General features: G+C 43.8%; 1 protein-coding gene across 1 annotated transcript; it reads right to left on the reverse strand.

Moving 5' to 3' along the window:
* Positions 1-20325: 20325 nt before the first annotated feature.
* Positions 20326-96081, reverse strand: LOC120988090 (NXPE family member 1-like). Its single transcript, XM_040415927.1, has 4 exons — positions 95411-96081; positions 48055-48139; positions 42224-42422; positions 20326-20861 (listed from the first exon to the last, which is right to left on the reverse strand). Exons 1-4 carry the CDS (start codon positions 96079-96081, stop codon positions 20326-20328), a joined length of 1491 nt encoding a protein of 496 aa, XP_040271861.1.
* Between the last annotated feature and the right edge of the window lie 48098 nt (positions 96082-144179).

The raw sequence follows: 144179 nt of genomic DNA on the forward strand, positions 1-144179 counted from the left end.
GTGACTTCCTTGTTTTTAAGGTGTTTACTCCACTGCAGTTCATGCTTTGCATGCAGGTGCCTGGTCATGCAGGTTGTGCTAAGGTTCAGAACGTTAATGCCTCGCTTCAGGCTCTGATGGCACAGCGTGCAAACCACTCGGGTCTTGTCGTCAGCACATTGTTTGAAGAAGTGCCATGCCAGGGAACTCCTTGAAGCTGCCTTTGGGGTGCTCGGTCCCAGATGGCGGCAGTCAGTAGCAGGCGGAGTCTCTTGGTGGCGGGTGTTCTGATTTTGCCCACTGCTCCCTCTTTTGCTACGCTGTTGGCTCGGTCTCACCACTGCCTCTTCCTCCGAACTCTGAAAGTCAGTGGCACGACCTTCATTCCATGTGGGGTCTAGGACCTCATCGTCCCCTGCATCGTCTTCCACCCAGTCTTGACCCCTGACCTCCTGTTCAGTCTGCACACTGCAGAAAGACGCAGCAGTTGGCACCTGTGTTTCGTCATCATCAGAGACGTGCTGAGGTGGTATTCCCATGTCCTCATCATCAGGAAACATAAGTAGTTGTGCGTTAGTGCATTCTATCTCTTCCACCCCTGGTGAAGGGCTAGGTGGATGCCCTTGGAAAACCCTGGCAGCAGAGTCTTCAAACAGCATAAGAGACTGCTGCATAACTTGAGGCTCAGACAGTTTCCCTGATATGCATGGGGGTGATGTGACAGACTGATGGGCTTGGTTTTCATGCGCCATCTGTGCGCTTTCTGCAGAAGACTGGGTGGGAGATAATGTGAACGTGCTGGATGCACTGTCGGCCACCCAATTGACTAATGCCTGTACCTGCTCAGGCCTTACCATCCTTAGAACGGCATTGGGCCCCACCAAATATCCCTGTAAATTCTGGCGGCTACTGGGACCTGAGGTAGTTGGTTCACTAGGACGTGTGGCTGTGGCAGAACGGCCACGTCCTCTCCCAGCACCAGAGGGTCCACTAACACCACCACGACCATGTCCACGTCCGCGTCCGCGTCCCTTATTAGATGTTTTCCTCATTGTTCCCGTTCACCACAATTTTGAGAATGGCAAATTTGGGAATGCTTTTTCAACCCAGAACAAAAAGTCTGCTTTGACGGTCACTACAAATAACTTGACCAGCTAAAACTGTGCAGATTTGGTTGAATAGAGATGTGAGACCTGTTTTTTTTTGCGCTGTGTGACAGTTATAGGTTTAATCACAGAATGACACTTCTATCAGCACGCTAGCGTGTGTCTTAGGTTTTTCTGAATGATACTATCAATAACTTCAATGGAAGATTTTCTTTTTGGGATAGATTTCAAGTAGGCCTGAAATACCACAAACTAGTTATTTTCAGAATGGCAAATTTGGGAATGCTTTTTCAACCCAGAACAAAAAGTCTGCTTTGACGGTCACTACAAATAACTTGACCAGCTAAAACTGTGCAGATTTGGTTGAATAGAGATGTGAGACCTGTTTTTTTTTGCGCTGTGTGACAGTTATAGGTTTAATCACAGAATGACACTTCTATCAGCACGCTAGCGTGTGTCTTAGGTTTTTCTGAATGATACTATCAATAACTTTAATGGAAGATTTTCTTTTTGGGATAGATTTCAAGTAGGCCTGAAATACCACAAACTAGTTATTTTCAGAATGGCAAATTTGGGAATGCTTTTTCAACCCAGAACAAAAAGTCTGCTTTGACGGTCACTACAAATAACTTGACCAGCTAAAACTGTGCAGATTTGGTTGAATAGAAATGTCAGGTCTATTTTTTAGGTGCTGGGTGACAGGCTCAACTTGCCCCTGATGTAATATATGGCCAAAAAATAACCAGACTGTTGATGGTTAAATGCACTTCGGTGACACAGGCTCAGCCTGCAGCTGATGTAGTATATGGCCAAAAAATAATCAGACTGTTGATGGTTAAATGCACTTGGGTGAAACAGGCTCAGCCTGCACCAGATGTAGTATATGGCCAAAAAATAACCAGACTGTTGATGGTTAAATGCACTTCGGTGACACAGGCTCAGCCTGCAGCTGATGTAGTATATGGCCAAAAAATAATCAGACTGTTGATGGTTAAATGCACTTGGGTGACACAGGCTCAGCCTGCACCAGATGTAGTATATGGCCAAAAAATAACCAGACTGTTGATGGTTAAATGCACTTCGGTGACACAGGCTCAGCCTGCAGCTGATGTAGGATATAGCACAAAATAACCACACTATCGATGGTTAAATACACTTGGTGATAGCTCGTGCTGGCGCACCACAAGTCACAAAATGGCCGCCGATCACCCCAGAAAAAAAGTGATCTAAAAACGCTCTGGGCAGCCTCAAAAAAGTGAGCAAGTCAATAATAGCACTTCAATGATCCACAGCTGCAGATCGATCACAGAATGAAGTCTTTTGGAGGAGTTAATCTGCCTAATCTCGCCCTAACGTCGCAGCTGCAACCTCTCCCTATACTGATCATAGCAGAGTGACGTGCGGCGCTACGTGACTCCAGCTTAAATAGAGGCTGGGTCACATGGTGCACTGGCCAATCACAGCCATGCCAATAGTAGGCAAGGCTGTGATGGCCTCTTGGGGCAAGTAGTATGACGCTTGTTGATTGGCTGCTTTGCAGCCTTTCAAAAAGCGCCAAGAAAGCGCCGAACACCGAACCCGAACCCGGACTTTTACGAAAATGTTCGGGTTCGGGTCCGTGTCACGGACACCCCAAAATTCGGTACGAACCCGAACTATACAGTTCGGGTTCGCTCATCCCTACTTTGGAGCGCTTTTACTTATACAAGCAATCCTGAGATTGTTTTCTCTTTACACATTATACTTCACGTTAATGGTAAATTTGCACTGGTATAAAAATAAATCCAAAAGTTACAGAAAACTTGGAAAAACTCACTATTTTCTAAATTTGAATCCTCTGCTTTTAAGACAGGTAGTGATACCTTCTCGGAGGATATAGTGAATGTAAGGTGGTCAAAGGTCAGCTTGGCTATTCAGGGACTTCTCTTTACCTCCCTGGATTGTCTATGTCTTTTCCTAAACAACTAAGGCCTCTTTCACACTTGCGTTGTCCGGATCCGGCGTGTACTCCACTTGCCGGAATTACACCCCGGATCCGGAAAAACACAAGTGTACTGAAAGCATTTGAAGACGGATCCGTCTTCAAAATGCGTTCAGTGTTACTATGGCACCCAGGACGCTATTAAAGTCCTGGTTGCCATAGTAGGAGCGGGGAGCGGGGGAGCGGTATACTTACAGTCCGTGCGGCTCCCGGGCGCTCCAGAATGACGTCAGAGCGCCCCATGCGCATGGATGACGTGCCATGCGATCACGTGATCCATGCGCTTGGGGCGCCCTGACGTCACTCTGGAGCACCCCGGGAGCCGCACGGATGGTAAGTATACTGCTCCCCCGCTCCCCGCTACACTTTACCATGGCAACCAGGACTTTAGCGTCCCGGCAGCCATGGTAACCATTCAGAAAAAGCTAAACGTCGGATCCGGCAATGCGCCGAATCGACGTTTAGCTTAAGGCCGGATCCGGATCAATGCCTTTCAATGGGGATTAATTCCGGATCCCGCCTTGCGGCAAGTCTTCAGGATTTTTGGCCGTAGCAAAAAGCGCAGCATGCTGCGGTATTTTCTCCGGCCAAAAAACGTTCCGTTCCAGAACTGAAGACATCCTGATGCATCCTGAACGGATTTCTCTCCATTCAGAATGCATGGGGATAAAACTGATCAGGATTCTTCCGGCATAGAGCCCCGACGACGGAACTCTATGCCGGAAGAAAAGAACGCAAGTGTGAAAGAGCCCTAAGGCCTGTATTACACTGGCCGAGGGTCAGCCAGATCATCGCTAACAAGTGTTTGTAGAAATGCTAGTTAGCAATGATCTGCCTATGTAAAAGTGCCGCTGATCACACGATGAACAAGCAAATGCTTGTGTAGGCTAAAAAAATCATTGTTTACCGGCGGCAGATAGTGCTGTCTAATCACGCTCTGCTGCCAGCAAATAATGATTCTGTATGGGGACGAGTGATAGCATTAGTGATCGTTCCTTCCCATACTGTGGGAGATTGCTGCATGTAATAGCAGCGGTCTCCTTCACTGAGGAGAAGGCAATTGTTAGGAAGGAACGCTTCCTTCCCAGCAATTGGAAGGCTCATCTGCAGGTCTAATACAGCCCTAATCCAACTCTCTTCTATAAACTCAACGTGCAAAGGGCAATAGTATACTGATAGCTCCAGATTCAATGGAGCTATCCACGGTTCCTAGGTCCCTGGAGCGGTGCTGATGGTAGTAGGAGTAGATGAAAATCCAGATGCTCTGGTTGGCATAACCAAACATTGCTATGCTCTAATCCTCTGAATCATGTTACAGGCAGTGGGTGTGGAACCACTACACCAACCAACCAGTTTCACTTTTGGCTAGACCTAAGGGCATTATCCTGGCAGTCCCCTAGTATTTACCGTTTAAGGAGATACCTCTTAGAATAATCCCAATGTTGTTGGCAGCAGACCCACTGGATTCAGATACACCAGTGGGTTAGACAATACTCATAGTCAGGAAACAAGCTGATGTCAGGGTGGGGCAGAGTTTGTGCAAATCCATGAAACTAGTTCAAGGTCAGAGCAGGCAGCAAGGGGTCAAAGTCAGTAAACTGGCAGAATTTGGTACACAGGAACAGGGCCGTAGATAATTTTTTTCCCTGGGGGGGTTCAGCTTTCTCAAATTATAAGAGTCATCATCCACATCCACAGATATCTCCCCCCCCCCCCATAACAGTGTCCCTGACAGTGTCCCTATTGTAAGACGGACCCGCCGTTCCTTATGTAAGTGACTAAGTGAGCTACTTGTGCAAAGTGTATGTACTACTACTATCTAATAATCTATCACTAACTTACTGGGACTGGGACTGTCAGGACTCCAGATAGGCTCCAGGCTGGCTCCCGCTCTTCAAACACTAAAACTAGGCGGCCGGCGGCAGCGTAACGTGACGTCACTCACTAAGTCACGCCGCAGGTGCATGCTCCTCCCACTTTATTAATGAAGACGGAGCAGGCGCGTGACGTCGTAGTGAGTGACGTTACGTGGCCGGCCGCCGGGAAACGGAGTCACGGAGGCGGAGCACAGGAGCAGTGGGGGTGGACGGAATACACTGTCTACAGTATGTGTCTTTGTGTAATAGTTACCATCTGTGCGGTCGCCGGTCGGACACTAGTGCGGGGCTGGCAGGCGGCAGTGCAGAAGGCGGAGCACAGGGGTGTGATTAGGGTGTGCCCAGGCACACCCGACACACCCCGTGCGCACGCCTATGCTGCCCGCCCTGCAGCCTCCATCACCTCTCTGTGTGCCGCACTGCCTGCGCCGCTATTGTAGGCAGCGGCACGCCCGGGCCGTTCTCTGGCAGGTTAGGAGGACAGACACTCTGGGGGGATTTTGAACCCCCCTATCCCCCCCCTTATCTACGGCCCTGCTGAGGAAGACAAACAGAACAGCACAACTAAACTTGTCTGCAGAATGGAAATGTAACATGAAATTAAAATAAGCGGAAAAATACTACCGGGCCCGGAAGGGGTTGAGTCATTGAGCAGACTGGAGATGATTCAAGTTCTCATGATCACTATAAATAATAACTGGATGATTTGCACCCTCCAGAAGGTAAGTAACACCATTCTGACAGGGCCACCTCGATGGTAACTAGTGTTAAATTGAAGCATCCGAAGTGGAATTTGATCCAAAGTTTAGGAAAAATTTGATCCGCTGCAAAGCTGAATTTCCTTGTGCTTTGTGGTAACGAATAATTTTTTTCTAAAATGGTGGCTGAAAATAAATAAATTATACATACCTCATTCACTTGATTGCAGAGAGGCTGTCTGCTCCCGCCTTGATTGAATAAAACCCGCCAAAGGACCTGCGGTAAGTGTAAATACATCCCCACGTGATCATGCTTGCCACGCACGGTGACATCATCAGTGACCACGTGGTGACGTCATCACACTTATTGCAGGTCCTTTGGTGGGTTTTCTTCAAACAAGATGGAAGTGTTTCCAGATCGAGGAAAGATAAGGACGGTTACTTGGGCCTGGTCAGTAGTAAACTGTTTCCCTGTCACATATGCAGTGCACGTGTATCTCACACCAGAAATGGGTATATGTCAGCGGCCGAACTAACAGTCAGATTAACTATATTAATTTCCCTGTCATGTATAAAGTGCACGCGTATCTCACACCAAAAATAGGAATATGTCACCCACCGAACTAACAGATAGATTAACTATATTAATTTCCCTGTCACATATGCAGTGCACGTGTATCTCACACCAAAAATGGGTATACAGATATAGCATCGCTAGCGTTTCCTTCAGAATCGCGGCAGCGCAAATCGATTTCCAATTCAATTAGCAAACCCGAATCGCGTAAATAGCCATTGAGAAAATTCAGGGTGCAATGTTGGTTTGTGAACACCAGATGGCGCATGGAACTACAGTCAGTTAGTTAGTTCCCGTGCGCTATACAGTAAATATCAAAGTTTCACTTGAGCAGCGCCTCACTGGCCTCCTGTCGATTAACCTTTTAATCCCCTTTCTACTAGCATTCAATTATTTGCTATGGGGATGAAGTGGTGAGATCGGTTATTTACAGTTTATTTCAGAGCCCCAGTAAAGTACATTTTTCAGTAGTAAAATTTTATATATATATATGTGTATATACATGTGTGCATATATGTGTATATATGTGTGTGTGTCTGTGTATACATGCATGTATGTACAGTACAGACCAAAAGTTTGGACACACCTTCTCATTCAAAGAGTTTTCTTTATTTTCATGACTATGAAGGCATCAAAACTATGAATTAACACATGTGGAATTATATACATAACAAACAAGTGTGAAACAACTGAAAATATGTCATATTCTAGGTTCTTCAAAGTAGCCACCTTTTGCTTTGATTACTGCTTTGCACACTCTTGGCATTCTCTTGATGAGCTTCAAGAGGTATTCCCCTGAAATCGTCTTCCAACAGTCTTGAAGGAGTTCCCAGAGATGCTTAGCACTTGTTGGCCCTTTTGCCTTCACTCTGCGGTCCAGCTCACCCCAAACCATCTCGATTGGGTTCAGGTCCGGTGACTGTGGAGGCCAGGTCATCTGGCGCAGCACCCCATCACTCTCCTTCATGGTCAAATAGCCCTTATTTTCAAAGTTTTCCCAATTTTTCAGCTGACTGACTGACCTTCATTTCTTAAAGTAATGATGGCCACTCGTTTTTCTTTACTTAACTGCTTTTTTCTTGCCATAATACAAATTCTAACAGTCTATTCAGTAGGACTATCAGCTGTGTATCCACCTGACTTCTCCTCAACGCAACTGATGGTCCCAACCCCATTTATAAGGCAAGAAATCCCACTTATTAAACCTGACAGGGCACACCTGTGAAGTGAAAACCATTTCAGGGGACTACCTCTTGAAGCTCATCAAGAGAATGGCAAGAGTGTGCAAAGCAGTAATCAAAGCAAAAGGTGGCTACTTTGAAGAACCTAGAATATGACATATTTTCAGTTGTTTCACACTTGTTTGTTATGTATATAATTCCACATGTGTTAATTCATAGTTTTGATGCCTGCAGTGTGAATCTACAATTTTCATAGTCATGAAAATAAAGAAAACTCTTTGAATGAGAAGGTGTGTCCAAACTTTTGGTCTGTACTGTATATATATGTTTGTGCGTGTATATAAATATATCTATCTATATATACACTGCGTGCAGAATTATTAGGCAAATGAGTATTTTGACCACATCATCCTCTTTATGCATGTTGTCTTACTCCAAGCTGTATAGGCTCGAAAGCCTACTACCAATTAAGCATATTAGGTGATGTGCATCTCTGTAATGAGAAGGGGTGTGGTCTAATGACATCAACACCCTATATTAGGTGTGCATAATTATTAGGCAACTTCCTTTCCTTTGGCAAAATGGGTCAAAAGAAGGACTTGACAGGCTCAGAAAAGTCAAAAATAGTGAGATATCTTGCAGAGGGATGCAGCACTCTTAAAATTGCAAAGCTTCTGAAGCGTGATCATCGAACAATCAAGCGTTTCATTCAAAATAGTCAACAGGGTCGCAAGGAGCGTGTGGAAAAACCAAGGCGCAAAATAACTGCCCATGAACTGAGAAAAGTCAAGCGTGCAGCTGCCAAGATGCCACTTGCCACCAGTTTGGCCATATTTCAGAGCTGCAACATCACTGGAGTGCCCAAAAGCACAAGGTGTGCAATACTCAGAGACATGGCCAAGGTAAGAAAGGCTGAAAGACGACCACCACTGAACAAGACACACAAGCTGAAACGTCAAGACTGGGCCAAGAAATATCTCAAGACTGATTTTTCTAAGGTTTTATGGACTGATGAAATGAGAGTGGGTCTTGATGGGCCAGATGGATGGGCCCGTGGCTGGATTGGTAAAGGGCAGAGAGCTCCAGTCCGACTCAGACGCCAGCAAGGTGGAGGTGGAGTACTGGTTTGGGCTGGTATCATCAAAGATGAGCTTGTGGGGCCTTTTCGGGTTGAGGATGGAGTCAAGCTCAACTCCCAGTCCTACTGCCAGTTTCTGGAAGACACCTTCTTCAAGCAGTGGTACAGGAAGAAGTCTGCATCCTTCAAGAAAAACATGATTTTTATGCAGGACAATGCTCCATCACACGCGTCCAAGTACTCCACAGCGTGGCTGGCAAGAAAGGGTATAAAAGAAGAAAATCTAATGACATGGCCTCCTTGTTCACCTGATCTGAACCCCATTGAGAACCTGTGGTCCATCATCAAATGTGAGATTTACAAGGAGGGAAAACAGTACACCTCTCTGAACAGTGTCTGGGAGGCTGTGGTTGCTGCTGCACGCAATGTTGATGGTGAACAGATCAAAACACTGACAGAATCCATGGATGGCAGGCTTTTGAGTGTCCTTGCAAAGAAAGGTGGCTATATTGGTCACTGATTTGTTTTTGTTTTGTTTTTGAATGTCAGAAATGTATATTTGTGAATGTTGAGATGTTATATTGGTTTCACTGGTAAAAATAAATAATTGAAATGGGTATATATTTGTTTTTTGTTAAGTTGCCTAATAATTATGCACAGTAATAGTCACCTGCACACACAGATATCCCCCTAAAATAGCTAAAACTAAAAACAAACTAAAAACTACTTCCAAAAATATTCAGCTTTGATATTAATGAGTTTTTTGGGTTCATTGAGAACATGGTTGTTGTTCAATAATAAAATTAATCCTCAAAAATACAACTTGCCTAATAATTCTGCACTCCCTGTATATATATATATATACAGTACAGACCAAAAGTTTGGACACACCTTCTCATTTAAAGAGTTTTCTTTATTTTCATGACTATGAAGGCATCAAAACTATGAATTAACACATGTTGAATTATATACATAACAAACAAGTGTGAAACAACTGAAAATATGTCATATTCTAGGTTCTTCAAAATAGCCACCTTTTGCTTTGATTACTGCTTTGCACACTCTTGGCATTCTCTTGATGAGCTTCAAGAGGTAGTCCCCTGAAATGGTCTTCCAACAGTCTTGAAGGAGTTCCCAGAGATGCTTAGCACTTGTTGGCCCTTTTGCCTTCACTCTGCGGTCCAGCTCACCCCAAACCATCTCGATTGGGTTCAGGTCCAGTGACTGTGGAGGCCAGGTCATCTGGCGCAGCACCCCATCACTCTCCTTCATGGTAAAATAGCCCTTACTTTCAAAGTTTTCCCAATTTTTCGGCTGACTGACTGATCTTCATTTCTTAAAGTAATGATGGCCACTCGTTTTTCTTTACTTAGCTGCTTTTTTCTTGCCATAATACAAATTCTAACAGTCTATTCAGTAGGACTATCAGCTGTGTATCCACCTGACTTTTCCTCAACGCCACTGATGGTCCCAACCCCATTTATAAGGCAAGAAATCTCACTTATTAAACCTGACAGGGCACACCTGTGAAGTGAAAACCATTTCAGGGGACTACCTCTTGAAGCCGATCAAGAGAATGCCGATAGTGTGCAAAGCAGTAATCAAAGCAAAAGGTGGCTACTTTGATGAACCTAGAATATGACATATTTTCAGTTGTTTCACACTTGTTTGTTATGTATATAATTCCACATGTGTTAATTCATAGTTTTGATGCCTGCAGTGTGAATCTACAATTTTCATAGTCATGAAAATAAAGAAAACTCTTTGAATGAGAAGGTGTGTCCAAACTTTTGGTCTGTACTGTATATATATGTTTGTGCGTGTATATAAATATATCTATCTATATATATATATATATATATACAGTACAGACCAAAAGTTTGGACACACCTTCTCATTCAAAGAGTTTTCTTTATTTTCATGACTATGAAGGCATCAAAACTATGAATTAACACATGTGGAATTATATACATAACAAACAAGTGTGAAACAACTGAAAATATGTCATATTCTAGGTTCTTCAAAATAGCCACCTTTTGCTTTGATTACTGCTTTGCACACTCTTGGCATTCTCTTGATGAGCTTCAAGAGGTAGTCCCCTGAAATGGTCTTCCAACAGTCTTGAAGGAGTTCCCAGAGATGCTTAGCACTTGTTGGCCCTTTTGCCTTCACTCTGCGGTCCAGCTCACCCCAAACCATCTCGATTGGGTTCAGGTCCGGTGACTGTGGAGGCCAGGTCATCTGGCGCAGCACCCCATCACTCTCCTTCATGGTAAAATAGCCCTTACTTTCAAAGTTTTCCCAATTTTTCGGCTGACTGACTGATCTTCATTTCTTAAAGTAATGATGGCCACTCGTTTTTCTTTACTTAGCTGCTTTTTTCTTGCCATAATACAAATTCTAACAGTCTATTCAGTAGGACTATCAGCTGTGTATCCACCTGACTTTTCCTCAACGCCACTGATGGTCCCAACCCCATTTATAAGGCAAGAAATCTCACTTATTAAACCTGACAGGGCACACCTGTGAAATGAAAACCATTTCAGGGGACTACCTCTTGAAGCCGATCAAGAGAATGCCGATAGTGTGCAAAGCAGTAATCAAAGCAAAAGGTGGCTACTTTGAAGAACCTAGAATATGACATATTTTCAGTTGTTTCACACTTGTTTGTTATGTATATAATTCCACATGTGTTATTTCATAGTTTTGATGCCTTCAGTGTGAATCTACAATTTTCATAGTCATGAAAATAAAGAAAACTCTTTGAATGAGTAGGTGTGTCCAAACTTTTGGTCTGTACTGTATATATATATATTTATTTATATATATGTATATATATATATATATACACTGCTCAAAAAAATAAAGGGAACACTTAAACAACACAATGTAACTCCAAGTCAATCACACTTCTGTGAAATCAAACTGTCCACTTAGGAAGCAACACTGAGTGACAATCAATTTCACATGCTGTTGTGCAAATGGGATAGACAACAGGTGGAAATTATAGGCAATTAGCAAGACACCCCCAATAAAGGAGTGGTTCTGCAGGTGGTAACCACAGACCACTTCTCAGTTCCTATGCTTACTGGCTGATGTTTTGGTCACTTTTGAATGCTGGCGGGGCTTTCACTCTAGTGGTAGCATGAGACGGAGTCTACAACCCACACAAGTGGCTCAGGTAGTGCAGCTTATCCAGGATGGCACATCAATGCGAGCTGTGGCAAGAAGGTTTGCTGTGTCTGTCAGCGTAGTGTCCAGAGCATGGAAGCGCTACCAGGAGACAGGCCAGTACATCAGGAGACGTGGAGGAGGCCGTAGGAGGGCAACAACCCAGCAGCAGGACCGCTACCTCCGCCTTTGTGCAAGGAGGAACAGGAGGAGCACTGCCAGAACCCTGCAAAATGACCTCCAGCCGGCCACAAATGTGCATGTGTCTGCTCAAACGGTCAGAAACAGACTCCATGAGGGTGATATGAGGGCCCGACGTCCACAGGTGGGGGTTGTGCTTACAGCCCAACACCGTGCAGGACATTTGGCATTTGCCAGAGAACACCAAGATTGGCAAATTCGCCACTGGCGCCCTGTGCTCTTCACAGATGAAAGCAGGTTCACACTGAGCACATGTGACAGACGTGACAGAGTCTGGAGACGCCGTGGAGAACGTTCTGCTGCCTGCAACATCCTCCAGCATGACCGGTTTGGCATTGGGTCAGTAATGGTGTGGGGTGGCATTTCTTTGGAGGGCCGCACAGCCCTGCATGTGCTCACCAGAGGTAGCCTGACTTCCATTAGGTACCGAGATGAGATCCTCAGACCCTTTGTGAGACCATATGCTGGTGCGGTTGGCCCTGGGTTCCTCCTAATGCAAGACAATGCTAGACCTCATGTGGCTGGAGTGTGTCAGCAGTTCCTGCAAGACGAAGGCATTGATGCTATGGACTGGCCCGCCCGTTCCCCAGACCTGAATCCAATTGAGCACATCTGGGACATCATGTCTCGCTCTATCCACCAACGTCACGTTGCACCACAGACTGTCCAGGAGTTGGCAGATGCTTTAGTCCAGGTCTGGGAGGAGATCCCTCAGGAGACCGTCATCAGGAGCATGCACAGGCGTTGTAGGGAGGTCATACAGGCACGTGGAGGCCACACACACTACTGAGCCTCATGTTGACTTGTTTTAAGGACATTACATCAAAGTTGGATGAGCCTGTAGTGTGTTTTTCCACTTTAATTTTGAGTGTGACTCCAAATCCAGACCTCCATGGTTTGAAAAATTTGATTTCCATTTTTTTATTTTTGTGTGATTTTGTTGTCAGCACATTCAACTATGTAAAGAACAAAGTATTTCAGAAGAATATTAAATTAATTCAGATCTAGGATGTGTTATTTTTGTGTTCCCTTTATTTTTTTGAGCAGTGTATTTATATATATATATTATCATGCATCAAAAAATGTAGACTGCCATTTTCCAATATATGTAAATGTATGTAAATAGGAAAAGGCAAAAATAATAATTTAAAAATTAATGCAAGTTTTTCACATATAAAAATATTGGGTTGTTCAACCAGGAGTAATAATGGATAGGTGCACTGATAAAAGACTCACCCAATCTAGTTGTAAATAAATAAATAAATAGTAGCAGGCAACACTTACAAGTGGAGTATGTGTTTATTAACTAAAATCAGGACAATAGCTAAAATAATGACCAGCAATAGCAATGAATAAAAAATAGCAATACATATAAAATAGTGATAGATCCAGGAGCATACACAAACAAATAAATTAATATCCCATAAATAGGTCCTTCACTAACTGCCTGCTGTCTCTGTTATATGGCAAATTCCATTAAAAGATCGAAGCGCTGACATTGATAGTTACTTACCAACTACTGCCACCTTGTCTATACTGCAACAAATTGCTGTGAACTTGGATATATATATATATATATATATTCTCTATTCTCCTATTCTATGCTGCTACAATTATATTAGAATATGGAAGTGAACTGAACTTGTCTTATTCCCCTCTGTGAATTGGAACACTATATAACTCAGGTGCTGCTACATAAACTATGATATTTATGGGATATTAATTTATTTGTTTGTGTATGCTCCTGGATCTATCACTATTTTAAATTTATTGCTATTTTTTATTCATTGCTATTTTTTATAGAAGTGAATAGAGTTGCGTGAAAATCTCAAGCATCCGCAAGCAAGTGCAGATGCGGTGCGATTTTCACGCACGGTTTCTAGGAGACGATCGGGATAGAGACCCGATCATTATTATTTTCCCTTATAACATGGTTATAAGGGAAAATAATAGCATTCTTAATACAGAATGCATAGTACAATAGGGCTGGTGGGTTTAAAAAAATAAATAAATAAATTTAACTCACCTTAATCCACTTGTTCGCGCAGCCCGTCTTCTCTTCTGTCTTCTTCTGTGCTGTGCACAGGAAAAGGACCTGTGGTGATGGTCCGTCACATGATCCATCACCATGGTAACAGATCATGTGATGAGCGCAGTGACGTCATCAAAGGTCCTTTTCCTGTGCACAGCACAGAAGAAGACAGAAGAGAAGACGGGCTGCGCGAACAAGTGGATTAAGGTGGGTTAAATTATTTTTTATTAATTTTTAACCCCTCCAGCCCTATTTTTAACCCCGCTAGCTGTTCACCAGAGTCAGGCGCAGGCAGTGTAGTCAGCGATACTAAGGTATAATACTGCAATGTACATCATTAATCGATCCTTTTGTATGTACTTGCAACCTTAATGAAGGGCGGAATTAGCATATGAATCGCGATTTGCATCTAAATACCTTCAGTGTTTAGGGCAGGGGTGGGGAACCTCCGGCCCGAGGGCCGTATGCGGCCCGCGGTATCATTTCATGTGGCCCCCGGCCCCCTGCCAGAACATAATGTGAAAATGCTTATGACCCCTTCCATTATGGAAGCGGTCATTAGCATACGGGAGGCACAGGAAGGTGAGAAAAGCACTGCACTGGCTGTCCTCACCTTCCCTGGTCTTCTTTCAGCCCCACACTGTGTCCTGACACATCCAGCGTCAGGACGCAGTGCACGTAGACGTGCACTATGACCTGACGCTGTGCGGTGTGAGGTGACAATATAGTGCGGCAGGAAGAAGAACAGGGAGGGTAAGTGAATCTGCCAAGAGGCAGCGCCGTACGGAGCTGGAGAGGTAAGTTTATTTGTTTATCTTAAATACAGTATCTGATCTGATGTCTGATTGGGGCTGATCTGAGGCTAAAGGAGGGTGGGGAGGGTCTGATGGGGGTCTGATCTGAGGCTTGGGAGTGTCTGATCTGAGGCTGGGGGTGTCTGATCTGAGGCTGGGGTTTGATAGGGGTCTGATCTGAGACTAGGGGGGCTGATGGGGGCTGATCTGAGGCTGGGGAGGGTCTGATGGGGGCTGATCTGAGGCTAGGGAGGGTATTATGAAGGTCTGATCTGAGGCTGGGGGGTCTTATAGGGGCTGATCTGACCCTGGGGGGTCTGATGGGGGCTGATCTGAGGCTGGGCGTCTGATCCGGGTCTGGTCTGAGGCTGGGGGTCTGATGGGAGTCTGATCTGAAGCTAGGAAGGGTCTGATTGGGGTCTAATCTGAGGCTTAGAGGTCTGATGGGAGTCTGATCTGAGGCTGATGTAGGCCTGGGGGGTCTGATAGGAGGCTGATTTCAGGCTGATGGAGGTGGGGGCAGATATTTTGCTGAGAAAGGGACAAAGGCAGGGACAGTTGCGAAGAAAGAGGCAGGGAGAGTGAAAGCTGGGTGAACCCCTCTCTGGACCCCCTGGGTTTAGCTTCCTGCCATTAATGTCAAATAAGTAACATTCTGAACTTAAAAATTAGACTGCTATGTGTGGTCAATATGGCGCCTGTATTGTATGTAATATACTGTATATATATAGTGCAGGCGCTATTTTGTGCTGCAAAAATACAGCCCTCTAGATTATTTTAATTGAAGTGCAATTTCTGTAACTTATCCCTAAGTCAATTATATGTTTGACCAAATACAGCAGTAAAAAAATTTTATTGAGAATTTTGTATGGCCCCCGAATGATGTTACAAATATCCAAATGGCCCTTGGCAGCAAAATGGTTCCCCACCGCTGGTTTAGGGGATAAGAAAGTTATTAGAGAATGTCCCAATTTCAAGTAATAAGATAGTTTGCTTCAAGTATGTCAGATACACAATCAATATTATTACATTCATCAGTTTTTTTTTTATCCTTTAAGTGTATATTGTTTTGTATCTTGATGCAGTTTTCCATATTTATTTTTATTTATTTTTTGTTTTTCTCTGAAGTAGGGGATACAGAGTGTATTTATTAGCTATGTTCCTATAGTGGCTGAATGTTAATACAGTATTTATATTATATATAAATTTATATATAGTATAATTAGTGTAATATTGTATAATTATTTATTCCATGATCCATATGAGGTATGGTGATTTAGATATAGTGTATTGTACAGTATAATGGACATATATAGATATAGATAGATAGAAAGATAGATTTCCTCTGTATTAAAAATTATTATACAATATTACACTAATTATACTATATGTAAATTTATATATAATATAAATATATAAAATATATTTATATATAATAAATCAATATAGCAGCAACGCTGTATATATTGGTCTATTTTTGCCTGTAAACTTTTTGGTGTATTTTAAAACTTACCCAGCGCTGCAGCTGTATTGATTTATTTATTTTTGTTTTTCATGTAACAATATTATTTGTTTTAATGGTGTCAGTGTTAACATCATAATTCATATTAGGTTTCCATTGCGCAATTGTGGAGAAAGAGATCCAACATTGAGAATAGCAAGAATAGGTGTGGGAATTGTCCTGGCAGAAGGATGGGGGGGGGGGGGGGGGGGGGCGGTGAGGGGTGCCGTCAAGGAGGAAATATCAAAAGGCTTTGCTAAATACAAATGTATCCATACTGTACATGTTGTTTTTCGATACTGTATTAACATTCAGCCACTATAGGAACATAGCTAATAAATACACTCTGTATCCACTACATTATATATCTGTATACTGTACACTGCTCCATTACATATCTGTATACAACACTTCATTATATATCTGTACACACCGCTCTATTATATATCTGTATGCAGTAGACCGCCAAAAATCTGGTACAATGTATCACCAGGTGTTATCCAAATCTAATCCACTTGTATCACAGATGTAAAGACATAATGGAGCGGTGTATACAGATATATTATAGAACTGCATATGCAAATATATAGTCTAATATTCTCGATGTACTGAATCATAATTGTGATCGATACATAAATATATGAATGTACAGTTAGTCCATTGTACAGTAGTTTATTATTTTTTATTTATTTTTAACCCCTCCAGCCCTATTTTTAACCCCTCCAGCCCCTCCTCGCCCGTGTGAAAGGGGCCTTAGATCCTAATGTAGCCATACTGAGAGTGGGGGGTAGGGTGTAAAGTAACACCATATACAGTAAGATATATTTGTACTGTATGTATTTTTTTATTTAATTAGGCGATTAGGCTATCTTTCTATGCTTATTTTTAAATTTTATTTTAAAATTTTTAATCATTAGGAGTATGTTATCTCACAGTGCTATTTGTTAAATAAACTTAGATGCAAGACCAGCAGAAGGTGTGCACACCAAAAAGTTTTACTTTTAGATCGATAAATTGATAGATAGCTTAATAATATCATACTTGGTTTGGATTGCACCAGTATGATATTAATAAGCGCTATAGCTGGGTTATTTTACTGCCTGTGTAATTTTAACATATTCTTATATGTACTGAACATATTTTTTACAGGACAGGGGTGCAGGACAGTACAGTCGGGTGCAGTGGGGTACAGGACCATTTTTTTTTTTATGATTTAATGTTGAGGTGCCATCGCCCGGCTCCTGTATAGTGTCGGGATGACTACGGGCTGTATCAGGAGTGGGATAGCGATATTAACTTTAACTCAACACCGCCATCTACTGGAATTGGTGTGTATTGATAGACTGGAGGAGAAAAAAATCACGTTTAGTTAGTAACGAATTGCGAAATAAGGGAGCGGTAGCGATGACACATCTATATGTCACCGGCCAAACTAACAGTCAGATTAACTATATTAATTTACCTGTCACGTATAAAGTGCAGGTGTACCTCACACAAAAAATTGGTATATGTCACCTATCGAACTAACAGACGGATTAACTATTTTATTTTTGTGTCAGGGGTACAAAGCTGGTGTATTGCACCCACAAAAAATCAATATAGGTCACCCACAAAACAAATAGCCAGATTCCTGAAACTCTACCTCGCTTCAGCTGCCTGCTTCCTGTCCCTGCACTACTCAGAGCTGATGGGCGGTGCTACACGTGATCCAGCTTGTATAGAGGCTGGGTCACATGATGCACCAGCCAATCACAGCCATGCCATTACTAGGCATGGCTGTGATGGCTTCTAAGTGCCCACAGCTTAAAGCTTGTTGATTGGCTGCCCTGCAGTCTTTCAAAAGCTTTATTAAATGCCCGAACACCGAACTGGAACCCAAACTTTTACAGGTCGGGTTCGCTCAACACTATTTCTAAGGTTTCACTTATTATATTTAGCAGCTATGTTTGAGGGTCCTGAATGATCTATAGCCTCTCTAGCACATTAGTGAACTATACATTTTTGATCATTTGTGCGGCATAAAATTCCACCCTTTAAGAAGTTGAAGGTAAGCATCCAAATAGTTGGCGCAGTGAGTGGCTTCTTGGACCATTTGAGGGCAGACAGGAGTGTAGTGTTGGTATAAATATCTTACCTATTTTTCTTACATAAGGTTGTGAATTCAAGGTTATGATCTAATTGTCTTCAAGTGTTTCACTTGGTTGTCCAGAAATACACTCACTGACACACCCAGACAGAACAGTTGGATAGCTACAAACCTCGGCATGCAGATATGATATGTAATGACTACACAGGTGTGGTTATGATTACAGGTGTTGTCTGATTAGTCACTGCATCTTGCCATGAGAGAGTGTTAAAGTGCTTCCCCCGTTCCCCTATAAAAAGGCCCTCAGAGGCTACTTTTGAGTAGTGTACCTCTTGGTGAGAGATCATTGACTGCTAGATACTGTATGCCTATACGACACACTCAAAGACATTTTGCTCAGTTGACACGTTGAGAGGGGTTGCCTCATTGGACATAGCGAAGCAGGATGGTCTATGAATGAATTGCCCACCATCTAGACTATTTTGACCTAGCTGTTAGGAGGTGTCGGGAGCAGTGGTTATATGAGGGCATTCACACATGTCGAACAGGCTCCAGACGGCCGAGAAGGATCACCAGTAGAGAGGATATTTTGATCTAGCGACAAGCACAAACAGCTCTCACTGTTTCATTGTCCACTATCCAGACACAGGTGGCACCTTCATTAAACACCCCTGTCTTTGCCTGGACCATTTTCAGGCGCTTAGTATAGAAAACTCCCAGCAGCGTTTCTTGGATTGTGTCCCGTAGCAGCGGAGCTAGGACTGAGTCCTGTGCCGTATCTACCTTTGCATTTCCAGGTACTTAGCAGAAGGAAATTTCGTTTTACAGCACCTACTAAGTGTCCTCCCATTGACAAACAGCCACCGTCGCTTTAGTTTGCAGTGGTGTTGTGAACAAGAAATCTGGACTTCTATGGACTGGAACTGTTATCATCTTTAGTGACAAATCCAGGTTCTTTTTCAGACCCCACAATGGTCGGGTTCAAGTATTGAGGCCTTGTGGTGAGCATCTCAATCCTACCTTAGCTGTGGAGCGACACACACTGGTCTGGGGAGAGATTGCGCAGAACAGGTGCATTATATTTTTTGGTCAATGACAGAACTCTTCCAGTATGGAGATGGCTAGAGAGCAATTAGTGTAAAAAAGATGTTTATAAAAGTCACTTTTAGACCAATTTATTTTGTAGTAAGATATATAATTTCAGTACATTGTGAATTTTGGTTAATAAATGTAACGGATTAGCCATGAATACCAAGAAAAACAAGTTTCTATTTGTATCCTGAAAATCCAGATTCTTCTAGCACCCCAAAGGTGTACTCCTTATGGATCCTGTCAAAGGAGGAGCAGAGATGGCCTTCTCCATAATTTCAATCAGGAGTCTAGAACGTCTGGTGCCATCTGGTGGCCTTTAGGAAAGCCTACTTAATTATTTAGTGTAGGGAGTATTTCTGTTAACCTTTAAAGGGGTTGTCCGGGATTGAGGACTTTGTTCCATTAGTACAAGACAGACATACATATAACATACATCCATGTCCTACCTTTTCCACATGTTTCTGAAGCCCAGTTTTCTTATAGGAAATTCTTCGTTGGAAGTGAAGTTTTCTTAGACTCGGTGACATACCGGGTCCCTTGCGGGAGCGCTGAAGCCTCTTCTTTCGGCTGCTCAGGGAGCCCGGTGATGTCATCGGCACTGATGGGCGGGCTTTAGTGCTGCTCTAGCCAGTAAAACGGCTAGGGCAGCACTAAAGCCCGCCCATCAGAGCCGGTGACGTCACCGAACACACTGCCGGTGGAAGCCTCCGCCCGGCAGTGTGTTATTGTAAAGAAAAGAGCCTTTGCCATTGCGATTTAGCGCAGTGTTAAGGAGAGCATCAGTCAGGGGGGATGCCTGGGTGAAAATAGAGGTTTGTCCGGGTTCAGCTCTGAACCCGGACAACCCCTTTAAGCTAAGGTTTTGGCATATAGTTTCAAGTCTTTAAGAAGTGAGATACGTACTCACCAATGGAAGTATGAAATGTACATCCCTCCCACATACAAACCCTTCCACGTTCATTGTGCACATTTATTTAACAGATATATGTCATCAACATTTTAACCTCGTTCCCAATAACCATTTCTGGAGGATGAATATCATTGGTATCAAATGCGTTGGTCATGTCCCAGCCATTAACAAAGCTGACATTGAGGTCTTTGAAGACTATTTCCATTATTAAATATTGTATAGAAGCATGAAAATCACTCATTGTTTCAAAATCTTCCTTCATGGGGCTTGTGTTCTCGGTCTTAATTATCACTTTGGTTTCCGGGCTTCTAAGGAACAGACGCTCTATAGCCCGCCGTATATTATAGAGTCTCTTAATGAAGTAATAGACGGGGTAGGCTCTGAAGTGCACTCCAATGTTCAGTACGATCACAGTTCTCTTATCACCTCTTATTAAGTCGATTTCACGAGCAATGGTGCGCTCCTCTTTCCATGATTGATACGAGCTGCTGATAAAAGGAAAGGTGTGCCTCTTCCAAGACATTTTCATGTTTCGCTCTAAGTCCAAGTTTAAAAGTTGGCGTGACCAATTATCGTCATAAAGACGGAATCGTTTGAGCGCTGTATGAAAATAGATAGATGGATGTTAATTTATTGGCTTCCAACTTTAATACAATAGAAAATACAGTAAGCCCCTGAGTGGCCTGCAAGGTAACGTAGGGGGCACATGAGAAGGGGAGAATGAAGAGTAATGGTATAGGAAGGGGATAAAGAACCCTGTTTGTGCACATGGAAAATGAGGAGTCAGGAGCAGGGCTTATAGGGGGGGGGATAAGCTGGGTGAGGACCTTTCTGCCGTGGAGCAAGAGCAAGAAAATGTTTGCCATCTTCCCCTAGAAGCACACAATGCATAAATGGAAAGCAAATGTACTACATTTGGAAATCAATTCTATTTCACAGCAGCATGGGCAGGAGAAAATAGGGCAATTATGGGGCAACATCCAATCTCCCCTATTGTTGGGGTGGTAGCTGGGCCTGGGGTGGTTAACCAGCTTGACTGTTTTTCCTGCTGGCAGGATCCCCAGGAAGAGGTTTTAGATCGCCAATTTAAAGTACCCTTGGGTCAGGCAGAATATGCTAACGGTAAAGTAGAAGTCTAGTAGATGTAGAAGGCGTTTAGTAATATATGGTTTACAATGTTATGAAGATGCTATGTTACTTATGTAATATTTATAATGTTTGTATTTATAGCAATTGTTTAACCATTTCAGGACCCTGCCATTTTTCACCCTAAGGACCAGGCCATTTTTTGCTAATCTGACCAGTGTCACTTTATGTGGTGATAATTTTAAAACGCTTTTACTTATCCAAGCCATTCTGAGACTGTGTTCTTGTCACATATTGTACTGAATGACAGTGGTAAATTTGAGTCAAAATATTTTATTTTTATTTATAAAAAAATACTAAATTTACCAAAAATTTGGAAAAAATTCTCAGAATTTTCAGAATTTCAATTTCTCTGCTTTTAAAACAGATAGTGATACCTCCTAAAATAGTTATTAGTTTACATTTCCCATATGCCTACTTCATGTTTGGATCATTTAGTAAATGACATTTTCTTTTTTTGGGAAAACATTTTAAGAAAATTTCCAAAACACAATTTTTAAGGACCAGTTCAGGACTGAAGTCACTTTGTGGGACTTACATAATAGAAACCACCCATAAATGGCCCAGTTTTAGAAACGACACCCCTCAAGGTATTCAAACTGATTTTGCAAACTTTGTTAACCCTTTAGGGGTCCCACAAGAATAAAAGGAAAATGTAGATGAAATTTCAGAATTTTACTTTTTTGGCAGATTTTCCATTTTAATAAAAAAAAAAAATCAGCTAACAACGCAAGGGTTAACAGCCAAACAAAACTCAATATTTATTACCCTGATTCTGTAGATTACAGAAACACCCCATTTGTGATAGTAAACTGCTTTACAAGCACATGGCAGGGAGCAGAAGGAAAGGAACGCCATGTGGTTTTTGGAGGGCAGATTTCACTGGGATCATTTTACATTGCCAGGTCAAATTTGAAGACCCCCTGATGTACCCCTAGAGTAGAAACTCCAAAAAAGTGTCCCGATTTTGGTAACTACGGTATAAGGTGCCAGTTTTGTTGGTACTATTTTAGGGTACATATGATTTTTGGTTGCTGTATATTACACCTTTTGTCAGGTAAGATAACAAAAAATAGCTGTTTTGGCACAGTTTTTATTTTTTTGGGTTTTTACAGTGTTCATCTGACAGGTTAGATCATGTGCTATTTTTATAGAGCAGGTTGTTACGGACGTGGCAATATCCAATATGTATACTTTTTTATTTATTTAAGTTTTACACAATAACAGCATTTTTTAAACAAAAAAAAATCATGTTTTAGTGCCTCCATATTCTGAGAGCCATATATTATTTTTTTTTGGGCGATTGTCTTAGGTAGGGTCTCATTTTTTGCAGGATGAGATGACGGTTTGATTGGTACTATCTTGGGGTGCGTATGACTTTTTGATCGCTTAGTATTACACTTTTTGTGATGTAAGGTGACAAAAAATAGCTTTTTTTGACACTTATTTTATTCTTTTTACGGTGTTCACCTGAGTGGTTAGATCATGTGATATTTTAATATATCTGGTTGTTACGGACATGGCGATACCTAATATGTCTACTTTTATTATTTTATTTTTTTCACTTTTAACACAATAAAAGCATTTTTGAAACAAAAAAAAATCATGTTTTATTGTCTCCATATTCTGAGAGCCATAGTTTTTTTTATTTTTTGCCCGATTGTTTTATGTAGGGGCTCATTTCTTGCGGGATGAGGAGACTGTTTGATAGGTACTATTTTGGGGGGCATATGCCTTTTTGATCGCTTGGTGTTTCACTTTTTGCGATGTAAGGTGACAAAAAAATGATTGTTTTAGCACCGTTTTTATAAAAAAAAAATTACGGAGTTCAGGTGAGGGGGTGGATCATGTGAGATTTTTATAGAACCAGTCATTACGGATGTGTATGGCTTTCTTTTTTTTTTTTTTTTTTTTACAATTTTATTTTTGTCCAACTATGGAAGGCATCGGACTTGCCTTCTATGCCATCGGGTCCCCGCCACTGCAGCGCGGGGACCCAGTGGAGATGCGGAGGGAACCCGTAACCTCCGCAAACCTTCTGCATGCCGCGGTCAGCTTTGACCGCCGCATACAAGGGGTTAATATGCCGGCATCAGTGTTTTCACCAAATATGAAAGGTGGAATCTGATTGGCTGCTATAGACAACTAAGCCAGTTCTACTTTACACCAGTTTGATAAATTACCCCAAATGTTTCTATAGTGTCCACAGCAGTTATATTGTCCCCTAGAGTGCCACCAGTAATAATAACACCCTACACTCACCTAAAGAATTATTAGGAACACCTGTTCAATTTCTCATTAATGCAATTATCTAGTCAACCAATCACACGGCAGTTGCTTCAATGCATTTAGGGGGGTGGTCATGGTCAAGACAATCTCCTGAACTCCAAACTGAATGTCAGAATGGGAAAGAAAGGTGATTTAAGCAATTTTGAGCGTGGCATGGTTGTTGGTGCCAGATGGGCCGGTCTGAGTATTTCACAATCTGCTCAGTTACTGGGATTTTCACGCACAACCATTTCTAGGGTTTACAAAGAATGGTGTGAAAAGGGAAAAACATCCAGTATGCGGCAGTCCTGTGGGCAAAATGCCTTGTGGAAGCTAGAGGTCAGAGGAGAATGGGCCGACTGATTCAAGCTGATAGAAGAGCAACGTTGACTGAAATAACCACTTACAACCGAGGTATGCAGCAAAGCATTTGTGAAGCCACAACACGCACAACCTTGAGGTGGATGGGCTACAACAGCAGAAGACCCCACCGGGTACCACTCATCTCCGCTACAAATAGGAAAAAGAGGCTACAATTTGCACGAGCTCACCAAAATTGGACTGTTGAAGACTGGAAAAATGTTGCCTGGTCTGATGAGTCTCGATTTCTGTTGAGACATTCAAATGGTAGAGTCCGAATTTGGCGTAAACAGAATGAGAACATGTATCCATCCCCTGATTGCTACTTCCAGCAGGATAATGCACCATGTCACAAAGCTCGAATCATTTCAAATTGGTTTCTTGAACATGACAATGAGTTCACTGTACTAAAATGGCCCCCACAGTCACCAGATCTCAACCCAATAGAGCATCTTTGGGATGTGGTGGAACGGGAGCTTCGTGCCCTGGATGTGCATCCCTCAAATCTCCATCAACTGCAAGATGCTATCCTATCAATATGGGCCAACATTTCTAAAGAATGCTATCAGCACCTTGTTGAATCAATGCCACGTAGAATTAAGGCAGTTCTGAAGGCAAAAGGGGGTCCAACACCGTATTAGTATGGTGTTCCTAATAATTCTTTAGGTGAGTGTATATGTGTTTACTTACAGTTCCACAAATTGCAAATTCAGTTGCCACCATACAATTGCAAATTACAAAGTTCACAATCTTATGCTAAGAAGTAAATGGCAAACACACAGAAGAAATGTCCAAGTTGGTGACATAGTGTTAGTGAAAGAAGAAGATTTACCTTGAAGTCAATGGAAATTGGCCAAAGTTCTAGAAGTTCAAAAGGATGAAGACAAACTAGTAAGAAGAGTGTTGTTACAAATAGGAGACTCAAAACTTGACAAAAAAGGAAAACGTCTCACTACTCCACTCAAGTTGGAACTTACTATACAGAAGTTAGTTGTTCTACTTGAGAGTGATAAAAGACACTTGAGAGGTGAGAACCTGATGGAAAATTCCTCAAATTCATGTTCAAGTCCTACCACTAAGAACATAGAATTATAGGTAATTTTGGTGGGAGTGTAGCTGGCCAGCTAAGACCTGTCCTAGGTTGCTAGTATAGCTTATATGTGTATACAGCTAGACCTGCTAGCAGCCTTAATACAGTTCCTATGTTTATATGTTAAAGACAAAAGCAGAGTTATTTACTGTGACATCATGTTTTGGATGTCATATATCTCTGTTATATTTTGTGTTCACAGAATCAGAAAAAGATAATATGTCTTTAGGATTCATTTTGTAATGTAAGGTAAGCTCAGTGACACAGCAGAAACAACAGAAAGCATAGTGTTAATCTGTTGTTGCTGGGCAGAAGTCAAGACCAATCACAGCCAGCTTCTCACACAGCAAGAGTTTTCACCAATCACAGCCAGCCTCACACACAGCCTGTCTGGGAATTCCCCCAGCTCCTGCTGCTAGAATAATTATTCACCAGAGACAGGAGCTGAAGAGACATTCACTCCACTGAGAGCTGAGTTTTATGGGAACAAGAGGCCAATATAGGTATTTAAAACAGTTATATAATGTTCATATTGTTAGTATTGTGTTTAGAACTGTATACTGAATTAGATATATATGTGTTTACTTACAGTTCCACCAATTGCAAATTCAGTTGCCACCATACAATTGCAAACTACAAAGTTCACAATCCAAATTAAAATTCCATATTGCAATCCAAATTGCATACAACCATACCAGATCATACTCAACCAATCTGCAAATAGTTACTGCAAACTGCAAACCCAGTTTAGCCAGTAGAACTGTTAGACCTCAGATATACCTCTCATAAAGAGATCATAAAGTGCTTAAATAACTTAAAGTGAGAGTACAAATACTTAAGAGAGAAATATATCCACCATTTTATGTTGAATGACAATATTGAACATTTGAACCACCATCTTATGCATACCGCCATTTTGTGATATCTTTTCAACACATGTTTTGTACATGGACTATCTGCTGCGGAGGTGGCAGTGTTATATATGAAGAAAAGTTGAAGTTAATAAAGAAGTTATTTGAAGCATTTTGTGTGCTCTTTAAACCTACTGTTTCCATAGAACGGCGCTAGAGGAATTACAAAGTAATAGACAGTCTGGTTAGACTAAAAGTCAGAGATATCAAAATTCTTCTAATGCCACAGCGCAAAAGGCACTTCATAGTGCTGTGCCTGCCACAGTGGAACTATAACCCTCAGAGGGCAAATTGATAGCGCTCCTCAACTTGCACAGAAAAGAGCGCATTAGACCAGCGGAGTGCCAGCATATACCGCCACGCAGCAACTGTTCCCTGAGTGAGCAAGCAAAGACACCTCAGCAGAGCTATCATAGAGGCCATAGAACGTGTGCAATAGTCAAACTGCAGCCGACTCTTAAAGTAGCAGAACGGCAAAGGCAAGATAGTCAGAGAAAGAGCGCCAACCCTCCTGCGATTCCTAGAGAGAGAAAGAGACGCATGGTGGGAGGCCAAAGTCCAGAGCTAGAGTGCCCAGTATCCACAAAGAGGCCACGTACTGCAGCCAGCTAGTTTCCCGCCACTAGGCCCAAATCCTGCAGCAGCGTATCCAAGCTAGCGCATCGCAAGTCATCACAAAGCATCGCAACTCAGCGCAGAGCATCGCAAGTCAGCGCAGAACATCGCATCACATCAAGAAAAGACAAGTCTCCTTTAAGACAGAAATTTGTTCCAGCAACCTTCAGATCGCAGTATCCTGCTCTTCAGAATAAGGTCAGAGCTTTTCTTTTATTACTTTTCATTGCATATAGGCTTTGGCATAAAGAGACTTTTTTGTGTTCAGATAAAGACTTTAAAGTAAAACAAAGGACAGTTTGTATTACACGGACTCTATTGCATTTAAAGTGAAAGTTATTTATTGCCTGCATTTATCTCTGTTACATTTAAAGTGAAAGTCGTTTATTTCTGCATTTGTCAATATTGCATTTAAAGTGAAAGGCATCTTATTATTCGTATTGATTGTCAGTACTGCATTTAAAGTAAAACGTCTGAGCCCAGTATTACAATGCCACTGTTAGAGGATACAAAGATAGATAGACTCACTCTACTCAAACTAGGACCCTTAAAATATACCTTTTACTATTTATCGTTAAAACATATATGCCCCGTGATACTACACGTACAGCAACCACCACGATTGTGACGAATATACAGCGGTGCACAGAAAAATATAAAATAGATAGATAGAAGGGAAGGTCCTACCATATTTAGGTGGGGCGGATAGTATCCTTCTATGCAGGGAGCCTTTCCCTAATGCAATCCTCCTCTAGCCTTTGCCTAGGGACCACACCTGATGGTGGGGTTTCCCTGTCCTCGTGCCTTCCCTACTTTCCCTATATCACCCTAACAGTGAAAGTGAACGGTGAAACAAACACTCAGGGACTCCTCAGGGGGTCTAGATAAATTCCAATAATAGCACTGAATACAGTGTCTACTGGGATATATTCACCATAAGGTACATTCTATTATTATAATTGTCGTCCTGAAAAATGCTGCGGACATCACAAATAATGAGACAGACCTTATATGCTGGGAACTGGAAACATCACTAGCTCCTATTAGATGACGGAGATGCTACCTGTAATCCAAAGAAAAATATAAGTCCCAGATGGAAAAAAGCCCTTCACTGAAAGGACATAATGTTGGCTTCTACATACAAGGATACTCAGGCAGCAACTTACTAGTAAATCCCCGTTCCTGTCACGACTGCCTCCTCCCAGGGACTCGATGTGGCAGTGGCATGAATTGGGAAGATTCGCTCTTTAAAAATCCGTGCTCTGCGGACCTTTCCGGTCCGTGGAACGCATGCCGCGACCTCTCTTCCGATGCGTTGGAACGTACGCGTCACTTCCGGTTACACGGACCGCTCATGTGTCAGCATCCAGTGATTTCTCTATAGATGGGTAAGGACGCTGGCACTCCCGGAAGCCGCACGGCAGCCAAAATTAACCCCTTACATGCCTCTTCTATATAGGAGGTAGTGGGGGCAATACAGTGCAGTACTATACCCTAGAAAGCAGGGAAACAGAAGGAGGAGATGGGGACACCCACAAGGTGGAAATTTCCAGGGCGCACCCCAAACAGCGCCGTATTCTACCATTGCCTGTCTACATCCCACACCTCCTTCTTCTGTACCCTCATCTACTGCTTCGTCCTCTTTTTTGGGACAGGGCCAGAGGCAGGACCAAATGAGTGATGCCCTACAAATAATTCATCTTTCTCCACGGGTACTAAATGAAGCTGAGATCTCGGTTCTGCAGAAGGGCCTATCCTTTGTCCCCACGACGAACTTTAAGGTATTTACCTGGGTAAAGGATTTAGACCTTTTCTGCAGAAAATTTTAATTGAGAAAGTTTTTTGAGAGTTCCAATAGGCAGTCCTATGAGAGACTGGGAATACAGGACAGCGATCGGGCTGATCTAGGACTCCTTATGGAACTATGGGAAGAGGGCTCTAGGAACCCTGGAGAGGGTCCTTTTACTAAGCTTAGCCTAAAAAGTACTAAGTCTACAAGCAGGGGGAAAGATTGACTAGTAATGTGTTTAGGAAATCCACAGCAACAAATGCGATTCTGTGATGGGAGAGCCATCATCCGCCCTCATTAAAGAGAGGCATCCCAAGAGGGCAGTGCCTGTGCAGAAACTGCTCCTCTCTAGAGGATTTCCATCTTGAATCAAAGAAACTGTATAATAGACTACGAGACAGGGGATATCCAAAGGCAACCCTGAGGAAGGCCTTTCAGTATGCCCTAGGCACAAATAGAGAGACCTTGCTCACTCCAAAACAACAGGAAAAAAAATGGAGAAGCACAGAACCGACTTATCTCTATATATGACACTGCCAATAAAGAGGTAAAATAAATACTAGAAAAGTACTGGCCCATCCTTAGAATGGACCCAGAGGTGACTAATAACATCATGCCGTACCCGAGCGTTACATATCGCAAAGGCAGAAGTCTTAGAGACAGGCTGGTGCGTAGCCATTATGTACCTCCGACATCACCAGGTACTTGGTTGGATCGCAGACCTACAGGTGTGTTTAGATGTGGGGCATGCAAAGCGTGCTCTTCCATATCTGTATCTAAGACGGTTACATGCTCGGCGAGTGGTAGGATCTTTGCTATACGAGATTTCATTAATTGTAGAACAAAAGGGGTGATCTATATCTGTCAATGTCCCTGTCCCAGAGACTATATAGGGAAGACTTACAGGGAACTTAGGAAAAGAATCTGTGAACACTTAAACAATATAGTGAAGAGAAATATCACACCAGTCGCCGACCATGTAAACGAGTTTCATGAAGGGAATGTAAAGGCTCTTAAATTCTCTGCCCTGGAATGGGTCCCTATGTCCCCTAGGAAAATAGACTGGAATAAAAAGATCCTCCAGAAGGAGGTAGAATGGATTTATAGATGTAAATCACAATCCCCTGTAGGCCTGAATGAGAGACTGTCTTTTACATGTTTCATTGAGTAGGATGAGACAACATCCTAAACCGAGTTTTTGAAAAATAATAAAAAAAACAACAACAAGATAGGACTTTGTCTGATGGGTCTCATTGATACAGATAGCATTGTAATTGTGGATAGAACTGTAATTTTTTGACACAAAGATCTCCCTGGAGAGAGAGAGACCTCTTTTTGTTTCTGTTTGATCCCTATTGACACCTCAAAAGTGGTCATGAGTGCGGGAAGCACTCGAATATAAATACAGGGTGACGCTACCTGGGTCACCGATGTAACATAATTTTCATTCTGGACCTATATATAGAGGTGCCAGAATTTTCTTCCCCCCTTTTTTAGGGTATAGTACTGCACTGTATTGCCCCCACTACCTCCTATATAGAAGAGGCATGTAAGGGGTTAATTTTGACTGCCATGCGGCTTCTGGGAGTGCCAGCGTCCTTACCCATCTAAAGAGAAATCACTGGATGCTGACACACGAGCGGTCCGTGTAACCGGAAGTGACGCGTGCGTTCCAAAGCACCGGAAGTAAGGTCGTGGCGTGCGTTCCACAGACCGGAAAGGTCCGCAGAGCGCGGATTTTTAAAGAGCGAATCTTCCCAGTTCATGCCACTGCCACATCGAGTCCCTGGGAGGAGGCAGTCGTGACAGGAACGGGGATTTACTAGTAAGTTGCTGCCTGAGTATCCTTGTATGTAGAAGCCAACATTATGTCCTTTCAGTGAAGGGCTTTTTTCCATCTGGAACTTATATTTTTCTTTGGATTACAGGTAGCATCTCCGTCATCTAATAGGAGCTAGTGATGTTTCCAGTTCCCAGCATATAAGGTCTGTCTCATTATTTGTGATGTCCGCAGCATTTTTCAGGACGACAATTATAATAATAGAATGTACCTTATGGTGAATATATCCCAGTAGACACTGTATTCAGTGCTATTATTAGAATTTATCTGGACCCCCTGAGGAGCCCCTGAGTGGGCGAAAAGCGTTGGGGTATTGTGTTATGGGGTATTTCATTGCTACCTGACTTCTGGGCAACATTTATCTTTGTTGTGGCAGTATCATTGCTATATGTAATTTGTTTGTTTCACCGTTCACTTTCATTGTTAGGGTGATATAGGGAAAGTAGGGAAGGCACGAGGACAGGGAAACCCCACCATCAGGGGTGGTCCCTGGGCAAAGGCTAGAGGAGGATTGCATTAGGGAAAGGTTTCCTGCATAGAAGGATACTAGCCGCCCCACCTAAATATGGTATGACCTTCCCTTCTATCTATCTATTTTATATTCTTCTGTGTACCGCTGTATATTCGTCACAATCGTGTGGTTGCTGTACGTGTAGTATCAAGTAGCCGGCTTTAGGCCTCCACTTGTGTGAAATATCAGCCACCAAAACGGGGCATATATGTTTTAACGATAAATAATAAAAGGTATATTTTAAGGGTCCTAGTTTGAGTAGAGTGAATATATTAAATAAAAGGACTTACTATTATCTCAAAACATTGTCAAAAAAGTGGTAATAAAGATAGATAGACCCCAAAGATGCTGGAAAATTTGGAGCAAGAAGCAGCATTAAAAGGAAAAAAGTTCACCAGAATGTATGAGAAGTGGAAATCATACATTAAAGACATTCGTAGAAAGCTAAAGCAAGAAAGTATAAAAAGGAACTTGAGTAATATGGTAGAGACGGTAGAAGAATCTGAATCAGAGCTTATGGCAGCATATCTCAACCTGCGGTCACTTACGACACCTTCCCAGGATATGGTAAGGAACATGAACACATGTACTGCGGTCACTAAAGACTTAGTAATGCTCATGAGAGAACTATCATCTGCAGCAAACTATTAAGAAGTTAAAGTAGAATGAACAAGCTTTTTATGACAGACTATGCTAGGTCCTTAGGGGGAACCACAATCTCAAGTGTGACCTCCTTCGCTAGCAGAAGTGCCACCCACATATCAGAGTCCTTAAATACTTCAGCCAAAAGAAAGGAATTAGCTGAACAACTTGCTGTCAAGAAAGTAGAAACTGAGATGGAAGCTGCCATCGAGTCGCAGTGTCAACTGATCACTGAAAAGCAAGCTAAAAAGGATGCACAACGCCATCAAATGGAAGCTGAAATGGAAACACAGTGCCATCAAATGGAAGCTGAATTGAAAAGTCTGGAAAGGCAGAAAAAAGTTAAGATCATAGAAGCCAGACTCAGAGTAAATGAGGAGGATATGAGTCAGAGTAGTCATAGGTTCAAATCTGTACTAAGTGAAGAAAAAGAATCCTACTTTCCTTTATATGCTCAGGAGAATGGAAGGAAATCTCCAGTATGTAGTGAAGAAATAAGTAATTATCCTTCCATCCCTGCTCATAAAAACAAAGAGAGGCCTATCCAGTGTTAGGAAAAAAGTGTGTGAATTTACCCTCTATCTCTACCAGAAAAGATGAAGAAAAGGACTCACCTAATTCAGAACTAAGTGAGAAAATAGAACTGGATGATTCTATTCCTAGATGCCACGGCAATGCTGATTAGAATGTTACAACCATTGTCCCAGCAAGACCACAGAGAACAGTCCTAGCTAGATTTCCCATTCCGGAACCTACTGTATTTTCAGGGGACATACTGAAGTTTATAAAGTGGAAGGCAAGTTTTGAAATGATCATTGAGCATCATTGCTTCAGTACAGTTGACAAGTTATTCTACCTTCAGAGATATGTTGGTGGAGACGCCAAGGAAGTTCTTGAAGGTAACTTCTATAGAAAAGACGTAAAAGCCTACAAGCAAGGGAAAAATTGAATGCAAGATATGGTCATCCTTTCTTAGTACAAAGAGCCTTTAGAGAGAAACTGAATAACTGGCCTGAAATAGGTCCTAAAGAACACTTCAGACTCCAAAAGTATGGTGACTTCCTGCAAGCATGCAGCAATGCCATCCCACATGTTCAAAGACTGGAAGTACTAAACGACTATCCAGAAAACCACAGGATGCTAACTAAGCTACCTGAAGAAGTGGCTTCTAGATGGAATTGCTATGTGACTAAACAGTTAGATCTAGGTAAGAACTTCCCAAGTTTTAAAGAGTTCTTTATGTTTGTCAATGAGAAAGCACAGATAGCATGTAATCCAGTAACATCATCTTACGTCTTAAAATCCATAGAAGAAAGGCCTGCAAGAGAGATAAGACGTGCAAGAGCAACTAGCTTTGCAACCAACACAGCAAATAACAGAAATATTGCCCTAACAAGATTGAAAAGTTTGATGAAAAAGATGGGAAGAAAATGATGGGAAGAGATCCCAAATTCAAGCAGGATTATTTGAAATTCATGGAAGGCATCCTCGAAGAAGGAAATGCAGAGAAAGTTAATAACCAACCTACAGAAGGAGAAGTGTGGTACATCCCACATCAAGGTGTTTACCACTCAAAGAAACCAGATAAGATTAGAGTAGTATTTGATTGCTCAGCAAAGTACAATGGTCTTGCATTGAATGATCATCTACTAAAAGGACCAGATCTTACAAACGCTCTGCCTGGAGTACTCTGTAGATTCAGAAAGTATCCCATAGCGGACATTTGTGACGTTGAAAAGATGTTCCACCAGTTTCATGTGAGAAATAAGAATAGAGACTTCCTGAGGTTTCTATGGTGGGAGGACCGATATACAGATACAGACCCAGCAGAATACAGAATGAAAGTACACTTGTTTGGAGCAGCATCATTTCCAGGTTGCACCAATTATGGCATGAAGTACATGGCCAATCAGAATGAAAAGGATTGCCCATCAGCTGCAAATTTTCTGAAGAAAAACTTTTATGTAGATGATGGTCTCAAAAGTCTAGAGTCTACAGAATCTGCAATCAAACTAGTGAAAGAAAGCCAAGAGGTAAGCACAAGAGGAAACCTGTGCCTTCACAAATTCATCTCAAACAACAGAGAGGTACTGGAATCCATCAGTGACTCTGAACGTGCAGCAACAATGAAGAATGTAGATCTCAATTATGATCATCTTCCAGTTCAGAACGTACTTTGATTGGGATGGAATGTAGAGAATGACAAGTTCTTCTTTGAAGTATCTATTGAAAAGAAAGTTGCAACTAGACAAACCATTCTTTCCGCAGTGGCTTCTAAATTTGATCCATTGGGATTCCTGGCTCCAGTAATCCTCAGAGCAAAAGAAATGCTGCAAGAATTATGCAGACAGAAGTTGGGATGGGATGAGCCCATACCTGAAAATTTGAGGCCAAGGTGGGAGAGTTGGATAAGAGACTTGCAAAACTTCAGAGAAGTTCGGATACCCAGATGTTTTGTACCTCATGATTTTGGAAAGTACAAGAAAATAGAACTTCATCACTTTTCAGATGCCAGTAGTTATGGTTATGTTCAGTGCTTCTACATCAGAGTAATAGGAGAAGAAAAGATACATTGTTCCCTGGTTATGGGGAAGGCCAGAGTTGCACCTACCAGTATTCAGACAATACCAAGACTTGAACTGACAGCAGCTGTAGTTTCAGCATCAGTAAGCAAGTTTCTGAGAGAAAAATTTAAATTGAAAATAGATGAAGAATATTTTTGGACAGACTCACAAGTTGTCCTAGGATACATAAACAACGAAGCTCGAAGATTCCATATCTTTGTCGCCAACAGAGTTCAGAAAATTCGGGAAATAACAAATCCAGAACATTGGCATCACATTGACACAAAGCATAACCCAGCAGATCATGCTTCAAGAGGCCTGAATGTAACGGAATTGAATAATTCAAATTGGTTCACAGGCCCAGAGTTCCTTTGGGAAAAGGAAATCACGCACAGTAAAGATTACACAGAAGTAAAAGTTGTACAAACATTGAGCACTGCTGCCAAGTGTCAAGATGACATACTTGAAAGACTAGCCAGATGTTCAAAATGGAATACAGTCATAAACGTAGTAGCTCGAATTCAACGTTTGGCAAAGGGAATCAGAAAGAAGGAATCATTGAATGTAGAAAAAGACTGAAAGCTGAAGAGTCATAAGACTCATTCAACAGAGATTCTACAGTGAAGAGTTGAAGAGACTTAGTCAAGAACCTAAAAGGCTTCCACACAACCACCCATTGTACAAGCTTAATCTTGTTCTGCAGGATGGTATAGTGAAGGTGGGAGGGAGACTGGAAAATGCATTGTTACCTAGCAGAGTGAAGCATCCAGCAATTCTACCCAAAAAACTCTACCTTCACATGATTAATTATTGATCACTACCACAACATATCCTTGCATCAAGGAAGAAGCTTTACCCAAAGCTGTTTGAGAGAAGGTAGTTACTGGATTGTGAAAGTAAGCAGTTATAGCAAAGTATATAAGTAAATGTGTAGTCTGCAGAAAGACATGTAGACCTACAGAAGAACAAAGAATGGCAGATTTACCGGCAGATCGTGATAAACCCATCACCACCATTTCTTTATAGCGGAATGGATTGTTTTGGCCCATTCATCACCAAACAGAGCCGCAAGGAGTACAAGAGATATGGACTAATATTTACATGTCTGAGCTACAGAGCAATTCACCTGGAAATGTTAGAGGATATGTCAACTGATGCATTCATCAACGCCTTAAAATGTTTCATAGCCATTAGAGGTACCGTCAGAGAGCTTAGATCTGACCAAGGATTTAATTTTGTCAGAGCAAAGAATGAATTGAAGAAAGCTCTAAAATAGATCAATAAAGAAAAAGTAACTGAGTATTTGTTAGAGAAACAGTGTGATTTTCATATGAATGCTCCACATGCAAGCCATACAGGAGGAGTTTGGGAAAGACAAATCAGAACTGTGAGAAATGTGTTAGGTTCAGTGCTGAAAAAGAACACCGGAAGAATAGATGATGCTTCACTTAGGACCCTATTCTATGAAGTAATGTCTATTGTACTTAGCCAATCTTATGCTAAGAAGTAAATGGCAAACACCCAGAAGAAATGTCCAAGTTGGTGACATAGTGTTAGTGAAAGAAGAAGATTTACCTTGAAGTCAATGGAAATTGGCCAAAGTTCTAGAAGTTCAAAAGGATGAAGACAAACTAGTAAGAAGAGTGTTGTTACAAATAGGAGACTCAAAACTTGACAAAAAAGGAAAACGTCTCACTACTCCACTCAAGTTGGAACTTACTATACAGAAGTTAGTTGTTCTACTTGAGAGTGATAAAAGACACTTGAGAGGTGAGAACCTGATGGAAAATTCCTCAAATTCATGTTCAAGTCCTACCACTAAGAACATAGAATTATAGGTAATTTTGGTGGGAGTGTAGCTGGCCAGCTAAGACCTGTCCTAGGTTGCTAGTATAGCTTATATGTGTATACAGCTAGACCTGCTAGTAGCCTTAATACAGTTCCTATGTTTATATGTTAAAGACAAAAGCAGAGTTATTTACTGTGACATCATGTTTTGGATGTCATATATCTCTGTTATATTTTGTGTTCACAGAATCAGAAAAAGATAATATGTCTTTAGGATTCATTTTGTAATGTAAGGTAAGCTCAGTGACACAGCAGAAACAACAGAAAGCATAGTGTTAATCTGTTGTTGCTGGGCAGAAGTCAAGACCAATCACAGCCAGCTTCTCACACAGCAAGAGTTTTCACCAATCACAGCCAGCCTCACACACAGCCTGTCTGGGAATTCCCCCAGCTCCTGCTGCTAGAATAATTATTCACCAGAGACAGGAGCTGAAGAGACATTCACTCCACTGAGAGCTGAGTTTTATGGGAACAAGAGGCCAATATAGGTATTTAAAACAGTTATATAATGTTCATATTGTTAGTATTGTGTTTAGAACTGTATACTGAATTAGATATATATGTGTTTACTTACAGTTCCACCAATTGCAAATTCAGTTGCCACCATACAATTGCAAACTACAAAGTTCACAATCCAAATTAAAATTCCATATTGCAATCCAAATTGCATACAACCATACCAGATCATACTCAACCAATCTGCAAATAGTTACTGCAAACTGCAAACCCAGTTTAGCCAGTAGAACTGTTAGACCTCAGATATACCTCTCATAAAGAGATCATAAAGTGCTTAAATAACTTAAAGTGAGAGTACAAATACTTAAGAGAGAAATATATCCACCATTTTATGTTGAATGACAATATTGAACATTTGAACCACCATCTTATGCATACCGCCATTTTGTGATATCTTTTCAACACATGTTTTGTACATGGACTACAGTTGTGTTCAAAATTATTCAACCCCCACTGAAATTGAGTGTTTTGGCCAGTTTGACATTGATTTTGATCATTTCAGTCATCTTGTTTACAATTAAATCAAAGAGGCACTTGTAAGTCAGACAAATATAACATAACATTTATAATGAAATAACCACAAATGTCTTTTCTGTGCTCACATCATTATCAGTTTTATTCAACCCCCAAGTGACATTCAATCTTAGTACTTAGTACAACATCCTTTTCCAGTTATAACAGCTTTTAAACGTGAAGCATAGCTTGACACAAGTGTCTTGCAGCGATCTACGGGTATCTTCGCCCATTCTTCATGGGCAAAAGCCTCCAGTTCAGTCACATTCTTAGGCTTGCGCGCTGCAACTGCTTTCTTTAGGTCCCACCAGAGGTTCTCAATCGGATTTAAGTCTGGTGACTGCGATGGCCACTTCAAAATGTTCCAGCCTTTAATCTGCAACCATGCTCTAGTGGACTTGGAGGTATGCTTGGGATCATTGTCCTGTTGAAACGTCCAACGTCTCCCAAGCCTCAGGTTTGTGACGGACTGCATCACATTTTTATCCAATATCTCCTGGTACTGAAGAGAATTCATGGTACCTTGCACACGCTGAAGCTTCCCTTTACCTGTAGAAGCAAAACAGCCCCAAAGCATGATTGACCCCCCGCCATGCTTCACAGTAGGCAAGGTGTTCTTTTCTTCATAGGCCTTGTTCTTCCTCCTCCAAACATAGCGTTGATCCATGGGCCCAAACAGTTCTAATTTTGTTTCATCAGTCCACAGAACACTATCCCAAAACTTTTGTGGTTTGTCCACATGACTTTTGGCATACTGCAGTCGACTCTTCTTATTCTTTGTAGACAGCAAGGGGGTGCGCCTGGGAGTTCTGGCATGGAGGCCTTCATTACGCAGTGTGCGCCTTATTGTCTGAGCTGAAACTTCAGTACCCACATCTGACAAATCTTTTTTCAGTTCCTCAGCAGTCACACGGGGACTTTTCTCCACTTTGCGCTTCAGGTAGCGCACAGCAGTCGAAGTCAGCATCTTCTTTCTGCCACGACCAGGTAGCGTTTCAACAGTGCCCTTTGCCTTGAATTTGCAAATGATGCTTCCTATGGTGTCTCTTGGTATGTTTAACATCTTTGCAATCTTCTTATAGCCATTGCCCTTCCTGTGAAGAGAAATCACCTCTTCTCTTGTCTTCCTGGACCATTCTCTTGACTTCACCATGTTTGTAAACACACCAGTAAATGTCTAGAAGGAGCTGAGTATCACAGTCCTTTTAAATCTGCCTAATTGGTGCTTATTATGCTTGATTGCTGCTCCTTGACATCCATAGGTGTTTTCAATACCTGATCGAAAACACTTGAATGAACCTCTGTTCTTAAGAGTGGTAGTCTTTAAGGGGTTGAATAATTGTGTCAATGAAGAAATCACAAAAAAAACATTTAATACTGTATTACAAAAACAATTGATGTCATTTTAGTTGCATTTGGTTCTTTAAAAAGTCCTTGTAAGATTTCATTCTGAACACAATTACAAATGTACAGTCGTGGCCAAAAGTTTTGAGAATGACACAAATATTAGTTTTCACAAAGTTTGCTGCTAAACTGCTTTTAGATCTTTGTTTCAGTTGTTTCTGTGATGTAGTGAAATATAATTACACGCACTTCATACGTTTCAAAGGCTTTTATCGACAATTACATGACATTTATGCAAAGAGTCAGTATTTGCAGTGTTGGCCCTTCTTTTTCAGGACCTCTGCAATTCGACTGGGCATGCTCTCAATCAACTTCTGGGCCAATTCCTGACTGATAGCAACCCATTCTTTCATAATCACTTCTTGGAGTTTGTCAGAATTAGTGGGTTTTTGTTTGTCCACCCGCCTCTTGAGGATTGACCACAAGTTCTCAATGGGATTAAGATCTGGGGAGTTTCCAGGCCATGGACCCAAAATGTCAACGTTTTGGTCCCCGAGCCACTTAGTTATCACTTTTGCCTTATGGCACGGTGCTCCATCGTGCTGGAAAATGCATTGTTCTTCACCAAACTGTTGTTGGATTGTTGGAAGAAGTTGCTGTTGGAGGGTGTTTTGGTACCATTCTTTATTCATGGCTGTGTTTTTGGGCAAAATTGTGAGTGAGCCCACTCCCTTGGATGAGAAGCAACCCCACACATGAATGGTCTCAGGATGCTTTACTGTTGGCATGACACAGGACTGATGGTAGCGCTCACCTTTTCTTCTCCGGACAAGCCTTTTTCCAGATGCCCCAAACAATCGGAAAGAGGCTTCATCTGAGAATATGACTTTGCCCCAGTCCTCAGCAGTCCATTCACCATACTTTCTGCAGAAGATCAATATGTCCCTGATGTTTTTTTTGGAGAGAAGTGGCTTCTTTGCTGCCCTTCTTGACACCAGGCCATCTTCCAAAAGTTTTTGCCTCACTGTGCGTGCAGATGCGCTCACACCTGCCTGCTGCCATTCCTGAGCAAGCTCTGCACTGGTGGCACTCCGATCCCGCAGCTGAATCCTCTTTAGGAGACGATCCTGGCGCTTGCTGGACTTTCTTGGACGCCCTGAACTCTTCTTAACAAGAATTGAACCTCTTTCCTTGAAGTTCTTGATGATCCTATAAATTGTTGATTGAGGTGCAATCTTAGTAGCCACAATATCCTTGCCTGTGAAGCCATTTTTATGCAACGCAATGATGGCTGCACGCGTTTCTTTGCAGGTCAAAATGGTTAACAATGGAAGAACAATGATTTCAAGCATCACCCTCCATTTTTCACATGTCAAGTCTGCCATTTTAACCCAATCAGCCTGACATAATGATCTCCACCCTTGTGCTCATCAACATTCTCACCTGAGTTAACAAGACGATTACTCGAAATGATCTCAGCAGGTCCTTTAATGACAGCAATGAAATGCAGTGGAAAGGTTTTTTTGGGATTAAGTTAATTTAATGGCAAAGAAGGACTATGCAATTCATCTGATCACTCTTCATAACATTCTGGAGTATATGCAAATTGCTATTATAAAAACTTAAGCAGCAACTTTTCCAATTTCCAATATTTATCTAATTCTCAAAACTTTTGGCCACGACTGTACACTAAATTCCCTAAAACCCTTTACAGCATTGGGGGTTGAATAATTTTGAACACAACTGTATCTGCTGCGGAGGCGGCAGTGTTATATATGAAGAAAAGTTGAAGTTAATAAAGAAGTTATTTGAAGCATTTGGTGTGCTCTTTAAACCTACTGTTTCCATAGAACGGCGCTAGAGGAATTACAGAGTAATAGATAGTCTGGTTAGACTAAAAGTCAGAGATATCAAAATTCTTCTAATGCCACAGCGCAAAAGGCACTTCATAGTGCTGCGCCTGCCACAGGTTAAATTTTTTATTTTTTTGCGGGTGCCACGGAACGGACATACTGATGCGGACAGCACACGATATGCTTTTGTGGCCCTATTGAAGTGAAGGGGTCCGCATCCAAGCCGTAAAAAATGCAGATTGGATGCGGGGGGGGGGGGAACCATAGTCGTGTGCATGAGCCCTTACTGGAAACTCCATCTACCTTAAGTCCAGGCGCATAGCTATATGGGAAGCAGGGGAAGCGGCTGCTTTGGGGCCCTGACCCAGAAGGGGGCCCATCCAGGAGGAGGATTTTGTCAGGGCCCCCTCAACAGTATTACACAATGAAATTATATACAGTGAAAGCAAGGGGTTATAACAAGTATATTGTGGCTCACCTGTACCCGGTCTGTGGTCAAGATGCCCTGTCTGTGGTCAAGATGCCCTGTTTTTAGATGATTCACCCTATCATCCTAAAAATAGTATTGAAATGTATAAAGCAAAAACAGGCACTCACCATCTGATCTAGATAATATTGATCTAGATAATATTAAATATTATAATATATATAAAATATAAAACATGAGCCCCTAGCTAATTACATTTGTTGATAGTTGCTGTTATATATACAAGTATTGGAGGATATAAGTATATAGTAGGGTGGTGGGTATACCTATTCCCTAGTGTAGATACAACTGCTGGATATACTTAATAAGGTGATTTGGTGAATGACAAGAGTTGATTCTTATAGAATTATAAATAAATATAAAGATATAAATATATAAATATAAAACATTAGTACAAAATGTGCAATATAAACGTGCGTTTTTGTTCCAATCTACTCACTCATCATCCTCTATGACAACATACTCCCTTGATGGCAAAGATGGCAAAGGTTTCCACTTATCTAAATTTGAGAAAGTAAATTTTATGGTTGGATAGGATTGGATGAACATTCTAAATCCATTTCATGTTTTAGGTGGGTTTTTAAGGCCAAACACTATAAAAGAAGGTGGTAGTTTCATTATACACCGAAGCCACTGAGGAAGAGGTTGTTACCTCGAAACGCGTCTGGCTGTTTCGGAATAGAGAACTACCCACCTAAAACTTTAAATTTTATACAAGATATCCAAAGACATTATCTATTGTATTGTGGATTCTTATCAAAAGGACTGAGCCCTTGAAAGATCCTACAGAATCAATGAAACGTCACCACCTGACTTTATCAGTATCACGTGTAATATCACATGATAACGCTTATTGGCCGGATCACGTGGGACGCCGAGGTCCGCGCATTACACAGTCCGGAGTCTGCAACGTACCGGGCATCTTGGAGGTTGCGACACGGCTTATCCACAGACAGAGGAGCTAAATCCGCTGACCACCGAACGGACGGTGAGGTTAGAGGCTGTGCATCAGGGGGACGCCCCAGACGCCAGCCCCACTAATATCACCCAGTCTCCAGGGAGACTCCAGTTTTACGATATAATAACTAACTCACGTCTGGAAAATTACAGTTTTGATTGCAAATATAACAAGCGCCACTGATAACTTTTTGATATTGCCTACACGTCTCCTTTTTGGGACTATTTTTTGAGCACATTTTGCACATTTTGTACTAATGTTTTATATTTATATATTTATATCTTTATATTTATTTATAATTCTATAAGAATCAACTCTTGTCATTCACCAAATCACCTTATTAAGTATATCCAGCAGTTGTATCTACACTAGGGAATAGGTATACCCACCACCCTACTATATACTTATATCCTCCAATACTTGTATATATAACAGCAACTATCAACAAATGTAATTAGCTAGGGGCTCATGTTTTATATTTTATATATATTATAATATTTTATATTACCTATCAAATATTACTACTTATTAAATACGATATTGTATTATCTAGATCAGATGGTGAGTGCCTGTTTTTACTTTATACATTTCAAAGGAAGGGGTTGCAAAAATTTGCTGTGGGGCCCAGTCATTTCTAGCTACGCCACTGCGTAAGTCTCTGATATCTAGAATTCAATTTTTACTCTTTTGTTATAAGCAAAACTTACTTTTTCTTATGCTCTCAATGTAGTGAAACCATTGCTTTACAGTTGAGTCTCCAAACATGTGAATAAACTTCCCCTGCAGACACGTGTCCAGTTCTTCCAGACTTTCATAGGGCAGCACACTGCATCCCTTTGGGTACCACACATTCTTCATAGCATATCCACTGGGATATTCCAGCTTCATTCCAGTTTTGCATGTTTCATAAACGAAAGTATTGCCTGTTAAAATAAAGTCACCAGTTCAGAATACATGATTTCATACATGCCGCTTTCATGCATTTTTTTTTGTGTGTTTTCGAAGCCAAAGACATGGAGAGATGGTACATGGATTTTTTTAACTTATTTTTTTATTTGGCTTCCAAAACTGCATGAAAAAAAACTAATAAAAAATGCCACAGATCTCTAAAAGTGCAACACTGCTTTACAGGTAACCACATTATTCTTTGATAATTTGGTAATGTATTTGGCACTGGGGTATTCTGGTAAGAACAATCACCTTCTAAGGGACCTGAGTGAGAAGAAGCAGTGTGTTACTCAGAACCAGGAATCATACCCTTGCTGGAACGTTGACACTCACACTGAATAACTGCCAGAGACAGCGAATGAAATGCAACTGAACCTTACATGGTCCTCAGGGTCACATCTAAGTGTTTTATAAAGCTTGTTGGTTACAGTCGCTGACTAGATAAGGCACACATACTTAATGGTTGCAGTCTCTCAAATAATGATGGCACACACGTGAGGAAGTTGTTGGTGGCCATACACTGGAGGTTCTCTGTTACAAAGTCCATTATTTACACTACTAGAGCTCCCTTCCTAGTCTCTACACCTGCCTTTGGAGACACTACTTCCTCGTGGTGCTCCACAGCTATAGCAACTGCAGCTTTTATTATCTCCACAGCCTCTGGACGGAGCTGGCTGTTTCTCTTGAGGGGAAGGTGCACATTGCAGAGGCAGCGACTCTGGCACCAGCAAACCCTCCATCAGGATGATACTGGAAACTCTCATTAGCCTTCATGTTACTTCTTGAATATGGACATAGGAACGCAATAAGAACTGGCACTTTTATCAATCACCTGGATCCTCCCCATGATGTCAAATTACTCTAGCAGCCTCAAACATCGTCATATTGGCTCCCCTGTTAGGAACCCCTCTTCTACTCTCTCTAATGTCTTACTGTCTTAATGCACAACAAGGTCAAGTCACCAAAGGTCCTACTGCAGTACACATTCCACCTTCTTACAACATTGCCATACTTATTCTTGTCGGTAGATTTGGACCATTTAGGCCTGACCCAGGAATGCCTCATACTACACAGGAACAACCATTTCTGGGCAGGGCTTACATAAACGCTCACCATTTCTGGCCCAAGACAACCCAGATTTGCCAGGATTTTATCTCTGAAAATTAGGGATAGTCCCAGCAAATTTGGGACTGTTGGCAACTATGCATCGCCAACCACCATCATCCAATGGATAGGCAAAACACATGCATAGCATCATTCATATACAGCAACAGGCACATCATGCAATTTGAGTGCACAGGGTCAAATCATACATATCAGCATATATTTTCATGGTCTGCTTCTTATCCCTGCAATAAAAACATGAAATAAAGGCACTATAGATATTCCTAGAGGGGACGACAGACTACAAGATGACAGCTTGTCCTAAACTAGAACAGAACAAAATAAAGCATGCTCTGCAGCTCTGTACAGTCCACATGACTAGTAAGGTGGCCATTGGCACCTGAACACTTCACATTCTACGTTCAGCATTAGGGTCTCTAATACAATGAATAACAGGAGTATTTGAACACCCTGCGATTTTGCAAGTTCTCCCACTTAGAAATCATGGAGGGGTCTGAAATTCACATTGTAGGTGCATTCCCACTCTGAGAGACAGAATAAAAATTAAAAAAATGCAGGAAATCACATTGTATGATTTTTAAAGAATGTATTTGTCTTGCACTGCTGAACATAAGTATTTGAACACCTGAGAAACAGCAAGAATTCTGGCTCTCAAAGACCTGTTACTGTGCCTTTAAAAAGTCCACCTCTACTCCACTCATTAATCTAACTTAGGGTACTTTCACACTTGCGGCAGAGGAATCTGGCAGGCAGTTCTGTCAAAATGTATGCCAACTGATGTCATTTGTAAGACTGATCAGGATCCTGATCCGTCTTACAAATGCATTGAAATGCCAGATCCGTCTTTCCGCTGTCATCCGGAAAAATGGATCCGGCATTCAGGCAAGTGTTCTGGATTTTTGGCCGGAGATAAAACCGTAGCATGCTGCAGCATTATCTTCGTCCTGAACAGTCAAAAATACTGAACTGAAGACGTCCTGATGCATCCTGAACGGATTGCTCTCCATTTAGAATGCATTGGGATAAAACTGATCAGTAATTTTCTGGTATAGAGCCCCTAGGACAGAACTCAATGCCGGAAAAGAAAAACGCTAGTGTGAAAGTACCTTTAGGGTACTTTCACACTTCCGTTGTTTGAGTCCAGCAGGCAGTTCCGTTGCCTGAACTGCCTGCCTGATCAGGCAAACTGTATGCAAACGCATGTAATTTTTTCTGACTGATCACATTTTTCAGACTTATCAGGATCCTGATCAGTCTGAAAAATGCCTGATCAGTCAGAAAAATGCATTGCAATACCGGATCCGTTTTTCCGGTGTCATCCGGCAAAACGGATCTGGTATTTATTTTTTCAAATTTTTAAAGGTCTGCGCATGCACAGACCGGAATACCGGATCCGTCAATGCGGCAATTTGAATGTCGGATCTGGCACTTATACATTCCTATGGAAAACAAAAATGCCGGATCCGGCATTCAGGCAAGTGTTCAGTTTTTTTGTCCGGAGATAAAACAGCAGCATTCTGCGGTATTATCTCCGTCCTGAAAAGTCAAAAAGACTTAACTGAAGACATCCTGATGTATCCTGAACGGATTGCTCTCCATTCAGAATGTATTAGGATAAAACTGATCAGTTCTTTTCCGGTATAAAGCCCCTAGGACGGAACTCTATGCCGGAAAAGAAAAACGCTAGTGTGAAAGTACCCTTAGTAGCACCTGTCTGAGCTCTTTAAAGACACCTGTCCACCCCACAGTCAGTCAGACGCCAACTACTACCATGGGCAAGACCAAAGAGCTGTCAAAAGACACCAGAGACAAAATTGTGGACCTCCACAAGGCTGGAAAGGGCTACAGGGCAATTGCCAATCAGCATGGTGGAAATAGATCAACTATTGGAGCAATTGTTAGAAAATGGAAGAGGCTAAAGACAACTGTCAGTCTCCCTCGGACTGGGGCTCCATGCAAGATCTCACCTCGTGGGGTATCACTGATGATAAGAAAGGTGAGGAATCAGCCCAGAACTACAAGGGAGGAGCTGGTCAATGACATGAAGAGAGCTGGAACCACAGTTTCAAAGGTCACTGTCGGTAGAACACTATGCCGTCATGGTTTCAAATCATGCATTGCATCGAAGGTTCCCCTGCTCAAGTCATCACATGTCCAGGCCCGTCTGAAGTTTGCCAATGACCATCTGGATGATCCAGAGGAGGCATGGGAGAAAGTTATGTGGTCAGATGAGACCAAAGGAGAACTTTTTGGTCTAAACTTTACTCGTCGTGTTTGGAGGAAAAAGAAGGATGAGTTGCATCCCAAGAACACCATCCCTACTGTGAAGCATGGGGGTGGTAACATCATGCTTTGGGGGTGCTTTTCTGTGAAGGGGACAGGACGACTGCACTGTATTAAGGAGAGGATGAATGGGGCCATTTATTGTGAGATTTTGAGCAACAACCTCCTTCCCTCAGTCAGAGCATTGAAGATGGGTCGTGGCTGGGTCTTCCAACATGACAATGACCCGAAGCACACAGCCAGGATAACCAAGGAGTGGCTCCGTAAGAAGCATATCAAGGTTCTGGAGTGGCCCAGCCAGTCTCCAGACCTAAATCAAATAGAACATCTTTGGAAGGAGCTGAAACTCCGTGTTGCTCAGCGACAGCCCCGAAACCTGACAGATGTAGAGGAGATCTGTGTGGAGGAGTGGGCCAAAATCCCTGTTGCAGTGTGCAAACCTGGTCAAGAACTACAGGAGACATTTGACCTCTGTAATTGCAAACAAAGGCTTCTGTACCAAATATTAACACTGATTTTCACAGGTGTTCAAATACTTATGTTCAGCAGTGCAAGACAAATAAATTCTTTAAAAATCATACAATGTGATTTCCTTATTTTTTTAATTTTTTTATTCTGTCTCTCAGAGTGGGAATGCACCTACAATGGGAATTTCAGACCCCTCCATGAGTGGGAGAACTTGCAAAGTCGCAGGGTGTTCAAATACTTCTCTTCCTCACTGTATGCATGCTACTGGTCCATGTGTAACACCCCAGAGTTGTGTTACTAAACTCTTTTACCCCGCTACAATCTCCTAAGAGTATTAACATTGTCATCTGATGTAATTTTAAATTATATCCTCACAAATGTGCATAAAACCTTATTAAATGTATATTGCTGTAATTTTTATGTTCACCAGCAGGTGGCAGCAATGTGCTCGCAAGGAGTTAGGTTCAGTTTAGTTTATCTAAGCTGGAATAGTTCATTCCGGCTTAGCTCCCCCCTCTGTGAGCAGATGTGGGCTGTGCCCACATCCTGCAGCATGCGGAGAGAAGGAAGTTAGAAGTAGTGTAGCCCACCACCTTCTATGAGTAGGGTGTGCATGTTAGGAGCTCCCAGAGATAGAGAAGAAAACCAGGATCTTGTCTCGGCTGAGACATAGATCAAATCCCCAGCCTGAGCCCTGCAGCCTCAGCTGGAAGAAGCAAGCAGACAGACTCCAGTTCCAGGAAGAAAGCATACCCTGAGAAGTTAACTGTGAGTAAAGTCCAGAGACCCAGGAGAAGCCATATTCCTCCTCAGCTAGTCAGTCCCCATACAGCAGAAGAGATAGAGAGTGCACAAGCCAAATTCCTGCCACAGTATAGAGCTACAAGCAGATGTCCTTTCCTGCAAGCTCCAGGTTGATAGAGCAGAAGATAAATTCCTGCCAACCATTGCCAATACCTGCTGGGACATAAGACTAAAGCTGTATCTTGCTTTGATGAAAGTTGCAATCAGTAAAGACAAGTTTGAACTTCACCCAAGGTCTGGATCTCAATTTCTGCTGCAAATTCCTCTATTATTCCTACTAGCACTACACTCAATTTATTGCAAGTGAGCAAGGATCCAGGAGTCCAGCCGTACCCAGGTAGGAGACACCGTTGACACCATTATTACCACCATACAGAGACATATCCCCACTCTGGCATTCCTAACCTGGGGCGTGAGTTATAATACCTTGGAGGGCCCTGTGATTGTACCCTGCACACGCTGCAATTGGCGTCACAAACAAAACTATAGACTATCACCTACACCTGACCCAGCCATTGCATAATTTGGCGTCAGAGTGCATACCCCGGTCCTGCTCAATGCACATGCAACTTTATAAGACTACTGGAGATACAGTAGCTGAGCAATGAGGCATGAAGGTTGCTACAGAGACAGTACTATGAATAGTGCCACCAACAGCTGAAACCAGTGACCACTAGGTGCTGAAGGCTGGAAAGCTGACAGCCGTGGACATTCGGAGTGGAGATGAAGTTAGCAGACTTCCCACCATCGAGGTTATCTTAAAATTCCGTTAAAAATACCAAAAAAAAGTCCTGCATGCACAGGCACAATCATAATGGTGCCAAATCCTGCACTTTGGTTATTTTAGTTGCTCCTGTAGCGCAGCAGAACAAGGGATGCTGGTAGTGCCAGTGTGAACCCAGCCTTGTTGTTGGTTGGAATTGTCCTTACCATTGTTGCAGCTTGATACATAAATTTGATGAAAATCTCTTGGAATTCCAACTCTGATATTGGACCTTGAAATAAACGAAAAAGAAATTATGATTTTATTTTCCCAGTAGTTAGAAGGAAATTTAAGGGAATCTGTCACCAGATACATAATTACTGACAGTGCAAGGCAGTGAAGGCATACTCAGGCCCTGCCCTGAAGTGCATGTACTGTACAGGTACATGCACCGAACGCACTGCCGCAAGACTTCAGGGCCACACATGAGTACGTCTTCACTGCTATGCCCTATCAGTCAAAGTGGTGGGGGTACAGGAGGGACTTGAGTGGAGTCTCGGGTGCAGCAAGGTGCAACGACATTGACTTCGTTGCACCCAGGGGCTAATTAGCACAAAAGAAAAATGCTGATTTCTACACAATGAGGTCACATATTGACATAGGACAAAGACCATTACAAAGTACTGACGAGGTCACATCTCGCATGTAAGTTGGATTCATAATGACGTATGTGGTGACAGATTTGCAAGGAAAATGCTGCCCTCACTAAGGACATCATAAAGAAGCGGCAAACACATTGATCGCAGCAGTCTGTCACTTATTGGCTAATGTTTGGAGGCTATGCAAAACTTGCTGTTCATGTCGGAGAAGAGTCACACAATGTCAGAAAAGAGTCCAACTTATTCACGAGGCCCCGTTCCTTCCGTCCACCTGCCACTGATTGACAGACTGCAGTAGGTGGTCGGGGACAGCAGGAGCTCATAAATGAGCCAGACTGTCTCCAGCAGCTTTTCTCTGCACAAACACTGATTATCACATAAGAGGCAGACCACCGAAACGTCTCAGGGAGGGCAACATAGAAATACTAATTTTTTTTAATCTCTGGTTTTGTCCACATCTGAAGCATCTGTTTCTTCTAGTTGTGCTAACGGTGACCACAACTACTGTGTCACATATAAAGATGTAATAGTCACTATAGGGAGTCACTGAGACGTTGAGGGAAAGATGCAATCATGGATACCAGTATGAATTTGCAGGGTGTAGAGGGACCCACTTCCCCAATCTCCTAAAATGAGAACCTGCCACATTGTCTAAATCTTACTATGCCCCATTGGGGACAGTGTAATGCTATTGTCTGGGAAGCGCTGTGGAGTATGCGAGTATAATAAATAAAAAAATAAATGTTTCATTCCCACACAGGTTCTATACTATTCTAAATTCTACTATTCCGGTACTATGCCGCCACCTCATGGCCAACTGTGTTATTGCGATTGGATAATATGCTGTTCACATGTGCACAGGACCTTTTGGTCACCAGTTGGTCTTCAATCTGAAAAGTACTCTGTTGTTCATTGCTGGTGTCCTATAGGCAATGTAACTGCTCACTGCATCATACAGGTACAGTGGTTCTCTGGCGACTAAAATGTATCCGTGCCCTGTCCAAAATATTGCTGGTGATGAACAGTCCCAGATGATATGACTGTTGGGGAACTACACTGTGATTGCTCCACAACGAGCTCAAGGACACAAAGACGTCCATGTGCCTTGTTACTCAAAAGGATCTGTGGGAAGTTTTCAGATGAATGAGTAGTTTGGGCATAAGCTAAGTGGGAAGACCTGTTACATGTATATACAGTCAGGTCCATAAATATTGGGACATCAACACAATTCTAACATTTTTGGCTCTATACACCACCACTATGGATTTGAAATGAAACGAAGATGATGTGCTTTAACTGCAGACTGCCAGCTTTAATTTACATCCAAATCAGGTGAACGGTGTAGGAATTACAACGGTTTGCATATGTGCCTCCCACTTGTTAAGGAACCAAAAGTAATGGGACAATTGGCTTCTCAGCTGTTCCATGGGCAGGTGTGTGTTATTCCCTCATTATCCCAATTACAATGAGCAGATAAAGGGTCCAGAGGTCATTTCCAGTCTGCTATTTGCATTTGGAATCTGTTGCTGTCAACTCTCAAGATGAGATCCAAAGAGCTGTCACTATCAGTGAAGCAAGCCATCATTAGGCTGAAAAAACACAACAAACCCATCAGAGAGATAGCAAAAACATTAGGCGTGGCCAAAACAACTGTTTGGAACATTCTTAAAAAGAAGGAACGCACCGGTGAGCTCAGCAACACCAAAAGACCCGGAAGACCACAGAAAACAACTGTGGTGGATGACCAAAGAATTCTTTCCCTGGTGAAGAAAACACCATTCACAACAGTTGGCCAGATCAAGAACACTCTCCAGGAGGTAGGTGTATGTGTGTCAAAGTCAACAATCAAGAGAAGACTTCACCAGAGTGAATACAGAGGGTTCACCACAAGATGTAAACCATTGATGAGCCTCAAAAACAGGAAGGCCAGATTAAAGTTTGTCAAACGACATCTAAAAAAGCCTTCACAGTTCTGGAACAACATCCTATGGACAGATGAGACCAAGATCAACTTGTACCAGAGTGATGGGAAGAGAAGAGTATGGAGAAGGAAAGGAACTGCTCATGATCCTAAGCATGCCACCTCATCAGTGAAGCATGGTGGTTGTAGTGTCATGGCATGGGCATGTATGGCTGCCAATGGAACTGGTTCTCTTGTATTTATTGATGATGTGAGTGCTGACAAAAGCAGCAGGATGAATTCTGAAGTGTTTCTGGCAATATTATCTGCTCATATTCAGCCAAATGCTTCAGAACTCATTAGACAGCGCTTCACAGTGCAGATGGACAATGACCCAAAGCATACTGCAAAAGCAACCAAAGTGTTTTTTAAGAGAAAGAAGTGGAATGTTATGCAATGGCCAAGTCAATCACCTGACCTGAATCCGATTGAGCATGCATTTCACTTGCTGAAGACAAAAATTAAGGGAAAATGCCCCAAGAACAAGCAGAAATTGAAGACAGTTGCAGTAGAGGCCGGGCAGAGCATCACCAGGGATGAAACCCAGCGTCTGGTGATGTCTATGCGTTCCAGACTTCAGGCTGTAATTGACTGCAAAGGATTTGCAACCAAGTATTAAAAAGTGAAAGTTTGATTTCTGATTATTATTCTGTCCCATTACTTTTGGTTCCTTAACAAGTGGGAGGCACATATGCAAACTGTTGTAATTCCTACACCGTTCACCTGATTTGGATGTAAATACCCTCAAATTAAAGCTGACAGTCTGCAGTTAAAGCACATCTTAATTATTTCATTTTATATCCATTGTGGTGGTGTATAGAGCCAAAAATGTTAGAATTGTGTCAATGTCCCAATATTTATGAACCTGACTGTATAATCAGCCGGACTGTGGTCCTGATTTGGCCGCCCTTTTACACTGCAAATCTTTTCAGTAAAGTTGACCATTTTGCTTGTAATGAATTGTGTGTGTGCCATGTATCTATTGCGACTCCACCTGTGCCACACTGAAATGTGTAGTTATAGGGAACCACCACAAATTCCTGGAAAGTCCATAAACAGACGTGGAGACAGGTCGCCGTCGCAGCATTCGGAGGAGGAAGGTGAAGTGTCCCAGGACTCGGAGGAGATGGACGGGAGGCGACGTCCGGGATGGCTGCTGGCGGTTCCAGGGTCATACAGAAACAAGGACGGAGGCGGTCTGCGGCTGTTGGGATCCTTCCCCAGGGACAGCCAGGTGAGAGCGGGGAACGGAGAGGTGGGGTTGCGGGTGATGTTCCGGGGGCGGGTGTGTCTAATATTGATGGGGGCAGCAGGACGGTGCAGGAATTGCTGGGGAGTTTGGCGGTTTTGTTGGCAAGGGTTGGGTCGGGAGAAGCACCTTCGCCTGCAGCGGTGTGGGCACCGACGGATGGGGCCAGTTTGGGAGCAAACATGCTGGCAGATCAGTCTGGGGTGGCTGGGGGGGAGTACCGTTCCCCCGGTAGTTACTGCGCCGGCATTGATGGCGCCTGTAGCTACACCGGCAGCGGAGGCAGAAACTTGCTCTGTCAAGACGGGGTCCGCGGAGTTGGTGCAGTCAGGGGATGCAGCAAAAGGGGTGGTTTACGTGTGCTTTGAGGGGCCGTTGGGGGCTCATTTAAAACCTGAGGTTAGAGAGAAGATACACAAGGATGAATACATTGAGATTTTCTCACTGTTGCCGTTAGAGAAGTTTAATCTTGATAGAGTGAAGCCGGATGAGGACAAGAAGGAGGAGGAGGAGAGGTGTCGGTATTGTTTGATACCGCGCACATTTGCAAATTGGCTACAGGCTTTTGCCATATTGACGAGTGTAGTTGGTGAAAAGGCTCTGGAGCATTGCTCCGCACTTTTTGGGTATAAGCAGGGGTCGAGTCGAGGGGGAACGCATGGGAACGGCGTTCCTGCACTTTTTTCATGGCAGGAACGCCGTTCCCTTTCACGCTCTGGATTCCGAATCCCGAGTACTATTACCGTAGCCGCCGCCGTGCCACGCCCCCTACTTGTGAGATCCATCCATCTAAGTGACTAACATCTTCTTCCGATTCCTAGCCGCCGCCCGCGCCACGCCCCCTACCTGTGATCCATGTCTGACATCATCTGCTGCGCCTGCTCTGCATTAATGATCTGCGCCGGCTTCTTGACTCCTCCTGTTCGGCTGGAGGTCGCGGGTCTCGCGTGATCTCGCACCAATACACCCGATCCTATCGTCATATCCGGGGGACGTCACAACAGGAAGTGAAGACTGAAGGTATTCAAATATTACGGGGGTAGGGAAAGATCACTAGACAGACACCCGCTGCAAGTACAGGAACAGGATCATCAGCGTCAGCGAGCGTCACAAGTATGTACGGGGGTGGGGGGGGTTTTGGCGGCAATTTCAAATTACATAATGGAGCCTGTGATTGAGTCTGTGCACTGTCTGTGGGGGCAGTTCAGTATTGGGGGCAATGTGGGGGCAATATTACTGTATTACTGTATGTGGGGGCAATATTACTGTATTACTGTACAGTCATGTGAAAAAATTAGGACACCCTTTGAAAGCATGTGGTTTTTTGTAACATTTTTAATAAAAGGTTATTTCATCTCCGTTTCAACAATACAGAGAGATTAAAGTAATCCAACTAAACAAAGAAAACTGAAGAAAAGTCTTTTCAAGATCTTCTGTAAATGTCATTCTACAAAAATGCCTATTCTAACTGAGGAAAAAGATAGGACACCCTCACATGTATTCCCTCTTAAATTGGCTCAGATCTCACACAGGTATATCACACCAGGTGCACATAATTAGTAGATCGTTACTCTGCATGTTGAATGAGGCTTGCCCTATTTAAACCTCAGACATTTAGTTTGGTGTGCTCCTGACTGTTGAAGTGAGAGTGAGCACCATGGTGAGAGCAAAAGAGCTGTCAGAGGACTTCAGAAAAAAGATTGTAGCAGCCTATGAGTCTGGGAAGGGATTTAAAAAGATCTCAAAAGATTTTGAAATCAGCCATTCCACTGTCCGGAAGATAGTCTACAAGTGGAGGGCTTTCAAAACAACTGCCAACATGCCCAGGACTGGTCGCCCCAGCAAGTTCACCCCAAGAGCAGACCGCAAGATGCTAAAAGAGGTCTCCAAAAACCCTAAAGTGTCATCTCGAGAACTACAGCAGGCTCTGGCTACTGTTGATGTAGAAGTACATGCCTCTACAATCAGAAAGAGACTGTACAAGTTTAACTTGCATGGGAGGTGTGCAAGGAGGAAACCTTTGCTTTCCAAGAGAAACATCGAGGCCAGACTGACATTTGCCAGAGATAAAGTTGAAAAAGACCAGGACTTCTGGAATAATGTTCTTTGGACAGATGAGTCCAAAATTGAATTATTTGGACACAACAGCAGAGGACATGTTTGGCGTAAACCAAACACAGCATTCCAAGAAAAGAACCTCATACCAACTGTGAAGCATGGAGGTGGAAGTGTCATGGTTTGGGGCTGCTTTGCTGCAGCAGGACCTGGTCAGCTCACCATCATAGAATCCACGATGAATTCTACTGTGTATCAGAAGGTGCTTGAAGAACATGTGAGACCATCAGTTAGAAAATTAAAGCTGAAGCGGAACTGGACCATGCAACATGACAATGACCCAAAACATACTAGTAAATCAACCAAAGATTGGCTGAAAAAGAAGAAATGGAGAGTCCTGGAATGGCCAAGTCAAAGTCCAGATTTGAATCCCATTGAGATGCTGTGGGGTGACTTGAAAAGGGCTGTACGTGCAAGAAACCCCTCAAACATCTCACAGCTGAAAAAGTTCTGCATTGAGGAGTGGGGTAAAATTTCCTCAGACCGATGTCGAAGACTGGTAGATGGCTACAAGAACCGTCTCACTGCAGTTATTTCAGCCAAAGGAGGTAACACTCGCTATTAGGGGCATGGGTGTCCTATCTTTTTCCTCAGTTAGAATAGGCATTTTTGTAGAATGACATTTACAGAAGATCTTGAAAAGACTTTTCTTCAGTTTTCTTTGTTTAGTTGGATTACTTTAATCTCTCTGTATTGTTGAAACGGAGATGAAATAACCTTTTATTAAAAATGTTACAAAAAACCACATGCTTTCAAAGGGTGTCCTAATTTTTTCACATGACTGTATGTGGGGGCAATATTACTGTATTACTGTATGTGGGGGCAATATTACTTAGTGGGGCCACTGGGGGGCAAATTACATAATGGAGGGCACTGTATGTGGGGGCAGTATTACTTAGTGGGGGCATTGGGGGCAATTTACAATGAGCAACATCTACAATGAGCAACTACAACAAATCAAATGTAATGCCAAACAGCAGTTCCTCTATGTGATTGTGATGCCTTGGATAGCTTACACTGGACCCTGTGGGTCCAGTGTAAGCTATCCAAGGCATCACAATCACATAGAGGAACTGCTGTTTGGCATTACATTTGATTTGTTGTAGTTGCTCATTGTAGATGTTGCTCATTGTAAATTGCCCCCAATGCCCCCACTAAGTAATACTGCCCCCACATACAGTGCCCTCCATTATGTAATTTGCCCCCCAGTGGCCCCACTAAGTAATATTGCCCCCACATACAGTAATACAGTAATATTGCCCCCACATACAGTCATGTGAAAAAATTAGGACACCCTTTGAAAGCATGTGGTTTTTTGTAACATTTTTAATAAAAGGTTATTTCATCTCCGTTTCAACAATACAGAGAGATTAAAGTAATCCAACTAAACAAAGAAAACTGAAGAAAAGTCTTTTCAAGATCTTCTGTAAATGTCATTCTACAAAAATGCCTATTCTAACTGAGGAAAAAGATAGGACACCCATGCCCCTAATAGCGAGTGTTACCTCCTTTGGCTGAAATAACTGCAGTGAGACGGTTCTTGTAGCCATCTACCAGTCTTCGACATCGGTCTGAGGAAATTTTACCCCACTCCTCAATGCAGAACTTTTTCAGCTGTGAGATGTTTGAGGGGTTTCTTGCACGTACAGCCCTTTTCAAGTCACCCCACAGCATCTCAATGGGATTCAAATCTGGAGTTTGACTTGGCCATTCCAGGACTCTCCATTTCTTCTTTTTCAGCCAATCTTTGGTTGATTTACTAGTATGTTTTGGGTCATTGTCATGTTGCATGGTCCAGTTCCGCTTCAGCTTTAATTTTCTAACTGATGGTCTCACATGTTCTTCAAGCACCTTCTGATACACAGTAGAATTCATCGTGGATTCTATGATGGTGAGCTGACCAGGTCCTGCTGCAGCAAAGCAGCCCCAAACCATGACACTTCCACCTCCATGCTTCACAGTTGGTATGAGGTTCTTTTCTTGGAATGCTGTGTTTGGTTTACGCCAAACATGTCCTCTGCTGTTGTGTCCAAATAATTCAATTTTGGACTCATCTGTCCAAAGAACATTATTCCAGAAGTCCTGGTCTTTTTCAACTTTATCTCTGGCAAATGTCAGTCTGGCCTCGATGTTTCTCTTGGAAAGCAAAGGTTTCCTCCTTGCACACCTCCCATGCAAGTTAAACTTGTACAGTCTCTTTCTGATTGTAGAGGCATGTACTTCTACATCAACAGTAGCCAGAGCCTGCTGTAGTTCTCGAGATGACACTTTAGGGTTTTTGGAGACCTCTTTTAGCATCTTGCGGTCTGCTCTTGGGGTGAACTTGCTGGGGCGACCAGTCCTGGGCATGTTGGCAGTTGTTTTGAAAGCCCTCCACTTGTAGACTATCTTCCGGACAGTGGAATGGCTGATTTCAAAATCTTTTGAGATCTTTTTAAATCCCTTCCCAGACTCATAGGCTGCTACAATCTTTTTTCTGAAGTCCTCTGACAGCTCTTTTGCTCTCACCATGGTGCTCACTCTCACTTCAACAGTCAGGAGCACACCAAACTAAATGTCTGAGGTTTAAATAGGGCAAGCCTCATTCAACATGCAGAGTAACGATCTACTAATTATGTGCACCTGGTGTGATATACCTGTGTGAGATCTGAGCCAATTTAAGAGGGAATACATGTGAGGGTGTCCTATCTTTTTCCTCAGTTAGAATAGGCATTTTTGTAGAATGACATTTACAGAAGATCTTGAAAAGACTTTTCTTCAGTTTTCTTTGTTTAGTTGGATTACTTTAATCTCTCTGTATTGTTGAAACGGAGATGAAATAACCTTTTATTAAAAATGTTACAAAAAACCACATGCTTTCAAAGGGTGTCCTAATTTTTTCACATGACTGTATGTGGGGGCAATATTACTGTATTACTGTATGTGGGGGCAATATTACTTAGTGGGGCCACTGGGGGGCAAATTACATAATGGAGGGCACTGTATGTGGGGGCAGTATTACTTAGTGGGGGCATTGGGGGCAATTTACAATGAGCAACATCTACAATGAGCAACTACAACAAATCAAATGTAATGCCAAACAGCAGTTCCTCTATGTGATTGTGATGCCTTGGATAGCTTACACTGGACCCACAGCCTGTGGGTCCAGTGTAAGCTATCCAAGGCATCACAATCACATAGAGGAACTGCTGTTTGGCATTACATTTGATTTGTTGTAGTTGCTCATTGTAGATGTTGTACCCAAAAAAAGGGCTGAAACAGCCAACATATCTACCGCACGGCCGCAGAATATGAACTCCTATAATTGCACAACACACCAGCGGTAATGTTCATACAAAATCTTTATTTAACATATATGCATACTGACAAAAATGAATAAATAGTATAAAATACAAACTCAGTGGGGAAATGCAGGAGAATGTGGATGAGAGCCCCCCAGACCAGTACATATATAAATAAATAATATTAGTATCAAATTGCCACTGCCCATATGCTACACTGGGCACTGTATCACTAAAGATGAAAAATTGAATGCGCTCACATGTCAGTCAGCTCATAAAGTGCACAACCTCACCACAAGCTGCGGCAGCCACACCTGGGTGGATTGAGGTGACTAATGAGCATATCAGTGTACAGAAAAAACAGCATAAACCCAGTGACACAGATGGGCAGCAATAATGGCATAAGCAGTACATAACACATATAAATACTGAACCTGTGAAAAAGCCAGCGTGCGAAACGGACGTCGGGCCGCCCCCCATTCACCAGGTTCAGTATTTATATGTGTTATGTACTGCTTATGCCATTATTGCTGCCCATCTGTGTCACTGGGTTTATGCTGTTTTTTCTGTACACTGATATGCTCATTAGTCACCTCAATCCACCCAGGTGTGGCTGCCGCAGCTTGTGGTGAGGTTGTGCACTTTATGAGCTGACTGACATGTGAGCGCATTCAATTTTTCATCTTTAGTGATACAGTGCCCAGTGTAGCATATGGGCAGTGGCAATTTGATACTAATATTATTTATTTATATATGTACTGGTCTGGGGGGCTCTCATCCACATTCTCCTGCATTTCCCCACTGAGTTTGTATTTTATACTATTTATTCATTTTTGTCAGTATGCATATATGTTAAATAAAGATTTTGTATGAACATTACCGCTGGTGTGTTGTGCAATTATAGGAGTTCATTGTAGATGTAGCAGAGCTGAGTTTGTCACTTGCCTAAGAATGAGGGGGGCAGTTTGTCACTTGCCTAAGGGAGGCAATAGCTACGCCCCTGCCCCCCGCCACCTTCCTGGTCCTCGGCTGTCGGCTGTGAGGGCTGCGCACAGGAGCAGAGTGAGTCGCTCTGTGACTTCACTCCGTGCGCAGCCTACAGCAGTAGAAGAGCGTCTGTGTCCAGGAGCAGGAGAGGTAAGTGGACGTTTTTTTTATTTTATACTAAAGGCGTATAGGCTGAATGGAGAGGCGCTGGTGGAGGGGGCACTGGGCGGCTAATGGAGAGACTCTGGGGGCTGATATAGAGGACTGGGGGCTGATGAGAGGCACTGGGGGCTGATATAGAGGACTGGGGGCTGATATAGAGGCACTGGGGGGCTGATGGAGAGGCACTGGGGGGCTGATGGAGAGGCACTGGGGGGCTGATGGAGAGGCACTGGGGGGCTGATGGAGAGGCACTGGGGGCTGCTATCTGAGGTCTGATTGTTGGTCATTCATATTGGGTTCTGATCTGAGGTCTTATTGGGGTCTTATTAACATTGGGGGTCTGATTGGTGGTCTGAGGTGTAATGAAAAATATTTTTTTCTTATTGTGCGGTGCCCACTTCCAGCCCTGAGCCCAGCTGCCTGTCAGCACCCCTGAGCCCAGCTGCCTGTCAGCACCCCTGAGCCCAGCTGCCTGTCAGCACCCCTGAGCCCAGCTGCCTGTCAGCACCCCTGAGTCTTCAGAACTGTAAGTAAATTATATATAAGGGCAGTTTTTGTTTTGTTTTGATCACAATGTGTACATTTGGCTCAGTCCGCAGCGACACAAATTACAGCATGCTAGATTTTCTGTGCTTTTTTTTTTCCCGCTACATGTAGCTTTCAAAAGCCCATTCACATGTATTGTATTTTAAAGGGGTTTTCCCATCTCAGACAATGGGGGCATATCGCTAGGATATATAGAGAACGAAGCGGGGAGATTTGTGGCTCGCTGCCTCGTCTATTTCCGTCGGCTCCATAGAAATGAATGGGAGTGGTGGCCGCGCATGTGCGGCGCGCTCCCATTCATTTCAGTGGGAGAGGCGGGGCGCTGTGCCTGGTGGTGGATGGACCCCGGGAAACCTGGGGTCCTCCAGCCACAAGTCTCCCCGCTTCGTTCTCGATATAGGTGCGGGTCCCAGAGGTGGGACCCGCACCTATCAGACAATGGGGGCATATCCTAGCAATATGCCCCCATTGTCTGAAATGGAAATACTCCTTTAAGGATTTAAAAACACAGTCACTAAAGGGTGGCAAACAGAATCACAAACCATATGTAATTAAGGACACAACTTCTGGAATAAAAGGGAATAATGACTGAATATTTCCATCATGTGTCCTTAAGGGGTTAATATAACAGATATCTGTGTCACATCCACTGGACTGGAGACTCATATATGAGACTAATTGTTAGATCATTTAGGCTTTTTTAAAAATAATTTTTAGAATAATGATAGATTTTCTTTCATACAAGTGTGCTGATTTGTGGCTTACCCTGCACCTCACAGTCAACGGACCACCCAACCACTGCCACCAAAGACAACCAAGGAAAGAGTTTTTCACAATAAGAGATAATAACAGAACGGATGGGGAATTCTTTGCCTAAAGAGGTCATTTTATCAGAATATTTAGTGGGGGTTTTTAAATCAGAAAATGATTTGACACCATTTTTTATATTATTTTTATTTGTACAGAAATGAGAAAGCGAAAAACCAGCATTACGGATTTCTTCACAAACGCATCCAATAAAAAATCACATGCTGATTCTGCAAGTTGCTCCACTCAGTCTGAGCCTTTGCTTCAGGCGGCGGTGTCCGCTTCAGAAACTATACCAGTCAGTGAATCGGCCGTAGTGGACATGGTTACTGATGTGGCTGAAGATGCCGATGTCAGTGATAACATTCTTCCAGAATGTTGAGACCAGAATCAGTGGCTAGAATTTAAAAAAAAGTATCCTTGGCTGTTTGTAGACAATGGTCTTTTAGGGTGCAAAGTGTGTCGGGAGGTTAAACACCTTGGAGTGTCTGTTTCGCAAGGTGTATCCATTTCTAAAGAATGGAGCACTGGTACAATTACTCCATATGGCAAAACAAAAAAAGATATGTTGACCTCACTACGTAAAAAAATCCACATACATAAGATTTCAGAAGCACATGTAAAGGCAGGAGATATCCAAGCAGTATCCAGAAAGGAGATTCTGCAATCCAATATTGCAGAACAGCAGAAGCATAAGTTTGCGTCAACCACTAAGGTATTTCGCACTGCCTACTTTTGTGCAAAAAAAAAATCGCCCTTTCACAGATTTCAGAGATCTTATCAGCTTGCAAGTTGCAAATGGAGCTGACTTAGGATGTATTCTCCATAGTGAGTACACAGCAGCACAAATAATAGATTGCATTGCTAGTGAAATGAGAAAAAAGCTTTGCAAACCAATTGTTGAGCAAGCTCCAAAAATTTCTGTTTATATTGATGAGTCTACAACTGTTTCTACCCATTCAGTGTTAATCGTTTATATTCGTGCCTCTGTTAACGGAAAAGACCCAGTCACTTTCTTTCTCGATTTGCTTGATTTGCCTAAAGCAGATGCACAGTCTATTGAAGCCACTCTTCTAGCTTGTCTTTCTAAATTTGGGTTCAGTAATGACTTTCTTGCCGAAAACTGGATTGGAGCTTGCAGTGATGGTGCAAGTGTAATGCTTGGAAGAAAGTCGGGTGTTCTGGAACGACTCAGTCAAAAATATCCACAGATTGTGAAATGGCACTGCTTGTGTCATAGGCTTGAATTGTGCATTTCAGATACAGTTGATTCTGTTCCTGGTCTTCATCATGTCACATCATTTTTTGAGAAGTTGTATGCTGTGTATCATCAGTCACCAAAAAATCTAGCAGAGCTCTCAGAATGTGCAAAAGAATTAGAAGTACAAATTCTTAAAATTGGAAAAGTTTTTTCAGTTAGATGGGTTGCTTCAAGCCAGAGAGCTATACGAGCATTTTGGCAGTCATATCCTGCACTACACAGTCATTTCCTGAAAGCAAGCGTAAGCTCCGCTCATAACAGTAAGCAGAAATCTGTATTTAGTGGCCGTAACAAGTTCTTGACATCAGAAGATTATTTGATAAACCTTGCAGGGGTTGGGGATGCTGTTCAGGAAATGGGACTGTTATCTGAAGCGCTACAAAGAGATGACATCACACTTCCACGAGCTTATCAGCTGATCAATCGTTCAGTTCGTGCAATTGAAAAATTGTGGATCTTGGGTGAGTTCCCACACTTTTTTTCCCAGGACTTGACCCCTGGGTATAAGGATTCAATTGGTGAGGCGTACAGGGTATATGGCGGGGTGGGGTGGCTTAGATATGACGAGCAGTTCCGCCAGCGTAGGGCCATACGGCCTAGTTCAAGGTGGGACCACAATGACATCAGTCTGTGGATCCGACTTATGGCTACCCCTAAGGGTGGGGCGCATCCCTTTCGAGAGACTTGAGGGGGTACTCCAACAGCAGAGTCGCCTTCTGGCGGTAGAAAAGGGTGCTGTTGGCAGTACAACGAGGGGCACTGTAAGTTCCTGTCCGACTTGTTTTAACCACTTGCCATCTGGGCCATTTGCTCCCTTCCTGACCAGGCCTAATTTTGCAAAACTGACATATCTCACTTTATGTGGCAATAACTTTGGAACGCCTTTACTTATCCAAGTCATTCAGAGATTGTTTTCTCGTGACACATTGTACTTCATGATAGTCATAAATTTGAGTCAAAATATTTCACCTTTATTTATGAAAAAATCCCAAATTTACCAAAAATTTTGAAAAATTTGCAATTTTCTAAATTTCAATTTCTCTGCTTTTAAAACAGAAAGTGATACCTCATAAAATATGTATTACTTAACATTCCCCATATGTCTACTTTATGTTGGCATCATTTTGGAAATGTCATTTTATTTTTTTAGGACGTTAGAAGGCTTAGAAGTTTAGAAGCAATTCTTCAAATTTTTAAGAAAATTGCCAAAACCCACTTTTTAAGGACCAGTTCAGGTCTGAAGTCACTTTGTGGGGCTTACATAGTGGATACCCCCATAAATGACCCCATTGTAGAAACTACACCCCTCAAGTTACTTAAAACCGATTTTACAAACTTTGTTAACCCTTTAGGCGTTCCACAAGAATTAAAGGAAAATGGAGATCACATTTTTAAATTTCACTTTTTGGGCAGATTTTCCATTTTAATCAAATTTTTTCTTTAACACATCGATGGTTAACAGCCAAACAAAACTCTATATTTATTACCCAGATTCTGCGGTTTACAGAAACACCCCACATGTGGTCATAAACCGCTGTATGGGCACACGGCAGGGCGCAGAAGAAAAGGAACTCCACATGGTTTTTAGATGCCATGTCCCATTTGAAGCCCCCTGATGCACCCTTACAGTAGAAACTCCCAAGAAGTGATCCCATTTTGGAAACTAGGGGATAAGATGCCAGTTTAATTGCTACTATTTTTGGGAACATATGATTTTTTGATCATTCATTATAACACTTTATGGGGCAAGGTGACCAAAAAATTGGTTGTTTTAGCACAGTTTCTATTTATTTATTTTTACAGCGTTCACCTGTACAGCGTTCACCTGTTCACCTGTACGGGGTTCAGTCAAGTGACATTTTTATAGAGCAGATTGTTACGGACGTGGCGATACCTAATATGTATACTTTTTCTTATTTATTAAAGTTTTACACAATAATAGCTTTTTTGAAACAAAAAAATTATGTTTTAATGTGTCCATGTTCTGAGAGCTATAGTTTTTTTTATTTTTTGAGAGATTTTCTTATGTAGGGGCTCATTTTTTGCGGGATGAGGTGACGGTTTTATTGGTACCATTTTGTGGGACATACGCTTTTTTGATCACTTGGTGTTGCAGTTTTTGTGATGTAAGGTGACAAAAACTGCTTGTTTTGACACAGTTTTTTTTTTTTTTTTTTACGGTGTTCACCCGAGGGGTTAGGTCATGTGATATTTTTATAGAGCTGGTTTTTACGGACGCGGCAATACCTAATATGTATACTTTTTTTATTTGTTTCACTTTAACACAATAATAGCACTTTTGAAACCAAAAAAATGATGTTTTAGTGTCTCCATGTTCTAAGAGCTATAGTTTTTTTTATTTTTTGAGAGATTTTCTTATGTAGGGGCTCATTTTTTGCGGGATGAGGTGACGGTTTTATTGGTACCGTTTTGTGGGACATATGCGTTTTTGATCACTTGGTGTTGCAGTTTTTGTGATGTAAGGTGACAAAAATTGCTTGTTTTGACACCGTTTTTTTTTTTTTTTTTTACGGTGTTCACCCGAGGGGTTAGGTCATGTGATATTTTTATAGAGCTGGTTTTTACGGACGCGGCAATACCAAATATGTCTATTTTATTTTATTTTTTGTATTTTTAACATTTTTTTTTTATTCCTTACTTGGGGAATTTTTTTTTTTACATGTGAAACCTTTTTTTTATTTTATTTTTTCAACCCTTTATTTTTTTTATTTTTATTTTACACTTTTCGTCCCCCATAAGGTCATAAAAGACCTCTGGGGGACATTTCCTTCACTTTTTCTTTTTTTTGTTCACTGTTGATTTCTCCTGTAACTGGGGCTGACATAGTAGCCCCAGTTACAGGAGAAATACACCCCCCAGAGAGGCTGTACAGCATAATTCTGCACTGTACAGCCTCAGTGCAGGGTTGATCGAGGTCTCTGAAAGACCTCACACAGCTCCTGCACTCTCCGGTCACGGCGGCCACATGACCGCCGGGCCGGAACAGGAAGCGCATAGCGCTTCCTGCTCTGCATACACAGCGCTCAGTTCTGGAACGTCCATTCAGAAATAAAGATCCACCTCCTGGACGTTTATATCCTATGGGCGGACGGGAGGTGGTTAAACATGAATGTTTCGGATGTGGGGGTTCCCATAGTTTTAGCCGATGTTTCAAGCAGGGAAAAGGGAAGGGACAGGAGGCTGCTCAGAAGAGGTCTGACGCCGGTGAGAGTGGAAGAGATGCTTCCTTTCCTAAATAAGTATCCTAGGAAGGCTGCGGTGGATTTGCTGCGGAAAGGATTCGTTGAAGGTTTTAGGATCCAGTGCACGTCAGTTGGGGCAGGGGGTAGGGTTCGGAATTTATTTTCGGCATTGGCTAGGCCGGGTGTCGTGCAAGAATATATTGAGAAGGAGATTAGGGCGGGCAGAGTGGCGGGACCGTTTTCCAAAATTCCGTTGCCAGGATTGCACATATCACTGTTGTGGTTGGTACCCAAGAGGGAGCCAAATAAGTGTAGGCTCATTCATCATCTGTCTTATCCAGCGGGGAATTCTGTGAATGATGGTATAGATCGGGAGCTTTGTTCCGTGTCATATACGTCTTTCGATGAGGCTGTCGCTTGGGTGCGGCGTTTGGGGCAGTGTGCGTTATTGACAAAAATGGATATAGAGGCGGCTTTTCGTTTGCTGCCTATACATCCGGAGAGTTTTCATCTGTTGGGCTTCAAATGGGAAGGGCAGTTTTACGTGGATTGTTGTTTGCGCAGGGTTGCGCAATTTCTTATTCGTTGTTTGAAATTCTTAGTTTGTTTCTTGGGGGGTGAAGCAGGAGTCCGGTTGCCATTCAGTGCTGCAATACCTGGACGATTTTTTGTTCTTGGGGCCGGCTGGCACACGATGGAGCGCGTGGCGGCAGCGTTTGGGGTCCTGTTGGCCCCTGAGAAAACGGATGGCCCTGCGACTTCTGTAAAAATCTTAGGCATTGTTGTTGATACGGTTAAGATGGAATGTCATTTGCCTGAGGAAAAATTGCTTGATCTTGTAACGGAAGTTGTGAGTTTACGGAGGGCTAAGAAAGTTCAGTTGCGTAATATACAGTCGGTATTGGGTAAGCTGAACTTCGCTTACCGGATTTTGCCTATGGGCAGGGTTTTCTGTCGGCGTTTGGCCATGGCGACATCAGGGGTGGTTGACCCGTCCCATTACGTGAGAGTGTCTGCGGAGGTGAGGGCAGATTTGGCGATTTGGGAGCAATTTTTGGCACAGTACAACGGTAGGTCAGTCTGGATGGGAGGGCATATATCTAATGTCGACTTGGAACTTTTCACTGACGGGTCTGGTTCTTGCGGGTTTGGTGCTTATTGTCAAGGGGAATGGAGTGCGGGGGCGTGGCCGGAAGTATGGCAGCGGGTGGGCTTCCTTTCCAATATGACATTACTGGAACTGTTTCCTATTATTTTGGCGGTTGAATTATTAAGCGGGTGCGTTTTTGCTGTGACAACATGGGCGTAGTTCAGGCTATCAATTTGCAATCGGCAAGTTCACCACCGGTGATCCGCTTGCTACGGAATTTGGTTTTGCAGGGTTTGTTGTTAAATGCGTGTTTTGTGGCTGTTCATGTGCCGGGGTTGAATAATTCAGTAGCTGATGCTCTCTCTTGTTTTCAGTGGGATCGTTTTCGTCGACTGGTGCCGGAGGCAGCAGAACAGGGGCATCCTTGTCCTCAGTGGCTCTGGAGCATGGCCTTGGGGTCTCCATTGCATTGATTAGGCAATTAGTGAGTACCAGTACGTGGTCGGCTTATGCCTCTGTGTGGTCCTTATGGGAATGGTTGATAGAGCAGGTTGGGGGTTGCAGTACGGCAGATGATTTCCGGATTCTATTGATTTATTTTGTGGGTTTAGCTTTCAGCGCAGGCTTGTCTTATTCGGTGGTGGCTAAGAGGGTGTCGGCGGTCGCTTTTTGGTTGCGCATGCAGGGTTTGGTGGATGTTTTAAAATGTTTCTTGGTGCATCAAGCGTTAAAAGGTTTCCGGCGGAGTACCCTTACCAGGGACACGCGACACCCGGTATCATACGACCTCTTGCAGCATCTGTGGAGTCAGGTGGGTGTGATTTGTGTAGCCGGTTATGAAGTGTGCTTGTTTCGGGCTGCTTTCTCGTTAGTGTTTTTTGCTGCATTTAGAGTATCTGAGTTGGTTGCGCTGAGTAAATTTGGGGCAGGTGGCTTGCAGCGAGGAGATGTCGTGCAGTGTGCATATGGGTTGCGATGGTTATTGCGGAAATCAAAAACAGATCCAGAGGGCAGAGGCACTCAATTTGTATTGCGATCACTGGGGGAGTCAATGGTTTGCCCGGATCGATGTGTTAGGGATTTCTTGGTGGTTAGGCCGGATATCGCCGGGCCGTTTTTAATACATCAGAACGGGGAGGCATTGTCTCGCTTTCAGTTCGTGGCAATATTCCGGAAATGCTTGGCGGCAGAAGGCCTGGTGGCTAATGAGTTTGCGTCATCCTCATTCAGGATAGGTGCAGCCACCGAAGCATCTAGATGGGGCCTGGGAGATGCTGTGATTAGGCGTATTTGCATTTGCTGTCACATGTGAGCTGAGGGAGGGTGGATGGTAGTTGTTGGGTTCCAAGTAATGGTTTTGCGGTATGTTGCTGACGGGTTTTTCTCTTCTGTATTTCTTTCAGGGCCCATTCCGTGTTTAGCCTGGATTTTTGGTCACTCTTATGTGTACTGGGGGGGCTCACAGAGCAGACGTACGCAGGAACGGTCGTCAGTTGGGTTTTGATGTCGGAGATTTACAGGTTCACTGGATAGGCCGATATCATTCATATCATACGAACATTTCGACCGTTCTATACACGGACCACTGTCGGGACTAGCTGTTCACTGTCAAGTGCATGCTGTCTCCGACATACGGAAGGAAAAACAGAGGGCAGACCACGACAACTGAATGCCATATCTATCCCCATAATCCTCCGGATCCAAAGTACAGTCGAGCAGGGATCTCCTCCATTACATCCATGCTGTTACACACCATATGAACAGAACTCTGCTGAGATATATTGTTGCCTGAGAACTTTTGCTGTAACAAGAGTGGGTACAGACCTTAATCAACATGGCTAACGAATGCAGGAACCAATATGCGCATACTCTGAAGTTCAGTATCGTCATAATGACGTGGATGATACGTATAATATGCAGAGTATGCGCAATAAGAATTTCAGTACGCCAAGGTCGCCATTGCTGTTTGAACAGGAGCGCATCGCACCTTGTCAGTGAGTTCATATGTAGATTGCCGGTTACTTAACTTCAGCGAAAACAATAATTAATAGCACTCGGCACTTTTGGTTTTTAACCCATTGTATACTAATACACTTAAGCACTTGCACTTTTTTATATATATATACTTTTATGATAATGGATTGCTATATAGTATTTGACGTATTGTGTGTACATGGGATGAATATTATGAATAAGTTGTAACACTTGATCAATGGCACAGAGACACTTGATGAATTTTTTTTAATCACGATAGAATATTGATGTACTAATTGGTTAAAAGTTGTATATATTGTAATGATCATGTGACACGTTGTTATGGATGTGGGGGTATATATTTTGTTCACTGAGTCCCTTTTATTGCTTGAGAAAGGCTCAATTGTGGAGCCGAAACGTCGCTACACCATGGGTAAATAAACTTTTTGTATTTCATTTTATCCTGCGTTGGAGTGCTGCTCTTTTTTGCACATTATATTTCGGGTAAGCTTTACGTATTCCCTAGAGCGTGCACCCGGCCACTTAAAATCTTGATCGGTGCTGCTCCCATTTTGTATTTATTATATATTAAGCCTGGTGGCTTTTGCACGATTTTTTATCCCTTTTTTATTTTTGAATTCATTTTTTGGATTTTGTTTATTTAATTTTTCCTTTTTCCATCATGGATGTTGATTCACCCAATGGAGTAACCTTCACACAGAAAGATACCGAATGGATTCTACAGGGAATAAGGGGAGATGCTACCTTCCTTGTTCCATCCATCAAGGAGTTGAAAAGGAGATATGAAGCGGTATCCAGGAGATCCATTTCGTTACAATTACATATGTCTACATTGGAGGACTATTATAAAGCACAGAAAATCCCAAGAGGTATGAGATCAAATATACAGCCCAACTTGTTTTCTGGTGATACCAATTTTTGTAAGCATTTTGAGACTCTCTCCAATAGATATGCTTTTGACTTTATTTTGTTGAACATAGAATACCTACAACATGAACTCTCTCTGGTAACACTTGAATTGGCTGATATAAAACAAAACCTCAACTACAATTGTCTGGAGAGGAGTTTGATAAATTCATGGATGGCCTAGATTCCCACTTACTAAAGTTTAAGGCTGAATCAGAAGAGGGGAAACGATTTAAATGGAATAGAGACCAGGAGGATTACAAGAGGGGACATATCTATACTTGGCATGCAGAAGGTGCGAATAGTCAGAGCTTTAGAGATATAAAAAAGAAAAGAAGAAAACACACAGATGCCTGTATCCAATGGGAATGTTTTTTTTAGGAGATGGTATACAACCACAGATGAAAGAAAATGCCGAACCAGACATGGTGGCCGCAGACACCGATGATTTAGGAAGATTACGAAACAACAAACCAACAAACAAACAACAGACAAACATGAGGAAATGATTGAGGTCAATCTCTCTTCAAAGGCACTCACCACAGCGCAAGTGAGTGTCTTGAGTAAGGGACTTTCATTTTGCCCCAATACACATGTCAATTGGTATGATTTCAATGTTGATTTATTAGCCTTTTTTCGCAGCATTAAATAAAAAACCTGGTTTAAAAATAAAAATAAGACATATAAGGATACATCCCAATTGAGTGAACTCTCAATGGAGATGATAGGTGTAACCACCAAGAGTAATTTCAATCCCATAGTAAATGAGCCAGCAATAGAAGCCTATACATCAGCAGTGAAATCTGACATTGAGTTGCTCAGAGTCACATATTCCAACAGTGGTTTCAAGCATCCTAATCTTACCAAGGTTGAAATTGAGGCTGTAACGGGGTTCCGAAGGTGCACTCGGTCCCCCATTGCCCGCAGAACTGTTGCTTATCTTTGGGAATGAGGATCTGTGTTTGACCTCATTCCCAGGGCGGCTTTACTGCTGGGTGGCTCCCTGCTCCTAAGTCTGCCTTGAGCGCCGAGCTGATCACTCGGTGCTCAACTGGTTGGTCTGTCGGTCATGTGACGCTGGCCACATCACATGACCCTCACTCCCCACTATAAATACAGGCAGCCTGCTAGCCACAGGTTGCCTGTTAATTTCTAGGTTCCTGGCTATTTGTTGGACTACTGAATACTCAACTGATTTCGTTCCCTGACGATCCTTTGCCTGCTCCTCCTGTACTGCGCATCCGTCCTGGTATTGTGACCTCGGCTCCCACCTGACCACTCTCTTAGGACTCCTCTTGTACTTCTCTACTCTCCTGGTATTTGACCCCGGCTTCTCCTGACCATTCTTTGCTTAACCCTTTGTACTGCGTAACTCTCTTGGTTCTGACCCGGTCCGTTCATGTTCCGTATTTTGTCTTGTCTGTCTTCCCTGCAGGTATCCTAAGTTAGGGACTGTCGTCCAGTTGTCCCCTGTCATCAGGACTCGTGAGGCAAGTAGGCAGGGCCAGGGGTGAGGGTGGAGCGCAGTGGTCACTATCCTTCCCCCTGTGTGTGTGTGGACGTGACCGTTACAGATTAACAGGCCCAATAACCACTGTATCATGAATCCTCTTACTACCCTGACTGACCATGTCTCTAACTTGACACAGATGGTGCAGGAGCTAGGAGAGAAACTCCGTTCTTGTGAGTTAGGGCAAGGTTCTTCCACTCCTCTGTCCTCCAGTCCACATTTTGAACCCCAGATCAAGCTCCCAGAACCCTTTTCTGGAGACCGGAAGAGGTTTCTCTCCTTTAAGGAGAATTGCAAACTCTACTTCCGTTTGCGCCCCGTGTCCTCCGGTCCCGAGAGCCAACGCGTGGGGATTATCATTTCTCTACTACAGGGTGATCCCCAGGACTGGGCATTTTCGTTACCTCCTGGGGCCAGTTGTCTAACTTCTGTGGAGGTTTTTTTTCAGGCCCTGGGTACCCTCTATGACGAACCAGACAGGGCCCTGGTAGCCGAGACAGCTCTTAGGGCACTGGTTCAGGGCCATCTCCCTGCGGAGGAGTATTGCACCCAATTCAGACGGTGGTGTGTCCCCTCAGGATGGAATGAACCAGCCCTGAAGAGTCAGTTTAGGTCTGGTCTAGCTGATAATTTAAAAGATCTATTAGTCAATTACCAAATTCCTAAGACCTTAGAGGAGATGATGACTCTAGTTGTCCGACTTGACAGACGAGTTAGAGAGAGACGACAAGAACGACAGTTCTGTTCTCAGATGGTGGTCCAGCCAGAGGCCTTTTCCAGGGACAACACTGAGGTCTCCACCGAGGAACCCATGCAGGTTGGCATGACCCGGGGGTAATCTTCGTCGCAGACGCGGAGAGTGCTTCTACTGTGGAGATCATGGCCATTGGATCAACAAGTGTCCTAAAAGGGTCCTCTCTGACAAGTCTCCTAAGGCAAGACAACCTAAAGACCAGGTACACCCTTATTTTTCTAAAGGTAAGCTTTTGGTACCCATAACAATTTCTCTGGGGGTTAATAAGTGGCCGGGTAAGGCCTTTATTGATTCTGGTTCAGCGGCCAGCTTTATTGACTTTGAGTTTGCTAGTAAATTGGGTATTCCAATGTTTGCTTTACCTACACCTATCCATGTCATGGCTATTGATGCCACTCCCCTGATTGGTGGTACGGTGAGGTCATGTACCTCTGAAATTTCTCTGTCCGTGGGTGTGTGCCACTCTGAGAGATGTTTTCTTCTAGTCCTGGAGAACCTACCGGTTGAGGTGGTACTAGGGTTGCCTTGGCTCCGTTTACATAACCCCACAATTGATTGGTCCAAAGGAGAGTTGGTGAGATGGGGACCTAAGTGTGACTCATGCTTGTCCGTGGTCCAGGCTGGGGTTTCAGTAAGGTCTAATACATTACCCTCTGTTATTAAGGAATATTCTGATGTGTTCTCGTCCCTTACTCCAGAGGTTCTACCCCCCCATAGACCTTATGATTGCGCCATAGAGCTAATTGAGGGTGCTGAATTTCCTAAAGGTCGAATTTATTATCTTTCAGGGCCCGAACGCAAGGCTATGGAAGATTATATTAAGGAGAGCCTTGCTAAAGGGCATATTAGACCTTCAGTCTCTCCTATGGGAGCAGGGTTTTTCTTTGTTAAAAAGAAGGATGGTGGTCTTAGGCCTTGTATTGATTACCGGAGATTAAATAAAATCACTGTCCAAAATAGATACTCTCTCCCATTGATTCCGGATTTATTTAACCAGGTTTTGGGGGCAACCTGGTTTTCCAAGATTGACCTGAAAAGGGCATACAATCTAATCCGAATCAAGGAGGGAGACGAATGGAAGACAGCGTTCAATACTTCGATAGGACACTTTGAATATCAGGTGATGCCTTTTGGGCTCAGCAATGCCCCAGCTGTGTTCCAAAACTTAATGAACGATATTCTTAGGGAGTTAAGTTTATTATTGTCTATCTTGACGACATTTTGATATTCTCTCCTGATTTCGAATCTCATGTGTCTCATGTCAAACAAGTATTAGAGGTGTTGAGGGAGAACCAGCTATCCGCTAAGCAAGAGAAATGTGTCTTTGGTGTACAGGAGATACTGTTTCTAGGGCATGTTTTGACTCCTCACGCCTTTAAGATGGATCCTGGTAAGGTTTTAGCAATTAAAGGAAACCTGTCACTAGGATTTTGTGCATAGAGCTGGGGACATGGGCTGCTAGATGGCCGCTAGCACATCTGCAATACCCAGTCCCCACAGCTCTCTGCGCTTTTATTGTGTTAAAAAAACGTTTTGATCAATATGCAAATGAACCTGATATGTGTCCTGTATCCGGAGATGAGTCCAGTGGAAAGGAGCCCAGTACCGCCCCGTGTCCTCCGAATCTCCTCCTTGCTGGCTGACGTCACAGAGCTGGAGCGCCGAAATCTCGCGATGCGCGAGCTAGCGCATGCGTAGTTCGTTCCCTGTGCTGATGCCAGCACAGGGAATGAACATGATGCCGACACTGCGCGTGCGCTAGCTCGCGCATCGCGAGATTTCGGCGCTCCAGCTCTGTGACATCAGCCAGCAAGGAGGAGATTCGGAGGACGCGGGGCGGTGCTGGGCTCCTTTCCGCTGGACTCATCTCCGGATACAGGACACATATCAGGTTCATTTGCATATTGATCAAAACGTTTTTTTAACACAATAAAAGCGCAGAGAGCTGTGGGGACTGGGTATTGCAGATGTGCTAGCGGGCATCTAGCAGCCCATGTCCCCAGCTCTATGCACAAATTCCTGGTGACAGGTTCCCTTTAAGGAATGGGTAAGGCCTTCATCCTTAAAGGCTTTACAACGTTTTTTGGGCTTCGCTAATTACTACCGTAAATTTATCATGAATTTTTCTGTAATTGCTAAGCCATTGACCGACCTTACTAAGAAAGGGGCGGATTTGGAGAATTGGTCTACCAAGGCCATTTCTTCATTTGAAACATTAAAAAAGGCATTTAGTAGCGCTCCCATTCTGATCCAGCCTGATCAGGAGAGACCCTTTATTGTGGAGGTGGATGCGTCCGAGGACGGCGCAGGAGCAGTCCTTTCACAAGGTCCTGCTAGCCTCACTAACCTGAGACCGTGTGCCTTCTTCTCTAGGAAATTCTCTCCCACGGAGAGAAACTATGACATAGGGAATAGGGAGCTGCTGGCTATTAAATGGGCATTGGAGGAGTGGAGACATTTTTTGGAGGGGGCAAGGCATCGAGTAACTGTTGTCACTGATCATAAAAACCTAATGTTTCTCGAGTCTGCAAAGAGGTTGAATCCCCGACAAGCCCGATGGGCTCTGTTTTTTACCCGTTTTGATTTCTCCATTACGTTCAGGCCGGGAAGTAAAAATGTGAAGGCAGATGCATTATCTCGGAGCTTCCATGCTTTTCAACCCACTGAGACGCCGCCTGAATCCATCCTACCAGCAAACATCTTCTTAGCGGCTCTAACCCAGGATATCTCGGCTCGCATTAAGGCTGAACAACATCTGGCACCGGCATCCACCCCAACAGATAAGTTGTTTGTTCCCGTACAATTTTGTCTCCAGCTGTTGGGTGAGTGTCACGATTCTGCCTTTTGTGGACATCCGGGTGTTGAGGGCACTAAGGATCTGGTTTCTAGATCTTATTGGTGGCCCACTCTGACCAGGGATGTCAAGTCCTACGTGTCAGCTTGTGAGGTTTGTGCCAGGTCTAAGACACCTAGGACTCACCCTGCTGGTAACCTACGACCCCTACCCATTCCCAGTAGACCCTGGTCCCATATCTCGATGGACTTTATAACTGACCTACCGCTGGCGGAGGGTAAGACTGTGGTTTGGGTGGTGGTCGATAGGTTTAGCAAGATGGTTCATTTCATTCCCCTGTCTAAACTTCCGAATGCTAAAACCCTGGCATCTATTTTTATGAGAGAGATTGTTCGTTTACATGGCATCCCGGAAAATATTGTTTCGGACAGGGGTGTGCAGTTTGTGTCCAAATTCTGGAGGGCCTTCTGTCAAAGATGTAAAATTTCGTTGTCTTTTCTTCCGCCTACCATCCTGAGAGTAATGGGCAGACTGAACGCCTTAATCAGTCTGTGGAACAATTCCTGAGGTTGTATGTTGCTGATGAGTCAAATTCCTTCCATTGGCTGAATTTGCTTTGAATAACCGTGTCAATTCTTCTGCTGGGGTCTCCCCTTTCTTTTGTAACCATGGTTTTCATCCCCGTTTTCATTCTGGGTCGTCCGTCTCCTCCTCTAACCCTGAAGCTGATAAACTCTCCTCCGAACTGTGCACAGTTTGGGCCCGGGTTCAATCAAACCTAGAAAAGGCTCAAAGTTCTCAAAAACTCAAGGCCGATAGGAGACGTTCAAGGGGGGTGAACTTTCAGGTTGGGGATAAAGTATGGTTGTCCTCCAAGAATCTATCTCTCAAGGTAGCTTCTAGAAAATTTGCTCCTCGTTTTATTGGACCATATAAGATCACGGAGGTGATTAACCCGGTATCATTTAGGTTGGAGCTGCCCGAGTCATTCCACATTCATAATGTGTTCCATAAATCTCTACTTAAAAAATTTTTTGAACCGGTAGTACCATCGAAAGCCTCGCCTCCGCCGGTTCTTGTTAATGATGCTGTCGAGTATGTTGAGTCTAAAATAGTGGATGTCAGGAAGGTGCGTAACTCCTTGCAGTACCTGATTCACTGGAAGGGGTATGGACCTGAAGAGAGATCTTGGGTACCTGCCAGGGAGATTCATGCTCCTAGACTGGTTCGTAAATTTCATTTAGAACACCCTGAAAAGCCATCGCCTGAAGTCTTGGGTCCGGTGGCCCCTCGTAAACGGGGGGGTACTGTAACGGGATTCCGAAGGTGCACTCGGTCCCCCATTGCCCGCAGAACTGTTGCTTATCTTTGGGAATGAGGATCTGTGTTTGACCTCATTCCCAGGGCGGCTTTACTGCTGGGTGGCTCCCTGCTCCTAAGTCTGCCTTGAGCGCCGAGCTGATCACTCGGTGCTCAACTGGTTGGTCTGTCGGTCATGTGACGCTGGCCACATCACATGACCCTCACTCCCCACTATAAATACAGGCAGCCTGCTAGCCACAGGTTGCCTGTTAATTTCTAGGTTCCTGGCTATTTGTTGGACTACTGAATACTCACCTGATTCCGTTCCCTGACGATCCTTTGCCTGCTCCTCCTGTACTGCACATCCGTCCTGGTATTGTGACCTCGGCTCCCACCTGACTACTCTCTTAGGACTCCTCTTGTACTTCTCTACTCTCCTGGTATTTGACCCCGGCTTCTCCTGACCATTCTTTGCTTAACCCTTTGTACTGCGTATTTTGTCTTGTCTGTCTTCCCTGCAGGTATCCTAAGTTAGGGACTGTCGTCCAGTTGTCCCCTGTCATCAGGACTCGTGAGGCAAGTAGGCAGGGTCAAGGGTGAGGGTGGAGCGCAGTGGTCACTATCCTTCTGTCATGGTCTTACCTTCTTGCTGTTCTCCTTCGTTTGACATGTGCTGGCGGCCATCTTGGTTTGTGGGTTTCTTGTAGCCTTCCACCCTGCGGCTCCTCCTTCCCACTGGGAGGAGCTGGATGCCTGGCTCATATATATAGGAGGTCTGTGGCTTCAGTTCCTTGCTTGGTCCTCTTGTGTACACATGCTTCTAAGACTGCTGCTGCTTCTGGTTCCTGATCCTGGCTTCGTCTGACTACCCTGCTGGTTCCTGATCCTGGCTTCGTCTGACTACCCTGCTGGTTCCTGATCCTGGCTTCGTCTGACTACACTTCTGGTTCCTGACCTCTGGCTTCGCAAAGACTCTGCTCGGTTTCACCATCCGTTTTGGACTTTTGCTTTACAGCTTTATTTTCAATAAAGCCTTCTTATTTTCTCTTATCTCTTGTTGCACGTCTGGTTCATGGTTCCGTGACATTAGGACCAAGCCATGAATTCTGACGGTACAGGGCCATCCTCGCTACCCACGCTGGTTGCCAGACTTGATCAGCAGGATCACCTGTTGGGTCGGTTCGCTGTGGCGTTGCAAACCCTGCTTGAACGCACGGCTCATTTCGCTCCCGTTGCCGATGGGTCGGTTGTCGCTCCTGGGCTCGCTCCTACTGCCGCTCCGGTTGTTGCGCCAGAGTCTACCCCGACACCTGTTGTTGCGCCTGCGGTGTTTCGGGGTATGACCGGTTCTGCCCCTCTTCCACAGCGCTTTGGGGGAGAGCCAACTCAGTGCCGAGGTTTCCTTAACCAGGTGGGCATTTATTTCGAGTTGCTGCCACATGCCTTTCCTACTGAGAGATCAAAGGTGGGCTTCTTGATCTCGCTGCTCTCGGACAAGGCCTTGGCCTGGGCCAGCCCTTTATGGGAGAACAACAATCCGGTGGTTGCCGAGTTTTCCGGTTTTGTTGCTTCTCTTCGGAAGGTATTCGATGTGCCGGCTCGTGCTGCCTCTGCTGCGAAGCTCCTTATGTCCATCAGACAGGGTTCACGATCCGTAGCTGAATACGCCATTGAGTTTCGTACCCTGGCAGCAGAGGTGGGCTGGAATAATGAGGCTCTGGTCGCTGCTTTCTCTCATGGTCTCTCGGATGCCTTGAAGGATGAGGTTGCAGCTAAGGACCTACCAGTTGAGCTTGAGTCTCTTATTTCATTCCTGATTTTGATTGACACCAGACTCAGGGAGAGACCTTCCTTTAAGGAGAACCTGCGGAGGTCTTCTAACAGATTGGTGCCTACGTTTGCTGTCCCACCCGTGCCTCCCTCTCCTCCCACGCCTCCTGGGGATGACTTGTCTGGGGGTGAACCCATGCAGCTGGGGTTTGCTCGCCTGTCCGAGGGGGAGAGGGCACTCCGGAGACGCGAGGGCCGATGCATGTACTGTGGTCTCGGTGGGCATTTTCGGTTGGCATGTCCGAACCGTCCGGGAAAACGCTCGTACCTGAGATCCTGTCGGGGGCAGATCTTGGGTGGAGTCTCCTCGTCCCCGGTTTCCCGTGTTGACAAACCACTGATCACTGTTGTCCTCTCCTGGGTCGGGGGCTCGGTGACGACCCAGGCGTTGGTGGACTCTGGTGCTGGTGGTTTGTTCATTGATAGTGGGTTCGCTGCCGCCAATTCCATTCCTCTGCAGGCTCGAGGTTCCCCACTGGCTCTTGAGGCGATAGACGGCAGACCCCTTCTGCCGCCACACGTGACTCATGAGACCCTTCCAGTGGGGATAGCCATTGGTGCCGTTCACAGAGAGTCGGTCTGTCTCCAGGTTATTTCGTCTCCACACTACTCGGTGGTCTTGGGGTACCCCTGGCTCCAGAAGCATAATCCGACTTTCGATTGGAGATCGGTCGAGATCCTCTCGTGGTCACCACAGTGTGGGGCTAGTTGCATCCATGGGCCTGTCAAGTTGCTGTGTACTTCCTCGGACTCTCTGTTGCCTCCTGAATACGAGGAGTACCAGGATGTATTCGATAAGGTGCGCGCGGTTGCCCTACCTCCGCACCGCCCATACGATTGTGCCATAGAGTTACAATCTGGTGCCGTTCCTCCTCGTGGCAAAGTCTATCCACTGTCGGTAGCGGAGAATGAGGCCATGGAGGAGTACGTGAGGGAGGCGCTTTCACGCGGACACATTCGCAAATCTTCGTCCCCGGCAGGGGCTGGATTTTTCTTTGTGAAAAAGAAGGGTGGTGAGTTGAGGCCTTGCATCGATTACAGGGGTCTCAATCGCATCACGATCAAGAACGCTTACCCGATACCCTTGATTTCCGAGCTGTTCGATCGCCTTAAAGGGGCCACGGTCTTTACCAAACTCGACCTGAGGGCGGCATATAACCTGGTAAGGATCAAGGCGGGCGATGAGTGGAAGACCGCGTTTAACACCAGGACCGGTCATTATGAATCCTTGGTTATGCCCTTTGGGTTGTGCAATGCGCCCGCAGTCTTTCAGGAATTCATCAACGATGTTTTCCGTGACCTGTTGCAACAGTGTGTGGTGGTCTATTTGGATGACATCTTGGTATATTCTGAATCCATGGAGGTCCACATTCTGGATGTCAGACGAGTGTTGCAACGGTTACGAGAGAACAAGCTGTTCGGTAAGCTTGAGAAATGCGAATTTCACCGATCCCAGGTAACCTTCTTAGGTTACATCATTTCCGCTGAGGGGTTCTCCATGGATCCTGAGAAGGTTTCGGCTGTCTTACAGTGGCCCCAGCCCAGTGGTCTTCGTTCCCTGCAGCGCTTTTTGGGCTTCGCCAATTATTATCGGAAGTTCATCAGGGACTTTTCCATGCTGGCCAAGCCTCTCACGGATCTGACCAGGAAGGGCAGTAATTCCCAGGTCTGGCCGCTCGAGGCCATCCGAGCTTTTGAGGCCCTAAAGTCCGCCTTTGTGTCGGCACCGATTCTGTCGCATCCCAACCCTGGGTTGCCCTTTGTCCTCGAGGTGGACGCGTCTGAGACGGGAGTAGGCGCCCTTCTGTCTCAGCGTAGAACACCAGAGGGTCCTCTGCTTCCTTGTGGGTTTTACTCCCGGAAACTGTCTTCCGCGGAGTGCAACTATCAGATTGGCGACAGGGAGTTATTGGCCATCGTGCAGGCCCTTAAAGAATGGAGGCACTTGCTCGAGGGTTCGGTGGTTCCGGTTCTCATCCTGACGGACCACAAGAATCTGACCTACCTTTCTGAGGCCAAGAGATTGACACCACGTCAGGCCAGATGGGCTCTGTTCTTGTCACGTTTTAATTACGTGGTCTCCTACCTACCCGGTTCCAAGAACATCAGGGCGGATGCCTTATCACGGCAGTACTCCGAGCTGTCCAGGGAGGAGTCGATTCCGACTTCGGTCATACCTCCGAATCAGATCCTGGCCGCCATTCGCACCAGCCTGACCTCTCCCCTGGGTGAGCAGATTTTGGCGGCTCAATCTGGTGCTCCCTCTGGGAGACCCAACGGCAGATGTTTTGTGCCTGAGGAGTTGCGCACTCGGTTGTTGCGTACCTACCATAACTCCAAGACCGCGGGGCATCCTGGAAAGAATCAGCTGTCCTGGGCTGTTTCACGTCTGTTCTGGTGGCCTTCCCTACGTTCCGACATCGCCGCATATGTAGCGGCATGCTCCGTTTGTGCCCAGAGTAAGTCCCCTCGGCACCTTCCGTTGGGCCTTCTGCAACCCATAGCCACCGGGGAGCGCCCATGGTCACACCTGGGGATGGATTTCATTGTGGACCTCCCTGCATCCCGAGGCCATACGGTCATTCTCATGATTGTGGATCGGTTTTCCAAAATGTGCCACTGTGTTCCTCTCAAGAAGTTACCCTCTGCACAAGAGTTGGCCACGATTTTTGCCAGGGAGGTCTTCCGGTTGCACGGTTTGCCCAAGGAGATTGTGTCGGATCGGGGGAGTCAGTTTGTGTCCAGGTTCTGGCGCGCCTTTTGCTCCCAGTTGGGGATTCATCTCTCCTTCTCCTCGGCCTACCACCCTCAGTCCAATGGGGCCGCAGAACGATCCAATCAGGCCTTGGAGCAATTCCTTCGTTGCTATGTCTCCGACCACCAAGACAATTGGGTTGACCTCCTGCCTTGGGCTGAGTTTGCCAGGAACACGGCGGTGAACTCTTCCTCTGGGACGTCTCCCTTCATGGCCAATTATGGGTTCCAACCTGCCGTGTTACCGGAGGAATTCTCTCCCCAGGATATTCCGGCTGTGGAGGATCACCTTTCCGTCCTACGTGCTTCTTGGGTACAGATCCAGAGGTCCCTTGAGGTCTCTGCGCAGCGCCAGAGACTCCAGGCTGATCGCAGACGAGCGCCTGCTCCTTCCTACCAGGTCGGAGACCGTGTATGGTTGTCCACCCGCAACCTCAACCTTCGAGTGCCCACTCCCAAGCTGGCGCCTCGCTTTGTTGGTCCCTTCCGAGTGCTTCGCAGGGTAAACCCGGTAGCCTATGCCCTTGCGCTTCCTTCTGGCATGCGGATCTCCAATGTGTTTCATGTCTCCCTGTTGAAGCCACTGGTGTGTAATCGTTTCACTTCCTCGGTTCCTCGGCCTCGTCCGGTCCAAGTGGGCAATCGTGAGGAATATGAGGTGAGCAATATCCTGGACTCACGCCTGGTCCGCGGTCGGTTGCAGTTTTTGGTCCATTGGCGTGGTTATGGTCCAGAGGAGCGTTCCTGGGTTCCCTCCGCAGATGTCCATGCTCCTGCCTTGCTCCGAGCCTTCCACGCACGCTTCCCTCAGAAACCGTTTTGTGCTCCGCGGAGGAGGGGCCCTTGAGGGGGAGGTACTGTCATGGTCTTACCTTCTTGCTGTTCTCCTTCGTTTGACATGTGCTGGCGGCCATCTTGGTTTGTGGGTTTCTTGTAGCCTTCCACCCTGCGGCTCCTCCTTCCCACTGGGAGGAGCTGGATGCCTGGCTCATATATATAGGAGGTCTGTGGCTTCAGTTCCTTGCTTGGTCCTCTTGTGTACACATGCTTCTAAGACTGCTGCTGCTTCTGGTTCCTGATCCTGGCTTCGTCTGACTACCCTGCTGGTTCCTGATCCTGGCTTCGTCTGACTACCCTGCTGGTTCCTGATCCTGGCTTCGTCTGACTACACTTCTGGTTCCTGACCTCTGGCTTCGCAAAGACTCTGCTCGGTTTCACCATCCGTTTTGGACTTTTGCTTTACAGCTTTATTTTCAATAAAGCCTTCTTATTTTCTCTTATCTCTTGTTGCACGTCTGGTTCATGGTTCCGTGACACCTTCCCCCTGTGTGTGTGTGGACGTGACTGTTACAGAGGCCTTGGTACAGATTAAGAAGGATACCACTCTTACGATTAAGCCGGCTGACAAAGGTGGCGCTGTGGTTGTCATGGACACACATAAGTATACAGCAGAGATACTTAGACAACTCAGCGACACCGTCAACTCAGTGATCCCAAATTTGAGATAGGTAAGGTGATAAAGCGGAGTTTGCCTGAAGCATTGATGGCTGGTGTGATTGATGATGGTCTTATGGAGTATCTTACTGTGACACACCCAGTCACTCCTGTTTTATATATACTACCAAAAATTCACAAGACCCTCAATGATCCCCCTGGGTGCCCCATCGTGTCAGGCTCAGATTCTGTCTTTAGTCATCCGGCAGTCTTTTTGGATTGGATATTGTGCAATTTTGCTAAAGGTGGAAGCTCATACATACGAGATACCTCAGATTTTTTTGATTAAATTGGAGGAAGTTGATATTTCATGTATTGAAAGGCCATTTTTGGCATAATTTGATGTAAACTCGCTGTATACATCCATTGATCATGCCAAAGTTATTGATGCCGTGACTTGAATGCTACAATTGTCTTCGTTTTCCGATGCAGCATGCAGTTTTATTGTAGAGTTGTTGGATATAATTTTGAGGTATAACTACTTCTTATTCCAGGATACATTTTGTACAAAAACGCGGCATGGCAATGGGGTCTAATATGGCCCCGACATACGCAAACATATACATGCAGGCCTTTGAGGAGGACATCGTCTATCGGTCCCACCACTGCAGACATGTTCTGAGGTGGTGGAGATACATAGACGACGTCTTCCTCATTTGGACTGGTAAAGAAAGGGAGTTGATTGAATTTTACAATACTCTGAACAGTGTGGAGGATACTTTGCAGTTTACTCTGGTACATTCCAGCACAGAGTTACAATTTCTAGATACCAAGGTGATACTCAAGGATGGTGGATTACATACTGAATTGTATACAAAACCCACGGATAAAAACACTATACATTCATATAGCAGTAGTCACCCCAGAAGAATGATTAGACATCTACCATTTTCACAGATGCTAAGGATTAGACGCATAGAATCAAAACTAGATAGGATCGATGGTACATTGGATAGAATGATAAGCAAATTTTAACAACGAGGATATCCGAATAGATTGCTGGCTACACACAAGGAAGCAGTAAAAAAACTTGATAGGAATAAGATATTGACGGAACAGAGACCTAGAACTGAGGCGACTAGACTTCCGTTTATCTCTACATACACGGAAGCTAGTAATGACATTAGTAACATCATCAGGCATCACTGGCATATTTTGAAAGGATGTATAAGGGAGGTACCAGAATTTGCATCCCCCCCACTTTTTTCCTATCGCAGGTCCAAGAGTCTGCGTGACCAGTTGGTCAGAGCAGACGTTGGAACGATAAAGACTGTCAGACAAGGCACATTAGCACAGCCTGGGCTAGGTTGTTTTCCCTGCCTTGGCTGTGTCAATTGCTGGTATATGTGCACGGGTAGATCCTTTGTACATCCTGACACTGAAGTGGTATATCCGTTTCCATCTCACATGTAGTTCAGAATATGTTGTACAGATGTGTCATCGCTACCGCTCCCTTATTTCGCAATTCGTTACTAACTAAACGCGATTTTATCTCCTCCAGTGTATCAATACACACCAATGCCAGTAGATGGCGGTGTTGAGTTAAAGTACTAGATTAATCAGTAGTACCGTACTTTATGTGAATTTCTAGTAGTGTAACTGGATGTACAGAGAAGCATGTGCTGTGTATTAATATCGCTATGCGGCTCCTGATACAGCCTGTAGTCATCCCGACACTGTACAGGAGCCGGACGCTATAGGGGATGGCACCTGAACAGTCAATCATTAAATAAAATTAAAAAAATGGGTGAGCGGAACCACACAGACCTACAGTACATCGGGGATGGCACTAGAGATAAGCGAACCCGAACTTTACGGAATTCGGTACCCAAACCCGAACATTTCAGTAAAAGTTCGGGTTCGGTGTTCGGGTAATATTAATTATTAATATACCATCGGATCGGAGTTTTCTCCAATCCGATGGTATATTTTAACTTGAAGCGTCCTTATCACCATGGGAACACCTCTATGTTAGAATATACCATCAGATTTGAGTTAGATTGTGAAAACTCAGATCTGACAGTATATTCTAACACAGAGGCATAGTTATGGGGACGCTTCAAGTTAGAATATACTAAGAACTGTGGACATAACGGCCCCCTGCTGCCTGGCAGCACCTGATCTCTTACAGGGGGCTGTGATCCGCGCAATTAACCCCTCAGGTGCCGCACCTGAGGGGTTAATTGCACAGATCACAGCCCCCTGTAAGAGATCAGGTGCTGCCAGGCAGCAGGGGCCAGACCCCCCTCCCTCCTCAGTATTAAAATCATTGGTGGCCAGTGCAGCCCCCCCTCCCTCCCTCCCCCTATTAAAATCATTGGTGACCAATGCGGCCCCCCCTCCCTCCCCCTATTAAAATCATTGGTGTCCAGTGCGGCCTCCCCTCTCCCCCCTCCCTAATTAAAATCATTGGTTAACAACCCCCCTCCCCATCATTGGTGGCAGTGGAGCGGCAGTTCCGATCGGAGTCCTAGTTTAATCGCTGGGGCTCCGATCGGTTACCATGGCAGCCAGGACGCTACTGCAGTCCTGGCTGCCATGGTTACTTAGCACTTTTAGCAGCATTATAAAGTAAAACTTTTTGGTGTGCACACCTTCTGCTGGTCTTGCATCTAAGTTTATTTAACAAATAGCACTGTGAGATAAGATAACATACTCCTAATGATTAAAAATTTAAAAATAAATACATACAGTACAAATATATATTACTGTATATGGTGTTACTTTACACCCTACCCCCCACTCTCAGTATGGCTACATTAGGATCTAAGGCCCCTTTCACACGGGCGAGGAGGGGCTGGAGGGGTTAAAAATAGGGCTGGAGGGGTTAAAAATAAATAAAAAATAATAAACTACTGTACAATGCACTAACTGTACATTCATATATTTATGTATCGATCACAATATACAGTGGAGCAGTGTACAGTATACAGATATATAATGTAGTGGATACAGAGTGTATTTATTAGCTATCTTCCTATAGTGGCTGAATGTTAATACAGTATCGAAAAACAACATGTACAGTATGGATACATTTGTATTTAGCAAAGCCTTTTGATCATTTCCTCCTTGTATAATTATTTTTTAATACAGAGGTTATCTATCTTTCCATCTACTGTATCTATCTATATCTATATATGTCCATTATACTGTACAATACACTATATCTAAATCACCATACCTCATATGGATCATGGAATAAATAACTATACAATATTACACTAATTATACTATATGTAAATTGATATATAATATAAATACTGTATTAACATTCAGCCACTATAGGAACATAGCTAATAAATACACTCTGTATCCACTACTTCAGAGAAAACCAAATAATAAATAAAAATAAATATGGAAAACTGCATCAAGATACAAAACAATATACACTTAAAGGATAAAAAAAACAGATGAATGCAATAATATTGATTGTGTATCTGACATACTTGAAGCAAACTATCTTATTACTTGAAATTGGGACATTCTCTAATAACTTTCTTATCCCCTAAACACTATTACACTTATGTTTTAAGAATGTTTACTGTATATGGTGTTACTTTACACCCTACCCCCCACTCTCAGTATGGCTACAATAGGATCTAAGGCCCCTTTCACACGGGCGAGGAGGGGCTGGAGGGGTTAAAAATAGGGCTGGAGGGGTTAAAAATTTATAAAAAATAATTTAACTCACCTTAATCCACTTGTTCGCGCAGCCCGGCTTCTCTTCTGTCTACTTCTTTGAGGAATAGGACCTTTGATGACGTCACTGCGCTTATCACATGGTCCATCACATGATCTGTTACCATGGTGATGGATCATGTGACGGGCCATGTGATGAGCGTAGTGACGTCACCACAGGTCCTTTTCCTGTGCACAGCAGGATGGGCTGCGCGAACAAGTGGATTAATGTGAGTTAAATTATTTATTTTTTATTTTTAACCCCTCCAGCGCTATTGTACTATGCATTCTGTATTAAGAATGCCATTATTTTCCCTTATAACCATGTTATAAGGGAAAATAATAATGATCGGGTCTCCATTCCGATCGTCTCCTAGAAACCGTGCGTGAAAATCGCACCACATCCGCACTTGCTTGCGGATGCTTGCGATTTTCACGCAACCCCATTCACTTCTATGGGGCCTGCGTTGCTTGGAAAACGCACAAAGAGGAGCATGCTGCGATTTTCACGCAACGCACAAGTGATGCGTGAAAATCACTGCTTATCTGCACAGCCCCATACAGTAGAAATGAATGGGTCCGGATTAATATCCCATAAATATCATAGTTTATGTAGCAGCACCTGAGTTAGATAGTGTTCCAATTCACAGAGGGGAATAAGACAAGTTCAGTTCACTTCCATATTCTAATATAATTGTAGCAGCATAGAATAGGAGAATAGAGAATATATATATAAAGTGGAAACACGGACAGCACTCCAAGTAGAAAAGTGGTATTTAATCACCCATGCAGATGGCAACGTTTCAGCTCAAACAAGAGCCTTTTTCAAGCAATGAACACAGTGTATGCTGGGGGATATATAGTCCAACCCCCATTACATCATCATACAATCAATCAACAGTAAAATTTACAGAATTAAAGTGCACAAGTGCATATGCAATATCAAAATATCAATACATATGTGTCATAACCATAGGCGATGAAATCGCTACAGTGATATATCAAAAATATAATACTAGGTGTATATATTATGACCTCCAAAGAGGTAATTAGTGATTGGGAACAGGTGTACACAAAAGGTGGGAGGGACAAGGAATGATAATGCTGCACAAAACGAGGGAGAGCGGTGACCTACCCAGCGCTGTTCATCGTGTCCAACATGTCACATGCCGCTAGATCTGGCGTCCGGATACACACAATGCGCAGACGCTAGAAAGCGTCCAATCGCGGCATGACGTCACCGGTAGAAACGGAGACATGCGCACTCACATGCGCACTACTGTTGGAAGTCTTGGTCGGCCATATTGCTAGAGGTAATAACACTTTGTCTATCTGGGGTAAGCAGCTATATCCCTGGACGTAGCACCCATACGACTTGTTTCCAGTGCCGCCATTATTTTTTCTTTTTTCTTTTTTCTTTTTTATATATATATATATATATATATATATATATCGAAGTTCACAGCAATTTGTTGCAGTATAGACAAGGTGGCAGTAGTTGGTAAGTAGCTATCAATGTCAGCGCTTCGATCTTTTAATGGAATTTGCCATATAACAGAGACAGCAGGCAGTTAGTGAAGGACCTATTTAGGGGATATTAATTTATTTGTTTGTGTATGCTCCTGGATCTATCACTATTTTATATGTATTGCTATTTTTTATTCATTGCTATTTTTTATTGCTGGTCATTATTTTAGCTATTGTCCTGATTTTTGTTAATAAACGTAATTAACGTTCTGTGTAGAGCCGATTCACACTATCATTCAGTCTATCCTCCCGCTCTCTCCCCGGCTCGGTCTTTTCCGCTGCTGTTCTGTGCCTGCCCAATTCTAAACTATTACAGTACTTTCCCCTATATTTATTTTAAAGGAAGAGGGGTGAAAGGGTTAATGTGCAGTCGGACTGGAGGTCAGGGGGACGCTACAGAACATAAGGGGCCAATAAAAGAAGAAAAAAAAGGACAGTATCTGGGCTTTAAACATAATGGGGACTGCGATTTTCTTTTCTGACCGGTCCTTACAGTCATGTGAAAAAATTAGGACACCCTTTGAAAGCATGTGGTTTTTTGTAACATTTTTAATAAATGGTTATTTCATCTCCGTTTCAACAATACAGAGAGATTAAAGTAATCCAACTAAACAAAGAAAACTGAAGAAAAGTCTTTTCAAGATCTTCTGTAAATGTCAATCTACAAAAATGCCTATTCTAACTGAGGAAAAAGATAGGACACCCTCACATGTATTCCCTCTTAAATTGGCTCAGATCTCACACCAGGTGCACATAATTAGTAGATCGTTACTCTGCATGTTGAATGAGGCTTGCCCTATTTAAACCTCAGACATTTAGTTTGGTGTGCTCCTGACTGTTGAAGTGAGAGTGAGCACCATGGTGAGAGCAAAAGAGCTGTCAGAGGACTTCAGAAAAAAGATTGTAGCAGCCTATGAGTCTGGGAAGGGATTTAAAAAGATCTCAAAAGATTTTGAAATCAGCCATTCCACTGTCCGGAAGATAGTCTACAAGTGGAGGGCTTTCAAAACAACTGCCAACATGCCCAGGACTGGTCGCCCCAGCAAGTTCACCCCAAGAGCAGACCGCAAGATGCTAAAAGAGGTCTCCAAAAACCCTAAAGTGTCATCTCGAGAACTACAGCAGGCTCTGGCTACTGTTGATGTAGAAGTACATGCCTCTACAATCAGAAAGAGACTGTACAAGTTTAACTTGCATGGGAGGTGTGCAAGGAGGAAACCTTTTCTTTCCAAGAGAAACATCGAGGCCAGACTGACATTTGCCAGAGATAAAGTTGACAAAGACCAGGACTTCTGGAATAATGTTCTTTGGACAGATGAGTCCAAAATTGAATTATTTGGACACAACAGCAGAGGACATGTTTGGCGTAAACCAAACACAGCATTCCAAGAAAAGAACCTCATACCAACTGTGAAGCATGGAGGTGGAAGTGTCATGGTTTGGGGCTGCTTTGCTGCAGCAGGACCTGGTCAGCTCACCATCATAGAATCCACGATGAATTCTACTGTGTATCAGAAGGTGCTTGAAGAACATGTGAGACCATCAGTTAGAAAATTAAAGCTGAAGCGGAACTGGACCATGCAACATGACAATGACCCAAAACATACTAGTAAATCAACCAAAGATTGGCTGAAAAAGAAGAAATGGAGAGTCCTGGAATGGCCAAGTCAAAGTCCAGATTTGAATCCCATTGAGATGCTGTGGGGTGACTTGAAAAGGGCTGTACGTGCAAGAAACCCCTCAAACATCTCACAGCTGAAAAAGTTCTGCATTGAGGAGTGGGGTAAAATTTCCTCAGACCGATGTCGAAGACTGGTAGATGGCTACAAGAACCGTCTCACTGCAGTTATTTCAGCCAAAGGAGGTAACACTCGCTATTAGGGGCAAGGGTGTCCTATCTTTTTCCTCAGTTAGAATAGGCATTTTTGTAGAATGACATTTACAGAAGATCTTGAAAAGACTTTTCTTCAGTTTTCTTTGTTTAGTTGGATTACTTTAATCTCTCTGTATTGTTGAAACGGAGATGAAATAACCATTTATTAAAAATGTTACAAAAAACCACATGCTTTCAAAGGGTGTCCTAATTTTTTCACATGACTGTATATACCCCCCAGGGTGTGTTTTCAGTGGTTGAAGGAGTCACATGCCCTCCCCTGGCCAATCACATTACTGAAACTAGGTTTCATTCAAAGAATACTGAATAGGCAGCAAATGGGATACATTTTCCCACGGTCATGAGAGCGAATCAGGGGCAATCCCCAGGTAATTAAGGTTAATTGCTGATGACAGGTTGTCAAAACACTGGTTTCATATTTGCTAACAGTATATGACTTGTTACCATATGAACAGCATGTCTCCTGGAGGAACATGAATGAAGCACTGGATTTAGTGCTTTGTACAGTATGTGAAGTTATGACCGAATGGTTTACAACCTGTATGTCTGCTAGACGTCTTTACGAGACTTCTGTAATGGAATAAGCCTTGACACCTACAGTACTTCTATCTCCACAGCGAAACTTTGATATTTACTGTATAGCGCACGGGAACTAACTAACTGACTGTAGTTCCATGCGCCATCTGGTGTTCACAAGCCAACATTGCACCCTAAATTTTCTCAATGGCTATTTACGCGATTCGGGTTTGCTAATTGAATTGGAAATCGCTTTGCGCTGCCGCGATTCTGAAGGGAACGCTAGCGATGCTATATCTGTATATGTTCTATCATGTCCATGTAACAAGCCATATGTTGGAGAAACCTCCACAGAAACATTTCATGCTCTGATGCTCTCCTATGCTGAATTGCGAAGGGCAAAGTCATTTTAGGACAATCAGCCACGTACCGGGCTCTCCATGGGTAAAGCTAGGCGGAGGCTTCCACCCAGCAGTGAGCGCAGTGACGTCACCGACACTAATGGACCGGCTTTAGCGCTGCCCTAGCCTGTAAAACAGCTAGGGCAGCACTAAAGCCCGCCTATCAGAGCCGGTGATGTCATCGTGAACACTGCTAGGCTGAAGTCTCCGCCTAGCAGTGTGCTAAAGTAAACAGAAAAGCCCCGATGTTTATATCAGGGGGGCCAGTGGGGTGAAGATAGGGATATGTCCGGGTTCAGCTCTGAACCCCAACAACCCCTTAAAGGGAACCTGTAACCGGGATTTTGTGTATAGAGCTGAGGACATGGGTTGCTAGATGGCCGCTAGCACATCCGCAATACCCAGTCCCCATAGCTCTGTGTGCTTTTATTGTGTAAAAAAAACTATTTGATACATATGCAAATTACCCTGAGATGAGTCCTGTACGTGAGATGAGTCCTGTACGTGAGATGAGTCAGGGACAGGACTCATCTCAGGTTAATTTGCATATGAATCAAATCGTTGTTTTTTTTCACAATAAAAGCACACAGAGCTAAAGGGACTGGGTATTGCGGATGTGCTAGCGGCCATCTAGCAACTCATGTCTTCAGCTCTATACCCAAAATCCAGGTGACAGGTTCCCTTTAAATGGGGATTGGGAATTAATTCAAGTAGTTGTGCCAAGGTTGGAAGTTATCTCCTATCCACAGGATTAGGCCTCATGCACACGACTGTTCCGTTTTTTGCAGTCCGCAAACCTCGGATCCGCAAAAATTGGAAGCCGCCCGTGTGCCTTCCGCAATTTGCGGAATGGAACGGGCGGTCCATTGTAGAAATGCCTATTCTTGTCTGCAAAACGGACAAGAATAGGACATGCTATATTTTGTTTGCCACGGAACGGTGCAACGGATGCGGACTACACATGGAGTGCTGTCCGCATCTTTTGCGGCCCCATTGAAGTGAATGGGTCCGCACCCGAGCCGCAGAAACTGCGGCTCGGATGCGGACCCAAAAAACGGTTGTGTGCATGAGGCCTAAGGGATAGCTAACTAATTAGTGGGGTTCTGACTATAGATATAACATCCCAGAGTTGTGTTACTACACTCCTCTACCCCGCTACTATCTTCTAAGAGCCATTATACTGTCATCAGATATAATTTTGCTCATGTCCTCCACAAATGTGCATATAAAGCTATGTTAAATGCAATTGTTTGTGTAATTATCCTGGTTTACCAGCAGGTGGCAGCAACTCATTGGCAGGGACAGGTTAGTGTTTTGTGTATCTGAGCTGGAATGGTTTATTCCAGCTTAGCTCCCTCTCTGTAGAGAGGTGGGCTGGACCCACATCCTGCAGTATGGGTGGAGAAGGAAGTTAGTGTGAGAGTGCCAGCCACCCCTGCTAGGGGAAGGCTGTGTGATAGTGTCCAGGAGAACCCCTTCTTAGGGAGGACAGCAAGGACATAGTCTCAGCTGAGACGTGGCCATTTACCCAGTCTGAGCAACTTCAGCTCTGCTGGATGAAGAGAGCAGAAACTACAGCCAAACTCCAGAGTTCCAGGAAGGAAGCATCCCCTGAGAATCCATCTGTGAGATAAGTCTAGAGTCCTAGGAGAAGCCTATTCCTCCTCAGCTAGACTGTCCCCACACAGCAGAAGTTACAGATAAGTGCAGAAGCTAATCCTGCCACAGTTACAGAGCTACCAAGCAGACGTTTATCCTGCAAGCTCCACATTTAAAGCAAAAGTAATCATTCCTGCCAATCATTGCCAAAACCTGCTGGGACCAAGAAACCAAAGCTGTATACTGTTTGGATGCAAGTTATTTCAAGTAAAGCAACGTTTGAACTTCATCTCCGGAAATCATTTATTCTGCAAAGTTCCTCTATTACTCCTACTATCACTACACTTAAATTTATTTATAAGTGAGCCAGGAGTCCAGCCGTACCCATGTAGGAGACACCGTGACACAACTACCACCAAACTACAGAGACATTATAGGCCATTACCCCACTCTGGCATTCCTAACCTGGGACGTGCGTTATAACACCTTGGAAGGGCCTTGGGATAGTACCCTGTGCACGCTGCAATTGGCATCACGACTAATACAGAATATTATCCACCTGTACCTGGCCACTGCACGGGGACCCCACTGATCCCAAGAACCGGGATCCTTAATCTGATAGAGTGCCAGGTCAAGCATGCACTCTGCCACTCCAGTCATTCGCTATGGGACTGCCAGAAATAGTCGAGCGCTGCACTAGGCTATCTCCAGCAGTCCCATAGGGAATGCATAGAGCAGCCACTTCATCAGATTAAGGGTCCATTCACACGTCCGTGTGTGTTTTGCGGATCCACGGATCCGCAAAACCGGCACTTGCGGACAAGAATAGGACATGTTCTATTTTTTTCGGGAACGGAATTGCGGACCCGGAAGTGCAATGAATGGGTCCGCAATTCCGTTCCGCAAAATGCGGAACGAAATTGCGGACGCGTGAATGGACCCTTAGGCCTCATGCACACGATCGTTGTGTGTTTTGCAGTCCGCAAATTGCGGATCCGCAAAACACGGATGGCGTCCGTGTGCATTCCGCAATTTGCGGAATGGCACGGACAGCCATTAATATACTGTAACTGCCTATTCTTGTCCGCAAAACGGACAAGAATAGGACAGGTTATATTTTTTTTGCGGACCAATGAACGGAGCAACGGATGCGGACAGCACACGGAGTGCTGTCCGCATCTTTTGCGGCCCCATTGAAGTAAATGGGTCCGCATCCAAGCCGCAAAAACTGCGGCTCGGATGCGGACCAAAACAACGGTCATGTGCATGAGGCCTTATGGAAAGGAACTCCCAGTCTGGTGTAATATTCAGTCACTATGAGGTGGTAGTAAGTGGTCACGGTCTTGCCAGTATTATTTGTCTATTAGGCTGCATGCATATGTTTCCAATTACGTGCGTCTTTTCCTTGCAGAATTGCATGGGGAAAAACCGCAGTGTAATACAGTACCAGCAAAGTCTATGGGATTAGACAAATCTCTTGCACACTTTGCAGATTTTTTTCTGTGTGGAAATTGACCTGCTGTGCGGATTTTGAAATCTGCAGCATGTTAATTGTATGTGCAATTTTTTATGTGGATTTCACCCTTTTTAAGGGTGAGATCTGTTAAAAATCAGCATGAAATCTGAAACAAAAAACACAAGTAACACATGCGCACAAAAAACAAGCAGAGGTTTCCTATAGTGTTTAGCGTTGGTAATGCTGGTTTTGGTATAGTGTTGTATTATTATTCAGTATCAGTATGGTGGTAATATTCTCATCATATGTGACCATGTGGTATTAGTATTATTTGGCCTTTATATAGTGTTATTGGTAATGTTGGTATTTGTATAATTTGGGGTGTGGTTCTATAAAAAGGGGTGTGTCCACAGATTAGGGCGCGCAATACTTTGCTTGCCCCGGGTGCTGGTAACTCACGCTGTGCCACTGCACGTGTATTAGTCTGTTCACCCTATGTCACGGCCTATGGTGTGCACTGTGACATTTTCCCTTCACTTGTGGTTGCCTGCGGCAACGTGTGGTGTTGTGTGCATGTGGTGGCAGTGTCTCGGCCTTCTGGCTGTTTCCCAGGACATGGTTGCCTCGCATGCCGTTGCCAGCGGTAACAGGTGGAGTGTTATGTTTGTGTGTACACTTCCCCTTTAAGTGGCTTTCTTCCCTTGCCTGGTGTTGGAAGGGTCAATTCCCTTCCTAGTGAGTGAACACTGGGTGTGTCTGTGTGTGGATGTGGCTACTTGGGCTATTTAGCTCCTGCTGGATGCCAGAAGCAGAGGGGTACTCCAGCCATGGTGTTTGCTGGAGTCATCCGCCTGGTCTCATATACCATCTGTCCAGTGAGGGCCACCCTTGTGGTCATAAGTAATGTTTAGACATAGATGTTCTCATCTTATTATATGTCTAGTGGTGTCTCTATGTTTATTGCAGCTTATGGATCTGGGTTCCTGTGTGCTTTGTGTGTGTGCTGTGTCCTTTTGTGTTTGGTGTGGACATTAGCACTTGTGCACGGGTTCCAGTCTGTGTGACTGTGGCAGATAGGTGTTGTACTAGTTTCACTACCTGCCATTGCCATATGCTGTAAATGTTTCCCCTTCCTTGCAGCTTGGCCAGTGAGACTCCTGTTCGTCCGTGCCTAGGAGGAACAGGTCGTCTTACCCTGCTACTAGTCCAGGGCTATCCTGAGGGCTAGTAGGGACCCTAGGTTCCGGAGTATGAGCCCTCCTACCATCAGGGTTGGCTCATACAGCCAGGAGTCAGGGTCAGATTTAGGGATGCGTTAGGAGTTGACCTGCTCCCTGATACCTGTCCTGGCCCAGCAGCTACCCTTTCTTATTGACACCGCACGGCTGAGGGTTTCCCCCACCCTCAGCCGTTACAGTATGACCACAATGGCTTCTTGCTGTGTGACCTTCGAAAGAGGGTGCAGCGTGCATCGCCATCTGTTTTTGGGGTGCATGCGCATTCTCCGGAGGGAGATCGTTATGGGGGTGTCACCGTTAACGGCGCGGTGAGTGGCTCTTCCCCGCCATTTGGATCACCGTTGTCTGTATTGGTGCCCCCTTACTTGTCATTCCCCACCCCCCTCCCATTGTTTGTTGTGCACCACCAACTTTCCCCTTTTGTGTTGGGGGGGGCTTTGAGGGGTGGGAGTGTATAGACCTTCGAGAGAGGGTGCAGCATGTTTTGCCAGCAGTTTCGGCATACATGCGTGTTCTCCGGAGGGAGAGCGTTTTGGGGTTCTTCGTCAACGGCGCGGTTGGTGGCTTATTCCCCGCCACCTTGCCTTCTGTGTCCGTGTTGGTGATCCCTTGTCCCTCTCTATGTTCCTGTCCCTGGTCGTCTGCTGGCAGCATTCCGTTGGTGTTCCGGCGGTGTGCTGGTTAGGAGTGGCTGTTGGCAGCGACTGGAGTGGGAACGTGAGTGGAGAGTGGACGCAGTGTCAGTGCGGTCTCTCCGGGCTGTTTCTTTGCTGGTCTATGGTTCCTGTGTGTTGCTCCAGAGGCTGGCAGTCGGCTCCTGGTTCCTGTGTGTTGCTCCAGGGGATGGCAGCAGTCCTGGGGAGACTCGCATTGCGCTGACACTGATTCTGCTACCTTTTTCCCGTCTCCCTTCCCTGTTTTGGGTCCCTCACTAGTTTTCCCCTTTTTTTTGGTGGGGGGCTTTGAGGGGTGGGAGTGTCACGGCCTATGGTGTGCACTGTGATATTTTCCCTTCATTTGTGGTTGCCTGCGGCAACGTGTTGTTTGTGTGCATGTGGTGGCAGTGTCTCGGCCTTCTGGCTGTTTCCCAGGACATGGTTGCCTCGCATGCCGTTGCCGGCGGTAAAAGGTGGAGTGTGATGTTTGTGTGTACACTTCCCCTTTAAGTGGCTTTCTTCCCTTGCCTGGTGTTGGAAGGGTTAATTCCCTTCCTAGTGAGTGAACACTGGGTGTGTCTGTGTGTGGGTGTGGCTACTTGGGCTATTTAGCTCCTGCTGGATGCCAAAAGCTTAGGGGTACTCCAACCATGGTGTTTCACTACCTGCCATTGCCATATGCTGTATATGTTTCCCCTTCCTTGCAGCTTGGCCAGTGAGACTCCTGTTTGTCCGTGCCTAGGAGGAACAGGTCGTTTTACCCTGCTCCTAGTCCAGGGCTATCCTGAGGGCTAGTAGGGACCCTAGGTTCCGGAGTATGAGCCCTCCTACCATCAGGGTTGGCTCATACAGGCAGGAGTCAGGGTCAGATTTAGGGATGCGTTAGGAGGTGACCTGCTCCCTGATTCCTGTTCTGGCCCAGCAGCTACCCTTTCTTATGGAGACCGCACAGCTGAGGGTTTCCCCCACCCTCAGCCGTGACACCCTATTGATCACCAGCAGCTCTGGTTTCATTGCTTCAATTTGTCCCCTGCTTGTCTCTACTTCCTGTTCCTTTTTGAGATGGACATGTGACTACTTGACCATTGGCCTTAGTGGGTCACCGCTACAGCCAGTGATTGCCTTAGCTTATTATTTTATGCCATTCGAAATAATTTTCAAAACACATACTGAATTAAGTAGTAAACAAAAAAGTATTAACGAGACACAGAAATGGTGTGCAAATAGTTTCTACCTGTGTGACTCCCACCATGAATATTGGACAGGAGGTGTGAATGCATGGGAGTGCTTTGCAGGTGACTATGTTGGTGATTTATTCAAAATTCAAGGCACACTTAATCAGCATGGACACCACAGCATTCTGCAGTCACAATTCATCCTATGTGGTCACATTTGTTTTTCCAAAGGACAATAATCTTGAACCACTCTCCCCCCCCCCCCCCCCCCCCCCAGGCTATGTGAGGGCAATTTGACCAAAAATGAGAGAGATGGAGTACTGTGTAAGATGACATGACCTCCACAATCACCCGACCTTCACCCAGTTGAGATGGTGTGGGATAAATTGGACCACAGAGTGAAGAAAAAACAGCCAACAAGTGTGAACTCCTTCAAGACTGTTGGAAAACCATACCAGATGACTACCTCATGAAGATGACCGAGGAAATGCCAAGAGTGTGCAAAGCTGTCATCAAAGCAAAAGGAGGCTATGTGGAAGAATCTAATAGATAAAAGATATTCTGGTTTAATGCCTTTTTGTTTGCTACTTAATTCCATATACGTTCCTTCAACATTTCATGTCTTCAATATGAATCTACAATGTAGAGAATAAAAGAAGAAAACCCAATTTGATGAAAAGGTGTGTCCAAGAAGGGCTACTGTATGTGTAACTGTATTCCATGCAAGCAAAGGTTATATTGATTGTCTAAATTCATACACTTACTTGTTGAATAAGCTCCTCTCAAGTGTAGTGAACAATGACTTGTCGTTTCTCCACCAGCTCTTTACTTCACTGAGAGAGTCACAACTAAAATGCTGAGGTTTGACACAATAAAAATATTCTTCATCTCGTATATCTTTATACTCACACAGTTCTTGCTTTTTGTCCAGGTCAAATCCACATTCCACCTCACTCTGTCGTTGTGGTTTTATGAACTTGCCCAAATGGTCTACATAGCCATGCCATTTATTTCTAAAAGTCCACAAGGCTGATGCCCCTTCGCTTGGGTGCATTAGAAGCACCTCAATATTAACTTTACCTTCCCAGAAAAGGATAAAATGGACATGATAGGTACCATTGTTGAAATCCTCAATCCTTCCCGAAGCCCCTGCTTCAAGCTCTGGTGTTGATATTCTTGCTCTTAAAAAGTCTCCTCCATAGGTTTTCTTCTTCCCTGAATAATCAAACATATCCACCTGAACGGTTACGTGGTCTCCAACGCAATAGCTGTTCTTTGGATTCTTTAGGTAGACCTTGCTATTTTTGGCACTAGTTGTATTTGATCGATCAGTGACATTTATCCTGGGAATCCTTTGATCTATCTGAGTGAAGATTTTGTTTACTGTCATTTCAATTTTGGATACAGTTTTGATCTCTGCATTTAACAACACCATGGGGATTGCTGGTCTGTAACACTGTGAAGAATTCAAACATTTTAGATTTAGTAACTCATGTGTAGCTCATGCTTGGATTGTCCAAAAACACATTCCACTACAATCATTTTAAAATAATAGTTCAATGTCTAGAATATGAATTTGCATGTCTGGTTTGGGGAAATATTTGGCATCTCAAGTCAAAACTATGGGATAATTTTAGTCTTCAGTTTCCCACCTGTGCATTTTTACCATGGTACAAGAGGACCAGATTTCATTTCCTAAAGGAGTTTGCCAGGACTGAACTACTGATTACCTATACTTAGGATTGGTGATAAGCAAATTTTCTGAAATTCAATTCAGATTCACTACAGTCACATCATTTGGCGGATTTGATTTGGGTCTGAATAAATTGAACCCGAATTGAACGGTCCCAAACTGCCCTGACAAGTTGTGGATGACATTCTGGGGTTTCCTAGGACTGTATGCAACTCATTTCAAGCTTTTTAAGTGACAGCAACATATATGTTTTTGGGATAAATGAATGGCTGCCGGGGGTAACAAACTGCCTCTTTACAAAAACTGCACTGATTTTTTACTTTCTTTTAAATAGTCCAAAAGTTTTAATTTTTTTGGTGAAAATGCCTGCTGATGTTTATACATAGACATCTCCCATGTGATCCTCCCTCTTCATTTTTCCTGTCTACTGATTTGAAAAACAGCTGATGCCTTTTTGAGAAATTTGCCTGATTCGAGTAAAATTTATTGTTGGGGCCCACCGTACGGATACATTCAGTTGTTACCTCCTTACACAGCAGTAAGAGGATACAATATGATTGATTATGAGGGTCCCTGCAGTAACGTTGGGAAGGCAGGTCCGTGGGAAAAGAGTATGCTTGCTGGCCTTCCTCTGTACCTATGTCATCTCAGCTATCTGATCGTGTCTATAATAATAAACTTGGTAGTTTCTACAACGTTTTTAAAGGAATTAGTAGACACAATAAGGTTATGACCTGAATGAAAGCTGATCAACAAATAGGATAAAACCAATGCAAATAAAAATCTTGTTATAGACAATGCTTGTTAATAACAAAAGATAAAAGGTTGACATACTTCACTGAGGAGTAGGTCAATGGGATAAAGCTCAAGACACCCATAGACTCAGCCTCCCTCGCCAGGATCGCTTGTAGTATCTCAGGAAAGACACGGCAGTACCAAAGGTGTTACTTCAGGTGGTTTCCTTTTATTGATATCACAGGTGGGCTCTGAAGTAACACCTTTGGTACTGCCATTCAATAAACAATCTATTACGCTATATCTATATATATTTATATATCAATGGTTATAAATATATATATACATATAGGACGTACACACTGCAATACCATAATAGCACTACAATACACACAATACAAACCTAACTACACTACAGAATACAATTCCCAATTCCACCCCTCACACCATCTATACATTACACATACATACATACATACATACATAACAGCAACCCACCCAACCTATCTATACACTGTCCCTACGGGCAGCCGTGCAGGCAGTAAAGGGGTTACTGCTGCAGGGGTGCAGGGAGCAGTGAAGGGGTAAATTCAATACCAGCAATGCAAGGGTTAATGCAGGGGCTGGTTAACACAGGGTTAGGGCTGCTGGGCACTGAAGGGTTAATGCTGCAGGAGTTCAGCAGGGGTTAATGCTGCAGGAGTTCAGCAGGGGTTAATGCTGCAGGAGTTCAGCAGCAGGGGTCAGGGGACTGCAGGGTTAATCCAGGGGCTGCACACAAGGAACTGGGGTGCAGGGAATTGTAGAGGTTAATGCTCTGCAGGGCAGGCATATAGCACAGAGTGAGGAATGGGAAAGCTGGGGCTGGTACAGGGCTGAGGCAGCAGGGGTTAAGGATATGGGCAGAAGGGGTTAGGCCTCTTTCACACTTGCGTTGTCCGGATCCGTCGTGCACTCCATTTGCCGGAGGTGCCCGCCGGATCCGTAACAACGCAAGTGAACTGAAAGCATTTGAAGACGGATCCGTCTTCAAAATGCGTTCAGTGTTACTATGGCAGCCAGGACGCTATTAAAGTCCTGGCTGCCATAGTAGTAGTGGGGAGCAGTATACTTACAGTCCGTGCGGCTCCCGGGGCGCTCCAGAATGACGTCAGAGCGCCCCATGCGGATGGATGATGTGATCCATGCGATCACGTCATCCATGCGCGTGGGGCGCCCTGACGTCACTCTGAAGCGCCCCGGGAGCCGCACGGACGGTAAGTATACTGCTCCCCACTACACTTTACCATGGCAACCAGGACTTTAGCGTCCTTGAAGCCATGGTTACCATTCAGAAAAAGCTAAATGTCGGATCCGGTAATGCGCCGAAACGACGTTTAGCTTAAGGCCGGATCCGGATTAATGCCTTTCAATGGGCATTAATTCCGGATCCGGCCTTGCGGCAAGTGTTCAGGATTTTTGGCCGGAGCAAAAAGCGCAGCATGCTGCGGTATTTTCTCTGGCCAAAAAATGTTTCGGTCCGGAACTGAAGACATCCTGATGCATCCTGAACGGATTTCTCTCCATTCAGAATGCATGGGGATAAAACTGATCAGGATTCTTCCGGCATAGAGCCCCGACGACGGAACTCTATGCCGGAAGACAAGAACGCAAGTGTGAAAGAGCCCTTAATGGGCAATGCTACTTAGCCATCCAGGGTTATACTCAGCACCTGGGGCTGCTCGGTCTCTGCCTCCCTCCTCCTCCTTTCTTCCTGCGCTCTTCAATGAAGCAGCTCGACTGCTCGGTCTTCCCTTCCTGCGCTCCTCTCCTCTGGGGCTGGTAGGGATCCTGCCTCTAACGCAGCGCAGTCTGAGTGCTGCCTGCGCTCTTCCTCAGGCCAGGGTTCTGGGTTTCTTCTGAGGGGGGAATCTTCTCTCCTGAGCGCCGTCTGCGCTCTCCGTCTTCCAGAAGGGGGGGTTACTGCCTCTCTTCTCCCTTGAGCGCTGCCTGTGCTCTCCTCTGCTTCTGGGGGGTGCGGGGTAGGGGTTCTGTAGCACAGCGCTGCCTCTTCCAGAGCGCAGCCTGCGCTCTCCTGGCATCTGGGGGGGGGGGGGGTGCGGGGATTATGCCTTTTGAGCGCAGCACAGTGCTTTGCTTCCAGGAGGCGGGTACGGGTCCTCTCCTTTCCAGCGCAGTGCTGCCAGGGTATTTAAACCCCACGGCGCTCGCTCCCGTTTTCCCGCGCTGCAGGCGTGTGCACGTGGGCTGGCGGGGTGATATGATGTCACCGCACCAGCCTGCGCTCCTAGGCGGGGGGATCCTTTGATCCTCCCGCCTGTGGAGATATTGCATACCCCTGGTGCTCCCGCCTGTGGAGATATTGCATACCCGGAGGTAAGCGGCATACAGGGGCAGGGAAGCTCTTTGTTCTGCTGTCCCTGTTATGCATAACATCTTATCAAAGGGCAGAGGATCTTTATTGATCCTCTGTCCTTTGAAGTGTCCGAAACTGGACATAATTGTCCAGTTGTCGGCCTCTCCTCAGCTGGAGGGGGGCACCCGTGACTGGGGGAGAATATGCTGGCCACATTATAAATATATATCTACAGTGCTACCCATAATTATTCATACCCCAGGCAAATTTTGACTTAAAGTTACTTTTATTCAACCAACAAGTAATTTTTTGACGGGAAATGACATCGGTGTCTCCCAAAAGATAATAAGACGATGTACAAGAGGCATTATTTTGGGGGAAAAAACATTTCTCAGCTTTTATTTACATTTGAGCAAAAAGTGTCCAGTCCAAACATATTCATACCCTTCACAAACTGTCACAGTCTGTGGGAAAATTAAAAGTTCTACACCATTCCAAATACTCCAAGCTGTTCTAAAGCATCCTAATTACCCTGATTAATTGGGAACAGCTGTTTTAATCAACTCAACAGGTGAAAAACAGCAGCTCTCTGCAGTTGGTTTGTGGACAGTCATGGCTAACACAAAGGAGCTCAGTGAGGACCTGTGGCTGCGCATTGTGGCTGCTCACATGTCAGGAAAGGGCTACAAGGCCATTTCTAAATGTTTTCAAGTTACAGTGCAAAGTATTATTAAAAAATACAAGATGTTCTGCACTGTGGAAAATCTCAGAGGACTTGGTCGGAAGCCAAAAGTGACACCTGTGGTGGCCAGGAGGATAGTTAGAGAGGTGAAAAAGAATCGAAGGATCACCACAAAGGCCATCCTGGTGAATCTGGGCTCTGCTGGTGGCAATGTCTCAAGGCAGACAATCCAATGGACACTGCACACTGCTGGGTTCCACGGATGCAGACCAGGGAGGATGCCACTTCTCCAGATAAGGCACACAAAAGCTCGCTTGGCCTTTGCAAAAGCTCATCTGGACAAAGAAGAAGACTTCTGGTTTTCTGTGTTATGGTCAGATGAAACAGAAATTGAATTGTTTGGTCACAATGATGTTTCCTTCATTTGGCGTAAAAAAAGGAGAAGCCTTCAACCCAAAGAACACCATCCCCACTGTCAAACATGGTGATGGGAACCTAATGCTTTGGGGGTGTTTTTCAGCCAATGGACCAGGGAACCTAATCACAGTAAACGGCACCATGAAAAAAGAGCAATACATGAGGATTCTCAACGACAACATCAGGCAGTCTGCAGAGAAACTTGGCCTTGGGCACAGTGGACATTTCAGCATGACAATGACCCAAAACACACAGCAAAAGTGGTGAAGAAATGGTTAGCAGACAACAACATTCACGTTTTGGAGTGGCCCAGCCAGAGTCCAGACTTGAATCCAATTGAGAATCCGTGGAGGGAGCTAAAGATCAGGGTGATGGCAAGAAGACCCTCCAACCTGAAAGATTTGGATCTCATTGCTAAAGATGAATGGGCAAAAATACCTGTGGAGACATGCAAAAAGCTGGTCTGCAATTATAGAAAGCATTTGATTGCTGTAATAGCCAATAAAGGGTTTTCTATTGATTATTGAGAAGGGTGTGAATAATTTTGGACTGGACACTTTTTGCTCAAATGTAAATAAATGCTGTGAATTATTATTTTTTCCACAATAATGCCTCTTGTACATCGTCTTATTATCTTTTGTCATTTCCCATCAAAAAATTACTTGCTGGTTGAATAAAAGTAACTTTAAGTCAAAATTTGCCAGGGGTATGAATAATTATGGTCAGCACTGTATATAGATGCTTGGGGCACATCCATATACATATATATACCTAATATAAACCTGGGGCATATTATATAAATATATATACAGATGTATGCAATAACTGGGGCATACATACATCTATATATATGTCCCCTGAAATGGTTTTCACTTCACAGGTGTGCCCTGTCAGGTTTAATAAGTGGGATTTCTTGCCTTATAAATTGGGTTGGGACCATCAGTTGCGTTGAGGAGAAGTCAGGTGGATACACAGCTGATAGTCCTACTGAATAGACTGTTAGAATTTGTATTGTGGCAAGAAAAAAGCAGCTAAGTAAAGAAAAACGAGTGGCCATCATTACTTTAAGAAATGAAGGTCAGTCAGTCAGACGAAAAATTGGGAAAACTTTGAAAGTAAGGGCTATTTGACCATGAAGGAGAGTGATGGGGTGCTGCGCCAGATGACCTGGCCTCCACAGTCACCGGACCTGAACCCAATCGAGATGGTTTGGGGTGAGCTGGACCGCAGAGTGAAGGCAAAAGGGCCAACAAGTGCTAAGCATCTCTGGGAACTCCTTCAAGACTGTTGGAAGACCATTTCAGGGGACTACCTCTTGAAGCTCATCAAGAGAATGCCAAGAGTGTGCAAAGCAGTAATCAAAGCAAAAGGTGGCTACTTTGAAGAACCTAGAATATGACATATTTTCAGTTGTTTCACACTTGTTTGTTATGTATATAATTCCACATGTGTTAATTCATAGTTTTGATGCCTTCATAGTCATGAAAATAAAGAAAACTCTTTGAATGAGAAGGTGTGTCCAAACTTTTGGTCTGTACTGTATATATACAGTACAGACCAAAAGTTTGGACACACCTTCTCATTCAAAGAGTTTTCTTTATTTTCATGACTATGAAAATTGTAGATTCACACTGAAGGCATCAAAACTATATGAATTAACACATGTGGAATTATATACATAACAAACAAGTGTGAAACAACTGAAAATATGTCATATTCTAGGTTCTTCAAAGTAGCCACCTTTTGCTTTGATTACTGCTTTGCACACTCTTGGCATTCTCTTGATGAGCTTCAAGAGGTAGTCCCCTGAAATGGTTTTCACTTCACAGGTGTGCCCTGTCAGGTTTAATAAGTGGGATTTCTTGCCTTATAAATGGGGTTGGGACCATCAGTTGCTTTGAGGAGAAGTCAGGTGGATACACAGCTGATAGTCCTACTGAATAGACTGTTAGAATTTGTATTATGGCAAGAAAAAAGCAGCTAAGTAAAGAAAAACGAGTGGCCATCATTACTTTAAGAAATGAAGGTCAGTCAGTCAGCCGAAAAATTGGGAAACTTTGAAAGTAAGGGCTATTTGACCATGAAGGAGAGTGATGGGGTGCTGCGCCAGATGACCTAGCCTCCACAGTTACCGGACCTGAACCCAATCGAGATGGCTTGGGGTGAGCTGGACCGCAGAGTGAAGGCAAAAGGGCCAACAAGTGCTAAGCATCTCTGGAAACTCCTTCAAGACTGTTGGAAGACCATTTCAGGTGACTACCTCTTGAAGCTCATCAAGAGAATGCCAAGAGTGTGCAAAGCAGTAATCAAAGCAAAATGTGGCTACTTTGAAGAACCTAGAATATGACATATTTTCAGTTGTTTCACACTTGTTTGTTATGTATAAAATTCCACATGTGTTAATTCATAGTTTTGATGCCTTCATAGTCATGAAAATAAAGAAGACTCTTTGAATGAGAAGGTGTGTCCAAACTTTTGGTCTGTACTGTATATTTGCATAATACTCCTTCCCTCTACATTAGCGATAAATTTGTTAGCATCAATTTGGAATCTGGCGCCTTCTCGTGGCTGTGTTCTTTTCTTTTTTCCTTCAACAGCAGGTGGCAGCATAAATTGCAGATCTACAGGTAGACAGAATGGAGCTTTCCATCCATTCTAACAACCCCCCCCCCTCCCCCTGTGGTGTGGTGGGTCGTTTTCCCATTTTACTTCAGGGAGGGAGGAGTGTTAGCTATAGTCAGTTCAGCTTACCCCCTGCTAGGAGAAAGTTGCAGTTACCCCCTGCTTGGGGAAGGAAGCAGGTGCCCGTCCCTGCTGAACGTGGCCTTGCCCAGGCCAGCTGAAGCACCTTCAGCTTAGCTGGATATGGAGGCAGAAGCTTAGAGCCTCAGGAGCCAGGAGAGAGAGACTCCCTGGAATAGCATAATTCTGAATCAGACTGCCAAGTGAGAAGTTGCAGCACCCAGAGAAAGCTGAGTTACATAGCTAGCCTGTCAGTACAGCAGAGCCAGACAGCAACAGATGTAGCAGAGAGGAGGTTGCCTGCCACAGTTAATGCCAAAGCCTGCTGGGAACCAAGACAAAGCCTGAGTCTGTTTGGAGAAACGTTTATTCAACTAAAGCTGTTATCAACTTCACCACAAGGTCTGGACTCAATTATTTCTTCATCCCCTACATCACCCACCCCCTTTGCTCTAGTTCGGACGACAACGCCTGGGGTCCAGCGTATCCAGGTAGGAGCACCGTGACACGTGCACCAACATTAAGGGACATTTAGGCTACCCTATTCCACTCTGGCATTCCTACACCTGGGTACCATCCACAGTATCACTAAAAAGGGGCCCTGTGCCCTTGTTGTTTCACTGCAACTCTCGTAACGAAAACAAGTACTTTTTATCTCTTAAAGGGACTCCTTGCCGCTGCCGTGGCGTCGCGAACAGAATACGAACAGGATTAACCTGTGTGTCCTACAACTACAAGGCCTATAGGATTTACAAAAAAAAACCTTCAAAATGACTTCATTGAATCTGCTGCAGAGCGACAGGCGCAAAACTGTGCGTGTCGGCATCCGAAGGGTTAATCTGCCATTTTTACCCGTAATGGCGCATCATCTTCTTGTCCAGTTAGAGCGGGAGAGTAGAGGAACGCCCCCATCTGGAGCAGGAAAGTCTAGCCCTGCGCACAGGGAGCGATATTAAAGTGCAAGGAGAGGAAGTGGAAGCTCCTCCCTTGAAGCCCCTTCTTCATCACCAGTCATTATGGCCAGTGAGGGAAAGAGCAAAATGGCGCTGTCACAGGGAGCCAGCTTCGCACTCCTCCCCCTCAGCGCCGTCGGCGCCCTGCTGTAAATTCGGAGCGAGAACGTGCCTCCTTAGCGTGGCCGGCGTCCTCCGCTCCCATGGTTACTGTGAGGAGGCTGAGCGCCGAGCTGGGCATTCGGCGCTCAGCTGTATGCAGAGGGACGAGTCATGTGACGCTGGCCACGTCACATGACTCCTTCCCTCCTCTATTTAACAGGCAGCCTGCTGGCCACAGGTTGCCTGTGATTAAGGTCCTATTCCTTGTAAACATTCAATTGGTTTTATACTAGGTATTAGTATTTCGGCTTGTTACTTGACTTTGACTTTTGCTTGCTCCCTGTGTCCTACTGCTTCTCCTGGTATTGACTCTCTGATTGTACATTGACGCTGATTCTGCTGTTTCCTTGGTACCTCCTCGCCCTCCTGATTTTGACCTGGCTAGTTAGACATCTCTTTTGTTTATCTGATTGTTTGTCTCTCCGCACTTACGCATGTAAGGGATCGCCACCCAGTTGCGCTCCATTGCCTAGGATGGGTAAGTGCAAGTAGGCAGGGACAGAGGAGTGGGTGGAGTCAGTTTGCACCTTCCCTTTTCCACTTCTCGTGACAGGTGCTTCCAAAGCCAGACTGGGGCGAAATGTGTTGGGGAGGCGAAATGCCTAAAGTGCAGGATACCCCGCAGGAGATTTTTGTCTCGCAATTTCAGCAACCCCCCAAGAAGATACCGCAAGCTTTCCCTGTGCCTGCTGGCACGGCAGAGGAGGCAAGAGTTCCCATTCTGCCACCCAGAAAGAGCGAAGGCCTATGATAGCCTCAACCCCATCGTGCCCCATGGAGTAACGACACATGCGACCAACAGTTGGGACTACAGAAAGGCAATTGAAGACTGGGTAGTCCGGTTGATTGACCGATCTTTGCCTCATGACCCAGTACTGGAAAGAAGAACCTGGACCGTTGTTTGGTTCAATGTGGAGCGAGGTACGAGGTTCATACAGGACGATGAGTCCGGGACTGAATTCTTTGTTAACCGGCGCTTTGTTTAAACGGCCTTACCTGCCGCAGTCCCGACACAGTTTGTACAAAGGGAAGCAAGTGGAGTATACTCCTATGCGGTCCTCTAAAGACCCCTTTGCTGTGGGGATGAGCCTTCTGGAAAAGCCCCTGGTCCCAGTGTCCACCTGGAGCACTGGCAGGAGGACCCAGCTGCCCGAGAACGTGTTGGACGCCTGCAGGAAGCAGAAGACGGAGTGCTGCGCTTCAGAGAAAAACCTCTACCTGAGCCGGAGCCTCTGATACCGGGACTGCCTGCACCCCCAAGGATCGGTCAACAGATGGCAGGTATGGCCAATGCTTCATTTGTCTTCAGTCCGACAGTAATAGCCTACCAGTTACCCTGGAAGATGGAGTCAGCCAGGAGGAGTGCGTTCCAAGATACGCCACCCAGAGAGGAGGACTACTTACTGGCCCCCATACAGCCAGAGATCCTCGATCCTTTCATGATGGCAGGAGCAGTCCCACCTGTGAAACAGAAGGTCATGGCAGCTATGAGGAGCGTGACCACCAGTAGCTTACCACTTTCTGATAGTAGGTGTCGCCAGAACACCACCGTTGCTGCCAGAGTGGATTACAAGAGGCAGGACAGACCTCTAATCGCCTTTAGCAGCTCTAGCAGCGAGGAGGATCTGAGGTCCTTCCAATTAAGAGCTCATCTTGCGCATCATCTTGTTCTAAAGAACCAGTGACTTCTGGGAGCCACTTCGTTCACTGGACCTGAAGGGTGAGGTTGACATTGTTTTTATGGTTTGTGTTGCCCTTTGTTTTTTGTCCTCACCCGGATGGCCATGTTAGTAAGGACTCCCCCCAAATATCTTATACCTCCAAGTTGTGCTCAACAGCGCCCAGTCCCTTTTTCCTCCCTTTTCAGGTTATTTGGGAGCCCCTGTTGCCAAAAAGGGTTCTCCTGACCTGTGCTGCTATTCCTATACCCAAGTGGATTACAAATGACTTTGTTACCTCATGTGGATTACAAATAATGACATTACGTTATTCCCTATGGATTACAAAAGACTGTTTTGCACTTAAAGTTCCCGATTGGTGCACTTTACCTCCAAGCACTAAAGGAAGGACTCAACTGTGAATTTATTGTCTTATTGCACTACCTGATTGTGTTGAATATGTGCCTTATATGGATGCCTTATCTATTTTACACTGTAATTTACAATAATATTTTTCAGGTTCAGCAACGTTTACATATTATACCCATTGTGTGTATTCCTTTGCAGGTGCAGCAATGTGATATATGAAGTTTTTGTATGGACTATGCACTTAATACTGTTAGCCAGATAGTGAGCACCTTATTTCATTGCTTATTATGGACTGCCTCTGAGGACGTCTGGTACGTCACAAGCTAATCTTACATCGCTATTGCTCATTATGGACTGCCTCTTAAGGACATTAAATACTAATGTCATGTCCTGCTCAGGCTGTGTGCGGAGGTCTGCCAGATTGACAGCACGTGTCTAGCCTCTTGTTTTGTTTTGGGAATCAAGCTAGATCCGCCTCCCTTCAGGTGCACTGGGTGGGGTCGTTGGTTTCAGTTTAAAGCACACCTACTCCCAGTGTTCTGTGCGGGTTATAGCTTCTGTCTGGCTCTGTGGAAGCAAGGAAGGAAGGATTGGCTGTTCCTGCTCAGAAAAGATAAGTTTGTTTCTGATTTCTTGTGGTTTGCTGTCTGGGTTGTTTGAGTTATGCCTGTCCCCTCCAGGTCCTGAGGGAGCAGGCTTTCCCTATTCCCCTTTCACCATCTTAGGAATTTTAGGGTATTTTCAGCCCAGGCACGAGGACACATTATTCCCACCTTAAGGGTCTGAATGTGGGCATAGCAGTATAGGGAGAGCTGATAGGGATTGTCAGGAGGTGACCTTATTCCCAGCTTCTCGCCTAGAAACTTGTTTGTTTACTTTTCTGTGTATCATATATCCTGTCCGTCATGACAACTAATGGTTCTTATGTGACCTTGTGTTAGCTAGATAGCCTAGGCATTGTATTGTATTGCATTGCTACACAGGGGTAAGTCACAAACATCTGACATCGTCAAGGTTAACCCGCTGCTAAAACGTGTCTGGAGAGATTGGAGAGCATGGCCTAATCCTCCTAATTGTTATATGTTTGCAGGCCTTGGTTATGTATATCCTCAGGTCTGGTGCGTTGCCAAGCCTAGGAAAAATGTGTGAAGCTACCTGGTCAGTCGTCAAGGTGACGAAGCGTAAAGCATTTTAAGGCCTTGGTGCCAGGAAGGGAATACAGGATGAAGTAACCCTTCTATTTGCGGGCGTATCATAGCATGTGGAGAGATTACAGTACATTACACCCTTACGCTCCCTATACGACTGTGGTCACGTCATTGAGTATTTCGAGTTTAGTGCAATATTTGGTTGTTCAGTCCACTGCGAGAGGGAAAACCGTGGTTAGACACCCTACTCACACAGGCAGGAACCCATAGGTAGCCTTCTTGTATGTTAGTCTATGCATGTGTATTTTCATGCAGCACTTAAATTTTTCCCAGGTGCCCTTAGAGCATATATACCATAAGCACAAGCCAAGGGTGGCTTGGTTTTTAAGTAAGGGTGTATGTAATGCCCCAGAGGTGCATTACCACTTCTGCACCCTGCTGCTGTCTCCTATGGTTAACCTCATGTCATCATATGTATTTATTGTGGGTTCTTCACTATGTGCATTCTCTATTCTGTAACTGTTTATGTTCAATTGTAATATGCCTGGTTCAACAGCAGGTTGCAGCATAAATGGCAGAGCTATAGTTACATAGAGTGGAACCTTTTTTTCCATTCTAACACCCCCTCTGTGGTGTGGTGGGCGTTTTCCACTTGCTGCAGGAAGGGTGGAGACCAGTTCTAGTCAGTCTAGCGTACCCTCTGCTAGGGGAAAGTCTAGCTTACCCCCTGCTAGGGGAAGGTTTTAATTCACCCCCTGCCAAGGGAGGGTGTGCAGCAGGTGCACGTCCCTGCTGGATATGGCCTTGCCCAGGCCAGCTGGAGCACCTTCAGCTCAGCTGGATATGGAGGCAGAAGCTTAGAGCCTCAGGAGCCAGGAGAGAGAGACTCCCTGGTATAGCATAATTCAGAATCAGACTGCCAAGTGAGAAGTTGCAGCACCCAGAGAAAGCTGAGTTACATAACTAGCCTGTCAGTACAGCAGAGCCAGAGAGCAACAGACTTGGTAGAGAGGAGGTGGCCTGCCACAGTTAATGCCAAAGCCTGAGTCTGTTTGGAGAAACGTTTATTCAAGTAAATCTGTTATCAACTTCACCACAAGGTCTGGACTCAACTATACCCACCTATTTGCTGCTTCAGAGTCAACGCCTGGGGTCCAGCCTTATCCAGGTAGGACCACAGGTACACAAACATTAAGGGACATTGTAGGCCACCCTATACCACTCAGACATTCCTACACCTGGGTACCAACCATATTATAGGGCCCTAGGGGGTGGCCCATTGCACTAGCAATCATAAAGGCCCAAAAGTTTGGAAGTGATGGCATGTCCTAGCAATATGTGGTTACTTGCTATTCTTAGAATTCCTCTTTAATGTGTTTTGATGGTTTTCATTTTATTTACAGGCAACACACGAATGCAGATTCATGTAATGTTTTATCATAAGCACATCTCATATTTATAATCATTAATTCCCTCTACCAGTAAAAAAAATACCCACATATAAAATCATCCTCATTAAAACAATCCAAGATACAGTATATTTACCTTTTTCAAACTGTGATGAAAGGCAAGGCTTACAAGTAAGACAAATGTCATTGCCAAAACTAGGAAACTCTTGGATGATATCTTGCAGGCCATTACACCTGAGAATATAAAAATATTAACCACGGACAGTTTCTGGTGAAAACTTGTACAAAATAAACACGTCAAAACATAAATGAATAGAATTAGTCTCAAATTTAAAAAAAATTTGTATTCCATCTGAATCTGAATCTTTTATGATTAAAATGGCGGCCACCATTTTACAGAGTAGGAGATAGAAAAAAAAGGCATTTTCCACCAAGGATAATTTGTGGTCCATGTTTTAATTAAAAACTAAAATCCGGCAGTGCAGTGAGTTATTAAACAGGCTGTTTGTCACCACCGGAGGCAATCCATTTCCCCCAGCCATATATGTTGCTGTAACTTTGACATTACTAAGGCTGAGTTCACATCTCCATTTAGCTTTCCATTCTGATTCTGATCCATCAGAAGAGGAAAAAATAAACTGGATCCTGTAAAAAAACTGATCTTATTGCATCAGCTGGCATCCTTTTGAGCATTTCCCCCTGAGCAGGGGTGCACCACCAATGAGGCCAGGTGAGGCGACCGCCTCAGGCACCACCAGGTAGGGGCAAGAGAGGGGCAGCCATGTCCTGAAGAGAAGGGGTTAGGTTAAGAAATTGTCATTGGGAAGGGAGGGGCGCCATTGAATTTTTTGCCTCAGGCAGTAGAAAGGCTTGGTGCACCCCTACGTCTAAGATCCATTTTTTAGAAAATAATTCCTCCATGCAATACTTTTAGTACTTTTGTTTCCGTATAAAAAAAATGGATCTCAGACAGAAATGGCTCAAATGGATGCCAACTGATGCAATAGGTTCTGTTTTTTTTTTACAGGATCCTGTAAAAAAAAATGCTTCCTATGCATAACTGATGTAACAGGATATGTTTTTTTTTTTATAGGATCTTTTTTTTTTTTTTTTCTCTTCTTCTGAGAGATCAGAAGAACGGAAAACTAACCGATGATATGAACTCAGCCTTAGGCCTCATGCACACGGCCATTGTTTTGGTCCGCATCCAAGCCGCAGTTTTGGCGGCTCGGATGCGGACCCATTCACTTCAATGGGGCCGCAAAAGATGCGGACAGCACTCCGTGTGCTTTCCGCATCCGTTGCTCCGTTCTGTGGCCCTGCAAAAAAAAATATAACATGTCCTATTCTTGTCTGCGCTTTGTGAACAAGAATAGGCAGTTATATTAAAGGCTGTCCGTGCCGTTCTGCAATTTGCAGATCTGCGATTTGCGGACCGCAAAACACACAACGGTCGTGTGCATGTAGCCTTATGCTGTGTTGGCGTTAAAGAGCTTGTCAAGGAGTTGGATCTAGTCCTAGGAGACCTCCGAGTACCATACATGACTTTTCAGAGCAATCTGAGAACTTTCAATTTGAGTCAAATTTATTCCTACCAATATCTGTCGACCGATTCGTTAGAATCGAACCTGAAACAAATTTCAAGAAATTAATTCATCACCATTCATGACCTATCCTGAGGACAGGTCATCAATATTTAAATTGCAGAAAACTCTTTAAATCTTGTGAATGATGATGTAAACCTACAACCTCTTTTCTTTTCTAAACTTCATAGTTTTTTTAAGGGTGGATGCGTGGGATCGGATGAGTAGAGAAGGTATACTGCTCAACACCACAGGCTGCAAACCATCGGTGAAACACGTTGGTGGTAAAAGGATGCAACAGTGACAAAAGTATTTGGTCCATTAGAATCCAACAGTTCCATGTACGTTGATGTGATTTTGTGATTCTGAATTAAGAGTCAACGTCATACGCTACAAAGAAGCACATCTGTGATATGAAGCAATCATGGCGGGATTTATTTATCTATGCATTTTCCAATTGACAAAACCCTTATCTAAATATTTGCGAACAGTTGGAGTTGATCTCGCAATGACGGAGGGGGGGGGGGCGGAAAAAAAATAGCGCTTCATTAGTACTGGAGGACCGGGAATCGGTGAAGGATCTGTACTCACCGCTTCCTGGTCCTCCGCTCGGCTGTCTGCTGTGCTGTGCGCAGCCTGCACAGCTGACAGCCAAGAACCGGGAAGAAGAGAGAGAGAGCGCTGGTGGTGAGGAGCGGCGGCGTCCAGGAGCAGGAGAGGTAAGTTATTTTTTTTTATTTTTTTTTCACTGATGGCTGACATGGGGGGGCATGATTGATGGCGGGCATGATGGCTTACATGGGGGCATGATGGCTGACATGGGGGCATGATGGCTGACATGGGGGACTGATGGCTCACATGGGGGACTGATGGCTGACATGGGGGACTGATCTGAGTCATTGACGGTCTGATCTGAGGTCTGATTAACATTGGGGTCCGATTGCTGGTCTGACCTGAGGTGTAATGGAATTTTTTTTTTTCTTATTATCCTCCTCTGAAACCTAGGTGCGTCTTATGGGCCGGTGCATCTTAGAGGGTGAAAAATACGGTCCTCAAACCAGCGATTGTCTGAAGCAGAGAGAAGATACCAGGACCACACAGAGGAGAAGCCAGCTGCTGCAGACGGGACCAGGGCCAGGTGAGCTGCGAGGGGGGGGGGAACGCCAAAATGTAGCTTCGCTTGTGTTGGCAAAAAATCCTTGCACCGGCCCTGGTAGACAACAGAGGAAGTTAATAAGTGAAGCTGGCCATACAATGTCATCCTAGAGTTTTTTCCAGCGATAAGGAATGTCTGGAGAAGCTGTCTCTGAATAATGTATTGCTGATGCATTTAAAGGGAGTGTATCAGCAGGAAATTCACAGTTAAAACAGGCACAATGTCTTGTAGGACTAGCTCAGCTGAATGTAATGACACCTTTCACTTACCGATCTGCTGCTTCATTCTGGAGAAAAAAAGGCATTTAATCCATATGCAAATGAGCAGTTAAGTGCACTGAGGGCGGGCCTAAGCCACTCTGTGCACCCTTGCTCCTTCTGCTTTCTCTGTCAGCCCCTCCCTCTCAGGGCCAGGTGAGAAGACTATGCAGGAAACTGGCACTGTCAATCAGGAAGGAAAGGGATGTTTCAGCAATTTGTACTCTTTGGCTGCACCATCAACTTTAAACACATTGATCCATGTTTACTATAATTTAGACATGGTAAATTTAGGGCAGTCTAAAAAAAAGGAACCTAAGTTTAAACCATGAACTGATTGGCCTAGTTTGTGGCAGTTATTTTTTTTTTACAGAATTTTTGCACAATTTGTCATTTTTTGTTATATTTTAGGCCCCACACCTTTCCCCATGCACCAACATACCTCCTTCTCCACAAACCCCACTCCTTTTTTTAAGCAAGTCTTAAAAAATTGGCTAAAACCTAGCTGTGCCAGATTGCACCTCTTTTTTTTTAAACAGATTTGAGGCCTGCAGTCAAGTTAGTAAATATGGGCCATTGATGGTAAACCATTCCTTACGCCATTCTTCCCTCTTCCTTCTTTCCCACCTACAAAGAATGGAAAGGTCTGTCATTTTTATCATAGGTACACTTCAACTGTGAGAGACAGAATCTGAAAAAAAATCCAGAAAATCACATTGTATGATTTTTAAATAATTGCATTTTATTGCATGAAATAAGTATTAGATACAATAGAAAAACAGAACTTAATATTTGGTACAGAAACATTTGTTTGCAATTACAGAGGTCAGGCGTTTCCTGTAGTTCTTGACCAGGTTTGCACACACTGTAGCAGGGATTTTGGCCCACTCCTCCACACAGATCTTCTCCAGATCTTTCAGGTTTTGGGCTGTCACTGGGCTACATTGAGTTTCAGCTCCCTCCAAAGATTTTCGAATGGGTTCAGGTCTGGAGACTGGCTAGACCACTCCAGGACCTTGAAATGCTTCTTACGGAGCCGCTCCTTGGTTATCCTGGCTGTGTGCTTCGGGTCGTTGTCATGTTGGAAGACCCAGCCACGACCCATCTTCAATGCTCTGACTGAGGGAAGGAGGTTGTTGCCAAATACTCGCAATACATGACCTCATCCATCCTCCCTTCAATACGGTGCAGTCGTCCTGTCCCCTTTGCAGAAAACAACCCCAAAGTATGATGTTTTCACTCCCATGCTTCACAGTTGGAACGGTGTCCTTGGGGTTATACTTATCCTTCTTCTTCCTCCAAACACGGCGAGTGGAGTTGATACCAAAAAGTTCAGGTAACAAGTTCAAACAGGTGCAATTAATACAGGTAATAATGAGTGCAGAGTAGGAGGGCTTCTTACAGACAGCATTGATAAAAGGATTTACGGTGCTCTATACTCGCAAAAGAAAAACATGAAATTTATTTCTTTCTTTTATGCACTTACGCATATAGCGCTGACATATTCTGCATCGCTTTACAGACATTGGCATCATGCTGTCCCCAGTGGAGCTCACAATCTAAGTTCCTTATCAGTATGTCTTTGGAGTGTAATAGGGAAACGCAAATATGGGGCGAACATACAAACTCCTGAAGATGAGTGAAACCCTGGACTGGGCAATAGATTGGCATCATGTTTTATTTTTCTGAGTATAATTAAATTCTGTTATCAATACGACAGCATCATAAAATGACATTAAAAATTTTTTAAATAAAATTCAACCAGCAAAACCAGTAATGCAGCAATACAACTCGTGCCTTCCCTGTACCTGAATAGTCAGTCATAGGTGACACAGAAGATGAGCTGTTCAAACAGGAAGAAAGGCAACACCAACAACACATAAGGGAGAGGGCAAACTAGTAAAACAGAAAGAGAATGCCACCCCATCTACAGTACAAATATATCAGACACTAAATTTATCTAAAGAGGACCTGTTGAGGGGAGGGGGGCCTGCACAGTCTGACAATGGCAGCACTGATTGGACAGAGTGAGTCTGTGCTGGTACACCCCCCCCCCCCCCCCAACTGGTTACCATCCCTCTGTACCCTTACTGCAGACTGCTAGCAATTCATTCATAACTTCTAGCAGGAATAATAAAGGAATGGTACAACATAGAGCCATAAGAATAGATGCTTTAGAATTGTTCTCACATGGGGAATGCATGTAGCTATTATATAGGCATGTCAGGAGCGGGGACGGGTCCTCTTTAAAGTGTCCCTCCACTTCAAGTATAAAATTCACATCTGTCCCCAGAGTTGACCTATAATGCTATTTACATGTTCCTAATGTTCATGCTCCCACCTTTCAGAAACTGGTTTTGTTTAAGATCAAAAGTAGAGCATTCATGGTAAAAATCATCCTAGAAAATGTACTTGACACCATCAACTGGTGGCTCCTGGAGTCATAGGGGCGTTGCGCTGGATGAGGCAACTCACGGAGTCATCCCTCACTATCCCACCCATCTTGCTTTCATAAACCTCCCCCTCCCTCTCACAGACCTTCCCCTGGCCGTGCAAAGTCTTTCACAGGCACAGAAGACCTCCTTGTGCTGCCATGATCCTGACATGCATAGTGAGCAGCAGTGTATATGCCACGGCCTCATGCGCATGTACTAAACTCTTCAGGACCGATGTCAGCTGATCACTGTGAAGAAGCAGCGTATACACTTCCACTCACTGAGCAGCAACTCAAGGAGGTCTTCTGCAGATGGTCAGGTGCTGATGTAAGAAAGCCAAGGGGAGGTCTGCGAGAGTGGGATGGGCAGGATAGTGGAGGACAACTCCATGACTCACATCATCCAGCACAAAACTCCAATGGCTCCAGGAGCTACCAGTTGATGATGTCAGGTACATTTTCAAAGATGATTTTTAACATAAATGCACTACTTTGAATCCTGAACAAAACCAATTTCAAAATGATGGGAGCATGAACAATAGGAATATTTACCACTTCATGACCGCCCATAGACTATAAACATCCTATGGGCGGTTGTTGATCTCTGAATGGATGTTTTAGAACGTCTATTCAGAGATGGCAGCTGCACGGGGGGGGCCCGCTGTCAGGGCAACCCAGAGAGAAGGCAGGGATAGTTCCCAGGTGTCCCTGCCTTCTAGAGCGCTGTGTATACAGATCAGGAATAGTAATGAGCAGCATAGGCAATATTCAAATTTGCGATATTTCACAAATTTTTGGCCTAATATTCTGCATAAATTAGCAAATTCCCGAATTCGTGATCTCCAGTCATTATATTCTTGATTGTGAAAATCGACAATGTAATATGCGCATATTGCGCGCGCAATACAGGTGTGGCACACTTTTGCTACATTTTTCAAGCTCAGAAGTTTTTTGAGACTGGAGAAAATGGTTGGCAGCAACTTTTGTGGCTCCAATATATTCGCAATTGCGAAAATCGGCAGTAATGATGCGCATATTTTTGCGCAATACATGCAACTTCACATTTTATCAGGTCTGAGTAGATATTACAGATTGGTGCACTAAGTATTGTTGTGACATCACAGCACTATTTCTGTAGCATGTACGTATATATGGACAGCAGAGAAACAGTAATTCCTATCACACTACCTAACACCCTGCACTGGAATCTATCAGCTACACTATATCAGGATCTAACCTACACTGACTATCTCCCACTAACTATCTGTTGTGGGGGATTAGCTCTTTTCCGGTGGTTGCAATCATACACTTCTTCACAGACACCAGGATTTATGGGGCCAAACTGTGCTTTATTGTGGCACACGGCATAAAGAAAAACACACAAAGCCAAAATAAAATACCTTGCCCGTCTGGGCCCTATCTAAACACATAGGTTTCCCTGACTCACCTAAAGCGTGCCACAGTTCACACCCGTGATGAGATGCGGCTTTCCCAGCCCAAGCTCCAGCAGCCTCCAGGCTGCTCCCACACCAGGGTCTCTTGTGGGATAGTGGTCTCTCAGCCCTCCCGGCTCAGACCACACAGAGCCACTCCAGCCTTCTGTGTGCAAGTCCCCCAAAGTCCAGGCTATTGCCTAGCCTCGTGGCCCCTCAGCCTTGCCTAGCTGAGACCACACTGACAGAGCCTCACCAGGCCTCTGTCTGCACACTCTCGAGAGTGAGACACACCCAGGATCCATTAGCAGGATTAAATAGGATCCCTGGACATGAGCATGCCCCAAGTCCCGGACTGGAACCTGGGGAAACACCACCTCAATGTTCACATTGCCACACTGTATTATATACCTGAGCTAACTAACTAACTAATGTAATTGACTCAGCAATGTAAATGACTCAGCAAAGCACGGAGCACAGCAATTACACTACTCTCTCACTCTCACAACTGCAAAAAACAGCAGAAAATGGCTGCTGTGGAGTTTCTTATATAGTAAAGGGGTAGGCAACTTTCCTATTGGTTGCTAGGGATGTTGATAAGCTCTGACAAAGATATTGCAGCCTTCTCATTGGCCCACAAGCAAGAAGGAAGGTTACTGATGAAAAAAAAAAAGACTAGAATATTCGTAATGTAGAATATATAGCACTATATTATACATCTTCGCAAATTCTTGAAGTGGCAATATTCATGATAAAAATTCGCGATTACAATATTCGTGATCAACACTAATTAGTAAGCGCTATGCGCTTCCTGTCCCGGCCCGGTGGTGACCGCCGGGGGAGTGCAGGAGTTGTTGGGTCTTCCACAGACCTCGATCAGCCCTGCACTGAGGCTGTACAGCGCAGTATAGTGCTGTACAGCCTCTCTGGGGGGTGTATTTCCCTTGTAACTGGGGCTACTATATCAGCAGTTACAGGGGAAGTCAATAGTGAAAAAAAAAAAAGTGAAGTTAAATGTCCCCCAGAGGTCTTGTATGACCTAATGGGAGACGCAAAGTGTAAAATAAAAAATAAAAAAATAAAGTGTTTTATAAAAAAAATTTAAAAAAAGGTTTCACATGTGAAAAAAAATTCCCCAATTAAGTAATTAAAAAAATGTTAAAAATAGAAAAAAATAAATTAAAATAGACATATTTTTCATTTCCGCGTCTATGACGGCCGGCTCTATAAATATATTACATGATCCATCCCGTCCGATAAACAACATAAAAAATAAAAATAAAAACTGTGTCAAAAAAAGCCATTGTTGTCACCTTACATCACAAAAAGTGCAACAACAAGAGATCAAAAAGGCGTATATGTCCCACAAAATGGTACCAATAAAACTGTCAACTCATCCCGCAAAAAATGAGTCCCTACATAATAAAATCGGTCAAAAAAATTATAAAAACTATAGCTCTCAGAACATGGAGACATTAAAACATAATTTTTTTGTTTAAAAAATGCCATTATTGTGTTAAAGTAAAATAAATAAAAAAAGTATACATATTAGGTATCACCGCATCCATAAAAACCTGCTCTATAAAAATATCACATGACCTAACCCTTCAGCTGAACACTGTAAAAAAAAAAAAAACAAGCGATCAAAAAGGTGTATGCCCCCCCAAAATAGTACCAATCAAACTGTCACCTAATCTTGTAAAAAATTAGATCCTAACTAAGACAATCGGCCAAAAAATAAAAAAAAAGTTATGGCTCTTAGGCTATTATTGTGTAAAACTTAAATAAATAAGAAAAAGTATACATATTAGGTATTGCCACGTCCATAACGATCTGCTCTATAAAAATGTCACATGTCCTAACCCCTCCGGGGAATGTTGTATAAATAATTAAATATAAACTGTGCTAAAACAACCAATTTTTTGGTCAGTTTGCCCCATAAAGTTTAAAAATTAATGATCAAAAATTCATATGTACCTAAAAATTGTACCAATAAAAGGTACCAATAAAAACGTCAACTCTTCCTGTAAAAAATGAGTCCTTGCACAAGACGATCGGCAGAAAAAGAAAGAAAATATGGCATTCAGAAAATGGAGACACAAAAACCTTATAAAAAAAAAAATGCTTTATTATGTAAAATGGAAACAAAAAAACGTCGACATATTTGATATCATTGTGTCTGTAACAGCCTGCTCTATAAAAATAGCACATGATCTACCCTGTCAGATGAATGTTGTAAAAAATTAAAAATAAAAACAGTGCCAAAACAGCAATTTTTTGTTTACCTTGCCTCACATTAAATGCAATATACAGCAATTAAAAATCATATTTACCCCAAAATAGTACCAATAAAACTGGCACCTTATCCCCTAGTTTCCAAAATGGGGTCACTTTTTGGGAGTTTCTACTGTAAGGGTGGCTTCAAATGGGACATGGCATCTAAAAAACAGTTCAGCAAAATCTGCCTTCCGAAAACCACATGGCGCTCCTTTTCTTCTGCGCCCTGCCACGTGCCCTTACATCAGTTTATGACCACATGTGGGGTGTTTCTGTAAACCACAGAATCAGGGTAATAAATATTGAGTTTCGTTTGGCTGTTAACCCTCGATGTGTTAAAGAAAAAAATGGATTCAAATGGAAAATCTTAACAAAGTTTATAAAATCAGTTTTGAGTAACTTGAGTGGTGTAGTTTCTTCAATGGGGTCATTTATGAGGGGTTTCCACTATGTAGGCCCCACAAGGTGACTTCAGACCTGAACTGGTCCTTAAAAAGTGGGTTTTGGAAATGTTCTTAAAAATTTTAGGAATTGCTTCTAAAATTCTAAGCCTTCTAACGTCCTAAAAAAATAAAATGACATTTACAAAATGATGCCAACATAAAGTAGACATATGGGGAATTGTAAGTAATAAATATTTTATGAGGTATCACTTTCTGTTTTAGGCTACTTTCACACTAGCGTTCGGGTGTCCGCTCGTGCGCACCGTTTGAAGGGGCTCACGAGCGGCCCAGAACGCATCCGTCTGGCCCCAATGCATTCTCAGTGGAGGCGGATCCACTGAGAATGCATCCGCCTGCCAGCGTTCAGCCTCCGCTCCGCTCAGTGAGCGGACACCTGAACGCTGCTTGCAGCGTTCAGGTGTCCGCCTGGCCGTGCGGAGGCGAGCGGATCCGTCCACACTTACAATGTAAGTCAATGGGGGCGGATCCGCTTGAAGATGACACCATATGGCTCAATCTTCAAGCGGATCCGTCCCCCATTGACTTTCAATGTAAAGTCTGAACGGATCCGCTCAGACAACTTTCACACTTAGAAAATTTTCTAAGTTTTAATGCAGACGCATCCGTTCTGAACGGATGCGAACGTCTGCATTATCGGAGCGGATCCGTCTGATGAAACATCAGACGGATCCGCTCCGAACGCAAGTGTGAAAGTAGCCTCAAAAGCAGAGAAATTTAAATTTTTGGTAAATTTGGGATTTTTTCATAAACAAAGGTGAAATATATTGACTCAAATTTATAACTATCATGAAGTACAATATGTCACGAGAAAACAAACTCAGAATGGCTTGGATAAATGAAAGTGTTCCAAAGCTATTACCACATAAAGTGACACATGTCAGATTTGCTAAATTAGGCCTGGTCAGGAAAGGGTTAAACAGCTCTGTAGGCCAATTTTGATGCCAGGTTCCCTTTAACTAGGAGCCAGACAGAACACTTACATAGTGTCATCCTTTCCGTTGTTCCAGCTGTAGATTCCCAGGCTCCTCTTCTGTCATCCAAGATGGCCGTAATGCTTCTAAGACTATCCGATGCACACAGGACACTTTCTGCTCGTCTAGCCCTGGTTTTGCATTGACTAGCATTATTCACATGCGTAGTGCTGGCCAAACTGAGGTCAGCCGGAAGTGTCTTGGACTACCAAATGCAGAGTATTCATCAGGCAGTCTGGGAAGTGGTGCGGCCATCTAGGACAGAAAAGAAGCCCAGGAATCGTCGGATCTGCAGCTGAAAGGTTGAAAAGCAGGACACCATGTAAATATTCTGTTCATTATTCAGTAAATGTAAAAAAATTTTTTTGAAGTAAAGGTTCATTTTAATGATATCGACCTCATAAGGATAAGTTCAGATGGTGGAGTTTTCTGTTGGAAAAATCCACCAGCGGCAAAAATTATAAAACATAAAAAAGTGTTTTTTAACCTTTTTGTAGGCAACTCCATTCCCTGAGGTACAGTGCCTTGCAAAAGTTTTCACCCCCTTGACTTTTTTCGTATTTTGGTGTCTCACAACCTGGAATTAACATGAATTGTTTAAGGATTTGCATAATTTAATTTACAGAACATGCCCACAACTTTGAAGATGTTTTTTTTTTAATTTTTATTGTGAAGCACTTGTGAACAGCAATCTTTAAGTCTGACCACAGATTTTCTATTGGATTGATATCTGGGCTTTGACATTTCCATTTCAACACATTTACATGTTTCCCCTTAAACCACTCAAGTGTGTTTGGGGTCATTGTCCTGCTGGAAGGTGAACCTCTGTCCTGGCCTCAAATCACGCACAGAGTGGTGCAGGTTTTGCTCAAGAATATCCCTGTATTTAGCACCATCCATCTGTCCCTCAACTCTGACCAGTTTCCCAGTCCCGCCAGCATGATGCTGCCACCACCATGTTTCACTGTGGGGATGGTGTACTTTGGGTGATGTGATGTGTTGGGTTTGCGCCAGACATAGCGGTTTCTTTGAGGGCCGAAAAGTTCAATTTTAGTCTCATCAGACCAGAACACCTTCCTCCCACACGCCTTTTTCGCAAACTCACAAGGTGCCTTTCTGTTTTTAGCTGAAAGTAATGGCTTTCTTCTGGCCACTCTGCCATAAAGCCCAACTCTAAGGAGCGTATTATCGTCCTATGTACAGATACTCCAGTCTCTGCTGTGGAACTCTGCAGCTCCTCCAGGGTTACCTTAGGTCTCTGTGCTGCCTCTCTGATTAATGCCCTCCTTGCCAGGTCCGTGAGTTTTGGTGGGTGGCCGTCTCTTGGCAGGTTTGCTGTTGTGCCATGTTCTTTCCATTTGGTTATGATAGATTTGATGGTGAGAGTTCCTTGGTCTTCATGGCAGTGTTTGGTTAGTCATGCCTCTTGCTTAGGTGTTGCAGCCTCTGGGGCCTTTCCAAAAAGGTGTGTATATGTAATGACAGATCATGTGACACTTAGATTGCACACAGGTGACATCATTTCACTAATTATGTGACTTCTGAAGGTAATTGGTTGCACCAGAGCTTTTTATGGGCTTCCTAACAAAGGGGGTGAATACATACGCACATGCCAATTTTCTGTTTTCTATTTCTAAACAATAGTTTTATTTATATATTTGTCTTATTTCACTTCACCAACTTAGACTATTGTGTTCTGATCCATCACATAAAATTCAGATTAACAAAACATTGAATTTAAGTCTATAATGTAACAAAACACTAAAAAAAAAAAGTCAAGGGGGTGAATACTTTTGCAAGGAACTGTACATAGAGCATTTCAAGGGTGCTGTATCTGACTATGGAACAGCAGAGGAGAGATTCTGTGCCTCCAAAATCCTGTGACGGGCAGATGCTGCGCCATCCACGTGCTGCAAAGATGCAGTTGTAACATCCTGAAGTATGTCGCTAAACTTCTGTCTCCCCGCTGCATCATGTCAGGTGCATATGTATTGTCATCTTGTGTAATATAACACTGCATTCATTATTGTATGTATTTTCCAGGCCCGTTTGATATACCATGCTGTAATTTCCATGTATACCAGCAGGTGGCAGCAATATGTTCAGCAGACCATTGCCAGTTTAGTATTGCTAGATTGGAATAGTTCATTCCAGTCTAGCTCCCCCCTCTTTGAGGAGGAGTGGAATGTTCCCACATCCTACCTCAAGGGGAGGAAAGGAAGTTTAGTTAGTGTGTACCAGCCCCCTCCTTGGGGAAGGCTGTGTTGGTAGGAGCTCCCAGTTACAGGGATCCCAACCAAGGATCCAGCCTCGGCTGAGGCCCAGGATCACTCATCCCAGCCTGAGTCCTCTACCTCAGCTGGTTGACAAGCAAGCAGCACCTGCAAGACTACAGATCTCCAGGAAGCCATTCCCTGTGAGAAGTCCTGTGAGTACTAATCCAGCATCCAGGAGAAGCCAAATACCTCCTTCAGCTAGTCAGGCCCAAACCAAGCAGAAGACAGAGCAGAAGATAGATACCTGCCAGATTCTCTAGGCATATGACAAGAAGCAGAAGATAATGAGTAAGTAAACAGAGAGAAGGACGGCTCACCCCTGATTCAAGATGGCAAGGTGCACCAATCAGATGTCGTACCCCGACCACCAAAAAGACAATTGTAATATAAAAAGAATGGGCACTCTTATACCTGGACCACACAGTTGGTAAAGCGACACTAATTTATTGATAACAATAGTCACCATACATAAAAGTTCATAGCAATGAATAGACAATGGTCACCATACAAAAAGTTCACCATACAGAAAGTTATATGCCCTATCTAAAATTTGACTCCTACAATAGTAAAATTAATAAAAATTACCAGTACAATATAATCATCAATCCGCTGATGTAGTGTAAGATCCTCACCTGCTTTGCACTCCAGGGGAACCAAGAGGGGTCCTCGTGGAGTTGCGGGACAGGTTATGCGTGTCTCTGATGCACCAGCGCTGACCCCTTTGCGAACCAGTGCGGGGATGCGTTCGCGTGGACATCGGAGGGGAGGACCGTCGGAGTCCCGGGGACAGAGTGGCCAGGCGAGTGACAAGACGCCGCGGCCAGGGTTGTCTCCGGTGTCTCCTGCGACTTCCGTTTCCGCATCTGGGTCCACGCGCTCGCATACTCGCGCTGAGTCAATCATGCGTCCGTGCGTACGCACGAGGGCAGGTTCGCAAAGGGATACACGGTCGCGAGTACGCGCTCCTTATGCGCTTTGTCGACCAGTGGCGCATAATATACTGACTCACAAGAGCAAAGTGGATTAGGGAGCCAGCCATGGGTTAATCAACTTGTGATTGCCTTAGGCCATGTACTCAGGTGCAGGGCAATTTGTTCACCTATGGTAGTGGACACTTGGCACCCTGGGATTGGTCAGCAGGCATTTAAAAGGAGGTCTCTCAGGGTGATCAGTGCCCACTGTTATTTTCCCTCAACCAGGTATAGGTCACAACTGCTAGTGACTGAAGACTGCCAGGAACTTTGTCCTTTGCAGCGGACCCAAGATCTGGAGTGACTCGACTGCCAAGTGCACAGCATCATTCAGCACTGGTTGGGACTATTCCTGGAATCTCCTTGCCTGGTTTTTGTTATTATTCCTTGTTACCAGCAAGTGTCCTGGACGTTTATGTTTCTGGTGAATAAACACCTTTTTGCTTTCATCACTGGTCTGTTTGTTGGTGCCTTGCATTACATGTAGCTGATCATGGGCGTAGGAAGCGGGGGGGACGGGGGGGACGGATCCCCCCCAGGAAATAATGCGGGGGGGACAGATTTGGTTAAATCCCCCCCAGGCTCCAGGGTTGCCACCCGTCCAAGACTCCGATCGCATATTTAAAGCTGTCAGTCACTCACTTCTGCGGTGGCCGGGTGATCAGCTGAGCTGCGCTCCCGAGCCTCCCCCTCCTCCCTCCTCCTCACAGTCAGTGATGCGGCTGCCAGAGCCAGGCAGTGCAGTGGTTAACTCACTGTTCAGTCTCCGGACTGCTCGCTCCTCCTCTGCCTCCCAGTCCCTCCCTCCTTCTCTCTGATAAGGAAGTCAGGTCCAGACTCCACACAGGAAGTGACATCAGAGAGAGAGGCAGGGAGGGAGAATTTAAATCATTCTTCTCCAGAGTAGACTCCAGTCCAGCTCCAGCAGCCTGCCCAAGTAGATCCCAGCCCAGTGCCCACTGTGCCCTGCCTGCAGAGTGACCAAGACAGTCCTGACACCTGTCCTAGACACTTCTAAAAAGGTATATAAAACATTTGAAGTGTGTAATGTAACAGTGTTTAAAGAGCTTCTACCACCAGAAATACTGTTATGTAGCTGACTGATATAGCGATGCGCTAATGTCAGCACTACATAACAGTGTGTTTCTAACGTTAGTCCCTGCAGCCGTTTTTGCTAAAAAAGCACTTTTATTATATGCTAATGAGCCTCTAGGTGCTATGTGGGCGTAAAATCAGCACCTAGAGGCTCCGTCCACTCACGCTTTATCCCGCCCAGGTCCAGTGTTGTGCCCGCCCTGCTCCTCTTGATTGATGGCACGGTCCGCCGCAGCGTTGACAAAATCCTGCGCCTGCGCCTTTCACTTCTGTCTTCGGCGCAGTGAGTGAAGGCCGCTCTCCTGATGCCGGCTTCCTCACTGTGACGTAGTCAGCGCAGGCGCAGTGAGGAATCCGGCACCAGAATCGCATCATTCACTCACTGCGCCGAAGACAGAAGTGAACGGCGCAGGCGCGGGATTTCGGCAGCGATGCGGCGGACCGTGCCATCAATCAAGAGGAGCGGGGCGGGCACAACACTGGACCTGGGCGGGATAATGGGTGAGCGGACGGAGCCTCTAGGTGCTGATTTTACGCCCACATAGCACCTAGAGGCTCATTAGCATATTATACAAGTGTTTTTTTAGCAAAAATGTCTGCAGGGACTAATGTTAGAAACATACAGTTATGTAGTGCTGACTTTAGCGCATCGCTATATCAGTCAGCTACATAACAGTATTTCTGGTGGTAGAAACCCTTTAAACAGGTTTCAGAATCTGTCAATCATCAGAAAAAACGTTACGTTATGTAGCTGACTGACATTAGCGATGGGCTGATGTCAGCACTACATAACAGTTGTATAGTAAGGACCAGCACTCGCTCTAATAGTAATTTCAAGTAGATTTAATGGTCACATACAAGTGATAAGTGACGCGTTTCGGCTACTGTGAGCCTTTGTCAAACGTAATGGATACAAGTTGCAAACAATTTAAATAGCCCTCGGTGGAGCCGGAAATGACATCAGGTTACCATGACAACGTTGTAAACAGAGGACACAACAATGCAGAGATAATGATTAAACAAGTGGATGAACAGATAACTATCATTGCTTAACAGGGCACCTTGCTTTGCAGTGCTACATTCTATTGATCATCATAATATTATTATAGTATAATGTTCCATACTGGATGCTAGAAACTGTACCAAACTTATACAGAAGAAAAAAGGAAAAAAAGAACATAATTAATTCTCAGTGCACCATGCTTTACAGTGCCACATTTTGCTAAACCTTATATAATGATGTAAAATACTGAATGCAGAGGTGCTACAATTTTGCGTGGTAAACCTACACCCTGATCAAGCACTAAATGACATGGATTGGAGTCAAGTTCTCTGTGAAAGAAAGAAAGAAAGAGGGAACATGTTGAGAGGGTCACTGCACACTGTAACTTACAGAAAACTATTTACATCATAATCACGATTTAATCCCTTTGGTTCTAGGGTTTGGAGGCGATGAATCCAAAAGGCTTCTCTTTTTTTGAGCATTTTACACCTGTCTCCTCCTCTCCTGGGTAGTGATACGTGCTCTATTATCTGGAGGCGCAGCCGGGAGATGGCATGTCGGTGTTTCTCAAAATGATACGGAATGGGAAGTAATAGATTTTTCTTTCTAATGGTAGATTTATGTTTGCAGAAACGGTCTTTCATCCTCATGGAGGTCTCACCGACATACACAAGACCACAGGGACACTTCAAGAGATAGACCACGAAATTGCTATTACAGGTAAAGAAGCCATTTATTTTACATGTTTCCCCTGTGTATGGGTGGGTGAAGTGTTCTCCTTTAATGGCACTAGAGCAGTGTATGCATTGAAGGCATGGATATGTCCCATTCTTGGGTGTTGAGAGCGTGGCCTGGCGTAGAGGGTGTCTGTCGCTACCTACATCAGCCCTGACTAGGATGTTTTGAATATTTTTGCACCTTTGGTAGCATATCATAGGTGGGATTGAAATTCCGTAACATTGGGGTAAGCTCTGCTGAGAATACTCCAATGTTTGTTGAGGTCAGTCCTGCATTTATTGATCCAAGGGTCGGTATTTCACCACAAAGGGAACTCGTGGCTGTTTATCACTAGTAGTGGAGCTGTCTTTAGGTGGTTTCGCCTGTTGTGTATTTAATAGGTCTTGCGGATAACCTCTGTTACAAAATTTATCTAGCATTTCTTCCTGACGTGCTGTTTTCATATTGGTGTCAGACACTATCCTATTTGCGTGTGGCGGGGCGACATTCGAACCCTCGAACAATTCATGCAGTACATCAACTCTGTGTGGAAGGAGCTGCAGTTTCACCGTGCACTCAGATGTGTCTAAAATCAATTTCCTCGACACATGGGTTATAAAGGATGAGAAGGGGCAGATACACACAGACCTGTACACCAAGAATACTGACCGCACCAGTCTGCTGCACTTCACCAGCAACCATCCTCCTGCAGTCAACAAATCACTCCCCTATTCACAACTACAGAGAGTGAACAGGATAGTGTCCGACACCGACATGAGAACAGCACGTCAGGAAGAAATGATAGATAAATTTTGTAACAGAGGTTATCCGCAAGACCTATTAAATACACAACAGGCGAAACCACCTAAAGACAGCACCACTACTAGTGATAAACAGCCACGAGTTCCCTTTGTGGTGAAATACCGACCCTTGGATCAATAAAGGCAGGACTATCCTCAATAAACATTGGAGTATTCTCAGCAGAGCTTACCCCAATGTCACGGAATCTCAATCCCCACCTATGATATGCTACCAAAGGTGTAAAAATATTCGAGACATCTTAGTCAGGGCTGATGTAGGTAGCGACAGACATACCCTGCGCCAGGCCACCCTCTCAACACCCAAGAATGGGACATATCCATGCCTTCAATGTATACACTGCTCGAGTGCCATTAAAGGAGAACACTTCACCCACCCATACACAGGGGAAACATGTAAAATAAATGGCTTCTTTACCTGTAATAGCAATTTCGTGGTCTATCTCTTGAAGTGTCCCTGTGGACTTGTGTATGTCGGTGAAACCTCCATGAGGATGAAAGACCGTTTCTGCAAACATAAATCTACCATTAGAAAGAAAAATCTACTACTCCCCATCCCATATCATTATGAGAAACACCGACATGCCATCTCCCGGCTGCGCCTCCAGATAATAGAGCGCGTATCACTGCCCCGGAGAGGAGGAGACAGGTGTAAAATGCTAAAAAAAAGAGAAGCCTTTTGGATTCATCGCCTCCAAACCCTAGAACCTAAGGGGTTAAATCGTGATTATGATTTAAATAGTTTTCTGTAAGCTACAATGTGCAGTAACCCTTTCAACATGTTCCCTCTTTCTTTCTTTCACAGAGAACTTGACTCCAATCCATGTCATTTAGTGCTTGATCAGGGCGTAAGTTTACCACACAAAATTGTAGCACCTCTGCATTCAGTATTTTACATCATTATATAAGGTTTAGCAAAATGTGGCACTGTAAAGCATGGTGCACTGAGAATTAATTATGTTCTTTTTTTCCTTTTTTCTTCTGTATAAGTTTGGTACAGTTTCTAGCATCCAGTATGGAACATTATACTATAATAATATTATGATGATCAATAGAATGTAGCACTGCAAAGCATGGTGCCCTGTTAAGCAATGATAGTTATCTGTTCATCCACTTGTTTAATCATTATCTCTGCATTGTTGTGTCCTCTGTTTACAACGTTGTCATGGTAACCTGATGTCATTTCCGGCTCCACCGAGGGCTATTTAAATTGTTTGCAACTTGTATCCATTACGTTTGACAAAGGCTCACAGTAGCCGAAACGCGTCACTTATCACTTGTATGTGACCATTAAATCTACTTGAAATTACTATTAGAGCGAGTGCTGGTCCTTACTATACAACTATCTGTGGATCTTCTCCGGGACACGCGCACCGCATCACTGAGAGCAGAAGTGCCGCTTGTATCTTCACACACACACACACTTAAAATTTAACGATATAAACAACCCGCAGTTTACTGAATAAGAATATACCCGGCGAGCAAAAATGCTGTCCCCCCCAGATTAATTGGGGTTCCTACACCCATGTAGCTGATGAAATAAGAAGGTCAGGAGGCCTATTATCCCGGCCAAAATAGAGAAGAAGATGTGGAACCTAGGTCTGTTCCAACTGCCTATGTATACTCAATCAGCTGCAACAGTGGTTGATACCGAATATGTCCCCAAGAGAAAATAAATAGATATATAAACTGTGATAAAAAGAAAAAAAAATTTTTAAATATAAAGTACACTCCAAAGAGTGTATACAAAAGTGCACCAATCAAAATATAAATACCAAGTGCTGGCAAAGAAATTGTAGTGAATTAACAATCAATAATAATCCCAATATAGAAATCCAGTGCAAATATGTGCAAATGACTAAAAATATAAAAATCAGGAGTATTTGAAGACTAACAGCATTCAAATCTTCAGGCACCTGTATAAAATCAAAAATGTCTCTGGAGACTCGGTAATAGCAGTAGGCAGTCCGTCTCCCTGATTAGTAATATCTCTAAAGCTCAGGAATTTTAGTATTAGGTCCACACAGTTCCTAGAAGTGCTTGAAATATCACAGGATTGTAATCCAGCAGGTTTCAACGGAGACTGTGCAGTATCAATGCAATAAGGTGATTTTGCGGCAGTCAGTACAAATATAGCAGTATTAATAATAGATTCTTACTTACATTCAGTCCTGCTATCCACTGTGGCGTCCCACGTGGTGTAGGTTTTAGGGTAAGAGAGCCTTACTGCCAAATGGAAAGACTGTATGATCCAATCTTATAATCTTTAAGCCTTCAGCTATGGATCCAAGCGCTGACTCTGTTGCGCTGTGAATGCACTCTGAGTTACCTTGATTAGAGTGGGTGTTCCACCTGTGATTCAGTCACACCCGTAGGTAGCTGCACAATATCCAAAGGCCGCGGTTCCTTTTTCTTTTCCCTATAAGCGCTTACTTGGTCCAGACAAAAATAGCAGGTTAATGTAGTTTAAAGTTGTCCGTTTTTTAGTCAGCTCCAATTCCTCCACGCCAGACGCGTTTCGAAGGTTATCCTCCTTCTTCCTCAGTGGCTATATTGGAACTGACTCACTAGCCGACTATTTATACAGATTAGCTTTCAACGAGCTCTTTGGCAAACCCAAGATGGATCCGAAAGATCTGGATTTCACATATATAATTTTCTATGTATTGCGGTATTGGTGCGGTTAATCTGCGGTTTTTTATGCACTCATGCGTTTTTTGTACCATATGATCTTGGGTTTATCAGAAACGTTACCCATATGTAATTATTATTATGACTGGTTGCGTTCTCATTTTACATAAATAATTACATCAAATATCACAGAGCCTCACTCAATATTACATATTTTCAGACGCACATATGTGCTCAATGTCTAAAGTGTGTAAACATATGGTAAAGCAGTTCATACAGTATAAAACCAAGTGAATCTCATGGATCTTTAGGCAAATCTAATCTATCTATATTAGAATATATTAATTAAATAGGTTTAAAATTATTTATTAAAAGTTATTAAATATATTTATTATTTTTTTTTAAAAAGTATTAAATATGTGGGGCATCTAACGTGTCTAACATAAATGTAAAAATTATATAAAAGTTATAAAATGCAAGTGTAAAGAGCAAGTAAATAGAAGGCATATCATAAAATATTCTGAGATAGGTATGCTACCTCCATTGCAGGGTATATATCCACACATGCATATAGAAAATATATTTGAAGATAACAGAGGTATTTCAGACCGCAATACATAAAAAATTATATATGTGAAATCCAGATGTTTCGGATCCATCTTGGGTTTGCCAAAGAGCTCGTTGAAAGCTAATCTGTATAAATAGTCGGCTAGTGAGTCAGTTCCAATATAGCCACTGAGGAAGAAGGAGGATACCTTCGAAACGCGTCTGGCGTGGAGGAATTGGAGCTGACTAAAAAACGGACAACTTTAAACTACATTAACCTGCTATTTTTGTCTGGACCAAGTAAGCGCTTATAGGGAAAAGAAAAAGGAACCACGGCCTTTGGATATTGTGCAGCTACCTACGCAGGGGTCAAGTCCTGGAAAAAAAAGTGTGGGAACTCACCCAAGATCCACTGCAAACCCCCCCCCCCCAAAAAAAAATATATATATTTCGCCGAAAATTCAGTGCAAAATTTATTGTAAAGTGCCAGTTTACACCAACAACTGCAAAATTAACATGAAATAAACAAATATATATAGGGACCCGCACCTATCAAACAATGGGGGCATATCCTAGCGATATGCCCCCATTGTCTGAGATGGGAAAACCCCTTTAAAATACAATACATGGGAATGGGCTTTTGAAAGCTACGTGTAGCGGGGGGGAAAAAAGCACAGAAAATCTAGCATGCTGCCATTTGTGTCGCTGCGGACTGAGCCAAATGTACACATTGTGATCAAAACAAAACAAAAACTCCCCTTATATATAATTTACTTACAGTTCTGAAGACTCAGGGGTGCTGACAGGCTTGGCCTCAGGGGTGCTGACAGGCTTGGCCTCAGTGGTGCTGACAGGCTTGGCCAAGCAGAAGGAGTGTGGGACTGTGAGGCCTTTTTCTCCAAGCTGCTCCTGATCAGTGCTCTGGGCAGATAGTGCCGGCAGCCTATCAGAGGAACAGGAAAGGGACACACCTCCCTGCCCTGCTCCTCCGCAGCCTTCTGTTTGTATCGCTGTCCTGAGGACAACGATATAAACAGAAACAGATCACCATGGAGATGAGCGCTTCGCTTCCACAATGGAAGCGCTCATCTCAGTGCCTGCCCCGCCGCCGCACACAGACCACGATGAAAGGGAACGGCGTTCCTGCCATGAAAAAAGTGCAGGAACGCCGTTCCCACGCGTTCCCCCTCGACTCGACCCCTGTACCTACGGGTGTGACTGAATCACAGGTGGAACACCCACTCTAATCAAGGTAACTCAGAGTGCATTCACAGCGCAACAGAGTCAGCGCTTGGATCCATAGCTGAAGGCTTTAAGATTATAAGATTATAAGATTGGATCATACAGTCTTTCCATTTGGCAGTAAGGCTCACTTACCCTAAAACCTACACCACGTGGGACGCCACGGTGGATAGCAGGACTGAATGTAAGTAAGAATCTATTATTAATACTGCTATATTTGTACTGACTGCCGCAAAATCACCTTATTGCATTGATACTGCACAGTCTCCGTTGAAAACTGCTGGATTACAATCCTGTGATATTTCAAGCACTTCTAGGAACTGTGTGGACCTAATACTAAAATTCCTGAGCTTTAGAGATATTACTAATCAGGGAGACGGACTGCCTACTGCTATTACCGAGTCTCCAGAGACATTTTTGATTTTACACAGGTGCCTGAAGATTTGAATGCTGTTAGGCTACTTTCACACTTGCGTTTTTCTTTTCCGGCATAGAGTTCCGTCACAGGGGCTCTATACCGGAAAAGAACTGATCAGGTATGTCCCCATGCATTCTGAATGGAGAGTAATCCGTTCAGTTTGCATCAGGATGTCTTCAGTTCAGTCGTTTTGACTGATCAGGCAAAAGATAAAACCGTAGCATGCTACGGTTTTATCTCCGGCTAAAAAAACTGAAGACTTGCCTGAATGCCGGATCCGGCATTTTTTCCCATAGGAATGTATTAGTTCCGGATCCGGCATTCAGAATACCGGAATGCCGGATCCGTCCTTCCGGTATGAGCATGCGCAGACTGAAAAAAAGGTGAAAAAATAAATGCCGGATCCGTTTTTGCCAGATGACACCGGAAAGACGGATCCGGCATTTCAATGCATTTTTTCGACTGATCAGGCATTTTTAAGACTGATCAGGATCCTGATCAGTCTTACTAATGCCATCAGTTAGCATACATTTTGCCTGATCAGGCAGGCAGTTCCGGCGACGGAACTGCTTGCCGGATCTCTCTGCCGCAAGTGTGAAAGTAGCCTAAGTCTTCAAATACTCCTGATTTTTATATTTTTAGTCATTTGCACATATTTGCACTGGATTTCTATATTGGGATTATTATTGATTGTTAATTCACTACAATTTCTTTGCCAGCACTTGGTATTTATATTTTGATTGGTGCACTTTTGTATACACTCTTTGGAGTGTACTTTATATTTAAAAAAATTTTTTTCTTTTTATCACAGTTTATATATCTATTTATTTTCTCTTGGGGACATATTCGGTATCAACCACTGTTGCAGCTGATTGAGTATACATAGGCAGTTGGAACAGACCTAGGTTCCACATCTTCTTCTCTATTTTGGCCGGGATAATAGGCCTCCTGACCTTCTTATTTCATCTGCTACATCAGCGGATTGATGATTATATTGTACTGTTAATTTTTATTAATTTTACTATTGTAGGAGTCGAATTTTAGATCGGGCATATAACTTTCTGTATGGTGAACTTTTTGTATGGTGACCATTGTCTATTCATTGCTATGAACTTTTATGTATGGTGACTATTGTTATCAATAAATTAGTGTCGCTTTACCAACTGTGTGGTCCAGGTATAAGAGTGCCCATTCTTTTTATATTACAAGAAGCAGAAGATATATTAATTCCTGCCACATATTGCCAATACCTGCTGGGACCCAAGACTATTGCTGTATTTTGTATGGATTCAAGCTGCATTATGTAAAGACGAGTTGGATTATATTTCCTGTCTGGATTGCATTCATTCCTCAATTACTCCTACTGACCACACTCAATTTTATTGCAAGTGAGCCAGGATCCAGGAGTCCAGCCGTACCAAGGTAGGAGACACCGTTGACACTACCATACCTACTATACAGAGACATTATCCCCCTCTGGCATTCCTCACCTGGTACGTGAGTTATTGCATCTTAAAGGGCCCTGCTACAGTACCCGGCGCAAGCTGCAATTGGCGTCACAAACTACTACACATATATCCTGACCCACTGCATAGCTGACCCACTGTACCAGTGTCCTGCTCATTGCACAGTGGCTAATGGCCGCACAAAGTAATAGCTCAGTTATACTGTACTTGCACCACAACATCTGCCTGTACCCTCAGACTGACAACAACGCTCTTGCAAGAGAGCCTGAACAGGAGCAATGTAGAGTAGTACACCTAGCCCCGTCATGCAGGTCAGTTACATGCTGGGACTAATTTATAACAGTGATTACAGAACAGAGGCCACTTTCATTTATGAGAGTCATTATGCTATACAAAACAAGCATCAGTTCTCTTAAGTTCTCTTATTTACATGTCTGTGTCCGTTTTGCAGAGGCAGACTGCTTTAAATCCAAATTGAATCCAAATTTTGCATCCACAAAGGTCCAAATTCTAGACATATGTCAGTGTTTCTTTTACTGTGGTTGATCCATTTTTTGCATCTGCGAACATTCTTTCATTTTTATTTTTTTTTTGCTTACCAGAGAACCTCTTTAAGGGGTTGTCCCACAAAAAATATTCTATAGTTTTCAAACCAGCACCTGGATCTGAATTATTTTGCAATTGCATAACATTTAAAATTTAGAATGACCACTGAGTTATTCAATAAAATGTATCTGTATAGCACCACCTGCTGTTTTTCTTTTCTTATTTCTTTGTCCTGCTCACTGAGAAGGCCGCACATGCTCAGTTCTGAACTGAGGAAGGAGCTCGATGTAAAAATTCTAAATGAGTCACCTGCAGCAAAGTCACTAAAGGCGACACCTCAAATAGTCACAGGTGTCACCTATGGTAATGATATACGAGGATCAGTCAAAAATTTGCCGCACTCTGGCTGTAGAATTTGCTTCAATCAACCTTTAGAAAAGACAAAAACATCATATTTTTTTTACATAATCTCCCTGCTTTTCAATACACTTTGTCCATCTATCAACAAGTCTTTCTATTCCCTCATTAAATGTGGCTAAAATGTTTTTAAGGTGTTAGAAATACCCAAAAAGTAATTTTTCTAACATACTTCATTTATTTATTTTCTAATTTTACCACCAAAGAGGCCTCTGAAGCTCAGGCTTCCTGTAGCACTATTAGCAAAATTCGTACACAGCAACCATCTATGCGGTGTAAGGAAATAGATTATAAAATAAATAAATGAAGTATATAAGAAAAATAATTTTTAGGATATTTCTAACAATTTCTGGAAAATTTTAGTTGAATGTTTAGGAACGCTTTAAAATGTATTTTTAGGCTAAACTGGGAGCCACGAACGCACCACTGTTGTCACCTCTTCATCAGACCTGAATTTTACTGATTTGCAAATGATTTGCCACAGAATCAATTCACGTGTACGCTCAATTTGTCATCACTCGTGGACATGGATGGGCATCCGGCTCCTTCTTCATGGCTGACACTTGTGTGACCTTCTTTGGGTGACTGTAACAATAATGCACGTATCGCCTTTACAGAAAGAAGCATACGGTAGTTCAGTTCCATTACTGTTGCCTACCGGCTAACCAATTGTGCCAGACCCCAATCTTAACAAGGGAGTTCCCACCAACGACGTGCTGTGACTCTGCCATGGGATCCCCTACAACCTAACAAGTTTTGTTGATAAGGATGGGATCCTGAAGTATCGAGAAGTTCAGACATAAATCATACAGAAAACAGAAAAGTAACAGCAACTAAGTTGGACTGTGGAAGTCTTTTTTAATAAGTGCTCCTACTTTTTGAGATTCATATTCAGAATTCATACTGTTCTAACAGTAGACAAAACTCACAATCCCGAGCAGAAAAGTGTAGCGTCGCTGACAATTCAGTGTGCATTTCGCAAGTTCAGTTACTTCAGAACTCAGGAACGCGGCCAGGTATCTGGTACCACTAACCGACTACATTACATGGAATTAAATATAGTTTTAATATAGAATTAAATAAGTATTCTGCAATATTATAAAACCTATATACATTTGGCATCGCTGTAATCATACTGACAGGCAGAAAAAGGTGGTCATGTTATTTTTAGCGCACAGTTAATGAAGTATAACTAAACCCCCCAAAAATGGTGGAATTGCATCTTTTTCCAGTTTCACACCACAACCATTTTTTCCCCATTTTCCAATACAGTAATACAACTTGTCCTGCAAAATCCCTTAAAACAGAAACAACTATCTGAAGCCTATATCTAAGCTATGCAAAAGCTATCTGATGAGAAAAATACTGCTGCCAGAGCACTCTCTGATAGATTAACCACAGATCTCAACCTTGTTGAGGTGTTACATAATCAATTTCACCATACTGTCAGCGAAAGTAACCTACAAAGCTGCACAGCCGAGAAGAACTCTGAAGGGTTTTTGATTTCTAGATAGAATAATTTCTGGTCAAAATAATGAAATTTTGAGTCAAATAGAATACTTAGTTTTTTTTTTATTCTAGGCACTAAAACCCTATTACAGAATTCTTAAGGATGGGGGAACAGATACAGAAACTAACACTATAAATTGATGCCGCGTAGGATTAGATTTCTGGCTTTGAATCTGCCGACATCTGCGTGGAGTTTGTATGTTTTCCATGTGTTTGCATGAATTTCTTCAGACACTCAAAAAACATGCTGATAGGTAAATTTGTGGCAAGGATAAAAGAGAAAAACAATCCAGCACTCCTGTAATTTTTGAGCCGTCGGTTCTTTTATTGCGGTGATAAAAATTCGTACAGTGGTACAACCTCCATTAGTGTCATTCGCAGTCTACGCGTTTCGAACTAAGCAGTTCTTATTCATGACTCTATGAATTTGTGTCCTATGATAATGGCCCTAGTTTGTGTATCTGAGAAACAGCATTTAGAGTGTGAGCCCCACTGGTGATAGAGTGTGATATAAGTGATAATCCCTGCACAGGATATGTAGGCGCCCTAAGATGACAATTTCCATGTTTGTTCTTTTTTTTGTCTTTCTGTATTTTTTTGTCATTTTGATCCAGTTTATGCTGGAGAAAAGTGTTCTCTTACCTTGCTCCAGACGTCTTCTTTATTGTATTTATTCACCGGGCTGATAAATGAATCACTCGAGCAAGTAGGATCCTGATTTTATAAAAATGAACTGTAGGTGTGAACAGCAATAAAGTGCACAATAATATATTGCAAGACGGTTACCGGTAATCTAATTTACTGCCTGAAAAAACTAACAATCAGGTTAAAGTGTCAGACGGAGGTCATATGACTAAAGAAATAATAACCTCCCTCTCACACTTTAGCCTGATTGTAAGGAGTGGTGGTTAGTCACACAATAGTTTTTTAACAAGTCAATGAAATAAAGTATTTTTTAAGTGTTCCTTTTCAGGCAGTAAATTAGTTTATTTTTCATGGCAACGCAAACCTATGTATCATCCTGTTACCGTTAAACCAATGCATTTTAATTTACACAATTGATGACGTTCATCACGTCCAACCTATAATACTACTGTGTCGATCCAGACAAAGACAAAAACCCCTGTGAGGTGGTCACCAATTGCCCCATACTAAGAGAAAAAAAATTCCTCTCTAAACTAAATCCGGCAATCAGAATAAATCCCTGGATCAATGTCCCATCTCCAGAAATTTAAGAAAGTCATCCAGGCACCTTTTTGAATCTACCATCACAGCCTCCTGTGGCAGAGAGTTCCATAGTGTCACTGCTTTAACAGTAGAGAACCCCGTCTATGATGATGGTGAAACCTTCTTTCCTCTAGACGTCGAGGATGTCCTCTTGTCCTGATTACTGGCCTAGGTATAAAAAGATCATTAGAAATAAGTCTGTACTGTCCATTTAAAAAATTTATACTAGAGATGAGCGAATCAAAGTTGACAAAGTGGAATTCGATCGGAATTTCAGGAAAAATTAGATTTGCACCGAATCCGAATTTCCTCACGCTTCGTGGTAATGAATCGCATTTTTTCCTAAAATGGCTGCTGCACGTGTGAGGACATGGAGCAAGGAACTCTGGGAACGAGGGATCACCCACAATGCCATGCATGCAGCCAATCAGCAGCCAGCCCTGTGATGTCACAGCCTTAGGCTCACACGTCCGCAGTGTTTTACGGATCCGCAAATTGCAGATCCGCAAAATCTGGGCCGGCACCCCAATAGAAATGCCTATTCTTGTCCGCAGCTGCGGAAAAGAATAGGACATGTTCTATTTTTTTCCGGGGCCGCGGACCGAAAGTTCTGGACCGCGGACCGGAAATGCGGATGCAGACAGCACCCTGTATGCTGTCCACATCTTTTCCGTCCCCATTTGAAATGAATGGGTCCACCCCCGTTCCGCATAATTGCGAAACAGATCCGGACCCATCTTGCGGACGTCTGAATGGACCCTTATAAATAGCCTCAGCCATCTAGGATTCAGCCATTTTCCAGTGTGCTTAGTGCAGGGAGAGACGTGAGCAGGCGCTAGGGAAAGTGCTAGGAAAGACTTTAAAACTTTTATTTTGCTGTATAGAAGTTCAGGGAAAGATGGGGAAGAATAATTCCACAGTATTGAAGCAGAACAGGGTTCAGTAGGGGAGGTTACAGCCTGGGTAATAGGAACAATCCTATTACACCTTGCTGCCAGGGCCGTCTTTTCGAATGGGCACGCTGGGCAGTTGCCCGGGGGCCCCACTTGCCTGGGGGCCCGCCTGCCCAGTGAACCCACCAGCCAACTTCCCAACCGTCATTTAGCAGCGTTGCCGCCAGGGCCGTCTTTACCAAGGGGCAAAAGGGGCAGCTGCCCTGGGCCCAGTTGCTCCTGGGGGGGCCCAAGGCAGCTGCCTCTTGAGCCCTGCTAGCTACTGCCCCGGGTGTCAGGCTGTCGGCTACACAGGCATCATGATCGTACTGTGTTAATGATCTTAATTCTAGGACCTTAATGAGTTTTGATCTAGGACCTTAATGACATCATTACCATGTGACCAGTAACCTAGCAATTACTGGTCACATGGCTATGAAGTCATCACAGGTCCTATCAGGAGTGTTGCAGAAGTTAACTGTGGAGCTTTTCTGTGTAAAGATTACATCAGAAAAAGGTGACATGGGGTTGTTATTTTAATATACTGTAAACTACTGTATAGTGGGGTGCTGTGTACTGTGTGGGGGGCTGTATACTGTGTGGGGGCCTGTATACTGTGTGGTGGGCTGTATATTGTGTGGTGGGCTATATATTGTGTAATGGGCTGTATATTGTGTGGTGGGCTGTATACTGTGTGTGGGGGGGGGGGTGGCCTGTATACTGTGTGGTGGGCTGTATAGTGTGGGGGGCCTGTATAGTGTGGGGGGCCTGTATAGTGTGGGGGGCCTGTATAGTGTGGGGGGGGCTGTATAGTGGGGGGAGTGCTATACTGCTGTACTGTATAGTGTGGGGGCTGTATACTGTGGGTGCGGTATAGTGTAGAGTGCTGTACTGTATAGTGTGGGGGGCCTGTATAGTGTGGGGGGCCTGTATAGTGTGGGGGGGGCTGTATAGTGGGGGGAGTGCTATACTGCTGTACTGTATAGTGTGGGGGGGGGGGGCTGTATAGTGGGGGGAGTGCTATACTGCTGTACTGTATAGTGTGGGGGGCTGTATACTGTGGGTGCGGTATAGTGTAGAGTGCTGTACTGTATAGTGTGGGGGGCTGTATCGTGTATAGTTTGGGGTGCTGTATACAGTGAGGTGCTGTATAGTGTGGGGGTCTATACTGCTCTACTATATACTGTGGGGTACTGTATAGTGTGGGGTGCTAAACTGCATACTGTGTGGTGCTGTATACTATAGGGTGCTATACTGCATACTGTGTGGTGCTGTATACTATAGGGTGCTATACTGCATACTGTGTGGTGCTGTATACTATAGGGTGCTATACTGCATACTTGGGGGTTTACATCCACTTTAATCATACAACTAAAAAAACGAAATAAATATAGATATATATATAAATGTACACACACTCTGGTGCTAGTGGGTAATGCTGGTGTGGGTACTGCTGGTGCTGGTGGGTATTAATGTTGGAGTGGCGTGATTTTGTTGAAAGTACCAATAAATATCGCCTTATTGATAATTTGCATTTTTATTCTAGTGCGTGATTGTGTAGACAGGGCCCCAGTGCACTGTATTGCCCGGGGGCCTATAATGCTCTTAAGATGGCACTGCTTGCTGCACTGACTGCGGATCCACATTGCCATTATACAGCTGTGCAATTTCAGCAAAACGTTCTTGTTATTGGGGCGGAAGTGCTGTTTGATACAGCCATTAACAGGGTTTATTACAAGGAAATATTTCTATGTCTTATTTGCCCTTGTGCAGGGCAGTTATGTGTTCTAAAACATTTTTTGGCTTATATTAGTGGGAAAAAAAGGGCTTATTAGCCGTTGTGTGGTGAAGTGGCACAAAAATATATATTATTTGCCATTCAGCGGTGCAGTTATATGTTCTAAAGCCCCTTTTAGCGTGTATTAGTGTCAAAAATATATACACTGAACAAAAATATAAACGCAACACTTTCGGTTTTTCTCCAATTTTGCATGAGCTGAACTGAAAGATGAGCTTCCCTGAGACGGTTTGTGACAGTTTTAGGAGAAATTCTTTAGTTATGCAAACCAATTGTTGCTGCAGCTGTCCGGGTGGCTGGTCTCAGACGATCATCAGGCATATATGCCACACCTGTGAGGTGGGATGGATTATCTCGGCCAAGGAGAAGTGCTCACTAACACAGATTCAGACAGATTTGTGAACAATATTTGAGAGTAATGGGTCCTTTGTGTATGTAGAAAATGTTTCAGATCTTTGAGTTCAGCTCATGCAAAATGGGAGCAAAACCGAAAGTGTTGCGTTTATATTTTTGTTCAGTGTATGTTCTAAGGCCTTTCTGGAGTGTATTAGTGGCAAAAAAATATATATTATTTGCCGTTCAGCGATGCAGTTATATGTTCTAAAGATTTCTTTGGCATGTGATAGTGAAAAAAAAATGGGCTTATTAGCCGTTATGTGGTGAAGTGAGAAAATTACAGACTTTTTTGGGGTGTTTTAATTTCCTTTTTTATTTTTTTATTTTATCTAACAGTATATCAGACAGAGAAGTGCCAGGCCCTGCACAGGGGCGTGGCAGAGGCCTAAATGTTTCTGATGCAGCAGAGTAAGGGGGCGTGGCAGCAGGAGTCGCAGCGAGAGGCCTGAGCTTCCGGTGTCATCTAACGGTCGGGTCTTGACCAGCAACCCAGCGGTTCTTGAATGATTGACTCGGTCATCCACTTCGTCCCAAGTGACATCAGACACCCCCAGCCAAGAGTCGGTGGGTTCGTCAGACATAACCCTTAGTTGGCATGGCCCGGGAGCAGGCCCTCTGCCCTCACCTGTCCTCAACTTGCCTCTGTCCTTTTCTCTTCCCGCAGCCAGAGAAGTATTATATGCTATGGGCTCAGCTCCACTATACAGCGAGGACGAGCTACTAGAGGACAGTCAGCAGCTACTGACCAGCCAAGATGTGGAGGAGACATCCACCACTTCCTCCGTTAGGCAGGCAAGTATTAATGAGGAGAGTGGCATGGGAGCTGACATCATCATTTATTTGACCCTTCTTCTGATCTGTCAGAAGGAAGGAAAAATGAGACGCACAACGGTTCCTGTCTATGTAACAGCTGTAAGGCCTGTATCAGCACTGACTTGTGATTTGGTAGCCAAAAGCAGGAGTGGGTACAAAACACAGACATACAAATATTCCATTCACGTGTCATCTCTGTTTTGGATCCATTCCTGTTTTTTTGGGCTTTAGCAATACTGATGTATTACTGACCAAATGCTGACCGAGTGAAGGCGTATGCTCCACAGACAGGATCTGTTTTTTGTGGGTTATTGTTCTGACAGATCAGAGGAAGGGCAAAATAATCAGTGACGTCAACACAAACTTACTGCTGACACCCTCTCCACTCTGCCGGGGGGGGGGGGGCTCTACTTGTATAAGCGTTTAATAGAACAGGCTCTGCACGGTTCTTTATACCTGGCGCTAACATTGACCTGTAAGGCTGAGTTCACACTTGAGTTATTTGGTCAGTTTTGGCCCCGTGACTGCCCAAATAAGTGAAGTGTACAGTGATTCTAACAGCGATGCCTGTCATCTACATGTCATACTGACTCACAGTATTATTTCACTACCACAGCAGATTCCCTATGCGTGCTACTGCAAGGCACAGTGTTCTACACCACTATACAGGCTCTCTGCAGCCAGGAAATAGCCGTTTTTAACGCGAATCTCCACGAATAAATTCGGATCGAACCAAATTTTTTGGGGAGAATTCTGCAAACCAGCCGAATAAATTTTTTTGAAATTCGCTCATCTCTAATTTCTACAATGTAATTAGATCTCCCCTAAGACCTATTTTTCCACACTAAACAAACCCAAGTTTGATAACCTGTCTTGGTACTGCCATCCAATTCACCCATTCTCTTGCTTACTTAGGTCACTCTCTGTAGTGCCCTGAAACAAGGGTACTTTGAACTTTGTACTTTGAACTATGAGCATTTGTGGACATTTGCCCTTATTTGCCCTTATTACTATTACAAACCGGATTCCAAAAAAGTTGGGACACTAAACAAATTGTGAATAAAAACTAAATGCAATGATGTGGAGATGACAAATGTCAATATTTTATTTGTAATAGAACGTAGATGACAGATCAAACGTTTAATCCGAGTAAATGTATCATTTTAAAGGAAAAAATACGTTGATTCCAATTTTCACGGTGTCAACAAATCCCAAAAAAGTTGGGACAAGTAGCAATAAGAGGCTGGAAAAAGTTAATTTGAGCATAACGAAGAGCTGGAAGACCAATTAACACTAATTAGGTCAATTGGCAACATGATTGGGTATAAAAAGAGCTTCTCAGAGTGGCAGTGTCTCTCAGAAGCCAAGATGGGTAGAGGATCACCAATTCCCACAATGTTGCGCAGAAAGATAGTGGAGCAATATCAGAAAGGTGTTACCCAGCAAAAAATTGCAAAGACTTTGCATCTATCATCATCAACTGTGCATAACATCATCCGAAGATTCAGAGAATCTGGAACAATCTCTGTGCGTACGGGTCAAGGCCGTAAAACCATACTGGATGCCCATGATCTCCGGGCCCTTAAACGACACTGCACCACAAACAGGAATGCTACTGTAAAGGAAATCACAGAATGGGCTCAGGAATACTTCCAGAAACCATTGTCAGTGAACACAATCCACCGTGCCATCCGCCGTTGCCAGCTGAAACTCTACAGTGCAAAGAAGAAGCCATTTCTAAGCAAGATCCACAAGCTCAGGCGTTTTCACTGGGCCAGGGATCATTTAAAATGGAGTGTGGCAAAATGGAAGACTGTTCTGTGGTCAGACGAGTCACGATTCGAAGTTCTTTTTGGAAATCTGGGACGCCATGTCATCCGGACCAAAGAGGACAAAGACAACCCAAGTTATCAACGCTCAGTTCAGAAGCCTGCATCTCTGATGGTATGGGGTTGCATGAGTGCGTGTGGCATGGGCAGCTTGCATGTCTGGAAAGGCACCATCAATGCAGAAAAATATATTCAGGTTCTAGAACAACATCTGCTCCCATCCAGACGTCATCTCTTTCAGGGAAGACCCTGCATTTTTCAACAAGATAATGCCAGACCACATTCTGCATCAATCACAACATCATGGCTGCGTAGGAGAAGGATCCGGGTACTGAAATGGCCAGTCTGCAGTCCAGATCTTTCACCTATAGAGAACATTTGGCGCATCATAAAGAGGAAGGTGCAACAAAGAAGGCCCAAGACGATTGAACAGTTAGAGGCCTGTGTTAGACAAGAATGGGAGAGCATTCCTATTTCTAAACTTGAGAAACTGGTCTCCTCGGTCCCCAGACGTCTGTTGAGTGTTGTAAGAAGAAGGGGAGATGCCACACAGTGGTGAAAATGGCCTTGTCCCAACTTTTTGGGGATTTGTTGACACCATGAAATTCTGATTCAACATATTTTTCCCTTAAAATGGTACATTTTCTCAGTTTAAACTTTTGTTCCGTGATTTATGTTCTATTCTGAATAAAATATTCGAAGTTGGCACCTCCACATCATTGCATTCAGTTTTTATTCATGATTTGTATAGTGTCCCAACTTTTTTGGAATCCGGTTTGTACACTAAGCCATAATGTTCCTATTTTTTCACTTTGAAAGTTAACTTGCACTGTGATTTATGTTGTTGTGTGCACTTATATCATTTTATATTGTTGAACTGCATTTACAGTATATGTTTATTTTGATGTATCTTGTTTATTTGCACTGTTATTACGCTATATCTGCACTGCACTGTGGAAAGGGTTAATGCATATCCAGCTTAGGCTACACGACAGTGAAAAATGGCCATGTGATGGCAATTTAAGTAAGGGCCATCCCACGGCCATTTTTAGCACCAATGAAAGTCTAACAAAAAATTAGACATTTCCTCATTTTGGCAGTTTTCACGGCCAGACAGACCCTATTTAAATCAATGGGACTGTTTTTAATGGACATGCACACATAGAGGCAGTTCCTCCTCTTATTGAAAAGGATCGGCCAAAGGATCTGCGCTCAGTGTGATGATGTCACCACACGCTCATGCTGGGAGTCCTTCGGCAGGTCCTTTTCAATGAAGAGAGGAGCTACTGCCTCTACGCGTGCAAGTGGATGAGATGAGTGATTTTTTATTTTATTTGCTAAAACGAAACATTACATCTTGTGGCCACTATGGGGGACATTATTACAGATGGGGGCCACTATGAGGGGCATTATCACAGATGGGGGCCACTATAAGACATTATTACAGATGGGGGCCATTATGGGGAACATTATGTGTACTGAGGGCACTGCAGGGTTTGTAATCTTTAATTTAAAAAAAGCCAATGATTTTTAATGGCCATAAAAAATGGACGCAAAACGGCCATTAAAAATGAACAGACGGCCATAAAATGGATGCACAAGTGGTTGAAAAATGGTCATGAAAAACAGACAGTGTGTACATGTAGTCTAATACTGAGAGACTTTATGACTTTCTACTCGGTGAGACTGGCAACACGTGGTTTGATCTGACAGGTTTTCCTTGTGGATCAATAGGTGTCTATGTTGTTTCTGGTATGGCCACACTCCTTGCCTCCAGGTGTTGCTTATGTGGTCATTTAACCTTCCTTATTTATAGTTGCTTCTCCCACTATGCTGTGCGGTTTATAGCTTCAGCTTCAGTTGTGGATAGCTGGTGTGTGGATCTCGGCGGAGTTCCTGGTGCTTCCAGAGCTCCTTTGAAGTTAAGTCTTTCCTTTCCCTTTTTGTGTCTTGTTTGGGTTCTGTGTGTTGCTTTTCCCTAGTA

This window comes from Bufo bufo, chromosome 1 (genome assembly GCF_905171765.1).
Source record: "Bufo bufo chromosome 1, aBufBuf1.1, whole genome shotgun sequence".
In the NCBI taxonomy this organism is placed as follows: Eukaryota; Metazoa; Chordata; class Amphibia; order Anura; family Bufonidae; genus Bufo; species Bufo bufo.

Coding starts and splice junctions, on each gene's coding strand:
- LOC120988090 (XM_040415927.1), bottom strand. CDS start 96,081: ATGGTGTTGTTAAATGCAGAGATCAAAACTGTATCCAAAATTGAAATG. Junction 48,140..95,410: donor GAGAGGAGCTTATTCAACAA/GTAAGTGTATGA, acceptor GTTTATTTCAAG/GTCCAATATCAGAGTTGGAA. Junction 20,862..42,223: donor CATTGAGAGCATAAGAAAAA/GTAAGTTTTGCT, acceptor ATTTTCATACAG/CGCTCAAACGATTCCGTCTT.